General features: G+C 38.6%; 1 protein-coding gene across 2 annotated transcripts; it reads right to left on the bottom strand.

The window, feature by feature from the left end:
* Positions 1–27,791: 27,791 nt before the first annotated feature.
* SGMS2 (sphingomyelin synthase 2) lies at positions 27,792–117,729 on the bottom strand. Of its 2 annotated transcripts, none has more exons than XM_036920936.2 (6): positions 117,241–117,729; positions 46,515–47,205; positions 43,076–43,193; positions 38,178–38,331; positions 33,787–33,953; positions 27,792–32,440 (listed from the first exon to the last, which is right to left on the bottom strand). In XM_036920936.2, the coding sequence occupies exons 2-6, from the start codon at positions 46,967–46,969 to the stop codon at positions 32,237–32,239; spliced, it is 1,098 nt and encodes a 365-aa protein (XP_036776831.1). In that variant the 5' UTR covers positions 46,970–47,205; positions 117,241–117,729; the 3' UTR covers positions 27,792–32,236. The 2 variants fall into 2 exon arrangements, with proteins under 2 accessions (XP_036776831.1, XP_036776830.1); XM_036920935.2 differs by lacking the exon at positions 117,241–117,729 and adding an exon at positions 116,830–117,158.
* Positions 117,730–129,369: the final 11,640 nt, after the last annotated feature.

The raw sequence follows: 129,369 nt of genomic DNA, 5'->3' as shown, positions 1-129,369 counted from the left end.
CATGGGGCCCTGATAATGCTTTAAACTCTGTAACTTGGCACTTTAGCTGTCCTTGCAGCTTTACCCACCCTTTCCAAAATTAGATGGTGGCGATGGCAAGGATTTAACTTGTTTTCAACATGCAGCCTTTATGCCTATGAACAAATAAACTTGCCAGTCCTCAGTATGACCCACTTCCTTCCCCTCCAGTTGCAAGTGTGTACTATGATTTTCCTGGAGAGGAGACGAAGGAAAGGTGGCCCTTGAAAAATCTATCAGTGGAAGGAAGAATCTCAAAACTAATGAAATCCAATTCCCAAAACTTTTTATTTGGACAAAGTAGTGTCAGAACTGGAACACATTTTTTTCTTTAATGCCCAAACTGGAAACAGTCCTGGTGTCCTTCAACAAAAGAGAGGTGAAGGGAACTCTGTGGTGTATGTTTAAATAGACTACTATTCAGCAATACAAAAAGAGTAAGTTATGATGCATGCCACCATAAGATGATTCTTAAGAAACATGCTCAGTGAAAAAAATCAGACACAAAAGAGTACATATGAAGTGATTGTATTTAATATGAAGGTCTAGAACAGGCATAACTAACCTGTGGTGAAGAAATGAGAACACAGGGTAGGATTGACTGGAAAAGGACATGAGAAATTTTTGTGGAGTAGTGGAAATGTTTTATAGCTTGATTGCAGTGTTGGTTATCTGGGTATAGGCATTTATCAAAACTGAACTGTGCATTTCACTCTAGGTAAATTATATATCAGTAAAATAAATTTAAAAAAAATAAAATCCAGTATCTTGGGAGAAAAAGACATGGTGAAGTAAGAAAACTTAGCCAACTATCCTGAATGCCAGCAGTAATGTTTACATGATACATTGTTACTATAACAGTGACTATTAATTTAGTATGTAAATAAGAGGAATAGAAGAGAAAGTGGTTAAACAGTAACATTCTTCTTAAAAAATAAATATACTCTTATCTTAGTTAACCTGGCCATGATTTTTATTGATTACTGATTACTGACTTTTGATTTTTACGTAAGCCTAAGCATTGCCCAAATCCCTGTTCTTTCTTCTTCCTCCTGTACTTCCATTTCTTATGCAGAAGTCCTTGTGGGAAACACCAAGGGCTCAGCCCAAATCTAAGTGGGTTGCCTTGGACAAACTGTTAGCCTTGCAGACTCTGGTTTTCTTCTTACAGTAGAAGGAGGGAGCTGTGACGACACAAGCGCTCTAAGATTCCTCAGTCTTTAACCTTTGCCCTCTCAAGTAGACTGTCAGGACTTCGAAATTGGCCCTTGATTAATAACAGGCTTAGACAATAAAATCTGAAAAAATTAAATGTGTTTACAAGGTAAAGTATGAGCCAGTTGCCTCAATAAGACTGACAAAGGGCTGTTACTTCCTGATGCCAGTATGCTTGGCTCTCTGCTGAAAAATGAAACCTCACTTCGTCTCATGAAGAATCACATTTTAGGAAGGATATTGAAAGGTTACCTATTCCTTCCTTTAGGCAAGAACACGTTTGAAGCAAACCAGATATTTTAAAGTTAGCCTTTTATTCTGATTTTAAAAAGAGTAATACATACTTTTTGCAGAAAATTTGAAAATTCAGGGAACTGTAAAAGAAGAAATACTAAGCACCTTTTAATTGTTTCCACTAAGGTAATTCATAACACTTTTGTGTGCATCCTTCTGGTCTTCCCCCACCCATATCTATATTTTAAGTCTTTATAAATATTTCTATTTACAGTATTCACCTACTCATTAGTATGTCAACAAATTATATATCATTAATCATTAATATTTTCCATTTTTTCCAACAAACTGTATTCCAAGAGTTCACAACATGTTCCTGTAAAGGGCCAAATAGTAAATATTTTAGGCTTTGCAGGCCATGTAGTCTCTGTCACACTACACAACTTTGCAATGGGAGCAGGAAAGCAGTCATAGGCAACATGTAGAGGAATGGCCATGGCTCTATATTTTTTTAAAAACTTTACTCATTAAAAAAGATAGTAGCTGGACTTTACCGGCAGGCTATTATTTGCTGACCTCTGGATTTAAAGAGAATCTACTCCATTGTTCACAAACATTAAAAAATTTTTCTGACCGATACCCTGTTTGTCCATTTTTTGTTGTTGCTATTATGAACAATACTGTGATATATACATCTTTGATTGTTTAAGTAGGTTAACTACCAACAAATAGAATTGATACTAAGGCTATTGCCACATAAAACCAAGTATCCTCCCCTTCACATACATACATCATACACAAATACACACTTTGCCTTTCTACCTTCCAGATACAACATCTGTTAAAAGTGTGATATGTATCCTTTCAGATTTCTTATATGCTTACATAGATCCCTCCCATCCCCAACAAAATTGCCTCACAGTATGCTTTTGGTTCACTGACCTGCTCTTTTCATGTGTATTTTGAGAGTTTTGCTGTGTCAGTATTGAGCTGCCTCATCCTTTCTTAACAGCTGTTTGTTATTTCATTGAATGCATTTGTTCATTCGATAAATATTTAATGAACACCGCGTGTCCTGAATTGTTCCCAGAAGCTGGGAATACTACGTGAACAAAGCAAAGTGCTTGGCCCTCAAGGGCTTACTTTCTAGTGGAAGAAGGAAGATAAAAGATGAGCAAATGTATTACATGTCAGTTTATGGTAAATGCTATGGAGGAAATAAGGCACATAAACAGGATGGCAGGATTGCTATCTGTGTGTGTGAGAGAGGGAGAGAGGGAAGGGGGAAGGGGTGCTATTTTATATAAGGCGTTCAGGGAATGCCTTTTTTGAATAGACAGCTCATCACCTGATGGTGGGTTTGCAGGTATCTTGGGGGAAGAGCATCCCAGCAGGGGACACAGCAAATACAAAGGCTCTGACTCTGAAGTGTGCTGGGGGTTTTCCAGCAACTAGGAGGCTGTGTGGCTGTAGTGAAGAGGACAAGGGGAAGTGTGGAAAGAGATGAAATTAAAGAGGTACACTTGGAGGACACGGTGGGGACTTTGGCTTTTCTCTGAGCAAGATGGTCATCATGGAAGCATTTTTGAAAAGAATAACATTGTCTGGCTTTATTTCACTGAAATCATTTTAGCTGCTCTGTAAAGGAGCAGAGGTGAAACCAAGGTCATTAAGAGACAAGTACAGTTGTTATGTAACAACTTACTACCCAAATATTTTGTTAATAAACATGTAGGTTATTTCCAGTTTATATTAAAAATAGTGCTGGAATAAGCATTGGAGGGGGCTGTTTTTTACTTATTTTAAAATTTATATGACATAAAATTTACCATTGTAACCATTTTTTTTGGTATTATTAACCTACAATTACATGAGGAACATTATGTTTACTAGACTCCCCCGTTCACCAAGTCCTCCCCAGAAACCCCATACAGTCACTGTTCATCAGCGTAGTAAGATGCTGTAGAATCACTACTTGTCTTCTCTGTTGCACAGCCCTCCCCGTGCCTCCCCCCACATTATACATGCTAATCTTAATGCCCCCTTTCTTCCCCCTCCTTATCCCGCCCTTCCCACCCATCCTCCCCAGTCCCTTTCCCTTTGGTAACTGTTAGTCTATTCTTGGTTCTGTGATTCTGCTGCTGCTTTGTTCCTTCAGTTTTTTCTTTGTTCTTATACTCCACAGATGAGTGAAATCATTTGGTACTTGTCTTTCTCCACCTGGCTTATTTCACTGAGCATAATACCCTCTAGCTCCATCCATGTTGTTGCAAATGGTAGGATTTGTTTTCTTATTATGGCTGAATAATATTCCATTGTGTATGTGTACCACCTCTTCTTTATCCATTCATCTACTGATGGACACTTAGGTTGCTTCCATTTCTTGGCTATTGTAAATAGTGCTGTGATAAAAATAGGGGTGCATCTGTCTTTTTCAAACTGGGCTGCAGCATTCTTTTTTTTTTTTTTTTGAGAGGGCATATCTTCTATTTATTGATCAAATGGTTGTTAACAACAATAAAATTCTGTATAGGGGACTCAATGCACAATCATTAATCAACCCCAAGCCTAATTCTCAACAGTCTCCAATCTTCTAAAGTATAACGAACAAGTTTTTACATGGTGAACAAATTTGTACATAGTGAATAAATTCTTACTTGGTGAACAGTGCAAAGGCAGTCATCACAGAAACTTTCAGTTTTGATCACGCATTATGAACTATAAACAATCAGGTCAAATATGAATATTCATTTAATTTTTATACTTGATTTATATGTGGATCCCACATTTCTCCCTTTATTATTATTATTTTTTTAATAAAATGCTGAAGTGGTAGGTAGATGTAAGATAAAGGTAGAAAACTTAGTTTAGTGTTGTAAGAGAGCAAATGTAGATGATCAGGTGTGTGCCTGTAGACTATGTGTTAATCCAAGCTATACAAGGGCAATAAAACATCCACGGATGCAGAAGATTTCTCTCAAAACAGGGGGGGAGAGGTTCTAAGCCTCAACTCTGTTGATCCCCAATTTCTCACCTGATGGCCCCCCTGCGACTGTGCCTGTCTTAGGTTGTTCCTCCCTTGAGGAATCTTACCCGTCTCTGGCTTACCAGTCATCTTCTGGGGCATACAGAGAGATGTAAAGTTGGTAAGTGAGAGAGAAGCCATATTGTTTGAAAAGGCTAGCTTTTTACTTCTTTGCAGATTTATGCCCTGTGGCTTCTATGCCCAGCATTTGTCTTGAGGTATCTTTACCACTTGGAGGAATTATGATACTCGGTAAATTCGATAAGAGGCACGATTTCTATTTAAGGGTTGTAATTAGGAAGGAAGAAGAAAAGCTATAGAGGTAGCAGACGGAAGAAAACATGGGAAGATTGATTATTTCTTTGACATATCTTCTTGTAGAGTAATTTAAGCATGTATAGGTTTTAAACTACTAATTAAATTGCACACACACATTAACATAATAGGAATACAGTTACATAACCAAAGCAGATCTATAATTACCAGCCATCTCCAGTGAGGTCAAGAAAACCAGTTAGGCACCCTAGGCATTTGTGAAAATTTGTCTATGATATGATGGATATTGTCCAACTGTCCTGAGAAATCAGACAAATTAAAACAGCCCATTCCTGGGAACTATTCACATCCCATATGTTCTTTTAACAGTAGATAGTCTGTAGTTGTAAGATTTTGGAGTGCTAGAACTTGCACTTCTCCTAATTCTTGGTTGGGTTCCAATAGTGTAGATCCAGTCAAATTTGTTGTTTTACTGTATGCACAAGCCAGCTTAGATATTTCCTTCTTCATTCCAATGGCAAGTACAGGAACCGGTGGGATGAATGCAGCTACAACTGCAGCATCGCCTGGATCTTTGTTAAGGTTTTTTATGATCATCTTCTGGTATGACTCTTCCAGAGAGGGCTGATGTTGGAAGTTCTTCATATCGTATCTTAGTTCATTTTCTGGGTAGCCAAATTAGGCTTTGATCCTCTGTATAAACACAAACAGACCCTTTGCCCACACTGTGATCTGCCCTTTATACCATTGTTTAGAACTCATTGGAGGTCACCACACAGTAACTGCTTTTTTTTTTTTCAAGAGAAAGGAATATTATCAGGAAAGTGTACCTCCATAGCTAATCATCTGATGCCTTTTAAGTGATCAAAGTTAAGGATATTTAAAGCATGCATTAATCATTGATTTACAGTTAGTTTTATCCGATCAGGGAGTAATCCCCCTTTTCTTTCATTCTTTCTTTTTTTTTTTTTGTTATCTTTAATATACACTTACATGAAGAATATTATGTTTACTAGGCTCTCCCCTATACCAGGTCCCCGCTATAAACCCCTTTACAGTCACTGTCCATCAGCATAGCAAAATGTTGTAGAATAACTACTTGTCTTCTCTGTGTTGTACAGCCCTCCCCTTTCTCCCACCCCCCCATGCATGCTAATCTTAATAACCCCCTTATTCCCCCCCTTATCCCTCCCTGCCCACCCATCCGCCCCAGTCCCTTTCCCTTTGGTACCTGTTAGTCCATTCTTGGGTTCTGTGATTCCACTGTTTTGTTCCTTCAGTTTTTCCTTTGTTCTTATACTCCACAGATGAGTGAAATCATTTGTTATTTCTCTTTTTCCGCTTGGCTTATTTCACTGAGCATAATACCCTCCAGCTCCATCCATGTTGCTGCAAATGGTAGGATTTGCCCTTTTCTTATGGCTGAGTAGTATTCCATTGTGTATATGTACCACATCTTCTTTATCCATTCATCTACCGATGGACATTTAGGTTGTTTCCAATTCTTGGCTATTGTAAATAGTGCTGCGATAAACATAGGGGTGCATCGGTCTTTCTCAAACTTGATTGCTGCATTCTTAGGGTAAATTCCTAGGAGTGGAATTCCTGGGTCAAATGGTAAGTCTGTTTTGAGCATTTTGATGAACTTCCATACTGCTTTCCACAATGGTTGAACTAACTTACATTCCCACCAGCAGTGTAGGAGGGTTCCCCTTTCTACACAGCCTCACCAACATTTGTTGTTTTCTGTCTTCTGGATGGCAGCCATCCTTACTGGTGTGAGGTGATACCTCATTGTAGTTTTAATTTGCATTTCTCTGATAATTAGTGATGTGGAGCATCTTTTCATGTGTCTGTTGGCCATCTGTATTTCTTTTTTGGAGAACTGTCTGTTCAGTTCCTCTGCCCATTTTTTAATTGGGTTATTTGTTTTGTTTGTTGAGGCGTGTGAGCTCTTTATATATTCTGGATGTCAAGCCTTTATCAGATGTGTCATTTTCAAATATATTCTCCCGTACTGTAGGGTTCCTTTTTGTTCTATTGATGGTGTCTTTTGCTGTACAGAAGCTTTTCAGCTTAATATAGTCCCACTTGTTCATTTTTGCTGTTGTTTTCCTTGCCCAGGGAGATATGTTCAAGAAGAGGTCACTCATGTTTATGTCTAAGAGGTTTTTGCCTATGTTTTCTTCCAAGAGTTTAATGGTTTCATGACTTACATTCATGTCTCTGATCCATTTTGTGTTTACTTTTGTATATGGGGTTAGACAATGGTCCAGTTTCATTCTCCTACATGTAGCTGTCCAGTTTTGCCAGCACCACCTGTTGAAGAGACTGTCATTTTGCCATTGTATGTCCATGGCTCCTTTATCAAATATTAATTGACCGTATATGTCTGGGTTAATGTCTGGATTCTCTAGTCTGTTCCATTGGTCTGTGGCTCTGCTCTTGTGCCAGTACCAAATTGTCTTGATTACTATGGCTTTATAGTAGAGCTTGAAGTTGGGGAGTGAGATCCCCCCTACTTTATTCTTCTTTCTCAGGATTGCTTTGGCTATTCGGGGTCTTTGGTGTTTCCATATGAATTTTTGAATTATTTGTTCCAGTTCATTGAAGAATGTTGCTGGTAGTTTCATAGGGATTGCATCAAATCTGTATATTGCTTTGGGCAGGATGGCCATTTTAACGATATTAATTCTTCCTAGCCACGAGCATGGGATGAGTTTCCATCTGTTAGTGTCCCCTTTAATTTCTCTTAAGAGTGACTTGTAGTTTTCAGAGTATAAGTCTTTCACTTCTTTGGTTAGGTTTATTCCTAGGTATTTTTTTCTTTTTGATGCAACTGTGAATGGAATTGTTTTCCTGATTTCTCTTTCTATTGGTTCATTGTTAGTGTATAGGAAAGCTACAGATTTGTGTGTGCTAATTTTGTATCCTGCAACCTTGCTGTATTGCGATATCAGTTCTAGTAGTTTTGGGGTGGAGTCTTTAGGGTTTTTTATGTACAGTATCATGTCATCTGCAAATAGTGACAGTTTAACTTCTTCTTTACCAATCTGGATTCCTTGTATTTCTTTGTTTTGTCTGATTGCCGTGGCTAGGACCTCCAGTACTACGTTAAATAGCAGTGGGGAGAGTGGGCATCCCTGTCTAGTTCCCGATCTCAGAGGAAAAGCTTTCAGCTTCTCGCTGTTCAGTATAATGTTGGCTGTGGGTTTATGATATATGGCCTTTATTATGTTGAGGTACTTGCCCTCTATTCCCATTTTGCTGGGAGTTTTTATCATGGATGGATGTTGAATTTTGTCAAATGCTTTTTCAGCATCTATGGAGATGATCATGTGGTTTTTGTCTTTCTTTTTGTTGATGTGGTGGATGATGTTGATGGATTTTCGAATGTTGTACCATCCTTGCATCCCTGGGATGAAACCCACTTGGTCATAGTGTATGATCCTTTTGATATACTTTTGTATTTGGTTTGCTAATATTTTATTAAGTATTTTTGCATCTATGTTCATCAGGGATATTGGTCTGTAATTTTCTTTTTTGGCGGGGTCTTTGCCTGGTTTTGGTATTAGGGTGATGTTGGCTTCATAGAATGAGTTTGGGAGTATTCCCTCCTCTTCTATTTTTTTGAAAACTTTAAGGAGAATGGGTATTATGTCTTCTCTGTGTGTCTGATTAAATTCCGAGGTAAATCCGTCTTTCCCGGTTGTTTTGTTCTTGGGTAGTTTTTTGATTACCGTTTCAATTTCTTTGCTCATAATTGGTTTGATTAACTTTTGTGCTTCTTCCTTGGTCAGTCTCGGAAGGTTGTATTTTTCTAGGAAGTTGTCCATTTCTTCTAGGTTTTCCAGCTTGTTGGCATATAGGTTTTCATAGTAGTCTTTAATAATTCTTTGTATTTCTGTGGAGTCTGTCATGATTTTTCCATTCTCATTTGTGATTCTGTTGATTTGTTTTGATTATCTTTTTCTCTTAATAAATTTGGCTAGAGGCTTATCTATTTTGTTTATTTTCTCAAAGAACCAGCTCTTGGTTTCATTGATTTTTGCTATTGTTTTGTTCTTTTCAATTTTGTTTATTTCTTCTCTGATCTTTATTATGTCCCTCCATCTGCTGACTTCAGGCCTCATTTGTTCTTCTTTTTCCAATTTCGATAATTTTGATGTTAGACTATTCATTTGGGATTGTTCTTGCTTCTTCAAGTGTGCCTGGATTGCTATATACTTTCCTCTTAAGATTGCTTTCACTGCATCCCACAGAAGTTGGGGCTTTGTGTTGTTTTTGTCATTTGTTTCTATATATTGCTGGATCTCCATTTTAATTTTGTCATTGATCCATTGATTATTTAGGATCATGTTGTTAAGCCTCCATGTTTTTGTGAGCCTTTTTGCTTTCTTTGCACAATTTATTTCTAGTTTTACCCCTTTGTGGTCCAAGAAGGTGGTTGGTAGAATTTCAATCTTTTTGAATTTACTGAGGCTCTTTTTGTGGCCTAGTATGTGGTCTATTCTGGAGAATGTTCCATGTGCACTTGAGAAGAATGTGTATCCTGTTGTTTTTGGGTGTAGAGTTCTGTATATGTCTAGTTGGTCCATCTGTCAGTAACCATTTTTAAGTGTACAATTCAGCAGCATTAAGTACATTCAGAATATTGTTTAACTATCAGTATTATCTATTTCCAGAACTTTTTTATCATCCCATACAGAAACCCTGTGCCCATTAAACATTAATTCATCTCATCCAGCCCCTGGTAATGTCTATTCTATTTTCTGTCTCTCTGTACTGCCTATTCTAAACAGGTTATGTAAGTGTAATCATACAGTATTTGTAATTTTGTGTCTGGCTTATTTCACTTTACATAATATTTTCAAGTTTCATTAATGTTGTAGCATGTCAAAATTTCATTCCTTTTTATGGCTAAATAATATTCCATTGTGTGTCTGTACCACATTTTGCTTATCCATTCCTCCATTGATGGACATTTGGGTTGCTTACACTTTTGGCTACTGAGAATAATGCTGCTATGAACATGTGTGTACAAATGTCTGTTTAGCCCTAGCTTTTCTCTTGGATATATATGTATGGGTCGAATTGCTGAATCATAGTAACCTGGGCTCATTTTTTTTTTTTAGGAATCACCAACTTTTTCCACAATGTACATCCTTTCCATATCAGCAATGTTGAGGATTCCAATTTCTCTATATTCTCACCAACAACTGTAGTTTCTGTGTTTTTTTCCATAATTGATATCTTTCTTTTTTCCATAATAGCCACCCTAATAGATATGAAGTGGCATTTACATTTCCTAATGCCTAATGATACTGAGCCTCTTTTCATGTGCTTATTTGTCATTTTTATATATTCTTTACAGAAATGTCTACTCAAATCCTTTGCCCATTTTTAAATTGGGTTGTCTGTTGTTCAGATATAGTTCTTTATACACTCTGGATATAATCCCTTATCAGATATATGATTTGCTAATAGTTTCTCCCATTTTGTGATTGTCTTTTCACTTCCGTGTTATTGTCCTTTCATGCACAAAGGTTTTTAAATCCAATTTATTTATTTGTTCTTGTATTGCCTGGGCTTTGGTATCCTGCTGAAGAAATCATTGCCTGATCCAGGATCATGAAGACTTTCACCTCTATTTTCCTCTAAGAGTTTTATAGTTTAAGCTCCTGAATTTAGGTCTTTGATCCATTTTTTAAAGTTAATTTTCATATGTGGTACACAGTAAAGGTCCAGCTTCATCTCTTGCTTGTAGATATCCAGTTTTCTCAGCACAATTTGTAGAAAATAGTTTCCTTTCCCCTTTAAATGGTCTTGGCTTTTGTTGAAAACCAGCTGACATAAGTATATGTGGGGCTTTATTTCTGTGTTTTCTATTCTATTCTATCAGTCTATATGTCTATGTTTATGCCAGTACCAAACTGTTTTGATACTGTATATTTATATAAGTTTTGAAACTAGGAAGTGTGAATCTCCAACTATTTTTTCTTTTTCAAGATTGCTTTGGCTACTCTGGCAAATTTGATTACATTGGCAAATAATTTTGCTATTTTTTTGGTCCCTGGGGTTCCATATGAATTTCTGGATGGGATTTTCTATTTTTTTAGAAACCACCACTGAGAATTTTAACTGAATCTGTAAAACACTTTGGGTAGTATTGTCATCTTAACAATGTTGTCTCACAATCCATGAACATGGGCTATCTTCCCATTTATTTAGGTCTTCTTCATTTCTTTTAGTAGTGTTTTGTAATTTTTAGTACACAAGTCTTTTTACCTCCTTGGTTACATTACATATTCCTATTTTATTCCTTTTGATGTTGTTGTAAATGGAATTTTCTTAATCTCCCTTTCAGATTGTTCATTGTTAGTATATAAAAATACAACTGATTTTTGTGTTGATTTTGTATCTTGCAACTTTGCTGAATTCATTTATTAGATCTAACAGTTTTGTTTGTGGAATCTTTATGGTTTCTATGTATAAGGCCAGATCTGTGAACAGAGTTAATCTTACTACTTCCTTCCCAATATGGATACCTTTTCTTTCTATTTCTTGCCTAGTTATGCTAGCTAGACTAGAACTTCCAACAGTGATTTAGAAGAAATGCACTGAGTGTAATATTAGCTGTTAATTTTTCATATACATTGATTATTTTGAAGTAGTTTTTTCTTAGTTTGTTGAGTGTTTTTATTATGAAAGGGTGTTAAATTTTGTCATTGTTTTTTCTACATCAGTTGAAGTGATTGTGTTGGTTTTCCTCTTCATTCTGTTAATGTAGTGTATTATGTTAATTGATTCTCATGTTAAACCACCCTTGCATTTCAGGATGAAATCGTGTTGGTTGTGGTGGGATTCATAATCCTTTTAGTATGTTGCTCAGTTTGGTTTTGCTAGTATTTTGTGGGAGGGTTTTATGTCAGTATTCATAGAGATACTGGTCTTGTCTTTTTTTAGTTTGGTAGTGTTTTTGTCTGGCTTTGGTGTCAGGGTAATCCTGGCCTCATAGAATAAATTAGGAAGTTTTTCCACCTCTTCAACTTTGTGAAGAGTTTGAAAAAGATTTGTGTTGACTCTTCTTTAAATATTTGGTAGAATTTACCAGTGAAGTCATCTGGCAAAGGAATTTTCTTTGTTGGGTAGGAACTTTCTTTGAAGGAAGAAAATAGCAGTGGACTCACAGATGCCAAGAAGGGATTAGCAGTTACCAAAGGGAAGGGATTGGAAGGGTGGATGTGGAGGGAGGGGGAAGGGGATTAAAGGGCAGTATAAGTAGCACTCACAACTTGGCTACCTTTTCTTTCTATTTCTTGTAATATTGTTAAATATTACAAACCCTCTCACAATATAGGTAGGTCATGGGGAAGGCAGTACAGCATGGAGAAGACAAGTAATGACTCTATAGCATCTTACTATGCTATGATGACTGCAGTTGGAGGTGGGGACTTGATAACATGGGTGAATATTGAAACCACAATGTTTTCATGTGAAACCTTCATAAGATTGTATATCAATGATACTTTAATTAAAAAATATGTCCCTCTTAGCATGGCTTTCACTGTATCCCATAAGTTCTGGTATACTGTGTTTTCATTGTCATTTGTCTCAAGCTGTTTTCAAATTTCCCTTGTGATTTCTTCTTTGCTCCACTGGTTAAGAATGTGTTGTCTTGTTTCCATATTTTTGTGGAATTTTATGTTTGGTAATTCTATTTTAAATAACTCCAGCAGCAGATTTCTAATCACTTCTCTTGGGAAGACTATTGTATAGCAAAATATTGTCTAATGACTTTTTCTGCTTTCAAGCTTAACACCCTTTGATATAATTTAAGACCTTTGGGGATTATCCAAACTTTGGTGATCTCCCCAATTTATAGGCCAAGTTATTTAACTTAGCTTACTAGATTAGTTACTGGTGAAATCTAGGAACTTTGTTAGTAGTACAACATTGTACCAGACATATGACCTAACAGTGATGAACTAGCTGTGGCTACTTATGACTAGGGTAAAGTGATCACTTTTAATTCCATGGTCAAGGGCAACAGAGCCAAGATGAGTCATAGATTACATTATTGAATGGTTATTATTTAATTAGATAAAAATAATTCTGTGTTAGCAATTCATCACTCACTTTTCTGGATATTTTGAGATAGAGCAAAACAATTCATGTATCTGATTAGTGTACAAAATGTGGGGAAGGCAGTCAGAGTGGGGCCTTTGGAAACATAAACTTAATGACCTAATAATGTTCTCAACTAATATTCAAAAGTTGTACAACAAATATTTTTATGTTGCATTGAGTAGAAAATGTTTCATTTTTAAATTCTTACAATTTAAATAGTCTCAAATTTCTTTCAATAAAATTAATAACATCTAAAAATCTCATGAATTTATTTTCTGATTAGATTTAATACAAGTTAATATGAGACAGGTAGTATCAAGCACTTTACCACAGATTATTTCTAATCCTTACCATGATATTGGGAGGTAGGTTTCTTTCCCCTTATTTTAGAGAGAGGACATGATGATTCATTACAATAAAGTAACTTGTCAAATGTACCATGGTTGGGAAGCAACTGACTTAGGAATCAAACCCAGGTGCTAAGTTCAAAGTCTTTGGATTTTCCACTTCAGCCTTTATATTTCAATCCATATTGTTAGCCAAAATATTACAACATATGTGTGATATAATGGCTACTGAATCATTTTCAGGTTATAAACAGCTGATGGTTTGGTAAATGCCTCCATTATTTTAAGAGTAGATTATCTAGTGGCATGATGGGCAATTGCTTTTTTCATCAGATCTTCATGAATTCTGTTAATAATCCAAATACACAAGAAGATATTTAAAAAATTCATTCCACAAATATTTGCTGAACATCTTGTATGTGATAAGAACTTTATTAGACACTGAAATGAATATTAAAACAATTCCTTTTCTCAAGGAACTTTAAAAAGCAGTGATTGTATCTCGCACTTTGACAATTAGTTTGTCTGTATATTTTCGGGAGGAATACAGAAGAAGTAAGGTAAAGCTTTCCGGAGTTGATATTTCAGCTGAACTCTCAGGACAGGCAAGATCTGGATATACATGAATAGTATCAGTGCTAGAACCATGGTACCTAATTATTTATGAATTGAACAGAGGTAACATTTATTGGACATGTGTTATAACAAGGTTATCATTCATTTAGTCCTCCCACCAACTCTATGAGACTTGGATTATTATTTTTCCATTCTACAGATAAAGAAACTAAGGCACACAGAGGTCAGGAGCTTGTTTAAGGTCATGCTGATACAGCCAGAAGTACAAGAGCTGAGTTTCAAACCCAGACAGCACAGGGCCCCAGTGTTATTCTCCTTCTGGGTGGGAGCATGCACACATGGGACTGAGCACTGTAGCATGCAGGATGGAGATGTGAGCAGCCTGACCAGGACAGAGGGCCCCAGTGATGGAAAGCAGTGGCCAAGTGCTACCAGGAGATAGGGCTCGCAGATTAGAAGAGCTACAGGACCCAAAAAATTTAAGACTTTGTACTCTAAGAAGTACATTTTGCTTAGTAAAGATGTATTTATATAAAATTAAGAAACCTAGGTGTTGCAGACTACATGTTCACAGTCCCCATGCCTCCACACCAAATCCATGAGTGGAAGCCTGGGCCCCAGTAGGATGTTATTAGAAGCTGAGGTCTTTGGGAGGTAATTACATTTAGATGAGTTCTCCCATGATGGGATTAGTGTCCTTAAAAGGTGAAAGAACAGAGAGCTCGCTCTCTCCCCAACCCCCACTGACCACCCTTGACATGGGAGGAACCCTGGAAGAGTGGCCTCCCAGAACCTGACCACATGGGCATCCAGACCGCTGACTTCCTGACCAACCTCCAGAACTGTGAGAAATATAATGTCTGTTGTTTACACTGTCCAGTTAATGGTATTTTGTTACAGTTGCCCAACTGAGTAAGACCCCCGGGAACTGTCTTTCTCCCAGTATCTAATGTAAAACACTCCCATCAAGCTGTGACCTGGGGAACTGACAAGATATAATACAGCATTCAAAAGTATGTTGAAAGGGCGGAGCCGACATGGCGGCATGAGTAGGACAGTGGGAATCTCCTCCCAAAAACATATATATTTTTGAAAATACAACAAATACAACTAATCCTAAAAGAGAGACCAGTAGACACAGGACAACAGCCAGACTACATCCACATGTGCGAGAGCCCAGCGCCTGGTGAAAGGGGTAAGATACAAGCCCCGGCCCAGCGGGAACCAAGCACACCTCCCCCCAGCTTCCGGCAGGAGGGAGAGGGAGCCCAGGACTGCTAAACACCCAGCCCTAGCCATCTGCACCAGAGCGCAGACACAGTGCATGCATGGAGGGCTGGAAACTAGGGAAATAGGGCAGCAAGACCTCTGAGCGGGATCCAAAGCTGATGCCCCTGTGACAAAGAAAATCGAGTGCTTTTTGAAAGTCTTAAAGGGACAGGGACTTAACAGCTAGACGGAAACAACACAGGTCACAGCCCAGTGGCTGGAAATTACAGGGAAAACCAGGAGCACTAACAACCTGGGCAACAGCTCTGAGACCCCTCACGGAGGTAAACAGCCAAACAGCACCCCCTCCGCCCACCGACCATTACCCCTCCAGGCGCTGAGAAAGCAGAGAAACAGCCTAAGGCAAACCACGCCCACAGAAAGGGAGGTCCGGCCCGACAAGGCACAAAGACCCAGCCTGCACGCATTTACCCAACACAAGCCACTAGGGTTGCAGTTGTCCCAGTAAAGAAAGGCCAGTAGCAAGTGAAAAGTTTGGCCCTCCCAGCTGACAGTCAATAGCCCCTGTCAACATGAAAAGGCAAAAAAATATGATCCAGACAAGAATAACCCAGACAGCTTCGGCATCTGCTACATCTTCCCCTGAGAAGGAACCTGGGGAGACAGATTTAACCAGTCTTCCTGAAAAAGAATTCAAAACAAAAGTCATAACCATGTTGATGGACTTGCAGAGAAATATACAAGAACTAAGGAAGGAGAATACAGAAATAAAACAAGCTCTGGAAGGACTTCAAAACAGAATGGACGAGATGCAAGAGACCATTAATGGACAAGAAAACAGAGAACAGGAATGCAGAGAAGCTGATGCAGAGAGAGATAAAAGGATCTCCAGGAATGAAAGAATTTTAAGAGAGCTGAGTGACCAATCGAAACAGAACAATATCCGCATTATAGGGGTACCAGAAGAAGAGTGAGAAAAAGGGATAGAAAGTGTCTTTGAAGAAATAATTGCTGAAAACTTCTCCAAACTAGGGGAAGAAATGGCCTCTCAGACCACAGAGGTACACAAAGCTCCCATGACAAGGGATCCAAGGAGGGCAACACCAAGACACATAATAATTAAAATGGCAAAGATCAAAGACAAGGACAAAGTATTAAAGGCAGCCAGAGAGAAAAAAAGGGTTACCTACAAAGGAAAATCCATCAGGCTATCATCAGACTTCTCAACAGAAACCCTACAGGCCAGAAGAGAATGGCATGATATACTTAATGGAATGAAACAGAAGGGCCTTGAACCAAGACTACTGTATCCAGCACGAATATCATTTAAATATGAAGGAGGGATTAAACAATTCCCAGACAAGCAAAAGTTGAGGGAATTTGCCTCCCACAAACCACCTCTACAGGGCATCCTACAGGTACTGCTCAAGATGGGAGAACTCCTAAAAAGATCACAGAACAAAATACCCAACATATGAAGAAGGGAGGAGAAGGAATAAGAAGGGAGAGAAATAAAGAATCATCAGACTGTGTTTATAATAGCTCAACAAGCGAGTTAAGTTAGACAGTAAGATAGTAAAGAAGCTAACCCTGAACCTTTGGTAACCACAAACTTAAAGCCTGCAACGGCAATAAGTTCATACCTTTCAATAATCACCCTAAATGTAAATGGACTGAATGCACCAATCAAAAGACACAGAGTAATAGAATGGATAAAAAAGCAAGATCCATCCATATGCTGCTTACAAGAGACTCACCTCATACCCAAAGACATGCACAGACTTAAAGTCAAGGGATGGAAAAAGATATTTCATGCAAACAACAGAGAGAAGAGAGCAGGTGTTGCAATTCTGGTATCAGACAAAACAGACTTCAAAATAAAGAAAGTAAGAAAAAGACAAAGAAGGACATTACATAATGATAAAGGGCTCAGTCCAACAAGAGGATATAACCATTATAAATATATATGCACCCAATACAGGAGCACCAACATACCTGAAACAAATACTAACAGAACTGAAGGAGGAAATAGAATGCAATGCATTCATTCTAGGAGACTTCAACACACCACTCACTCCAAAGGACAGATCCACCAGACAGAAAATAAGTAAGGACACAGAGGCACTGAACAACACACTAGAACAGATGGACCTAATAGACATCTACAGAACTCTACATCCAAAAGGAACAGGATACACATTCTTCTCAAGTGCACATGGAACATTCTCCAGAACAGACCACATACTAGGCCACAAAAAGAGCCTCAGTAAATTCCAAAAGATTGAAATCCTACCAACCAACTTTTCAGACCACAAACGCATAAAACTAGAAATAAACTGTACAAAGAAAGCAAAAAGGCTCACAAAAACATGGAGGCTTAACAACACGCTCCTAAATAATCAATGGATCAATGACCAAATCAAAATGGAGATCCAGCAATATATGGAAACAAATGACAACAACAACACAAAGCCCCAACATCTGTGGGATATAGCAAAAGCAGTCTTAAGAGGAAAGTATATAGCAATCCAGGCATATTTAAAGAAGGAAGAACAATCCCAAATGAATGGTCTAATGTCACAATTATCAAAACTGGAAAAAGAAGAACAAATGAGGCCTAAGGTCAGCAGAAGGAGGGGCATAATAAAGATCAGAGAAGAAATAAATAAAATTGAGAAGAATAAAACAATAGCAAAAATCAATGAAACCAAGAGCTGGTTCTTCGAGAAAATAAACAAAATAGATAAGCCTCTAGCCAGACTTATTAAGAGGAAAAGAGAGTCAACACACATCAACAGAATCAGAAACGAGATAGGAAAAATCACGACGGACCCCACAGAAATACAAAGAATTATTAGAGAATACTATGAAAACCTATATGCTAACAAGCTGGGAAACCTAGGAGAAATGGACAAGTTCCTATAAAAATACAACCTTCCAAGACTGACCCAGAAAGAAACAAAATCTAAACAGACCAATTACCAGCAACGAAATTGAATTGGTAATCAAAAAACTACCAAAGAACAAAACTCCCGGGCCAGATGGATTTACCTCTGAATTTTTATCAGACATACAGGGAAGACATATTACTCATTCTCCTTAAAGTTTTCCAAAAAATAGAGGAGGCGGGGATACTCCCAAACTCAATCTATGAAGCCAGCATCACCCTAACACCAAAACCAGGCAAAGACCCCACCAAAAAAGAAAACTACAGACCAATATCCCTGATGAACGTAGATGCAAAAATACTCAACAAAATATTAGCAAACCGAATTGAAAAATACATCAAAAGGATAGTACACCATGACCAAGTGGGATTCATCCCAGGGATGCAAGGATGGTACAACATTCGAAAATCCATCAACATCATCCACCACATCAACAAAAAGAAAGACAAAAACCACACGATCATCTCCATAGATGCTGAAAAAGCATTTGACAAAATTCAACATCCATTCATGATAAAAACTCTCACCAAAATGGGAATAGAGGGCAAGTACCTCAACATAATAAAGGCCATATATGACAAACCCACAGCCAACATTATACTGAACAGCGAGAAGCTGAAAGCTTTTCCTCTGAGATCGGGAACTAGACAGGGATGCCCACTCTCCCCACTGCTATTTAACATAGTACTGGAGGTCCTAGCCACGGCAATCAGACAAAACAAAGAAATACAAGGAATCCAGATTGGTAAAGAAGAAGTTAAACTGTCACTATTTGCAGATGACATGATACTGTACATAAAAAACCCTAAAGACTCCACCCCAAAACTACTAGAACTGATATCGGAATACAGTAAAGTTGCAGGATACAAAATTAACACACAGAAATCTGTGACTTTCCTATACACTAACAATGAACCAATAGAAAGAGAAATCAGGAAAACAATTCCATTCACAGTTGCATCAAAAAGAAAAAAATACCTAGGAATAAACCTAACCAAAGAAGTGAAAGACTTATACTCTAAAAACTACAAGTCACTCTTAAGAGAAATTAAAGGGGACACTAACAGATGGAAACTCATCCCATGCTCGCGGCTAGGAAGAACTAATATCGTCAAAATGGCCATCCTGCCCAAAGCAATATACAGATTTGATGCAATCCCTATGAAACTACCAGCAACATTCTTCAATGAACTGGGACAAATAATTCAAAAATTCATATGGAAACACCAAAGACCCCGAATAGCCAAAGCAATTCTGAGAAAGAAGAATAAAGTAGGGGGGATCTCACTCCCCAACTTCAAGCTCTACTATAAAGTCATAGTAATCAAGACAATTTGGTACTGGCACAAGAGCAGAGCCACAGACCAATGGAACAGACTAGAGAATCCAGACATTAACCCAGACATATACGGTCAATTAATATTTGATAAAGGAGCCATGGACATACAATGGCAAAATGACAGTCTCTTCAACAGATGGTGCTGGCAAAACTGGACAGCTACATGCAGGAGAATGAAACTGGACCATTGTCTAACCCCATATACAAAAGTAAACACAAAATGGATCAAAGACATGAATGTAAGTCATGAAACCATTAAACTCTTGGAAGAAAACATAGGCAAAAACCTCTTAGACATAAACATGAGTGACCTCTTCTTGAACATATCTCCCTGGGCAAGGAAAACAACAGCAAAAATGAACAAGTGGGACTATATTAAGCTGAAAAGCTTCTGTACAGCAAAAGACACCATCAATAGAAGAAAAAGGAGCTCTACAGTATGGGAGAATATATTTGAAAATGACAGATCTGATAAAGACCTGACGTCCAAAATATATAAAGAGCTCACACGCCTCAACAAACAAAAAATAAATAACCCAATTAAAAAATGGGCAGAGGAACTGAACAGACAGTTCTCCAAAAAAGAAATACAGATGGCCAACAGACACATGAAAAGATGCTCCACATCGCTAATTATCAGAGAAATGCAAATTAAAACTACAATGAGGTATCACCTCACACCAGTAAGGATGGATGCCATCCAAAAGACAAACAACAACAAATGTTGGCGAGGCTGTGGAGAAAGGGGAACCCTCCTACACTGCTGGTGGGAATGTAAGTTAGTTCAACCTTTGTGGAAAGCAGTATGGAGGTACATCAAAATGCTCAAAACAGAACTACCATTTGACCCAGGAATTGCACTCCTAGGAATTTACCCTAAGAATGCAGCAATCAAGTATGAGAAAGATCAGTGCACCCCTATGTTTATCGCAGCACTATTTACAATAGCCAAGAATTGGAAGCAACCTAAATGTCCATCGATAGATGAATGGATAAAGAAGATGTGGTACATATACACAATGGAATACTACTCAGCCATAAGAAAAGGGAAAATCCTACCATTTGCAGCAACATGGATGGAGCTGGAGGGTATTATGCTCAGTGAAACAAGCCAAGTGGAGAAAGAGAAGTACCAAATGATTTCACTCATCTGTGGAGTATAAGAACAATGGAAAATCTGGAGGAACAAAACAGCAGCAGAATCACAGAACTCAAGAATAGACTAACAGTTACCAAAGGGAAAGGGACTGGGGAGGATGGGTGGGTAGGGAGGGATAAGTGGGGGGGGAGAATAAGGGGGCTATTAAGATTAGCATGCATGGGAGGGTGGGAGAAAGGGGAGGGCTGTACAACACAGAGAAAGCAAGTAGTGATTCTACAACATTTTGCTATGCTGATGGACAGTGACTGTAAAGGGATTTATAGGGGGGACCTGGTATAGGGGAGAGCCTAGTAAACATAATATTCGTCATGTAAGTGTAGATTAATGATACCAAAACAAAACAAAACAAAAAAAAGGCAGTTCCTGTGTGGTGACCTCCAATGAGTTCTACACAATGGTATAAAGTGCATATAAAATGTAGGCAAAGGGTCTGTTTGTGTTTATACAGAGGATCAAAGCCTAATTTGGCTACCCCGAAAATGAACTAAGATACGATATGAAAAAGAACTTCCAACATCATGTCAGACTCATGCCAGAAGATGATCATCAAAAAACCCCAACAAAGATCCACACACTGCTACAGGTGTAGATGCACTCATCCCACCAGCTCCTGGACTTGCCATGGGAATGAAGGAGATATCTAAGCTGGCCTGTGCATACAGTAAAACAACAAATTTGACTGGATCTATACTGTTGGAACTCAACCAAGAATTTGGAGAAGTGCAAATTGTAGCGCTCCAAACTCTTACAACTACAGACTATTTACTGTTAAAAGAACATATGGCATGTGAACAGTCCCCAGGAATGGGTTGTTTTAATTTGTCTGATTTCTCTCAGACTGTTCAAGTTCAGTTGGACAATATCCACCATATCATAGATAAGTTTTCACAAATGCCTAAGGTGCCTTAATGGTTTTCTTGGTTTCACTGGAGATGGCTGGTAATTACAGATATGCTTTGGTTATGTAACTATACTCCTATTATGTTAATGTGTGTGCACAATTTAATTAGTAGTTTAAATCCTATACATGCTTAAGTTACTCTACAAGAAGATATGTCAAAGAAATAATCAATCTTCCCATGTTTTCTTCCACCTGGTACTTCTATAGCTTTTCTTCTTCCTTCCTAACTACAACCCTTAAATAGAATTCATGCCTCATATCAAATTTACCGAGTATCATAATTCTTCCAAGTGGTAAAGATACCTCAAGACAAATGCTGGGCATAGAAGCCACAGGGCATAAATCTGCAAAGAAGTAAAAAGCTAACCTTTTCAAACAATAAGGCTTCTCTCTCACTTACCAACTTTACATTTCCCTGTATGGCCCAGGAAGATGACTGGTTAGCCAGAGACGGGTAAGATTCCTCAAGAGAGCAAAAACCTAAGACAGGCACAGTCGCAGGGGGGCCATCAGGTCAGAAATTGGGGATCAACAGAGGTGAGGCTTAGAACCTCACCCCCCCTGTTCTGAGAGAAATCTTCTGCATACGTGGATGTTTTATTGCCCTTGTCCAGCTTGGATTAACACATAGTCTACAGGCACACACCTGATCATCTACATTTGCTCTCTTACAACACTAAACTATGTTTTCTACCATTATCTTGTATCTACCTACCACTTCAGCATTTTATTAAAAATAATAATAATGAGAGAAATGTGGTATCCACATATAAATCAAGTATAAAAATCAAATGAGAATTCATATTTAAACTGTTTATAGTTCATAATGCATGAGCAAAACTGAAAGTTTCTGTGATGACTGCCCTAGTACTGTTCACTATGTAACTTATTCACTATGTAAGAATTTGTTCTCCATGTAAGAACTTGTTCGTTATGCTTCAGAAGATTGGAGACTGATGAAAATTAGGCTTGGGGTGGATTAATGATTGTGCATTGAGCATTGACTCCCCTATACAGAATTTTATTGTCGTTAACAACCATTTGATCAATAAATATGAGAGATGCCCTCAGAAAAAAAAAAAAAGTACACACTTCCAATTGTAAAATAAATATGTATCCGGGATGTAATGTATAGCATAAGGAATATAGTCAAAATATTGTAACAACTTGGTATGGTGATAGCTGGTACCTAGAATTATCATGTATATAAATGTTGAATCGCTGTGTTGTACACCTGAAACTAATGTAATACTGTGTATCAACTACCCTTCAATAAAAAATAATTATCTACAAAAAAAAAAAGTATGTTGAAAAGTGCCATCTTCTGAATTTAATCAGACATTTAGAGAAGACATAATACACATCCTCCTTAAAGTTTTCCAAAAAATAGAAGAGGAGCGAATACTCCCAAACTCCTTCTATGAAGCCAGCATCACCCTAATACCAAAACCAGGAAAAGACTCTACCAAAAAGAAAACTACACACCAATATCCCTGATGAACATACATGCAAAAATACTCAACAAAATTTTAGCAAACCGAATTCAAAAATACATCAAGAGGATCATACACCATGACCAAGTGGGATTCATCTCAGGGATGCAAGGATGGTACAACATTCGAAAATCCATCAACATCATCCACCACATCAACAAAGAGAAGGACAAAAAGCACATGATCATCTCCATAGATGCCGAAAAAGCAGTCAACAAAATTCAACATCCATTCATGATAAAAACTCTCAACAAAATGGGTATAGAGGGCAAGTACCTCAACATAATAAAGGCCATATATGACAAACCCACAGCCAACATCATACTTAACAGCGAGAAGCTGAAAGCTTTTCCCCTCAGATGGGGAACAAGACAAGGATGCCCACTCTCCCCACTTTTATTCAACATAGTACTGGAGGTCCGAGCCACAGCAATCAGACAACACAAAGAAATAAAAGGCATCCAGATTGGTAAGGAAGAAGCCAAACTGTCACTGTTTGCAGATGACATGATATTGTACATAAAAAATCCCAAGGTATCCACTCCAAAACTGCTAGAACTAATATTTGAATTCAGCAAAGTTGCAGGATACAAAATTAATACACAGAAATCTGTTGCATTCTTATATACTAACAATGAACTAGCAGAGAGAGAAATCAAGAAAACAATTCCATTCACAATTGTATCAGAAAGAATAAAATACCTAGGAATAAACCTAACCAAGGACGTGAAAGGCCTATACCCTGAAAACTACAGGACACTCTTAAGATAAATTAAAGAGGACACTAATAAATGGTAACTCATCCCATGCTCTTGGGTAGGAAGAATTAATTTTGTCAAAATGGCCATCCTACCAAAAGCAATATACAGATTCAATGCAGTCCCTATCAAAATACCAACAACATTCTTCAGTGAACTGCAACAAATAGTTCTAAAATTCATATGGAACCACCAAAGGCCCTGAATAGCCAAAGTAATCCTGAGAAAGAAGAATAAAGCAGGGAGGATCTCGCTTCCCAACTTCAAGCTCTACTACAAAGGCACAGTAATCAAGGCAATTTGGTACTGGCACAAGAACAGAGCCACAGACCAGTGGAACAGAATAGAGAGTCGAGATATAAATGCAAGCATATGTCAATTAATATATGAAAAAGGAGCCATGCATATACAATGGGGAAATGACAGCTTCTTCAACAGCTGGTGTTAGCAAAACTGGACAGCTACATATAGGAGAATTAAACTGGATTATTATCTAAATCCATACACAAAAGTAAACTCGAAATGGATCAAAGACCTGAAATGTAAGTCATGAAACCATAAAACTCTTGGAAGAAAACATAGGCAAAACTCTCTTGAATATAAACATGAACAACTTCTTCATGAATGTATCTCCCCAGGCAACAAAAGCAAAAATGAACAGGTGGGACTATATCAAACTAAAAAGCTTCTGTACAGGAAAGGACACCCATCAGTAGAACAAAACGGCATTCCACAGTATGGGAGAATATATTCATAAATGACATATCCGATAAAGGCTTAACATCCAAAATATACAAAGAGCTCATGCACCTCCACAAACAAAAAGTAAATAATCCAATTAAAAAATGGGCAGAGGATCTCCAAAGAAGAAATTCAGATGGACAACAGGCACATGAAAAGAGGCTCCGTATTGCTAATCATCAGAGAAATGCACATTAAAACCACAATGAGGTATCACATCACACCAGTTAGGATGGCCACCGTCCAAAAGACAAACAACAACAAATGCTGCAGAGGATGTGCAGAAAGGGGAACCCCCCTACACTGCTGTTGGGAATGTAAATTAGTTCAACCATTGTGGAAAGCAGTATGGAGGTTCCTCAAAAAACTAAAAATAGTAATACTATTTGACCCAGGAATTTCACTCTTTGGAGTTTACCCTAAGAATGCAAGAACCCAGTTAGAAAAAGACATATGCACCCCTATGTTTATCACAGCACTATTTAAAATAGCCAAGAAATAGAAGCATCCTAAGTGTCCATCAGTAGATGAATGGATAAAGAAGATGTAATACATATACACAATGGAATATTATTCAGCCATAAGAAGAAAACAAGTCCTACCATTTGCAACACCATGGATGGAGCTAGAGAGTAGTATGTTCAGTGGAATAAGCCAGGCGGAGAAAGACAAGTACCAAATGATTTCACTCATCTGTGGAGTATAAGAACAAAGCAAAAACTGAAGGAACAAAACAGTAGCAGAGTCACAGAACCCAAGAATGGACCAACGGTGACAAAGGGAGGGGGACTGGTGAGGGTGGGTGGGAAGGGAGGGATAAGGGGAGTAAGGGGCATTACGATTAGAACACATAATGTAGAGGTGGGGGCATGGGGAAGGTAGTATAGTACAGAGAAGACAAGTAGTGACTCTGTAGCATCTTACTACGCTGATGGACAGTGACTGTAATGGGGTATGTGGTGGGGGCTTGATAATGGGGGAATTCTAGTGACCACAGTGTTGCTCATGTAATTGTATATTAATGATACCAAATAAAAATAATAATAATAAAAAAAAGAAAGAAGGAAAAGTGCCATCTCCTCCTAGCAAAGGCTGGTGTGTGCTCTGGGGGCACGGTCTCCTCACAGGTCCCAAGCCCCTCTGCCATTGGCCTCAGGCAGGTATGCAAGGAAAGCAGAGGGATGGTGGGAGCGGCGGGGCTTGCTGCATTCCCCACATCAGTTACTGAAATGTGGGTCACAGACTTGTACCAGGATCAGTCTCAGGTACTCCTCAACTTTGTTCACAACAACACAAAACTTGGTTGTCAAGAAATTTCTGCAAGAAGTTTTCTTCTTTCCTTGAATTCTTCATACATGGGGTGACTCTTCTATTACATTGGTGCAGAAGGCAAATAAATTATGGGCTTTGTTTGGCATTCCAGGATTGGGACCTGTGTGCCGAGCTTTGCTCCTTGCCTGTGTTTACGTTTCCAGTCTGAGCTGCTGCCACTGTCAAAGCAGCAGGATCAGACTTCCATGCATGAGTGCTGCGAGCCTTAAGAGCAAACCACTGAGCAGTGCCTGATACATGAACGCTTCTCAAAATGAGTGGTTTCTTTTTTTCTTTACTCAAACAGAAACATCCTTTAACATAGAAGAGATAAATGCTTGGATATAAGCACTAAAGTGTTCCCAAAACTTGGCCAGAAGCAAGCGTACACGCTGGTTTGGACAGATTTTTAGCACAGGGAACTCACCAGCTCATGGCAGGACCAAACGTTCCTGTGGTGCCCCTTTGGTCCTTTGCAGAGCCCAGACTCAACCTAGACTGCAGTGATTCCCAAGACGGCGTTCATTTCCTCAGAGCTTTGCTGTCCTTTGAAAGCAAGTCATCACATCTTCCCTCCTTTTGACAGGCCCTCGGGAATATTTCCCGAGGGAGACATGTTTAGAGACAAAGCTCTATGCACTTTGGTGTGTCCCCCGCACCCCGTGTTAACCTGTGCAAAACTTCAGAGCACAGTAATGTGCTCTTTTGTAAGTGACACTTGCAGTGAGTTCACGTAATCTAACTGAAGTCTGTGAGGCCAAACGCTTGGGAATTCTGTTGCTTTCAAGGCCATTTTGCACTGGAGATATTGTAACTCTTCTCCTCTCTGAGATGCAGTAAACTGCAACTCAGAAAAATCAGTAGCTTTTGACAAAGAACCTGTTCCCAGCACCAGTTTCCCTCTTAACAAACGAATTGGCTGATGAGGGAATAAACTCCCCACAAAAACAAACAACAGAACCTCTACCAAATCGTGATGGTGACCATGGGTGACGGGAGGTGGCAACACGGAAGAAGAAACTCCAGTTCCAGCTCTAACACTTACAAACTCTTTCATCTCACAGAATGGGGTCACCATCTCTTTCCTTGCCTACTTTTTACAGGGTTTTGTAAAGATTAAAGAATGTAAGTCAAGCACAAAAACTGTAAAATGCTATGCCTCATTGTATGTGCTACATATAAATTATGTATACATTATAGACACACAGCAGTGCATAATCCATTACGATTCCAAGTGATAGACAAATACTCTGGTATTATGCTTCTGATGTTCTTATATGTTTTATTAGAAGAAAATGAAATGTTAGATGCTAAGATTTGGGAAGGGTCACATTAACTGTTCTAGATAACATACATTCTAGATAAGGGTCTTCGAGCCTGTGAACAGCAAAACTAGCCTGCCAGTGTTTCAAATCAGAAGGTGTAACCTTCACTGTGACAAGATTTTTATCCAAGGCCAGAGTGGAAGTGGCAGAAAGATTATTCTAATCTATATCATTTCCAGATAATCCAAAGAAAACACCTGGACTCTACCCAACCACTTAGTCTTTGAACCATATTATCATATCCTACTCCCTCACGTCATTAAATTGCTTTTACTAAATTTGTCTTTGGGGGTCAGGCCTTCGTCCTTCATTGGGGTCCAAAAACAACTCACTGCCATATATTGTAGCAATGACTACTGAAGTCCAGTGGAGGACATTACCCGAGTGCCCCAGTTGTGAAGGCAAGAGGATGACATTTTTTTCAGAACTGAGTAACACAAAGGACTCTACTTTCCTTGAAGTAGTAATGATTTTGTCTTTGTGAATAATGTGAATCAGAATCATGGAGTGCGTAACTGATTTTTTTCGTCTCCAAGAATGACCTTATATTACTGTGAGTTATTTCTCACCTTAACCCAAGGGCAGGAAAAAATAACACACTCCAGTTTTTTGACAGTTCTGCTAATTGAAGATTATCACCTTATTTTAAATATAGTGCTTGAAGAAAATAATCCTCTTGTGTTTTTAATAAGTACTTTAAATAAAAATGTAAAATCTTTACAGAAAATAACACACTTAAAAAACTGAAACAAATGGTAATGCTAATTTTGAAAGACTGCTGATGTCACTGTGGTTTATTGGGTAAATACAAAGTATAGGCTCGTGCTTTTTTTTTCTTAAGCAAAGCCAAAGAGATTAGAAACCAAGTACACATACCTCTTTAGAATAGAAACATAAATTAGTGTTAACTAACAATTAGGCACTTAAAATGTAAGTGTAAAATGGCATTTTAGAAGTATAAACTATAGTTACACTCCTAAATTCCTTCTCAAATGTTTTTACAAACACAACCACAAAAGCAGAGGCATGGAAACCATATTTCTAAACAAAGATAACTTCCTCTCTTAAAAAAAGTAGAACCTGAACTCAAATCCCATATGACAGATCAATGATTAAGGTACTGGTGGGTAGGAGAAGAGAGCTTTCAAAATTTACATATATGATTAAAAGGTAAGCATTTAATAAAACGATTACAATAGCATACAGTATAGATCATAATGAAAAATATATGTCAGGAAAATAATGGATTTTAGACTTAAAATTTTACTTTACAACAAGGCACTTAACACATTGAAACAGTATAGTAAATTTCTGAAAGAATGCAATTGGCTACTTCTCAAACCTTGTAATAATATTTCCTTTGTTGAATATACTGTAACAAAAGCATACATTTTGCAGCATTAATCATTGCATAGGAGGTAAATTAAATAATGAATTCCAACTTGGCAACTAGATTAGCTTATGTTTATAGTTCCTTCTTTCTCCTTTAAAGGACAGTTTTAAATAATTCCATAATAAAGAACTATTCTCATTCATATTTATTTAGAACACAACATAATTAGATTAATGATTAACAACATAAATCAGATTTTGATATGGTGTGTATCTGTATAAAAACTTTGGGTACCTTTGACATGATTTTCAGTGTTTAGGTATTGAAGTCAAGAGCCCTTCTTAACAGAAAAAATATTTTTAGCAAGTAAATCAAAGGAGTTAAATTATATTGCAACACAATGACATTTAAAAAAATACCAGAAATCTTTATACATACAAATAGAAAAGCCTTCAATACATGGCATACTACTTATAATATGCTTGATTTAAACATGTAAACTCATTTATTAAGAAATTCCTTCTCACACTTACTCACACTACAGAAATGAGTGTGTTAAGACCGGCTTAATTTTTAAATCAGTTTTACAGTGCAAAACAAAAACAACAAAAAATAATTAAAAAAAGAAATTTCCAAAATATTTAAGAAGTAAGACATGAACTCTCAATTAACAAAGAAACATGACTTCTAGAATGTAAAAATAAAAAATATTAGAAAGACAGCCAACTTAGTGTTTCAAAGTAAACAAAGTGAAGGTGTTAGGAAGGGAGACATTAATAATTGTGATAGTGAGAGGTGAAATGGTCTGCAAATTTTCTTTGATGAAAAGATAAAAGATTAGAATTCCAACTCTCTGGGATCTAAGCACGGTTTCCCTTTGGGAAAAGTTTAAAATATATGGAATAATTATTTCAGATTACTGGCACAAATAATAAAGAACAAACGCCTTTTAAAAACTTGAAAACACACTTTAAAAGTGGCTTTTGCTTCAAGTCATATCACATATTTCCACAAGGGGGCACTGGTATACAACAAAGAACCTTCAGCAAGATCGTCGGGAAACCTGACTAGACTTGGGCTCACTCAAAACAGCCTGCCTTGCACAGCAAAACTTGTTTTCCAAGATGCCAGTAAATTAAATAAAAAATTTAAAATTACTTCGAGTGGAACTGGGGAAGAATACTTTATTTTCAGAGCTAGTGGGAGAGCTAAAAATAACTGAATCTGACAAGAATTAATTTCCATTGAAAGAATTTAGAAAAAAATGTGGCATAATTAATAAGAATTATGTTACAGATATTGCACAGAAGGACTAAATTACAAGATAAGCTTCTAACAGGAGCACTGAGTTTTGTAACAGGTTTACAAAAACAAGGGTAATGGAGAAGTACTTGTGTCTTAATTAGCCAGGAAAAGGAGCTCCAAAAATACAGTTTCAAAGGCAAGATCACAATTGTTTATGTTTTATGTCCCAAAGTGGCACATTGGGTTAAACTTTGTTTGCTTTCCTAAATGTAAACGAGTTTCACTCTGTCTTTTATGTTAGCATCTTGAAACTTCCGTATTTTCCCTCCTTATTTTCAAACCACATGCTTCCTCAGCATCTATTAGACAGCTATGACATATACAGGTAAAGAACACAGGAGCAGTAGTGTCCACACACGAAGGGTCATAGATGTCTTTAAAGTTCTTTAAAAGGTGATGGTATATATTGTTAAAAACTGCATTACTTGACTAAAACGCAAGGGTTATTGTTTCAAGAGTCTCCAACAATCCACACACCATGATTTCTAAAGCTTAAACACTTTTCCTTATTTAATTTAAGGAAAAGAGGTTATCCAAGATACAGAGTAATAAGGCTCTAAGGAATGTTAGGCTCTTTTATCTGAATTAGAGGCTCAAGGGGTGTCCCAAGGTTAGGAGAGCAAAACGCAGGCTTCAGTGTCAGGTGCTCTTCCTCACAGTCATGCAACAGGAATTCAAAATCTGTGTTTCAAACAGAACACCTTGTTCTGTCATAAATGTTAATATCTAGTAAGAGAAAATGAGTGGAAGTTATGTAGAAATATGGCTACGTGTATCAGGTGAACTATAGATTTGCTTCTTATTAGCTTATGTAATAGTAAATACTGGAAAAACTCCTTGCATTTCAAAGCCTGCCAAGGATGTTTTAGGGTTTCAATTCTTGTTTTAAATAACCAGATTAGAGAGTCTTTCTTCCTGCCTTTGGATTCAAACACCTTTCCTTTCTTGATTCTTTTATTACAGAGGAAGAGCCGTAAAGAAAACATACACAAAATTTTAGCACCAAAGGATAATGTCCTTCTGAACAGATGTGTTTTCTGCTTCTCTCAAGCAATTTAAAGGTCAATTTTGTGTACAGAATCAAGGCTGACTATAATGACAAATTTAGGACTGTTTTTCATCCTAAGCCGAGGGAAATTTTCACCAATATAAAGGTAACTACCTCCACTCATGCCATTGACCTCTCCACCTCCTGGCCTAGTGTTGATTTTGTAACACTCCTTTTCAAAGGTTACTGTAAGTCTTAAGAAATTAAGCCAAGAATTATCCAAAAGATTCAACAGCATTAATTAATGCACAAAATCTGACAGCATTAAAACTCATCAGATGTTTTAAAATCCAGCTTTTTTTTTTCATCACCTCAAAGAACTTTAGAAACAATTATTCCCCTTACTGAGTAGCTATGATCCATTTAACACACTGATTCCAAAAGATTATAGTGCAGCACCACGGTATAACTTCAGCGTTAAATTTAAATTACTTAATGTGGCGTATGTCCTTAGGGCCATTTATAAGAAGCTGAGTCTCCTGCTAAAAGGCAAGGATACACTATACTTATGGACTCCCTCTTAGTTTTTCCATAAAGTACAATGTAATTAGAAAGTAATTGTTTTCACTGAAATGTGACCAATTATATTTCTGAGCTCCAATTAGCAGCTCCAAAAAAGATCTCCCACAAGGCAGGACCTGAGGGAGACACGAAGGCTTGTTCCTCAAGTGGCAAGAGGTCCGTCCACCTTTGTGTGCTCTCCGTACACCGCCCTGGGGGTACCAGACGCATGTTCACCAGGCACAAAGCCTGGAAGGGTGTACCCAAGGGCCACTCCTTCACAACAAGAGCCCCATGTTTCCTGGGTGTCTGTCATTGAGATTTTAAAGTGAAATATTTACACATGTGTAAAACCCAGGGGGTTATTGTCAAATACTTCCATATTTTAGATTATTGTATTTTTTTAAATATATAAAATTATCAATTAAGTAAAGAAAAGTAAAAGCGAAACATAGTGCATTGGGTGGTAGCAGCAGTGCCCATTGCCAGCCCCGACCCCGACCTTCCCTGTGACGGGGGAGAAACAAAGTTCACCCGGAAGTTTACTCATGACCCACGGGCTCCCCTCACTAACAAGCCTAATGCTAAAACCACTCTCAGCATTAGGTTATCATATTTACATAGTAGCTGTATATATCCACATATTTTATTTAAAACATTAACAAATTCTTCTGACCCCAGAGGAAAAATAAATCCTGAAAAAATTCTGTGGAGGGCTTTAGTGAAGAATAAGGAAAGGAGTAATTTTTCTTTGGCACCTCTTTAACAAGTTCATTAGTAAAATCCCAGGCAGGGGCTTGTCACCAATGAATGAAGAGCTGCAGGAGAATATACCTTTCTCAGGATGAATAAAAAAACAGTCCAAGGGTAATACTTCGTTCATCTTTCTAATCATTTACACAAAATTTGGTCCACTTCTTCATTTACCACTCAGTTCTCCTAAAATAAAAACACAAAACTATACCTTTGGTTACAGCGTTAACTGTTTTGGTATAAGAGCTTGTGCCTTTGATTTGCCCCTCAGGTGGATTTCTCATTATCTTCACCAATCTTCTGAACCCGTGAATATTTTTTGCATGACGATTTAAAGCAGCCAGGAGGCCAGGAGAGTGGCCAAGAGAAGCAGCAAGGAATTGACCCTTGTACATTTTTTTCAAAAAAATAAAAGATGGGGAACCACCATGCTCGAGACAAGAAATTAGTCTGTGAAGAGACCTTTAAGTTCTGTAAAAAGTAGGAAAAAAGGAAAATGAGACATTTTTCATGATTTGCATCCTGTTTTACTTCTTAATTAAACTATCATTCGTTGCAGCGTAACAGAGAAAGCAGCAGAATCCAGATCACAAGGCAGCAGTTGTCCTTGTGTCTCCCCCAACTCCGACTTGACTCTGACCCCAGACACCCTCCCCTCACTTTCCCTCTTTGTGGCTCATGCAGTGTCTTCTGCCTGCAATTCCAGTAAGAGTGGGGACTCGGGAACAGATGTGAGAGCTACCCAGGAGCGACAGTTTTTAGGATGTGTGAGTGGTCAGATGAATGGGCAGAGAAGATGAAGAGTGAAGAGTGAGCATACAAGGTCAAGCATATTTGAGAGGAAAGATGAAAGTCTGGGTTCAGTGGTGTCAGCAGACATCTCGATGGAAGGGCAAGAAGGAAGATGGAAAGAGGAGACTACAAAATAGGAAACAGAGCTACAAAGACAAAGTAATCCATAGGAGGGGCATCTATTAGTGGGCACTGCCAAATGGGAATTGGGTTTAGATCCTTTGGGAATGACATATTCAATTGCTCACAAATTCTCCAAACATTATATGCATCAGAGAATATGGAAAACCTATCCAAAGATAAGGAGGTCATGGTGGGCAGACTACCTCTGTCATACCAAGGACACACACCAGTCTAGGAAACACAGAGAAGGGGAGGAATCATTCCATCTGGGGACTAGAGAGAGAGAGCAGGAGTCAGGGAAGGCTTCCCAGAAAAGGTGGCATTTGAGTTAGCTCCTTCAAAATGAATGAGAGAAGGAAAAAAAGGTCATCTGGGAACAGGAGGCAGCAGAAACAAACAAGCAGGGATAAAAAGAGAAGCTGGAGAGCACCGGAGCACAGAGGATGTTCCAAGGCCAGGAATTCATAAGCTACATATTCTGCCTGGCTTTTAAAATAGTTGCTACGTTTTTCTCAAAATTAAGTTCTTTGGGGGCAAGGGAATATGTCTTACCTAACTGCATGACAATAGTTCTACAGAGAAGGTTCCTAAATTTTAATTTAGCATTTATAGTTCTTCAATTCTGGTATAAATTAGTTGGATTAATAAAACACCAGGCTCTATGATTATACAGCATTTTTATCCTTAAATGTCATTTGTATTTGTGACATTCTTTATTTTAAGAAGCAATAAAGGACACAAGTTTAAGTGAATTTACTTTAAGAAGCAGTAAGGGACATAAGTTTAAGTCACCTAAACCACAGGAATTTTTCCCATTAGGCTACCTTAAACCCACTGTATGAAAAGGGGTCCTCTGCATTTAAAGAAAAGAAATTATCCAAGGATAATTTCACTGCTCTCACCTTTTCATTGGCCATTGAATGGTACCACCAAAACAGCCGTGTTGTGATATAATAAGCAATGATCACATCGACAGTATAGTGTTCGTGTGCTACAAGAATGCAGATGATCCCGGCAGCACTCAGCAGCCAGCAGATTAAATGATACCACCAGAAGTGACGAGGCGAATCTGGACAGTAGAAAAATTACAGCATTAATTAGACTCCCTGAGATGTACTCAAAGTAGGATAACCTAAGGTCAGGAAGTCACCGGAAGGAGAAAACAGATAACTCAAAATGAGTCACTGTGAACAGTCCAGGACAGGAGAGGGGGACACCCTGGTAGCAGGTCTAATAGTCACTTCTCTAGGTCTTGCCCACTGCTAGGCTGTCTAATACAGAAGAGGACAGAATTGTTTATTAGGTTGGTGGGAATGGGCTCACACTGGTTCACCTAAGAGACCCCACTAGAGAGAAAAACAGTCGGGGTCAAAAGAAAAGGTAGTTGCCAATGTGAATGGGGGGAAAATGAGAAAGCAGTAGTAATAATCAGAGTTTATATAACCTGATTTATCCAGAGAGAGATAAGTGGCATTGTGGCTAGCAATATTTTCATTCTCAGCAATTTTATACTGTTACTGCCAATAGCAACTATCAAGCACTCCCTATATAAAGCTTAGGATGCTTGCCCAGTCATTTATGGATTTTAGCCTTCCTAGTCAGGCCAGTAAGAAGGTCATGACGTTAGTTAGCTACGAAAAAAAATAGAGACCTTGCCAGGTCACACGTGATCATGCACCCCACAACCTTCGCACACAAGTGTTAACAATATAGGTATAAAGCGAACAAGAGTTAATTGCTGTAACTCTTCTGTTTCTTTAATAACTATTTATTTTTCCTAAGTTAAAGCTTTATTTAGCTCACAATAAAAGCTAACCTAACAAATTTTCATATTTAGCTCCTCAAATACATTCATACTGATATTTGCTTTCAAGTGTGGAAGAATGGTTGAAGAGTAGAAGGATCCATTTTCAGAACTTTAGATGAAGTACCAAATCAGGTATCATTCAAATAAAAAATTTTTTTGGAAGAAAAGCTGTTGCTCTTTAGGTTCCAAGTGGAACAGTAGAGTAATAAGTTGGTATTTGCATTTTAAAGTCTGATTTTCTAATTTTGATTGTGTTCCTTATTACATTTCAATTGGTTCACCCTGCCACTAAGTTCCTCAGAATGTTAAAAGTTGAACATTAGAAATCTGGAGATTTTACTAAATGTGCATTCTTCAGTACTACAGACCTCACCCTTCCCTAAAGTCTCACACCAACCCAACTTCCATTGCTTATACTTCATCCGGTGTTTACCTTAGAATTTCAAAATGCTTGGACAAACCAGAACTATTTTGTATTTGTTTATCAACAAGCAAAACTGAAGTAGATAAGGTAAAGAGATGGCCTGCATGGTCATTATACTACCTGTAGAATTCAAAGTGAGTTTTTAGGAAAAGCTGGAAACACTAGCACTGCTCATCCATAAAAACAGTGTATTCCTTATTATGCTACCACATGAGACCACTGCTCTTTAATAGAGAACACTGGCTGCCCCCCGACAAAAGATTCAATATAAACTATTTTGAAATAGAAATGGCAAAATGGTAATCTTTTCTGCTCTCTCAATCTTCCTATAAGGGTAACATCAGGTTGAAAGATGACATCACAAATACTCATTAACTCTACTATCTGTGTGTGATCCTAGCCCAAGCTGTCACTGAATGACAGACAGTGGGATTTGTGTGGCAACCAGGTTAAAAAAAAATTTTTTTTTCCCTCCTCAATTAGTAAGACATTTGGTACCAATAGCTGGGCTGATTTCTCCAGGCTGATTTTATAAGGAACCTGGGCCCCAGTGATAATATTTGCATGACTGGGTAAAGCCCTCTTGCTAACCCAAAAAACGTCCTGGTCCCAAGTTTTCATCTGCCCTAATGACTAAATTCAAATCCATGCATAACAACAGAGCAAACAAGGGAAGAGTCCTAACAGATCAAAGGCAGGAAAGCAAAAAATATATAAATGATATATCTAGTTCTAGATGCAGACTGTTCAAAGAAGTCTCTGGTACCACTTCTTAGTCAGACCAGTAACACACGGTATAATTTAGAATGTGACTGTTTTTCCTAATTGCATAGGAAATGGCATAAACATGGACTGCCTTGTTTATGTACTAGACTGGCTCTAAAGTTGAGTTTGCATTAAGCATTACAGATTTGCCATTTTACTTCTCACCAAAAATTGGGAAATGCAGAATGTAATTCTTTCCCTGGAATATGTCAACTTTCAAATTTTAAAAATCTTAAGCCCAAATCATGTCTTGGGAAGAAAATATCTCCATGTACTGCATAGCCTTTTTGAAGGTAAAAGTAATCACAAGTTGTCCTGCTGTTGCTGAGGTAGAAGAAGAACAATAATGAGAAATATACCCAGAATTATTCCTTAGCGATTCTGTAAGATCAGACAATGTGCATTTCCAAAACTAAACAGAGCCAAGAAATGAAGTAGAATCTCTGGAGTCTGCTGGCTGGGAGTCTGAATACCCTGCCCTTCAATTACTAACGGGGACTGGTTCTATGTTACTCACTTTCTCTATGCTGAAGTGTCCTCTCTGAGAAATGGGGAAAAACAGCTTCTCTCATGGAGCGGTTGCAGGAATAAATGAGTTAATTTGTATCAAGGGCTTAGAATAGTGTCTGGCACCGAGTTTATATCCATTTATTATTTTAAATCTTCAGTTATTTTATAAAACTAACTCTGTTTCCTGGGGTGTTTTCTCTTCATTACTTTGTGGTTTTCAAACCACAGTGGCTGTGATTTGACATGGAGCTGCTCCTTCTCACCCACATCTTCTATGAGCTTCTCATGATCCTCAGGTGAGGAAGATCCTACCACTCAAATGCACCTGTGGACTAGAAAATGATGTTTCACAGATGGAACTTTCTTCAGTGAAAGTTAGACTCAGAATCATAACAAATCACTCCACCTGCTTCCTAGAACCTAGAAGTAGGTGTTAGAAATGTAGTGGTTGAAATGTAACTGAGTATCCTCTGCTATTGGTGCAGCAGACGGCCTTGGTTCCTCCTCACCAGGCCTCTCAGACATGTGACAGCGGAGATAAGGACAAAGGGTCTGAGAGTCCGTTCCCTCAGTCAAGTATGATGACGGCTGCCAGCTTGACGCATCTCTCCCTACTCTGAGTTCATATGTGGCACTTACAAAGGAAACAACTCAGAAGCCATACAATTCTTACCATCCCCCCAAAAGATTTTGCTTCATCTATTGCAGAGAATCTCAACTCTTTGTCATATTGTCCTCAAAGCAGAAGCTAAACCTAAAATCCCAGGCAAGTTATGGGGCAAGAATTCACTTCTGCACCACTGAAAGATAAACCCTGATGTCCGTACTGCCATTACATGAGGCTAAACCTGTTTGGATTAATGACAGGCCAAAAGAAGATGGAAGAGGCACGAGGAGGGAGGGGGAAGCCTCCTTCTGGTGGTTTCTGCCAGAAGACCTCTTGACAATATGCTAAGTACATGAAGAAAATGGACCTAAGTGTCTAAAAACACTGGCATGGGGTATCCTGGAACTTAAGATGAAGGTTAATACTGACAAGGTCTGCAAAAATGGAGGGGGAAGAATCACTATTTAGGAAGGATTTTGAGATAATGGGCCTAATTATATAAAACCACAGAAATCTCCAAGAATGGGGTCTGTGAGGCAGCTAAAAGCAAATACAGCCCCACAATGAAGAAATTATTCCAGCCATGAAAGCTGCTGGAATACAAGGATTTTGTGTAATATGAATTAAGTGTATAAACATGGAAAGATACTTCCCATTCCTGCCTCCATGTTGCTTCTTACAAAGAAAATGATCAGTATTGGCAAAACATGAGGATGTCTATTAAAGCACAGAGGCAGCTGGCTGGAAAATCATGAAATTGGAATAAAGTGGGACAAGGAAACTTTTTAAAAGGGGGAAAACATCAAATGATTTGGAATGATGGAATGGAAGTTTCACACAAGAGTGATTTACACTTGGCTTTCAAGCACACTGATTCTTTTTGCAATAGCAATAATTTTTCTTAGTTGCCGCACTACAACGGCCTTTACCTTGATAAGCTCTAGCCAAGGAGGCAGACATTTTGGAGGTATGCTAACAGCTAGAAGCAGGACTGTTTTAAGCTTTCAGTGTTCAAATCACACATGACTGGTTGAAATGATTTCACACACACTTATGCGTGCATGCCTCTGTCTCTTTCACAGCTAGCAATTCTAGTAGAATAAAGGCTCCCAGCAGTGTCAGGGCCTAGGGATCCCTCCGGTTACAGTAGTCAGTAAAGAAGGAATGAGTTACCACTTACATTCTTTGATGAACAAATAAGTAAGTGTCAGCACAACTGTGTGACCACTGAAGAGGAAGTCTCCACACAGGATATGTGATCCAGTAATGGACAATCCACCACCAGAAATCAACCGTAGAATCCGTTGTACTTTTGCCTGGGAGTCTCCGTTGAGCTAAATTACATAGAAGATCAGGAAGAAAATTAATAAGCTAATAAAACCATGTTTCGGCCTAACTTGTGTGATACTTAGAAAGGTCAGCAGGTTGTGTTTTTTTTTTTTCCTTTTTAATAAAAAAAAAATCAACAAGAATCCAAGGAGGAAGCTCCTCAAACTATGTTTTATTCATTGTATTGGTGAGTTTTAGTGACATTTTAAATTATTCAGCATGTTACTAACAATATGTTTTGGTGGTGGTGTGTCCTTGGACAAAGCTTTTAAAAATATTAATAACCAATGACTTCATCACAGCTATGCACTAAAAAGATCAAAGCTACTTTCCTCTCTGTAGGGGGAAGTCAGGGTTTTGGATGGTTAATATTTGATTCAGCTAATACCACATTACTAATATTCTAAAGTGTATTTGTATCTTGTGCTAAGTGGGAAGACTAAAATGTGCGTATAACTGTATTAAAATCCAGTCAAAACATTCACAGTTAAAGGGGGAGCTGCAACACATTAAATAATTTGTTTAGATAGGCATTAGGGATGTACTGGCAGCTTTAAAAATGAGTAGCTTTGATCAGGAAAAGCAGAGGGTCAGAAAAGAACTCTTTCAGACAAGGATATAGAAGCCCCCAGAAGCTACTGTGACAACATGGGAAACAATGGTGGGCTAGGACAGGAGTTTGCAGCAATAGTCAAAAGTTCACATCCCATTAAGACTTAAGCATACAGGAAGAAGTAGTGAACTGAATTGGTAAAAACGGTAGGCATGGAAAATAGAAATACTGAAATGTTGAAGGGCTGGATGGAGGGTTCACCTCAGTCTAGCATCAAGTAAATAAGCTTAGAAAATTAAACAGTGATTCTCAAAAATAAGGTAAAGTAACAGTACTCATGAGAAGAGAAATATAGACAGACTATGAATGACAATTCATCTGGGACCTGGGGAAACAGTTGTACGACATGCTGCGTTTCATACACAGTGATGATCCTTTTGGGGAACCAGCCCCAAAGCACAGCCAGTCCAGCCATGATGGTGGTTAACTGGTGGTGAAGATGGGTCGTGTCTTGTCCAAGTGGATGCATGGGGGTGAAGGGCAGTTAAAACGTGTGCAGATGGATGGGAGTAGAGTCTAGGAGTGAAGATATTGAGTCAGCCTCCAAGGCAAATGGAAAACCATTCTACCCAGTATGACAGGAATTGGGGGCAGGATTCCATGCCTTAAACATCACTACTGGGGAGTCTAAAACTTTCCCAATTACAAAAAAATAATCTTATGGATCTGGAAAGCTGTCCAGTATTCAGTGATGTTTGTAAAAAGGCAAATGCACCATGACTGGTTGATAGCTGAGAATAAGGCTCTGCAAGAGAAAATTAAGTGAAGCAGGGTTAGAGGGTAGGCTGAGAAACTTAACCTTCCTCAAAAGTCTGCCACGGGCAAGCCCAGGTGCCAAACCAGGAGAACATATGTGTTTTATTAAAGGTGGACTGTCCTTAAACTAAACACGCCAAGTAATAGGTAATCTTGCCTTGAAAAGAAGACCTGAAAGGCAGTAAAGGATCCAAACCTGAGGAAGGTAAGTACGGGTGACAGTGGCAGCACTCGCGTCAGGTGCACCTTGGTAGAGGTGGACTGCACACTGTGTAAGATAATGTGACCTGCCGTTGGTGAGGAGGATAGAATCTAGCCATGTGCTTTATCATTTACTGATGCCATGTGCTTTATCAGATCAACCGCAGTCCTTCAGGAATTTCTTGTCATGCAGTCAGTGTGAACTGTCAACACTGAGATCAAGTAAAAAGGTACATATGCTCTGCCCAACCATTGTGTTCCCAGCTTAAAAGAACACACTATTTTTCATTCCAAAACTGTGATAACTTTTTTAATCCAGTCACCCAACCCAACTCAATGCTCTGATTTTCTAGGGACACAAACACTTAAAGCCATCAGCCCCTTTACTTCAGGATTAAATGGATCCAGAAGTATAAACAAACGAGGAGCTAAAATATCGCCACACATTCTCTTCCCTCCGTCTTTCAGCAGTGCTGGTGAGTGGAGAATCCCAATGCATTTGATTCAATATGCCTTTGCACAACAGAGGAAGGACTGTCCCTTCTTGTCCTTTTCTCAGGTCTTATTGTTCAGTTCTGTCACTGTTATCCTAAGATATCAGATCACGCGGAGTATGCTAAACAGAACATTGAGAAAGGAAGAAAAAAAAAAAAGAATAGAAAGAAACCTGGGGAAGGCGGGATCATACAGTGGGATTAATGGCTGTTTTTCTATTTCTGTTCTAGTTCATTAGGACCCCCATCACGCACCACTAAGGCCTCTAGTTCCTTACTGGACACAGAACTGAAGATCGAGAACTGAGGGGAAGCATCAACCCTAAGAGCCAAAGCAGACAGGGTCTCTATGTTCTTGAGGGCTCCTCAGAAAGTGACCCCCATATACCAGTTCCCCAAAAAGAAATAAAGCAAAAGAGAGCCTAACTCGGCTCCTGCCAAACCAGAAATGTTACCCGCCACACAGTCCCTTCAATTCAGAAGAGAAGTCCTTTGGACATGCATGGCTGTGGGGAGAAGGAGCTTTTCTAGGAAAGGGAAAGGAGCTATCCCTGCCTAATACCCCATTCCTGTATGTGGCAAAATAGGTTTTAAAAGCTAAATCATTTCACGTGAGTCCTAATAAATAGGCCAAAATTTTATTTAAACACTTTTCAGGACACACATTTTGTGACTGCAAACCAAAGCTTGCGTTGGTGGGTTGAAGCAAATTATAAGCAAAGGACTTAAAGTAAACCATAGATAGACAAGGGAGAGGGCCACTGGGAAACTGCGAGGGCAAAGCATTTCGCTGGGGGCCCATCACTTGTGGCTCTGGTCATCCAGGGAGCAGTGAACAGTACTAGGCATCATAACTAGATTGACACGGTCCCAAAGCTAGTTGCTTCAGGACACACAGTTCTGTCATTGCTTGTAGGTCTGAAGGGCATCCTACAGAGTCAGCAGCAAAGGTGACAGGTAGATCATCTAATAGCCTCAAACCACAGAGAATTTAAGGAGCACTCAAAGCTGGTGGCGGAACCACATTTAGAACACAATTCTGACTCCTGCTCTCTAGCACCACATCACCTCTAGTCAAACAAAGTGATTTGCGCTTGTTTTCCTGAACAGTAATTCAGGCACCTACTGCCTGCTTATGCTTCAGGAAGAGGTCTTGACAACTGAACATGGGAGCTGATTAGTAAGGATGTGACCAGAGCTTCCATTGTATCTGTAGCTCGGTTTTCCAGTGGCACATTTACTGATGCAGCTTGAGAAAACTGCAACTCTTCCACAGACGATAATCTTTAATTTACTTTCTTTCTGTAATCATAGCAATTCATCCCACAAACCTCATCTATTACTAGGATGGGCTTGGCCTCTTTTCTGTGCCCATTTCTTCATTTAACACATAACAATAACCCCTTCAAGTATTTATTATGCTTCTGCATGTCTCCCATGTCTTAAATTAGTTTCTCTCAAAATCAGCTAATGTTTAAACTCAATATGTACACTGTTTTAATTACAGATATTTTCTGCTTTGATGGCTTTGGAAAATTATAGCTTTTCCAAACCACACCTATATTTGGTGAAGAAGAATGTTGACTTCTTCAGAACACAACTCTTTTTCCTCCTACTGTGGACCTCTGATTAGTGTTTAGTAAAATATGATGTTAGACTTCATTCCCTTCTTCAGAAAGCACATGATTTGTAAGTTTCCTTTTTTACAAACCAGGGCACACTGGGGTCTAAGATGACTAATAGCTCTCTTGAGAAGTGACTCCACCTGGAGAAAATGTAAATCCTGCCTAAAATAGTTTCAGCATCCATTCTCATGTTATATTCCAGCAAAAGGCCACTCTTTCCAATTCTTATAAACTTTGGGGTCATCCTTGATTTCTTTCTCTTAAAACCATATCCAACTTATCAGCACATCCCATTGGCCCTATGTTCAAAATACAACCTGAATCAAATGGCTTCTCCTCACTTCCACTGCCACCAGAAAGGTTCAAGCTCCTCCAGTGGGCCCCCCAAGCACCACCTCAGCTCTTCACAACTCTGTTCAGCCACACTGGACTCCCTGCTCTTTTTTGCACCTACCATTTCTAAGCTGTTCCTTGGCTGACAGCCCTCACCCCATCCACATGCATCACTCCCTCCTCTTGGGTCCTGCCCAAATACTTTCTTATTACAGAAGCCTCACTGATCCCTCTATAAAATAGTACCAGCCCTCAGAGTCCCCTGCACCCTTACTCAGCTTTACTATTCTTCACTTGAGAGACATCTGGCTTATCACCATATGACATGTTAGGAATTTATTTATCAGTTGTTATCCCTTGATAGAACACAAGCTCTAGAAGAAGGAGGACTTTGTTTCAGTCATTGCTGTTACTACACTGCCTGGTACAAAACAGGAGCTTAATACTTGTAGAATGAATGCAGGAATGGGTAAGCATAGGAGAAGGCAAAAAAAAGCAAGGAGTTCAATACCCCATTATAATGCATAATTAGCAAATAATAAATTTTTGATGCATAAAAATACTGTACGAACACATTTTAATTCTTCCCCCCAAATCTAAAGAAAAATAGAAAATATGCTAGATTTCAGTTAACACATAAGAACGTGTCTAGAAGAATGCATAACAGAGAGGGTGTTCAGTAACCGTTTTCTTGGTTTCCTCCCGATGGTAATTCAGAGTTGCTTACCTTCGGAGCGCACTGGAAATGCATTCCTGGCACAGGGAGAGTGGTCACATACATTGTAATACAGCGATACAGGTATAAAGTCCCAATGATAAAAAAGAATCTGCGCCCCACTATTGACCTAAAGGAAAAAATAGGGGTGGGAAGAGACAAGTTTATTGGTTGTTTCTGTTCTTAATACAACAGAAAACAAATGTTTAACAGAAGAATAATTAATATAGAATGGCATTAACAGATGACAGTTTCACAGTTTAAAGCTTTTTTGTAAGCTGTTCACCCCCACAATTCCATGGAGAGATTGGCGTGCAGTTTTCAGAAACAAAGATTGATATACTGCCAAAATTCTAGGTGGGATGTGGCCCAGAAGGACTGAATTTGTGGGGAGTGGGGAAGTTAAAGTAGATGAAGGGTTCTACATAACTACTTCTAAAAGGGTCACTCTTTGCCCGAGAATTCAATGAACCTTTCTACATTTTCAGCCAACTCACCGCATTAACAAAACCCTCTCTTGAGAACATATCTAGGTATAAGCGAGCCATGGTCACAGAGGAATTAACTAATGAGCTTAGGTGATATTATATAATTGGACACATAGGGAAATGGTGCAACTCATTTAACCCGAGTTTATGAGAAGGGTTTATTTGGGAACCATCCAAAAGTATTTTGACAACTTGGGCATGAACTATTTTGTCTACAACTATACAGATTTTTAGAGAATTGCATTTTGAAGATGTCCAAGTGTAAACTAATTGGTTTACCCTTATTTTATTCAATCTTGATTTAAAAATGCAAAAAAAAAATATCCCACAAGTCCTTTTTCACTTGATATTTTTTGGTGGAGATTTTGTCTTGAAAACATTAGTCCCTGTCCTGCACCACCTGAACCCTCAGTTAAGGCAGTGGTTCCCAGCAGTTGACTTGCACACACTGTCCTCCAAAGGGAGAGGCCCTGTCTGTTTGTCTCTTAGATGCCTGAATGGCACCAAGGGTTTTGAATGTCCTTGCTTCCAGTTGAAGATGACAACTTATTTTGTTGTGTAGTTAAGGGGTGGGTCTCTAAACTCAGGGCTCTGGGGATTGAGAGATGGTGGGGTCCATAAAGCTCCTCAAATTACTGGTGATAACTTCCTTAGTGCATAAACTATATTACTCCAGGTCTCCCATTTTCAGAGCTCTCAAAACTTTTAAAACTTATATTAATCAGAGAGTCCTAGAAAAACAGCAGTTTCAGGCATGTGGCATAGTTTAAGTCTTCTCCAAGACTATGGTCTGACATGGATCAAGGTCTAATTCAGGTAACTGTTGGGATTTCTAGTTTAAAGAACTATGAACAAATAAAATTTTAGCTGCTTGTCTCCTGGAATATTTTACAAATATTCCAGTGCTTCTGGGGTCAAAATATAGAATGGAACATCACCTAGACTAGTAGATGAAAGTATTTATCTATTGCAAAGCATTTCTTTCAGAGGCTTGCTACACTAGCTCTACCTTTTCTTGTTATGGAAAAAAAAAAAGATGATAAACAGGGCTGAGTCTCTCCTTTTGATGAAGTGAGCAAGGATTCACTCTTTGATTGAATCCCAGGCCCCAAAAGAGAGCTAACTGTGTTTCATGGCCATCAGACAAGTTGAAGTAATAGGCAGGAATTATTCTGAATCAATTATATTCATTTAAGCATTCTGAGTTTAGTTGTACTCAGAACAGAAAAATTAACTTAGAAGGTGAAATATGTACTCTGCAGCCTTATTTAGGAAAGTAACTGCTGCTAATGACTTTTTTTCATAGTTTTGAAGTTGCTTTTAAAAGAGAGAGAACAAGCAAGCAGGATTTCTCATTCAGCTAGGATGTTTAAAATAGGCTATAAAAATTATTCCATTAGATACTGAGATATAAGATACAGTGCTACTTCAAAAGGAAAAAGGAAAATCAGTGTGATTTCTCCAAGTGTTTGATGATGAGTTGTGACCAAAACAAGAGATATTAAAATGTGTGGCCAGCTGTGTGACCACAAGTTTTGACATGATAAAATCCAAGGTAATGGATAGGCAGGTAACAATTCTCTAGACAATTATTCAAAGAAATCAGAACTGTACTTCAGGGTGGAAGCCAACTACTTAACCAGACCCTGGAAAATTTCTCTTTCACACATATGTGAATAAAACTTTGCTCTAAATTAAAGGAGAAAGCAAACATCTTTGGCCCAAGCAGCCTCTCTTATATTCAGTGTCAATTCCAGATGCTAAAAAGAAAGCATTAAGGTTCAACAAATACATTGCTTCCTTTTAGCATAAAGCACGTCATTACTAACTACATCAGCAGCAAAAAGCTCTTCCAAATAAAAGAATTGATAGCTATGTCTTTTACTTACATGTATTAAGGAAAATGCTTAGGAATGACTTTGGTTTATGGAATAAGTTTTCAAAATTGCAAACATACATTTGGGGAACTCTTTAGTGAAGATAAGATTGATTTAAATGCTGAAATCCTGTTTGAAGTTTTGCATTGTATCGACTAAGCGTACATTTTCAAAAGCTGCAGCCTGTGGGCAATGTTTTGACCAAACTTATATTTTAGTGATTAATTACTAGAATCTTAGTAGAAAACAGGCATCTTAATGATGAAGGGAGTGAAAAGAAAAGTTGAAGAGGCTAATTTGCTATGAACTAGGGGGTCAGACTTCACAAGGAAGCCAAAATAACTACTTCAGAGCTATGTCCTATTTTTAAGTGTCAAAGCTAAAGTACCTGGCTTGCTATTTACTGAGTCCTCCAATTCCAAATGGAGAGAATGAAACCAGGAACTAAGGGCTCCTTTGTGGTGCCACAGGGATACCAGAGGACACAGTTACTTTAGAAATCTAAAACCTAAACCGCACAGACCCATTTCTAAATTCAGGTTCTTAAACTCTTGGGACTGCATTGCTCAAAGGCAAAAGGAAAAGAAATGTAAAACTTGAGAACTCCTTATAAGCAACCCTCAAAGCATGCTATTGACCACAGACCTATAATACAGTCATCCCATCATGAGGAACGGCGAGAGAAGCTTCCTGGCCTCCTCCATTCCCCACTTGTCAGAAGCCTAAAATAACACAAGCATGATGAAGTGAATGTTATTCCTTTCCAACCTCTTGATTTATCATGCAAATACCACAGCACCAAATTGCTTGAAATCAGGAACTGCACCTTAAATTCATAAACTCTGAATCACCCACCGTGGTACTTCTGCACTTTCCTACATAGATGCTACTTTCACGCGGTTGCTCCAAAATTGCTTACTGACTAGTCACTGGATTTATTTAATGTAGTGGACTTTTCTATTACTTCTTTTGCTAAATGCCTGGATAAGACTGAATTTATCAGATAAAACTGAGAAAGGTAATTTCATTTACACATCTACTCACTTAAATACAAGCTAATGGCAAACCCCCCAAAATTAGACTTACTTGTATCTCAGAAACAGCCACTGGGTGATCCATAATCCAACTAATATAATCCCATTTATTTCTGATACAGAAAATGCCCATTTCACCCGATCAATGTAATCAAAAAACTTGTCTGGGAGCGGAGGGCTGAGCTCCTTGGGAGGGACCCTCTCGTGTACAACTGTGATCATGACAGTGGTCAGAACGAGGTTGAAGAGAGCGTACACGAAGGCAATGCCTGTTTTCCACCACTCGAGGGGAAATTTGTTCCTTGAGTCAGTGGGCATAGCAATTTGGATGTAGTCTGGGTACTTTTTGGTGCCCTTTCGCAACCCATTGGATAAGCTCTTTGGTTTCCCGTTGCCATTTTTGTTTTCTTCTTCAACAGTTTCAGCAGGTCTTGTGTAAGTGTTTGTAGGATCACTGGTTTGATTTTCCATATGTTCTTCAAGTTTTGCTGTCTCTATGACATCCATTGTCTCTCCAGTCTTGAGATCAAAAAGGAGATGGTAAAGTTCTTGTTCTTTGTGGGAACTTAACTTTTTTTAATGCTTCCAAGATCAACATGGACTCTTACAACTGATTGTTTGCTAGCACAGAAGTAGAAGGTGGTCATCTGATTGCTGTTCCTCCCACGCAGTTATCCGCTGTACATTCACCACTTCCAGTAAAGAAAGCTGTTTTCTTTTCCCCAAAGATGTTACTCTCCCACCTGTAAAAACAAAACAAAACTATATTCAGATCTGTGCTTGTTTAACTGTCAACCATCTAACACAAAAACATTATCAAAATAAGGAAACAAATACCAAAGTTATTTCTTTTATAAATACATTGTCAGAACATAGTTAAAGCTGCTGAGACAGAGTTTATTTGTAAAATATTGAATTGTTTTATCTTAGAATGCTTGTCCCTTTCTTTGAGCTGATGTCAGTGAAAATAGGAACATTTTAATGATCAATTCCTTTAAAATTTTTTTGAAATAAAATTCAGGACACAACCTTGCAAACAGTTTATCAGACATGATTACTCATTGCTAACCATGAAGTCATCATAAGCCAGAACCTCCCCAGAGAGCACATCATTCCTTTCTAAGGCTGCATCATTTCTATGAAGCTTAAAGAAACAATAAAAAACAGTGACAAGTTGCTTACATGCACTGAATAATTGTTACTCTCTGCATTTGTCAAAACAGTCAATTTTATAATTTCTCATTAAAAAACTGGAGTCTCTTTTAGCGACCATTTTTCAGAAGATTCAAGAACCACACATTCAAGGTATTTAAAGTAGCCCCGCCTTTTGTATTCAGAGATGCACACTATATACATGCACACTGACAGCCTTCAAAATAACACAGTGAGAAGATACACAAAGCCTTAGCTACATCTCCTTTAGGCAACAGATTCTCCCTGTTACTTGAAAGATAATTTACAACTGACATAGTAAATTAGTAACTGACGCCATTTTGATGCAGCCGGTACAATTTCTGTACCAAACAATAGAAACTGGCCCCCAGAGGGGCAGCTCAGGGCACTTACCCACCACAACACCAATGAGGAAGGGGTGCCTTTGGCTTAAAGATCCACCAGCTCCAGAGAGCAAAGACTTCTTCATGACACAGGGCACTGTCACTAACTCTTTTATACTTGCTGGCAACATGGCCGCAGCTGTTCTCAATTTAGGAAAGCAATATTTTAGTCATGGTACAGAACCTACCCACCTAAAAAGGTTTTTAAACCTTGTAATTAGTCCCCACCCTGAGTACACTGCACAACTTAAGCATAATTCTTCACATTTTGAAGTTCTTCCTTTCAGGGTAACTTCAGGAAAAAAAGAGGAGGAAAAACTCGATGTGGTTTTTCCTTAGCTATTAAAAAAAGCTAAGCCTTTATTTAATAAAAGAAAAAGGAAAAGAAGTTAAAATGGTGCAGTCAGTATCTACAGGCACTACTTGACAGTTATGAGGAAAACAGATTAACCACAAGTGTTTATTGTGCATCTAAACACCCCAGCACTGGGGGGTATGCAGGAGCAATTAAAGGGGGTTAAAAAGAACCCAAACACCTGGCCAGAATATTCACCCCAAGAGCTTATAGTCCAACTGAAGACAGAACTGAATGGATGACACTGTTGGAGAAGACTGGGTGGCACGCTGTAAAGGGAAGAAGGATGAGGAATCGCTAGACCAGATGTAGCTTCAGTCAGATCCCTGCTCCCTGGACAAGATGGGTCCACAGAGACCCTGCCCATTTCTAGGGAAGCAACAGCCTGAGGGAAGCTGGCTGGAGAGCAACAGGGTCACTGGAGGGTCGAGGCTGGCTAAGAGGTATTAAGTGAGAATCTCAGACATCTCACCTTTCTCTTGTCCCTGTGAAAAGCTCCCAGCCACTAACTAATACATGAGAGAAGGATGAGAAGGGCCCAGTGCCCCCTCTCTGGAAGACAGGATGGGCAGATACTCTCTGTAGTACTCTAGCACAAGGTTGGAGGAAGAGTACGTACAGGGAAGAGGTGCCTCAGTGAGATATTTTCAAAAAGAAACACTTAGCACCATGGATTATTAGCACTTCAACAGAGGCACCAGAGCCCTGGCTCAGGCTTTGCCTCTGTGCTACTCTAGGCCAACCTGCTCAGGGCATCTTGATGAGCTACCATCCAAACTCCCTCCAACGTTTCTACTCCATATGTGCTCCTAGCCTGCTGTTCATATGTGACAGCAGCTCATGACTTTGAAACCCAGGTCCACCAGCAGACATACAGATGGTCTTTATAAGGTAGCCTCCCAGTTCTAGAACATAGAATATAGAACAGGAGAAAATCCAATTAGTTATTTTTTTTTTAAGCATAAGCACTCTGCCACTCACCTCATGGGACGACGGTGAGGATGACTGAAATAATTAATCGTGAAGAGCTTTGTGCTCCTGGGAGTAAGGGCACTTTATTGTCATTAGTGGCAGGATTGATATTTTCCCTGGGATTTCATTAAGAAGATTAAATATACAAAGCACATTCATCATGTGTCAACCAATCTTGGGACTCAGTGTTTGTCATCAAGATGATGATTACAACATACTCATGCATGTGGTGATCTTTTCTTACCAGTAAGTATCTGAGAGAGTGAGAACAGCCACAATCATGCCTTTCAGTGGATGGCAATCCATTACATCACTTGTTTAGGGTACCATACCAGAGCACAAAGCAGATGGAAGGCTTTCCAAATCCTCTTACACTGCAAGTACTAGAAGTTAACTCAGATAATATTTTAAAAGTTAAAGATTTCTATAGACTAATCTTCCTTTGAAGATGAGTGCAAAACTCTGAAACTTTTAGTGCACTGATACTATTCTGTTAGTATTTTTTTGAACCAAGTGTGACTTATCCAGAAATGCAAGGAAGATTTCAAATTAGGAAATGATTTCCCATTAACCATATGTAGAAAAAAGAGGTACGATCATCTTGAGTGAAGTAAAAAAGGCATTTGGTAAAATTCTGTCCTCTTGACTTGTGGGGGAGAAAGTATTCAATAGTCAGAATAGGAAGTTATACAGCTACCTTCTTTCTGTGCCATTATCACTGTTAGCTGTGTGATGTGTTCTAACATCGAGTGGAAAAAGTCTTCCACTCTTGCTCCTCTTTTCATCCCTTAAGGAACATTAGAATCTCTTTGTCAATTACAAGAAAATACATCATTTTGCCTCTTTGTTTTATTTCTATCACCTCTATTATACTATATAGAGTTTGATGCCACCATTTTAATATATAACCTTAGTCATTTTCTCTTAGTAATCCCAATAGAATTTTTCTTGTAATCTGGTAAAATCATTCTAAAGTTCAGCAGGCAATAAAAATGGGAGCAGCAGCAGGTCTGCAACAGTAGGTAGATTACATTACGTAACTAATATTGGGGTAATGGCACCTAGTTATTCTGTTTTACAAATTTATCCAAAGGAAATAGGACATAAACAAAATACTTTTACAAGCACGCTTTCGATACAGCTATTTATGAGACTGGACATACGCTAATAGCCAACAACAGGGGATTAGGTAAATAAATTTCAATTACCTTACTATGTTTTGATATATTAACTGCAAAACTACAAGACAAGCATGCAAATACTACATAAGAAGGATGCAGTATTCAGTTATGTACAAACTTAGATCTGAATAGGAGATATAGGAGCTCAATAATTTATATCAGAGGTCATGATTTAAAAAAGGGAAGGGGCCATGGCAGATATTCAACCCTATACGAAAAGGGACAAGTGTGAAACTCATGACACATCTTCTACAGCAGTCCTGACCCGAGGCTCACTGTCCATATCCTGCAGTGGAGATGGAGCATAGACACGAGCCCTGTCGAAGGGCTTCGAAATGCTTTGCTAGCCAGATTGTATGTTGGCCTGCTTGTGCTTCTGCAGTGATTAAGGAGGTTAGATGTCTTACATATATAAATATAGTTTAAAAATTAAGTAGACTTATCTAAGTTTGTATATGGATTTTAATGTTTAAAAAGATGTAATCTTTTGTAGAAGTTAAACACTGATCAAAGAAAATGTGTTCCTAACATTTGCAAGTTGGAATTACGAATAAAAGAAATTTATACATTGAGCTTAAGGGTTTAAGAAAAACTAGGTCTTGAAACAATCTTATTGTTGAAAAATCACTGGAAACAAACCCTTGGTAAGTTCCTTAACAGACACAAAAGCTTTCTCAGACCTTAAAAAGAAAAGGCAGTTGTTGCCCCAAAGCCCTTACAAAGTCAAACTGAGAAAAAAACAGCCACAAAATCATAGTTCTCAGCAAATGTTATTTATGGGACAAGTACTGTGTTTTGTGAGTTATCTAATTAACCCTCATAACAACCCTAGGAAATGGTTTAAACTGAGATGAAGTGAGATGCTCAAGTTCAGACAGACAAGTAGCAGAGTCCAGAGCTGAGCCAAGAATTGGACCTCTGGAGTCCCTGCTCTTGACGGCACACTACACTTAGATCAACAGTAGTCAGTGAAAAAGATTAAGAGACAAATGTAACTTTAAAAAAGAGAGAGAGAGAAAGAGACATAGGAAAGTCCTCTAGATAACATTACACTTTTTAATCTTTGTAATTTTGCAAAAATTCATATAAACTTAGAAGAAAACTAATATACAATCACCCTGCTTGTCGGGGTGGGGAGAAGAAGCCTGTTCAAGTATTTCCTGTTACCTGTATCTGCCATTAATTGTAGGTACTGTTACTAAGAAACCACCATATTACATTTATAACATATGTATATCACTTCATGTTAACAGGATCAGTTCAGCTAAGAAATTTCATACCCATACAGTTTTTTCAGACCAACACACCTTATCTTTTCCTTATTAAAAGTCGTAGAACTTACCTTGCTAATAAAAATCTAAAATGCTTACAGATACAAGGTCACCTTACGTGTCAGGGGATTCTATTTAGAAGTACCCATGAAATTTGCTAAATATGTGTACTAACAAGTTCTTGAAAACTGAAAAGATCCACTGCTTACTAAACATTACCATGTATATTTCATGAGATATTTTTCCCACAAAAGTCACATGGGAAAGAGTCCTCACCGGACCATTATGCTTTTATACTCTGACTAGGTCCCACATCTGTATAGGTGTGACAGATTTAACTTAGGGAAATGGGCAGGCTTCTGAGATAGTTTGGTGATAACTATTATAAGAATGGATTGGGGAAAAGTTTTTTTTCCCTAAATATGAAAGATTTAGAATTGAAAAAGCAGCTACCAGTGACTGTACTTCTGAACTTTGGGAGAGATGTACTTGGGTAAAGGGCAGACATTTGGGTTTCTGGTACTTATTTACTATTGCATGTTAAGGTAGATTGGAAAACATTAATTCTGTACCCTGTAGCCTGGGGCTGCAGGTGGGAATGGAGAGTGACTGCAAATAGGCTGGAAGTTTTTTTGGGGGGGTGATGGAAATGTTCTAAAATTCATAATGATGGTTGCACAGTTCTTTGTTTACTAAAAATCATTTCATTGTACCCTTAAAACAAGTGAATTTTATAGTATGTAAGTTATAATACCATCAAGCTATTAAAAAAAGATGCAGCCCATTGGGATAAGTTGTTTCTGAAAAACTAGAAAACCAAGGACTATCCCAAGCTTTGTGACCATGTCCCAGGCTCACTCATCTCTTTACAGTGTAGTACTTGACAGCTGAATGCTTCTCACCTCTTTAGAAGTGATTCTGAAATAACTTACATTTCTAAATTTTCTACAGACAAGATCAGAGAACCAGCCAATGAAAAGCAAACTGTTTAACAAAATCTGTGTAAACTATGCTCCAAAAAAAACCTTGTAACTACATAAATATGAAGTGACCAAAGATAGATGGATTTTCTCTAGTAGAAGTCATCAAAATTTACTAAGAGCTGGATTATAAGAAAAAAAGATCATCTGTTTTCTTTCTCACTAAAAATATTCAGTCACTGTGGTGAGGTAGATATTTTAATACCTGTTGAAATGAATACTTATTTACACAGAGCAAATATTAGCCTGAGCAAATTTGAAAAACAAAAATTGTGGGACTGGTAGGATTTCACAGTGCAGCATAATGAGAGGGTGGAATAGTACTTGGCCTGTATCAACTTTGTCTGACTTGACTAAGTTTGATAGAGTAAAGTTCCTTAACTAAAATTAGACTTGCAAAATGTTCCATTGGATGTTTTAAAACCTGGCTTCTATTTCTTAACTGCTAAACTTCTTATTGCTGGCTGGAGAATTCCAGTGATCAGATCTGATTCCAGTATATTTTGGAAAGACAAAAGTGCTGCCCAGGGGGTAAAGGGACAGCAGCTCTCCATGGGAGCTGAAGAATTGTAGATGGGTGAACCACAGGAAACACAAGTCAGTGCTCTGTGGGACAGTGTGGAACATGTGGTGAGGTGCAGGAATGCATAAATGAATGGTGTGAGTGAGTGAGTGAGTGATAGAGAAGCAGATCAGACAGACAGATTAGGTAGGTTAAACAGGTAGACAGAATGACAGACCTGCCAGCTGACTGGGAATCTGAAGGTGGAAGAGGGCTGGAAACAAGGTCAAAGACTATGGAATATCTAAAATAATCCTTTAAATTTCCTTTGGGATATACATCAGAGGTTCTCAGAATTAAGGGGTGGAGCAGGGGACACATCATGCATTATTCCCAAAGGCTGGTTTATACTTAACCCATACCCTGTCCCCCTTCCAATCCCGATACTTCCAGGAAAGCTTATTTTGAGAAAATTCTGGAGGATGGAGGCAGGGAGGAGGACTCCCCTGGTGATTTCTTCCTCCTTTATCTTGGTGTTTTCTGTGTTTAGCAGAAGAATTAGACCTGAATTTTCTACTTTCCACTCCTCCTTTCTGCACTTACAGCCAATTATGTAAAATACAACCGTGACCTCCTAGAAGAAGTTGGGTTGAAGGCTTGTCTTTGTGTGAAAATGCTTATCTGTTTTAGCAGGTGAGCAAAATAAATCCCTTGTAATTTAAACACAGAGAAGACAAGAAGTGATTCTACATCTTACTATGCTGATGGACAGTGACTGTAATGGGGTATGTGGGGGGGACTTGGTGAAGGGGGGAGCCTAGTAAACATAATGTTCTTCATGTAATTGTAGATTAATGATAACAAAATAAATAAATACATAAATAAATTTAAAAAAAAAAAAAAAAAAAAAAAAAACTCCAAGACATTTGTACTCTTACCTGAGAAACCTTACAGGACAGATGCTTGGTCACTAGAATCTTCCCAGGAAACTAGCATGACCTGCTACATGTTTAATGGTCAAACAAAAGCAGCCAGCACTTGTTTGGTATAAACACCCTGGGAGCTTTATCAGAAAGTTAAATCTAACAGCCTAACTGAACAACACTGATAATTATCTGCTTCTACATTCCTAGCTTTCCTTGTATACCCCAAAGATTTATATACCTAGAAACTGATTCCCTTAGGTTTTTATACTTATTACTCTGAACCAGGAGCCTGTATAGATTACCTTTTCAAGTGAGCGGTTTCTGGAAACCATAGAAAACACTCCATTTAACATTTTTAAACGATATTTAAGCCTGATATTGGAGCTTATGTTTTCTCCTAAGAGCAGTTGCCAGTCTAAGAAAGAGAAAAACAGAAGCTGGGTCTAACAGCTTAACATTAAACTCTGCAAACCACATACCATTTTAAAAATGATATTAGAGATCTTATTCTAAGTAAGTAATTGAAGTCAACAGTATGTTTCCTCATCAACAAAAAAATTCTTTTAGATCTGAAAGCATAATATTTTATTCTAGGAAAACCAGGAGATGAAATGAGAAGGGAAAAAGAACAGTTCATTAAAAAACAATTAATTATCTACTTTCATAAAGCTCCTTTATTCCCTGACCTTTAGATTGTTTAGAAACATACCCATTGATTTCTCTGGACTATGTGGTGACCAAACTATGTGTATAATTTTTTCAATTTCAAAAAATGTTTGCATGGAAAAATGTTTACAAGTTACTGAAATGGGTATTTAAAGGTGATATCTTGAAACTTTGCTTGCTATTTACTAGAGCATTAAAAGAGAGTATTACCACTTTGAGATTTGAGTGAAATCTCCTTTAAGCAAGAATCGACAGAAAGGAGCTCAATAATCCTGCTCCAGTGTGGAGGCAAAGGCAAGATGACAGGAGGGAGAAACCCTGTGAGCCAGGTGCACGGTTAGTATGGCTGTGCTTACAGCAGAGGGCAGAGGCCTCAGCCCGGGAAGCTTCCTCAGCCCCAGTGCTGCCGCCTGAGTGACACCCAGACACACGCTACCGCAGTTCCTCGTAGAGGTCTAAAGTTTGAATTAGACATTTTATACGCATTTAAAATACAGTGGGTTACTGGTTCTCCTATTTCTCTTTGGTGCTCTGTTCCAACTAAACAAGTTAAAGAACTAGCTTAATACACCGAGACACTCAGGGAAGCACTTCCTTATAGCAAATATTAAACAATAAAAATTTATGAAGAAGGCACCATCAGTAGGTTAATCTCATCTGCTTGTTGCATTTAGGTGTGGTGTTACACAGGCCTTGGTAGAGGACAAAGGTTCGTAGAGTGCATGAAGACTGCACAGCTCTGTGATTTAAAGTCCTGTGCTGTGGCCCATCTGGGTTCCCCAAGAGAGAGCGTGGTTTTCACTTTAAAGAAAGAAAAAAAACAAGAAGAGTTCCTGGAAGACCAGGAGGTCTCCACAGACATTTCTCATCTTTTTATGCCAACTACAAAAAATGTTCTTTTGCACTACTGGCTGAATGAGTAAGCCATTGCTTTCAAATGGTATGAGGCTATAAAAAGTAATACCTTCTCCAAAGCCATTAAGGTCACTATATTCGGCTGTAATTTCTCTCAGAATTTATACTAAATTGTATTTAAAAAAATTATTTGTTTCTCAAAAGCACTTTTTTGCCCAATGCTCCTAATCTAGACTTTGGTTTCCACAAATAATCTAATAATGATAATTTATGTTTCCTAAAGTTGGGTCTATGAAGAAGGATCCAGATACCCCAACACAAGAGATGGCCCACATGGGGGAAAGGCAATAAGAGTAATCTAAAATTAAAATCCTGATTCTAACAGTGTTATTTTAACAATTTTAATGAATGCAAGTGACTGTTATATTAGGATCTGAAATATAAATATATTTGTCTATTGAATTTTCACTTATCCTAACAGATTGAGGAAAAGAAAAACTGTCACAAAGTGTCCATTTCTATAATTTTTACAAGTTTGCATATTTAAAAAATTACATTTGAAGGAACTAAAGAAATTTTGTTTTACATCATAGTATTTAAATATTGTTTTAGGAAATATTAGTGGCTGAGTAAATATTCAGAATGATTGCCATCAGACATACACTCTGCTAGGGGAGATGAGTTTTAGAACTAAATCCCAATGTCTTTAGCAAGAACAAATGATCCAGGAACCTTCAGCTGTGTGTGTATCAAAATGTTTTGATTCATTTCTCTCAAAACAGGGAGAACAGCTCAGTCAAGACTCTTATTTCCTTTTGTGACCAACTGCATTTCTTCACAGAGTTGCAAAGAAAAGTTTCTAATAAACAAATGTGTTTTTTTTTGCTACTCTACTACAATGTCCTCTGTATGGAGCCCGAACACTCCACCACAAAGCACAGGTGGCTGTTGGTATAATAGTGATCATAAAATGGATGTTTGCTCATCAAAAATTACATAGTGATCCTTAGCCAATTGCCTGTTTTCCTTAAGCAAAAAGCTAGAACAGGATACACAACTTATTTTAATTTCTTTTAGGAATACCGTAACATGAGAAACTTAATTCCAACATAACCCAAGCTGTCCCTCAAGGAGACTAGAAAAAGTGGGAAAAGAGTTTGGGGGAAAAAAAAAGGGGGGATAGCAGAATAAGAATAAAAGTTTTACAAGGAAGCTTTAAAAGAGAATAAACATGGACAAGTAGAGACATGAGAGCTGCACTTAAATGGTTCTTAGATGCCCAAAGTAAAACACGTGCTCTGACAGGGGGGCCTATAGCTTGGGGAGGGCAGAGAGGCACTAGAGGCAAGCATTAGTCCTTGTCATCAAAACCAGGAAAGCCCCCAGTATCTGGATGGAAAACTGAACTGTGGTAGGGATGAGGGCTAGGTGCTGTTCCACAATGACCGGGCGCTTGAAGTCTGGGGACACTGAATCATTGCTACCATAGCAATAGTAAGCAACAACAATTAAAATTCATTTAGCATGAGAAATATAAAAAAAAGTCAGAAACTGCTATTATATGTAAACAATATGTAATGATATTAAATATAAATAAATTATATATAAATAATACAGCAAGTACATTATAAGTATGGTTATTTATTCACTCATGGTGTCCACGCGAGGCCTCGGCTCTCTTGCACATTAAGTCATTTTTCCCTTGTCACATTCTTTGTGTTAAGGGCAGGTGATTTTAGGAGCCTAACCCATGAGGTCCACCCTCAAGTGTCACTGAGAAAACACAGGAAGAGATAAGGGGTACAGAGAATAATATTTTGGGGGAGATCCATGGGGTGAGTTGAGCCTGGGCAGGAAAGGAAATAGAGGCAGTGGAAAAAGTTGGTTTCATAGCCAGAACTCATTTTCTTACTTTCTATTTGAGGTGATGTTCCTTACACCTCCTCTGACAAATCTTAGGCAAAAGAATTCCTGTGACTAAATGTCCCCCATTCCTAGTAGTAAAAAGATCCTACAGAATGTCTCATTGACAGGTGAACATACAAGCTTCTTACCCTATTGTCACCATGGATAAGAACACTAGAAAGTTACCTTGAAACAAAGTCCATTAAAATATAAATTAAGCTGTAATTGGAAAGAATCATAGAAACTACAATGAATTACTGCTAGGATCATAAGTTGGTATATTTGTTTTGAAAATCTGTCTCTTTTAAAGCATGTGATGAGCTTTAAAAATGCTTATACCTCTTGACATAGTAACCCAACTACTGAGAATTTGTTTTGGAACATGTCTTACATACAGAAAAACACTATACAAAATTATATTTGGTGAAACATTCAAACAATCTAAATGTCCATGGGAGACATTTAGATGCATTTATAAAATACATTAAAATTCACGGAATACATGTATATGTCTACAGCAGACATTTTGAAGCATCCATGAAATACATTAAACTTACTGTTTAAAAGCAACACCATATTCTTACCTTTAAAAAAGTGTAAATGTATGCATTTTATAAAACCAAGTTCATAAATACACCAAAAGGAGTATCAGGTATTAATGCTGGTGGAAGGATTTACCTATCATTTTTATTTTCTTTTGTACTTTCCTATTTTCTCCAGCTATTTTTTGTGGTGAAAGTATTCAACCATGTATCTAGATACAAAAGTATTTTCAAATAGTTTTACAAAATTATGTTTCAGATTTTAATGATGAAGAAAGTATGATTTCAACAGTGTAAAGATCTTAAATATATAGAGAGAAAAGTCTGAATATACCAAATATTCATATTGCTTGATGAATTTATGGGTGGTTTTAACTTTTTCTTTATTCTAGATTGTATTTGCTAATTTTCCACATTAATCATTCTTATGATCAGGAAACAGCTAAGGGATATTTTACCTATAACAGTACTGGGAGAATGTGTTTCTGTTTTTAAAAAGGTATTTTATTTCATATAATTTCAAGTATGTAAAAAATGCATGTACAGAAAAGTCGGAGCACAAGTACACTGAAAGAATGACTGTTCAAGTGCTAGAACATGAGATTTTTTTTCCTTCCTACACTGGTGTATAGTCTGCACTGGAAAATATGTTCATTATAAGCATATTATTTTACAGCTAAAACTATCAGAAACCATGTATAGCTATGTATAGCTGTTGCCTTTCAGAGATGCATGTATCAACTGAAATCTCTTTATTTCATGTCTTCACTCAGTATCAATTAACTCCAAGAAAAAATACATGTCTAAAATGTATTTTGGACAAGTCTACATTATTGAGAAAGCCTGATACACTAATAACTATTTGGATGTTACAGCCCTAACTTGAAATATACGTACAATTAAATTAGTCTCCCTGTAATGTCAACTTTCAAAAAGAGACTTAATTGTACTAAATTATAATATTTTCTGTCAGGTTTACCTGCAAGAAAAGGCTGAGGACTGATTTATTACTCAATTACAGATTTTTGCCTTTGAATTCTTTTCCATTTCTAATAGAACAAAATAATGCATACGTGTATAATTCTAATTGTGCTAGTTGTGATGGACTTTTATTTAATTGATCAACCCAGTGCTGTCTTCTATGAAATATTTGACTCACAGGACACTTTTAAGTAAAGGTTTAACAATGCAATATTATAAACACAAGAAAAATAAAAACAGACATTATGTGGGGACAGAAAAATTAAAACTATCAAATATCTAATAAGGATCTGGAATTTAATTTCACTTTTGACACAGAAATTTTATCTTAAGTAGGATAGAAACTACAGATAAAGACAATTTTAAAAACTGTGCTCTGAGTTTAATGAATCAGAGTGACCAAGCTCAAGATAAGCAATACTGGAGGTTTAAATACGAAGTAACTGTTACACTCATTGGTCAAAGCCTAGAAAGTAAGGCAAATGAATGAACAGCCAACATAGAAGACAGAATTATTTCTGGCCTTCCGATCTGTGCAAAATTTGGCTTTAATCGCTAAGGAAGGTAGAAGAAAAATCTGGCTCCTCTCCTCAAAGGATTTTTGATTAAGTAACTTCCCTGCCCTTTCCAACCAGAAGTGAATTAAAGGCCAAGGAGCAATGAAAACATTTAAAAATTAGAGAAAACCCTGAAATAATATTTGAAGTTTAGTAAAACCATATACCATATAGAAGTAAAAATGAAATGGAATTCAAATAATAACCATAAAATGTGGGGGAAAGAAAGACTGGTTTTATATAAAGCTTGGACAGGAATTTTATAAGTCTAGGTATATAGATGAAAACCAAAAATAAAAGTTTCAAAAAGTAGAGTAGTCCTTTTTTAAAAAAAATAGCCTTTAAAAACACCAAGCTCTATAATCAATAGTGAATAGAAATCTTTGAAGTAGTTATCCTATTCAATTTAGCACTGATCTATCCTTGGGAGCAAACTAAGAAGAGCACTGCTTTCTGCAGAGTGAAGCAAGTTTAGAAAAACAGGATGATTAAAAGCACTGTCTCTAAACCTGAACGTCGGGCCAAGAGGTAGTCAGGAAATACAGTAACAATGTTCAATTAGCATCAGGAAGCTAAAAAGATATAATTCCATATTTATTCTTATTTCCATTAAATCCAATTTCCATCGATGACCTTATATAAATAAAAGTATTTGACTATAAATAATCACTTGAAATTTTTTTAAACATACATGTGCTATAAAAAAACCCTATATTAAAAAAAAATTGAAATAACAGCCTAGCAGTTTTCATGTTCTGATTTTGGGTTTTTTAGTTTAGTTTTGTTTTGCTTTTATCATATCTCCTATAGCATGATGTGTAGCAATAAACATAAGAGGAGATTGGCAGCCCACTTCTGAAGTTTGCACTGAAACCACAAAATGACATTCTAGTTCTATGTTAGAGGCACATCTTAAAAATGTCAAAAGCATTAGGGTTGGTGGGGGGCATCTTTAAAGGAAAAGATTAAATTCCATCTGGGGAGTTTATTTATAAGGTAAATAAAATCTTACTATCATCTCAGTTTTAAAAGCCCTCTGTTCCTGGACAATCACCCCAGGTCCTGTCCATTTTAATCCCTCATCTACCTACTTAACTCTGCTCAGTTCAGGTCACAAACACCATTACTTGCAAACGGCAGGAGTTAGTCCAAACATATCAATAGCCACAACAAATTTTAAATGGGCGTTAGAACTCTCAAAAGATCAGAGTGGGATTGAATGCTGGAGCGATTCCGCCTTACCTACGATCCTCCCATTATGTTCCCTCAGCACGAGTTTTGCACTGTTTGGCCTCCACAGGGCTTTTGCAAGGTGGGCGAGGAGGTGCAACGGCAGCCCTGGTCTCACTCGGGTTGGTGTGCTGGCCACCAGCCCAGGGCCTAGCACCCAGAGGCACTAGAATGGCTGCGACTGAGTATGTCAGCTCACACACTTAAAGACTGAATGTATCTCATTCTTCTCCAAGGAACCTCAGGTACCTTCCTTTTTCTAAATGAGTTATAATGTGTCTGCATTATGTGACACAAGGCCCCCAAATTTCAGCCAACTTAACAGTGGTTTACATTGTGTGATTGCATTTTTTGTTACAATGTATCTTATATTAAAAGGGGAATATAAGGTATAAAAACCAATAAAGCAAAAACCCACTTATAGCTTCAGAACATTACAGATAACCCTGGAAGTCCCCAAGCAGTCTCTGCACCCCCACCCCTGCATAATCTAGATGTAGTTTTTCAATATATCAAAAACTTTCAAACTACATAATCTGAAAACTTTAGAGAGGTTTAAGATGCCATAATTCTAATTTCTATCACGTAGTCCTTTTTTTATTAATCATTGATATACACTCTTATGAAGGTTTCACAAAAAAACAATGTGGTTACTACATTCACCCATATAGTAGAGTCCCCCCACAACCCATACCCCACTGCAGTCACTGTCCATCAGCATAGTAAGATGCGACAGTCAGTACTTGTCTTCTCTGTGCTATACTGCCTTCCCTGTATCACTGCAGTTCTTAAAATGATCAAAGAATAGATGAATCCTTGAAAAGCTCCCTCCTATCTTTGGCTTTTCCTTCCTTTTTCCACAATTCTGTTTCCACATCTTAGGGAATTGTGTGGAGGGAAGGTAGAGAGCATGATGGCACTTCCCCAGGCTTATGATAATGGACTCGGTGCTTCTCAAATACTAACATGTTAATAAGCATGACCACTTTATGGGGTAGGTACCATTATTACCTCCATGTGACCCATGAAGAAGTGAAACACAGAAATCTAGCGAGTGGGCAGACGTGGGATTTGAATCCAGGTAATCTGGTTCCAGAGTTCATGCTCCTAGCCCCCATGCTATGTTGTGATTTTTCTGAAGTCTTGGTCTAATTTTTTACATTTAGGAATGCTTTTTTCCCACTGAAAGCAAAGGATTTCCTTTCCATGAGTCCTTCCAGGGAGAGATTTCACCTTTCCCTCCCCTCCTCCCCATAGTTACCAGCAGGTAACAATCAGTGTTTGCTCTGTGAAGTGACTTCCTTTCCAGTATTAGCTGGCCCCACCTTCCCCACATGGCTGCTAGCTCTGGGTCAGTGTGAATGTTTACACCACTCCCCAGTGACTAAAGAGGGCCATTTCCTAGAAATATTGCAGAAGGACATTTCACTGTGGTGAGGTGTTCAGATTGTCTGAATCACTCCCGTTGCCTAGTAACCTGTCTGTGTTAGGCAGGAGGAAGGTGATTCAGGCACAGGTATGAGCAGACACAGGGCAGATATTTATTCAGCACAACCTCCTCCTAGCACTAGACTACTAATTTCATGCTTAACTTTCACACTGTTCTTTCCCATGTCACTACTGTACAGGTTCCTTCAATTCTTAAGTCAGGGAGTTCAAGAGGTAGTATGTTGTGCATAGAATCAACAGATCCTGGTAGCTCAAATATAGGCTACATATTTATTCCTACTGAGTCCTGAAGAAAAACTTTAAAATTATAGGATTCTTACATATAAAGTGAATTGGAATTATATGCTATTATGGAAGTTATTTGCCATCCCTACACAAACTAGCTGTCTCATGAATTCAGTTAATATAACATTCCTTAACAGCACTGAGTCACTCATTCTGACCTCACAGTCAAGAAAGAATTTTTTCCAGGCAACCAGAGGGTTGACTCACTTGGTGGGCCACATTACAGGCCAGGAAAAATGTACACTTAAATACTTAACTTTTTACCTGAAAGAACTGATGACCACAATATAAGTAGCTTCAGACTTGAAGGAGGTTCACCCTCTGATGCCATCATGAATATAAACAGATGGCACAGTTGGCCTAAGGTCACCTCGCTCATCTTTGTCTTCAAACTCAAGTTAGTGCATGTGCTCAGCTTGCATTTCATGTCAGTTCTCCACTAATATTATTAGTCCCCTAATATTCTATGGATCTACCATTTTTCTTAGCTATTTTTATGCACTAAGTATTTAAAGGGAGAAGACTGGTTTAAGAAAAGCCACACAAACACATACCAGATAGGGTTTATGTCCTTTTCAGCCATGCCTGATATAGACACAGAAAGCAAGACCTAAGGATGTGCCCAAATGTTACCTCTACTCTTAGGGGGAAAGTCTTAAATCCTAAATTTATTTAATGCTTACGGACTGAAGGATACAAATACAATTTGGAAAGTTTTCTTTTTTCTTCCCTTCATCAAATAATATTCATCCTAACATAGGGGTTCCAGTATGTCTGATATCTACAGGTACTATTAAAAGTCTCATGATATCAACTTTACGTTGCTCTTGACAGCTATAAAAGGGGTATACAAATTTACTTTGCAAAGATTTTCATCTTAAACATATGTTACAACTTTCTTCTTCTCAAAAATACTTTCATTTTGAAAGGCATGTTTTAGGGGGAAAAAAAAATCTTCCCAGGTCTAAAAAATTCTTGAAGTCCACCAGACAAATTCCATAGCAGATTTAAGAAAAGGATACTCTCATTACCTAGAACTGGCTAACTGCAGGTTACAATTACTACTGGCAAGCAGTATGGGGGTGAATTGCTCTCCAAAGTATTTCTAAGTTCTTAACCATGTCCAAAGCAGGTTCTCCCAATGTCAGGCTCATAGTTGATAAGTGAACCCACTTCAGCCCTAAAAAATGTTTGAGTTTGTGCATATAACTGGGGATACAAAGCTCCATTCTTCAGATTCCCCAAAATGGAGTTTAGTCTTGGGAAGTGAAATGGGCAGCAGAAAGTTTAGGATTTAAGCTTATGAATTTGTTGCTGACTACCCACTTAAGACAAGTTTCAGTAATAAAAGAATATGTGTTTCCATAATTATGGAAATTTCTAGTAATTACATAGGAGTAGAGCCTCACCTCTGACAACAAACAGTTCCTTGCATTTGTGCTATGTTACCACTTCTTTTGCCTCATATTTAGAAACCTTATTTAACTTTCACCTAGATATGTGAGTGTTATGGGCAGGTGAACTGGACAGACCTTATCCCTGCTGTCACAGAATTTGTCATCTAGCTGGGGAAACAAATAACTATAATATGGGGGTGTGGGGCAGATAACTGGATAGTTAAAATCCAGACTCTATAGGAACATATTGCCAAGGCATCCCTCACTCCCACCCCCTAGGTCAGGAAGTTCAGGGAAGGCTTCCTGAAGAAAGGGCCTCTCAACTCAGACTGAAGGATGATGAGGAATCAAGCAAGGTGGGGTGGGGTTACTGAAGGCAGAGTAACAGTATGTGCAAAGGCCTTATGGAGCAAAGGAAAACGTAGTTTGTATGTGTGGGAACAAAAGGAAAGTCAGCTTGGCTGAAATGGGTAAAGGCTGGTCCTTGAAGTGCCTGGTAAGCTTGTTATATATTTGGATTTTGCCCTCAAGATAATGAGATCAGAGAGTGATGTGCTCAGTTTAGTGTTTTATAATGATTACGATTCCTAACACTTAGAAACCAAGGAGATAAGTATTTCTTATACTCAGCAGAGAAAACAATCAAGTCATCCCTCTACCCAAGGGTAATGTACAAGGTTCTTTTTTTTTTTTTTGGTTTTCAATATATTTTTTAACTTTTTTTATTGCAATAAATTTGATATGCAGTATTATGTTGACTCAATAATTACATACATTACTAGATGTTTGCCACAAAAAGTTACCCAATTATAATACTAAGATATTACAATATTATTGGTTGTATTCTTTATGTTGTATTTCCACTCGAATGTCTAACTTATTTTACAACTTGCAGTTTGTACCTCTTTATGCCCTTCACCTACTTCACCCATCCTCTACCCCCTTTCCTATGGTAACCAACAGTCTGTGGTCCATATTTGTGGGTCTATTTTTTTTGTTTGTTTGCTTTTTAGATTCCACATATAAGTGAGATCATATGGTATTTGTCTTTTTCTGTCTGACTTATATCACTTAGAATAATACCCTCTAGGCCCAACCATGTTGTCTCACACCACATCCTCTTTATCCATTCATCTATCAATGGGCATTTGGGTTGCTTCCATATCTTTGCTATTGTATATAATGCCGCAGTGAACATATATGTACATATGTCTTTTTGAATTAGTGATTTTGTTTTCTTTGGGTAAATTCTCAGAAGTGGAATTGCTAGGTCATACAGTGCTTAGTTTTTTGAGGAATGTCCATATTGTTTCCACAGTGGCTGGACCAATTTATTACCACCAGTGTAAGAAGGTTCCCATTTCTCCACATCCTTACCAACACTTGTTATTTCTTGTGTTTTGGATGGTGGTCATTATGACTGGTATAAGACGATACCTCATTATGGTTTTGATTTACATTTCCCTGATGATTAGTGATATTGAGCATTTATTCTCATGTCTGTTAGCTCTTTGTAAGTCTTCTTTAGAAAAATGTCTGTTCAGTTCCTCTGCCCATTTTTTAATTGGATTATTAATTTTTTTGGTGTTGAATTGTATGAGTTCTTTACCTATTTTGAATGTTAGCCCCTTATTGGATATATCATTTGCAAATATCTCCTTCCATATGGTAGTTGTCTTTCTGAGGGTTTCCTTTGCTGTGCAGAAGCTTTTCAGTTTGATGTAGTCCCATTGTTTATTTTTGGTTTTGCTTCCCTTGCCTGGGGAGATGTATCCAGAAATTTCTCATGATGATGTTCATGAGATTCTTGCCTATGTTTTCTTCTAAGAGTTTTATGGTTTCCTGTCTTACATTTAAGTCTTTAATCCATTTTGAGTTCCCTTTTGTATATAGTATAAGACAGTGATCTAATTTCATTCTCTTACATATAGCTGTCCAGTTTTCCCAGCACCATTTATTGAAAAGACTGTCTTTTTTCCATTTTATATTCATGGCTCCTTTGACGTATATTAATTGACCACATATGTGTGGGTTTATATCTGGGCTTTCTATTCTGTTCCATTGATCTATGGGTCTGTTCTTGTGTCAGTACCATACTGTTTTAATTACTGTAGCTTTGTAGTATAGCTTGAAATTAGGGAGTGTGACACCAGCCCAGCTTTATTATTTCTCAAGATTGCTTTGGCTATTTGGGGTCTTTTATGGTTCCATATAAATTTTAGGATTATTTGCTCTAGTTCATTGAAAAATGCCATGAATGCAGTGAATATGTAAATTGCTTTGGGCAGGATGGCCATGCAGCCAATTTTCTGTGGCACCAGTGAGATGTTACCATGTAACCCAGGAAAGCAGAGTGGCTAAGAGCTCAGCCTATGAGAAGAGATTACCTGAATTCAAATTCTAGTTCTACCATATTCTAGCCAATTGCTAAACTTTCTATGTCTCAAAATGTAGTTATTAGTAGCTATCTCATAAGGTTGCAATGAAAATTAAATGAAGTACTATGTATAAAACACTAAGAACAATGGCTGCCACAATATCATTCAATCTTAGTTATTATAAAAAATAGACTGGTTAGAGAGGGGCAGAAGATGGCGGCGTGAGTAGAGCAGCGGAAATCTCCTCCCAAAACAACATATATCTAGGAAAATATAACAAAGACAACCCTTCCCAGAATAAAGACCAGAGGACACAGGACAATATCCAGACCACATCCGCACCTGAGAGAACCCAGCGCCTCGCGAAGGGGGTAAGATACAAGCCCCGGCCCCGCGGGAGCCGAGCGCCCCTACCCCCAGCTCCCGGCGGGAGAAGAACAGGCAGAGCGGGAGGGAGACGGAGCACAGGACTGCCGAACACCCAGCCCCAGCCATTCGGGCCAGAGTGCAGGGCGCTCGATACTAGGAAAACAGGGCAGCAAGAACAGTGAGCAGGCACTGGAGGCTGGACGACTGAGGGCATGAGAAAAGCGCGCGACCATTTTTTTTTTTTGCTTTTTTGCTGTTCTGTTTTGGCGAGCGCTTTTTGGGAGTTTTAAAGGGATAAGGACCCCAATACTAGGGAAACAGGGCAGAAAGACCGGTGAGCAGAGGCCTGAGGCTGGCACCGGAGAATAAAGAAAAACGAACGACCACCTTTTTTTTTTTTTTTAATTAAAAAAATTTTTTTTCTTTTTTTTGGTGGGCGTTGTTTTGTTTTGGCGGGTGCTTTTTGGAAGTCTTAAAGGGGCAGGGCGGGTCACTTAATCCAGAGGTAGGGAATCCGGGATCTCTGGGCACCCTAAGCCCTGGGCTGCAGGGAGCAGGGAGGCCCCTTACGGAGATAAATAGCCTCCCAGCAGCTCCTGCTCCAACGCGACTCCACCATTTTGGAGTAGCTGCCCGAGCCAGGCCACGCCCACAGCAACAGCGGAGATTAACTCCATAGCAGCTGGGCAGGAAGCAGAAACCCTGACTGCGCGCAGCTGCCCAGCACAAGCCACTAGAGGCCGCTGTTCTCCCAGGAGAGGAGAGCCACAAACCAACAAGAAAGGAAGTCCTTCCAGCCGTCACTCGTCCCAGTTCTGCAGACTATTCCTATCACCATGAAAAGGCAAAGCTACAGGCAGACAAAGATCACAGAGACAACACCAGAGAAGGAGACAGACCTAACCAGTCTCCCTGAAAAAGAATTCAAAATAAGAATCAGAGATGCAGAGAGATACGCAAGAGAAATGGGATGAAGTCCGGAAGGAGATCACAGATGCCAGAAAGGAGATTGCAGAAATGAAACAAACTCTGGAAGGGTTTATAAGCAGAATGGATAGGATGCAAGAGGCCATTGATGGAATTGAAATCAGAGAACAGGAACGCATAGAAGCTGACAGAGAGAGAGACAAAAGGATCTCCAGGAATGAAACAATATTAAGAGAACTGTGTGACCAATCCAAAAGGAACAATATCCGTATTATAGGGGTCCCAGAAGAAGAAGAGAGAGGAAAAGAGATGGAAAGTATCTTAGAAGAAATAATTGCTGAAAACTTCCCCACACTGGGGGAGGAAGTAATCGAACAGACCACGGAAATACACAGAACCCCCAACAGAAAGGATCCAAAAAGGGCAAGACCAAGACACATAATAATTAAAATGGCAAAGATCAAGGACAAGGAAAGAGTGTTAAAGGCAGCTAGAGAGAAAAAGGTCACCTATAAAGGGAAACCCATCAGGCTAACGTCAGATTTCTCAACAGAAACCCTACAGGCCAGAAGAGAATGGCATGATATATTTAATACAATGAAACAGAAGGGCCTTGAACCAAGGATACTGTATCCAGCACGACTATCATTCAAATATGACGATGGGATTAAACAATTCCCAGACAAACAAAAGCTGAGGGAATTTGCTTTCCACAAACCACCTCTACAGAACATCTTACAGGGACTGCTCTAGATGGGAGCACTCCTAGAAAGAGCACAGCACAAAACACCCAACATATGAAGAATCGAGGAGGAGGAACAAGAAGGGAGAGAAGAAAAGAATCTCCAGATAGTGTATATAACAGCTCAATAAGCAAGCTGAGTTAGGCAGTAAGATACTAAAGAGGCTAACCTTGAACCTTTGGTAACCACGAATTTAAAGCCTGCAATGGCAATAAGTACATATCTTTCAATAGTCACCCTAAATGTTAATGGGTTGAATGCACCAATCAAAAGACACAGAGTAACAGAATGGATAAAAAAGCAAGACCCATCTATATGCTGCTTACAAGAAACTCACCTCAAACCCAAAGACATGTACAGACTAAAAGTCAACGGATGGAAAAACATATTTCAAGCAAACAACAGTGAGAAGAAAGCAGGGGTTGCGGTACTAATATCAGACAAAATAGACTTCAAAACAAAGAAAGTAACAAGAGATAAAGAAGGACACTACATAATGATAAAGGGCTCAGTCAAACAAGAGGATATAACCATTCTAAATATATATGCACCCAACACAGGAGCACCAGCATATGTGAAACAAATACTAACAGAACTAAAGGGGGATATAGACTGCAATGCATTCATTCTAGGAGACTTCAACACACCACTCACCCCAAAGGATAGATCCACTGGGCAGAAAATAAGTAAGGACACGGAAGCACTGAACAACACAGTAGAGCAGATGGACCTAATAGACATCTATAGAACTCTACATCCAAAAGCACTGGGATATACATTCTTCTCAAGTGCACATGGAACATTCTCCAGAATAGACCACATACTAGGCCACAAAAAGAGCCTCAGTAAATTCCAAAAGATTGAAATCCTACCAACCAACTTTTCAGACCACAAAGGCATAAAACTAGAAATAAACTGTACAAAGAAAGCAAAGAGGCTCACAAACACATGGAGGCTTAACAACACGCTCCTAAATAATCAATGGATCAATGACCAAATCAAAATGGAGATCCAGCAATATATGGAAACAAATGACAACAACAACACTAAGCCCCAACTTCTGTGGGACACAGCAAAAGCAGTCTTAAGAGGAAAGTATATAGCAATCCAAGCGTATTTAAAAAAGGAAGAACAATCCCAAATGAATGGTCTAATGTCACAATTATCGAAATTGGAAGAAGAAGAACAGATGAGGCCTAAGGTCAGCAGAAGGAGGGACATAATAAAGATCAGAGAAGAAATAAATAAAATTGAGAAGAATAAAACAATAGCAAAAATCAATGAAACCAAGCTGGTTCTTCGAGAAAATAAACAAAATCGATAAGCCTCTAGCCAGACTTATTAAGAAGAAAAGAGAGTCAACACAAATCAACAGTATCAGAAACGAGAAAGGAAAAATCACGACGGACCCCACGGAAATGCAAAGAATTATTGGAGAATACTATGAAAACCTATATGCTAACAAGCTGGGAAACCTAGGAGAAATGGACAACTTCCTAGAAAAATATAACCTTCCAAGATTGACCCAGGAAGAAACAGAAAATCTAAACAGAATAATTACCAGCAACAAAATTGAAGCGGTAATCAAAAAACTACCAAAGAACAAAACCCCCGGGCCAGATGGATTTACCTCGGAATTTTATCAGACATACAGGGAAGACATAATACCCATTCTCCTTAAAGTTTTCCAAAAAATAGAGGAGGAGAGGATACTCCCAAACTCATTCTATGAAGCTAACATCACCCTAATACAAAAACCAGGCAAAGACCCCACCAAAAAAGAAAACTATAGACCAATATCCCTGATGAACGTAGATGCAAAAATACTCAACAAAATATTAGCAAACCGAATTCAAAAATACATCAAAAGGATCATACACCATGACCAAGTGGGATTCATCCCAGGGATGCAAGGATGGTACAACATTCGAAAGTCCATCAACATCATCCACCACATCAACAAAAAGAAAGACAAAAACCACATGATCATCTCCATAGATGCTGAAAAAGCATTTGACAAAGTTCAACATCCATTCATGTTAAAAACTCTCAGCAAAATGGGAATAGAGGGCAAGTACCTCAACATAATAAAGGCCATCTATGATAAACCCACAGCCAACATTATATTGAACAGCGAGAAGCTGAAAGCATTTCCACTGAGATCGGGAACTAGACAGGGATGCCCACTCTCTCCACTGTTATTTAACATAGTACTGGAGGTTCTAGCCACGGCAATCAGACAAAATAAAGAAATACAAGGAATCCAGATTGGTAAAGAAGAAGTTAAACTGTCACTATTTGCAGATGACATGATACTGTACATAAAAAACCCTAAAGACTCCACCCCAAACTACTAGAACTGATATCGGAATACAGCAAAGTTGCAGGATACAAAATCAACACACAGAAATCTGTGGCTTTCCTATATACTAACAAGGAACCAACAGAAAGAGAAATCAGGAAAACAACTCCATTCACAATTGCATCAAAAAAAATAAAATACCTAGGAATAAACCTAACCAAAGAAGTGAAAGACTTATACTCTGAAAACTACAAGTCACTCTTAAGAGAAATTAAAGGGGACACTAACAGATGGAAACTCATCCCATGCTCGTGGGTAGGAAGAATTAATATCGTTAAAATGGCCATCCTGCCCAAAGCAATATACAGATTTGATGCAATCCCTATGAAACTACCAGCAACATTCTTCAATGAACTGGAACAAATAATTCAAAAATTCATATGGAAACACCAAAGACCCCGAATAGCCAAAGCAATCCTGAGAAAGAAGAATAAAGTAGGGGGGATCTCACTCCCCAACTTCAAGCTCTACTATAAAGCCATAGTAATCAAGACAATTTGGTACTGGCACAAGAGCAGAGCCACAGACCAATGGAACAGACTAGAGAATCCAGACATTAACCCAGACATATACGGTCAATTAATATTTGATAAAGGAGCCATGGACATACAATGGCGAAATGACAGTCTCTTCAACAGGTGGTGCTGGCAAAACTGGACAGCGACATGTAGGAGAATGAAACTGGACCATTGTCTAACCCCATATACAAAAGTAAACTCAAAATGGATCAAAGACCTGAATATAAGCCATGAAACCATTAAACTCTTGGAAGAAAACATAGGCAAAAACCTCTTAGACATAAACATGAGTGACCTCTTCTTGAACATATCTCCCCAGGCAAGGAAAACAACAGCAAAAATGAGTAAGTGGGACTATATTAAGCTGAAAAGCTTCTGTACAGCAAAAGACACCATCAATAGAACAAGAAGGATCCCTACAGTATGGGAGAATATATTTGAAAATGACGCATCCGATAAAGGTTTGACGTCCAGAATATATAAGGAGTTCACACGCCTCAACAAACAAAAAACAAATAACCCAATTAAAAAATGGGCAGAGGAACTGAACAGACAGTTCTCCAAAAAAGAAATACAGATGGCCAACAGACACATGAAAAGATGCTCCACATCGCTAATTATCAGAGAAATGCAAATTAAAACTACAATGAGGTATCACCTCACACCAGTAAGGATGGCTGCCATCCAAAAGACAAACAACAACAAATGTTGGCGAGGCTGTGGAGAAAGGGGAACCCTCCTGCACTGCTGGTGGGAATGTAAGTTAGTTCAGCCATTGTGGAAAGCAGTATGGAGGTATATCAAAATGCTCAAAACAGACTTACCATTTTACCCAGGAATTCCACTCCTAGGAATTTACCCTAAGAATGCAGCAATCAAGTTTGAGAAAGACAGATGCACCCCTATGTTTATCGCAGCACTATTTACAATAGCCAAGAATTGGAAGCAACCTAAATGTCCATCAATAGATGAATGGATAAAGAAGATGTGGTACATATACACAATGGAATACTACTCAGCCATAAGAAAAGGGCAAATCCAATCATTTGCAGCAACATGGATGGAGCTGGAGGGTATTATGCTCAGTGAAACAAGCCAAGCGGAGAAAGAGAAATACCAAATGATTTCACTTATCTGTGGAATATAAGAACAAAGGAAAAACTGAAGGAACAAAACAGCAGCAGAATCACAGAACTCAACAATGGACTAACAGGTACCAAAGGGAAAGGGACTGGGGAGGATGGGTGGGTAGGGAGGGATAAGGGGGGGAGAAGTAGGGGGGTATTAAGATTAACATACATGGGGGGGTAGGAGAAAAGGGAGGGCTGTACAACACAGAGAAGGCAAGTAGTGATTCTACAACATTTTGCTATGCTGATGGACAGTGACTGTAAAGGGGTTTATAGGGGAGACCTGGTATAGGGGAGAGCCTAGTAAACATAATATTCGTCATGTAAGTGTAGATTAGTGATACCAAAAACAAAGCAAAAAAAAAAAAAAAAGGGCAGTTCCTGTGTGGTAACCTCCAACGAGTTCTACACAAGGGTATAAAGGGCATATAAAAGTGTAGGCAAAGGGTCTGTTTGTGTTTATACAGAGGATCAAAGCCTAATTGGGCTACCCCGAAAATGAACTAAGATACGATATGAAAAAGAACTTCCAACATCTGCACTCTCTGGAAGACTCATGCCAGAAGATGATCATCAAAAAACCCCAACAAAGATCCACACACTGCTACAGGTGTAGATGCACTCATCCCACCAGTTCCTGGACTTGCCATGGGAATGAGGAAGGAGATATCTAAGCTGGCCTGTGCATACAGTAAAACAACAAATTTGACTGGATCTATACTGTTGGAACTCAACCAAGAATTTGGAGAAGTGCAAATTGTAGCGCTCCAAACTCTTACAACTACAGACTATTTACTGTTAAAAGAACATATGGCATGTGAACAGTCCCCAGGAATGGGTTGTTTTAATTTGTCTGATTTCTCTCAGACTGTTCAAGTTCAGTTGGACAATATCCACCATATCATACATAAGTTTTCACAAATGCCTAAGGTGCCTTAATGGTTTTCTTGGTTTCACTGGAGATGGCTGGTAATTACAGATATGCTTTGGTTATGTAACTATACTCCTATTATGTTAATGTGTGTGCGCAATTTAAGTAGTAGCTTAAAACCTATATACGCTGAAGTTACTCTACAAGAAGATATGTCAAAGAAATAATCAATCTTCCCATGTTTTCTTCTGCCTGCTACTTCTATAGCTTTTCTTCTTCCTTCCTAATTACAACCCTTAAATAGAATTCGTGCCTCATATCAAATTTACCGAGTATCATAACTCCTCCAAGTGGTAAAGATACCTCAAGACAAATGCTGGGCATAGAAGCCACAGGGCATAAATATGCAAAGAAGTAAAAAGCTAACCTTTTCAAATAATAAGGCTTCCCTCTCACTTACCAACTTTACATCTCCCTGTATGGCCCCGGAAGATGACTGGTTAGCCAGAGACGGGTAAGATTCCTCAAGGGAGGAACAACCTAAGACAGGCACAGTCGCAGGGGGGCCATCAGGTGAGAAATTGGGGATCAATAGAGGTGAGGCTTAGAACCTCACCCCCCCCTGTTCTTCTGCATACGTGGATGTTTTATTGCCCTGGTCTAGCTTGGATTAACACATAGTCTACAGGCACACACCTGATCATCTATATTTGCTCTCTTACAACACTAAACTATGTTTTCTACCTTTATCTTGTATCTACCTACCACTTCAGCATTTTATTAAAAATAATAATAAAGAGAGAAATGTGGTATCCACATATAAATCAAGTATAAAAACCAAATGAGTATTCATATTTGAACTGACTGTTTATAGTTCATAATGCATGAGCAAAACCAAAAGTTTCTGTGATGACTGCCCTTGTACTGTTCACCATGTAACTTATTCATTATGTAAGAATTTGTTCTACATGTAAGAACTTGTTTGTTATGCCTCAGAAGATTGGAGACTGACGAAAATTAGGCTTGGGGTGGATTAATGATTGTGCATTGAGCATTGACTCCCCTATATAGAATTTTATTGTTGTTAACAACCATTTGATCAATAAATATGAGAGATGCCCTCACAAAAAAAAAAAAAAAAAAAACAGACTTCCAATGGTAAAATAAATAAGTAACCGGGATGTAATGTATAGCATAAGGAATATAGTCAAGATATTGTAACAGCTTGGTAGGGTGATAGCTGGAACCTAGAATTATGTATATAAATGTTCTACCACTGTGTTGTACACTTGAAACTAATGTAATGTAATACTGTGCATCAACTACCCTTCAATAAAAAATAATTATTAAAAAAAAAAAAAAAATAGACTGGTTAACTGAAAGTATTAAAAACCACTGCTCTGGACTATATTTAATACCCAGGTCACCTAGGTACATCATGAGGCAGAGAAGCAGTTTTATTCTGTATTTTTTCAGTATTTAAAATGCAGCATTTTAAACATGAACAACCATTGTCTTAAATTATATAATTAAGATCTAAGATGCCCTTTAGTAGTCCTTTTGTATAATGAAAAGAGCTGAACTGTATTTCTGTTTACTCTTCTGAGCCTTCTCTTTTACAAAATACCACTGAAAGCTCTGAACAAATAGTGCCCCTAAACTGAAATTGCTCTCAAAACCATTTAACCTACCAGATGGGCAAGAAGTCCAGATGCAGGTATCAGCCACTCTCACAGTTTCTAACAGTGGTGAGAATAAGACAAAACCCCTCTGGGTAAATTACCCCTCTAGTAACTTGACAAGATATCTATCAAAATTATATATACACCTCATGACCTGCAATTCTACTTTACAAATTTATACACAAGTAATTTTGTACAGGCAGAACAACCTATGTACAAAGTTATTTACTGTGGCATTATTTAAGAGCAAAGGATTGGCCATAGCCCAAATGTCCATCAATAGGTCACTATTTAAATTGTGGTACATCCATACAATGGCCTACTCTGTACTGTTGAAGAAAAAAAAAAAAGAACGAGGATGCTCTCTTAGTACTGATTTGTTAGGAGAAAGACATACATTGCACAGAAGAACAGTTTATTATCTGTTACTTTATGAAGGGGGCAAATATGAGTTCATATTTTGTGTAAAATTTCAATATATTTCCATATGTATTCAAAATATTCATATTTTGTATACAGAGAAACTCTGGAAGCATGCATTAGACACTGACAACAGAGGCTGGGAGGGCATGGTGGGGGCAAAATTGGGCAGAATCTGTGAACTTGAAAGTAAAATAGTATTAAAATGGTATACTTGAAAAATAATCCTTTTTAAGCCAAAGTTTTATCAACCTGCTATTTTTTTATTGTTCTAACAAGCTTCTATATTTTTGCAGTGTTTAAACTACACCACAGTATTGCTTTATCATATTCTCCAAATCAGGTTCCAACTGTCTCATTTCAACTTGTGTCTGTCTGTCCTCTTGAAGGGGGTTTCAAAAGGACACCTGAGAGTGAGTCAGGTTCTCTGCTGTGCCCTTCTCCCATTTGTTTGTTGAGGATATTTGGGAGCTTCTTAAAGCTCCATGGAATCACCCAAAGATGGTGGCGTGAGTAGGGTGGCTGAAATATCCTCCCCAAACCATATATATTTTGAAAATACAGCAAATACAACTATTCCTAAAAGAGTGACCAGAAGATACAGTAAACAAGCCAGGCTACATCTACGAGAACCCATCATCTCAGGGTAACGGATAAGGTGCAGAGCTGTGACCCGGCGGGATCCAAGCACTCCCTCAACCCCAGCTCACTGGCAGAAGGAAAAGAATCAGAGTGGGGAGGGAGTGGAAGCACAGGACTGCTAAATAACCAGCCCTAGTAATCTTTCCCAGGAGCACAGACACACATTGCATGGTGCTCTGGATATTAGAGTAGTAGAAAAGTAAAATCTGAGACTAAGACTGTGAACAGGTTCTCACAGCCAGCTGCCCTGGGACAAAAGAAAAAAAGGCACTTTAAAGTTCTTAAAGAGACAGGGTTTAAGATGCGGACAAAACCATACTGGTACGCTCAGCCCAGCAGGCTGAGAACTTTAAGGAACTTCTGTCACCCTATCGCCTTGAGTGACAATGTAGCTGCGAGGACCCTCACAGTGATAAGCAGCCTGCCGTTCCTTCATCCCTGCCAGCACCTGAGAGTGAGCCGGCTGTCCCTGCCATTGCTGCAGACGAGGTGGAGAGCAGCGCTGCCTACAGCAACACACAACTTAACACAGAGGCTTCTCCCTGCATGGGGCTAACTGGCCCAGAACCAAAGGCTGTTCCCTGCATGTGGTAGACTGGCACAGACAGTGGAAATGGGTGCAGAGTCTGGAAGGCATGAAGGGGCTTTGTTCTCACAGCAGAACACGCATCACTCACCAATGACCCCAGTAAGCACCCTAGGCCATCCTGATGGCTGACCAGCCCATGGCAGCCTGGGGGTTAACCCAGAGGCTGTTTCCTGTGTGTGGTTAAATGGCACAAATAGCGGGGACAGGCAAGGCAAGTGACAAGCAGGAAGGGACTTTATTCTCCCAGCTGACACATGTGCCCCTTGCTAGCAACCACTGCCATTGCCCAGAAAAGGCAGAAGAACCTTGTTCAATCTAAAATCCTTCAAACACCAGAAAGAGGGCTTGGTGAAACTGAAATTACCAATATTCTTGAAAAAGAATTCAAAATAAAAGTCATAATCATGCTGATGGAGCTACAGAGAAATATACAAGAGCTAAGGGATGAATTCAGGAGGGAAATAACAGAAATGAAAAAAACTGGAAGGATTTAAGAGCAGACAGGATGAGGTGGAAGAGACTGTTAATGGAATAGAAATCAAACAACAGGAATACAGAGAAGCTGAGGCAGACAGAGAAAAAAGGATCTCTAGAACATTAAGAGAACTGTGTGACCAATCCAAACAGAACAATATTTGCATTATAGGGGTTCCAGAAGAAGAAGAGAAAGAAAAAGGGATAGAAAGTGTCTTTGAAGAAATAATTGCTGAAAACTCCCTTAATCTGAGGAAGGGAATAGTATCTCAGGCCATGGAAGTCCACAGATCTCCCCAACACAAGGGTACCAAGGACAACACCAAGACATTCAATAATTAAAATGGCAAAGATCAAAGACAAGGACAGAGTATTAAAGGCAGCCAGAGAGAGAAAAAAGATCCACCTACAAAGGAAAATCCATCAGGCTATCATCAGATTTCTCAGCAGAAACCTTAAAGGCCAGAAGGGAATGGCATGATATATTCAACGTAATGAAACAGAAGGGTCTCGAACCAATAATACTCTGTCCAGAAAGACTATGATTTAAATTTGAAGGAAGGATTAAACAATTCCCAGATAAGCCAAAGTTGAGGGAATTTACCTCCCACAAACCATCTCTACAGTGTATTTTAAAGGGACTACTCTAGATGAAAGTATGCCTAAGGCTAAATAGCTGTCACCAGAGAAAATAAAACCACAGAAAAGAAAGTAGATGACCCAAATACTAACTAAATGCAAAATAAAATCATATATTCATAAAATCAGTCAAAGGAAACACAAAAGAGTACAGAATAAAACACCTAACATATAAAGAGTGGAGGAGGAAGAAAAAGAAGGAAGAGAAATAAAGAATGATCAGACTGTGTTTATAATAGTGTAGTAAGGGAGTTAAGTTAGATGATTAGATAGTAAAGAGCTGCCCTTAACCTTTGGTAAACAAGAATCCAAAGCCTGAAATGACAATAAGTACATATCTATCAATAATCACCCTAAATGTAAATGGTCTGAATGCACCAATCAAAAGACACAGAGGTATAGAATCAATAAAAAAGCAAGACCTATCTGTATGCTGCTTATATGACACTCACTTCAAACCCAAAGACATACACAGACTAAAAGTGAAGGGATGGAAAAAAGATATTTCATGCAACTAATAGGGAGAAAAAAACAGGAGTTGCAGTACTTGTATCAGACAAAATAGACTTCAAAACAAAGAAAGTCACAAGAGACAAAGAAGGACATTACATGATGATAAAGGGGTCAGTTCAACAAGAGGATATAACCATTATAAATATCTATGCACTCAACACAGGAGCACTGACATATGTGAAACTAATAATAACAGAATTAAAGGAGGAAATAGAATGCAATGCATACATTTTAGGAGACTTCAACACACCACTCACGCCAAAGGACAGATCCACCAGACAGAAAATAAGTAAGGACACAGAGGCACTGAACAACACACTAGAACAGATGCACTTAACAGATATCTACAGAACACTCCATCCAAAACCAACAGGATATACATTCTTCTCAAGTGAACAAGGAACATTTTACATAATAGACCACATACTAGGCCACAAAAAGAGCCTCAGTAAATTCAAAAACATTGCAATTGTACAAACCCACTTCTCAGATGACAAAGGTATAAAACTAGAAGTAAATTGTACAAAGAAAACAAAAAGACCCACAAACACATGGAGGCTTAACAACATGCTCCTAAATAATCAATGAATCAATGACAAAATTAAAACAGAGATCAAGCAGTATATGGAGACAAATGAAAACAACAGCACAATGACCCAAAATTCTGTTGGATGCAGCAAAGGCAGTCATAAGAGGAAAGTATATAGCAATCCATGCCTATTTAAAGAAGTAAGAACAATACCAAATTAAAAGTCTAAATTCACAATTATTGAAACTGGAAAAAGAAGAAAAAATAAGGCCCAAAGCCAGTAGAAGGAGGGACTTAATAAAGATCAGAGAAGAAATAAATAAAATTAAGAATAAAACAATAGAAGAAATTAATGAAACCAATAGCTGGTTCTTTGAGAAAATAAACAAAATAGATAAAACCCTAGCTGTACTTATTAAGAGAAAAATAGAATCTACACACATAAACAGAATCAGAAATGAGAAAGGAAAAATCATGATGGACACCACAGAAATACAAATAATTATTAGAGAATAGTATGAAAAATTATATGCTAACAAACAGGATAATCCATAAGAAATGGATAACTTTCTAGAAAAATACAACCTTCCAAGACTGACCCAGAAAGAAATAGAAAATCTGATCAGACCAGTTACCAGCAATGAAACTGAATAGTAATTTAAAAACTACTCAAGAAAAAAACCCTGGACTAGATGGATTCACCGCCGAATTTTATCAGACATTCAGAGAAGACATAATACCCATTCTTCTTAAAGTTTTCCAAAAAGATAGAAGAGGAGGGAATACTTCCAAACTCATTCTTTGAAGTCAGCATCACTCTAATACCAAAACCAGGCAAGACACCACAAAAAAAGAGAACTACAGACCAATATCCCTGATGAACACAGATGCAAAAATATTCAACAAAATACTAGCAAACCAAATTCAAAAATACATCAAGAGGATCATACACCATGATCAAGTGGGATTCAACCCAGGGATGCAAGGATGGTACAACATTTGAAAATCCATCAATATCATCCACCACATCAACAAAAAGAAGGACAAAAACCACATGATCATCTCCACAGATGCTGAAAAAGCATTCGATAAAAATTCAACATCCATTCATGATAAAAACTCTCAACAAAATGGGTATAGAGGGTAAGTACCTCAACATAATAAAGGCCATATATGACAAACCCACAGCCAATATCATACTTAAAAGCAAGAAGCTGAAAGCTTTTCATCTAAGATTAGGAACAAGACAATGATGCCCACTCTCCCCACTTCTACTTAACATAGTACTGGAGGTCCTAGCAATGGAAATCAGACAACACAAAGAAATAAAAGGCACCCAAACTGGTAAGGAAGAAGTCAAACTGTCACTGTTTGGAGATGACATGATATTGTACATAAAAAACCCTAGAGAATTCTCCCCAAAACTACTATAACTAATATCTGAATTCAGCAAAGTTGCAGGATACATAATAAATACACAGAAATCTGTTGCATACCTATACACTAATGATGAACTAGCAAAAAGAGAAATCAGAAAAATAATTCCATTCACAACTGCATCAAAAAGAATAAAATATGTAGGAATAAACCTAACCAAGGGAGTGAAATGTCTATACCCTGAAAACTACAAGACACTCTAAAGAGAAATTAAAGAGGACACTAATAAGTGGAAATTCATCCCATGCTGTTGGGTAGAAAGAAATAATATTGTCAAAATGGACATCCTGCCTAAAGAAATTGACAGATTCAGTGCAATCTCTATCAAAATACCAATAGCATTCTTCAATGAACTGGAACAAATAGTTTTAAAATGCATATGGAACCACAAAAGACCCCGAAAAGCCAAAGCAATCCTGAGAAGGAAGAATAAACCTGGGGGGATCTCGCTTCCTAGCTTCAAGCTCTACTACAAAGCCACAGTAATCAAAATAATTTGGTACTGGTACAAGAACAGACCCATAGACCAATGGAACAGAATAGAGAGTCCAGATATTAACCCAAGCATATATGGTCAATTAATATATGATAAAGGAGCCATGGATATACAATGGGGAAATGACAGCCTCTTCAACAGCTGGTGTTGGAAAAACTGGAAAGCTACATGTAAGAGAATTAAACTGGATTACTGTCTAATTCCATACACAAAAGTAAACTCAAAATGGATCAAAGACATGAATGTAAGTCATAAAACCATAAAACTCTTGGAAGAAAACATAGGCAAACCTCTCGAATATAAACATGAGCAACTTCTTCATGAACAAATCTCCCTGGGCAAGGGAAACAAAAGAAAAAATGAACAAGTGGGACTATATCAAACTAAAACTTCTGTTTAGTGAAGGGCATGATCAATAGAACAAAAAGGCATCCTACAGTATGGGAGAATATATTCATAAATGACAGATCCGATAAGGGGTTGACATTCAAAATATACAAAGAGCTCACACACCTCCACAAACAAAAAGTAAATAATCCAATTAAAAAATGGGCAGAGAATATGAACAGTTCTCCAAAGAAGAAATTCAGATGGCCAATAGGCACATCAGAGATGCCCCACATTGCTAATCATCACAGAAATGCAAATTAAAACCACAGTGAGATATCACCTCACACCAGTTAGGATGGCCACCATCCAAAAGACAAACAACAACAAATGTTGGCAAGGATGTGGAGAAAGGGGAACCCTCCTACACTGCTGGTGGGAATGTAAATTAGTTCAACCATTTTGGAAAGCAGTATGGAGGTTCCTCAAAAAATTTAAAATAGAAATAATATTTGAACCAGGAATTCCACTTCTAGGAATTTACCCTAAGATTGCAGGAGCCCAGTTTCAAAAAGGCATATGCACCCCTATGTTTATCACAGCACTATTTACAATAGCAAAGAAATGGAAGCAACCTAAGTGTCCATCAGTAGATGAATGGATAAAGAAGAGGTGGTACATATAAACAATGGAATATTATTCAGCCATGAGAAGAAAATGAATCCTACCATTTGCAAAACATGGATGGAGCTAGAGGGTATTATGCTCAGTGAAATGAGCCTGGTGGAGAAAGACAAGTACCAAATGATTTAACTCATCTGTGGAGTATAAGAACAAAGAAAAAACTGAAGGAACAAAACAGCAGCAGACTCACAGAACCCAAGAACCGACTAACAGTTACCAAAGGGAAAGGAACTGGGGAGGATGGGTGGGAAGGGAGGGATAAGGGGAAAAGGGGGCATTACGACTAGCACACATAATGTGGTGGGGCGGGGGGCACAGGGAAGGCAGTATAGCACAGGGAAGACAAGTAGTGACCCTATAGCATCTTACTATGCTGATGAACAGTGACTATAATGGTATATGTGGCGGGGACTTGATAATGGGGGGAGTCTAGTAACCACAGTGTTGCTCATGTAATTAATTGTATATTAATGACACCAAAAAAGAAAAAAAAAAAAGCTCCACATAAGTGGGAGGTTTCTGTTGCTCTCTGCCTTCGCAACACTGAAAAGAGCACCTGGCACACAGAAATTGTTCAGTAAGTATTTGCTGAATAAATGAATTCTTCATTCAGTTTCAGTGAAATAGACACTACCAGGCAAAGGGAGAGAAATCACTGTGGCCAACTATTTAGAAGTAGTTGTCACTCCTAGTGTCAACCCAATATACACGGTCTAATCCTAACAACATTCCTAGAATTATTCTGAATTTAACAGAAGACAAACAAATAAGCCTATAGAATGCTGTGCTGAACAATGACTTAAATATTCATAAAAATTTGTTTTCAGTTAACTTGGGATTAAATGGCCCTAGAGTTCATTTTAGGGCTGAAGTCTGTTAAGGCAGACATCACACTAATCAGTGATGACGAAAAAGAATGACTATCATAGGAGTGCAACGAGCCCCCATTTTAAGGTACCCATAACTGTAGAAAAGAGAAGATATTTTGCATTAAAAATGTAACCGTTATTTTTATTTTCAAGAATAAAATTATCCTTGAAATGAGATTAAATTAGTCTAGACACTGCACTGAATTGTACAATGTCAATCATCAAAGAGAAAACTTACTTCCTTGGTGGGCATCTCTAACCTCCAGTAATAATTTCAGTAATGCAGCTGAGTAGGGGCACAGCTGACTTTTCTTTGAAGGTTTTGAGTGCCACAAATCGTTCTTAATGTACCCATGAAACAGTTGCGGAGTGCTTGCTGTCTATTGGCAGGAATGCAAAGAGGATAGGAAGTTTTGGTGTTACTTCTATTTTTCTTGCTGTCATGTAAGACAACAATCCAATGAGTGAGGAAGAATCCACTCACCTGAAACAGCTTGAAATCTAAAACTCTCCTGAACATGAAATACAAATTTTTTACTCTCAGAGTTAAGGCATCCCTGAAGTGTCTTCACTGGAAAGGAGAAGACAGCAGAGAAGTTGCAGGACAACTGGTCGGTGATGAACCTTTCACTGATGCAAATTATACCTATGACACAGCACCTGGGAGTGGCCAACCTACCGTCTGCAGATGACAGTGGGAGTCCCGGCCTGGCTCCCAGCAGGGAGCATGCCAGTCTCAGACCCTGCGAGGAGTGGTGTGTGCAGGGGAGGATAGCTCTAAAAGGCAGAAAGAGAGCTTAAATGAGAATGATGTTTTTTAATGTTTTCTTGGGGTGAGGGTGAAATGAAGCACTCTCACATTGCCCCACTGGAAGAGTTACCAGGAAAACAGAAGCTCTAACAGGTGTGGGCATTTTGCGGGAGAAGAGCAACATGGTCATTCATTCCACTAGCATTTATTTAATATCTGTCAGACCCCGTTCAGAGGTGGGGCAATGAAGGTGGGCCAATTCCCTTCCCTCATGATGCTCACATTTTAACATGGGAACAAACAGGTAGATAAATCAGAAGACTGTGAGAAATGCGACTGAGAGAAGCCAGAATCAGAGCAAGGTTGGTGTGGCTGATTTAGAACAAGCTGTCAGAGAACCTCTCTGAGGGGATGCTATTTAAGTTAAGACTTAATAATGAGGGGCAGGGGTAGCCATTGAAAAAGAGCACTCCAGGCCAAAGGAGCAGCTGGTTCGAAGGATCTGAGGCAGAAATAAGCCAAGGTGGATTAAAGAATGGGAAAGCAAGCATTGCTGGAGCACTGTGATGCAGGAGTAGAAAAGTGCAGTGAAGGACAGAGTCTAGATCACCAAGGGTATTGCAGGTCAGGAGGAGGGACTGCCCACACACAGGGCAAATTTGTGTTATGAAAACCCAGACTGCTGTACCTTGCACAGTCTGTTACCTTCAAGCAAAATGGTGGAAGATTCCCTTTGAAATACATACAGCTGTGGCAACCTTTAAATGCATTTTTAAAATAGACTTAATTTTTTTAGATTCATAGCAGAATTAAGCAGAAAGTAAGGATTTTCAACATCTTCCCTGCCCCAGCATATGCCTAGCCTCACCCACTATCAACCCGCACAGGGTAGTACATTTGTTACAATCAATGAACCTACATCTGATCACCCAGAGATCATAGTTTACATTAGGGTTCACTCTTGGTGTTGTGCATCTATGAGTTTGAATGAATGTGTATTGACATATATCTACCATTAAAGTACCCTAACAAGTAGTTTCATTGTCCTAAGAATCCTCTGTACTCCACCTATTCAACTCTCCCCTCTTTTCTTTTATTTTGGTATCATTAATATACAATCACATGAGCAACATTGTGGTTACTAGATTCCCCCCATTATCAAGTCCCCACCACATACCCCATTACCGTCACTGTCCATCAGCATAGGAAGATGCTATAGAGTCACTACTTATCTTCTCTGTGCTATTCTGCCTTCCCCATGCCCCCACCTATGTTATGTGTGCTAATCATAATGCCCCTTTCCCCCCTTATGCCTCCCTTCCTACCCACCCTCCCCAGTCCTTTTCCCTTTGGTAACTGTTAGTCCATTCTTGGGTTCTGTGAGTCTGCTGCTGTTTTGTTCCTTCAGTTTTTTCTTTGTTCTTTTATACTCTACAGATGAGTGAAATCATTTAGTACTTGTCTTTCTCCACCTGGCTCATTTCACTGAGCATAATACCCTCTGGCTCCATCCATGTTGTTGCAAATGGTAGATTTCTTTCTTTCTTATGGATGAACAGTATTCCATTGTGTATATGTATCACCTCTTCTTTATCCATTCATCTACTGATGGACACTTAGGTTGCTTCCATTTCTTGGCTATTGTAAACCGTGTAAACTTGGCTGTGACAAACACAGGGGTGCAAATGTCTTTTTGAAATTGGGCTCCTGCAATCTTAGGGTAAATTCCTTGGAGTGGAATTCCTGGGTTGAATGGTATTTCTATTTTGAGTTTTTTGAGGAACCTCCATACTGCTTTCCACAATGGTTGAACTAATTTACATTTGCACTAGCAATGTAGAAGGTTTCCCCTTTCTCCACATCCTCGCCAGCATTTGTTGTTGTTTGTCTTTTGGATATTGGCCATCCTAACTTGTGTTAGGTGATATCTCACTGTGGTTTTAATTTGCATTTCTCTGATGATTAGCAATGTGGAGCATCTTTTCATGTGTATTTCTCCCTCTTATAATGAATTTTCAGTAGCTGAAATTTGGCTTGTGGGTGGAAATAAAATACACACCACTTTCCAGAGATCTACAGTTCATAGAACTACCATATAAATATCCTGAGAGTAAAGACTGAGATCAACACAAACACATACACACACACACACACACACACACACACACACACGATTTGGTAGTTGATACATGCATCTTTTAATCACCCAACAAATTACATTAAATTCTATGCTTAATAGCTACATGTTGTATGCCCATCTGCAACCAGAAACTGATTGTCAGTTGAGATACAACTTTCACCAAAATACTCACCTGTTGGGAGAGACTCAAGAATGCATGTGCCACTCCTAGGTATATCGCCAAGAAAAATGAAAACACTAGCCCTCACATATTAACTACTAAAACCATATGAGAGTGCACACAAAAACTTGTACACAAATGTTCACTGCAACATTATCCATAAAAGCCAAAAAGTGCAAACAGTCTAACTGTCTATCAACTGATGGACAGATAAATAAAAGATGGTATATCATACAATAAAACATTACTTGGCAATGAAAAGGAATGAAGTAGTGATCCATGCTGCAATATGGAAGAACCTTGACAATATTATTTAAATGAAAGAAGCCAGTTGCAAAAGACCACATATTGCGAGGTGTGAGATGTACAGAATGGGCAAATCCATAGAGACAGAGCAGATTAATGGAACTGGGGAATGGAGAGTGAATGCTCATGGAGATAAGGTTTCTTTTTGGGGTGATGTAAATGTTCTAAAATTAGTGGTGATGGTTGCACAACTCCATGAATATACTAAAACCACTCGATTGTACTCTTTATAAGAATGAATTTAATAGTACTTGAATTATACCTCAATAAAGCTGTTATAAGAACACAAGGATATGTGAAGCGCTATGTAAAGAGAAAATAAACTACAGTTGGTCAAAAATACTATGTTCCAGTAATGCCCATAATAACAGGTAAGCAGTGTAGTTTTACACTGCAGATACCATACAATACTCTCAGTGGGGCATGTTGACCCTTTTGGAAAGAGCACCCCATCCTCGGAGGATGTCTGCCTCATTTCACTTAGGACCTAACTCCAGCTCTTTACCTCTCTCGACATCCCCCACATCCCCATCAATCTGACCCATGATACTTCCACTAAATTACAGTAATCTCTCCCTGCCCCCAATATTCCACATTGGTCTTTCTAAAAATTTACTCTCCTACTTTAAATTCTTCAGAGGCTTCCCATATTTAAGACATTTATAGAACACTGAGGTACTATTAGAAGAAATTATTATATATTCATATTCAATAGGGTAGTACATGGATCAAAGCAGTCATAATATCAAATGCTTACAAATACAGACTCAAAGTATGCCTGTCCCAGGCTTTAGTAACTGGCTGCCGTGTTGACACTCATCACTGATCTCATGGGCTAACCTTTGTACCTGCCAATTGATCTATCATAAAGATTAATTTACTTACCTATTTATAAAGTCAAGAGTCAAACTAACTTAGATAAATATCTGATAAAGTAAGAACCAAGCTAACAAAGATTTCCCTAGGACACACAACCCAAAAGCTCAATGCTTTTCATGTATCTACACACAGCGATATATAGAAACAAGCCAAGCGTGTCAAACTGGGAGAGGCTGAAAATTTAAGTAGTTCATAAAACGGGAAAATATTTTATTTCTTCAGTGGCAAGCAAAACTCAAATTAAAGAAGAACAGATAGTTGCTCTTGGAGGCCATAACTTAAGTCTGTGGACAATGATAACTGTTCATAACATACTATTAATGATACTAAAGTATCATCAGCTTATAGTTTGCTTAATCACATAGCTAAACAAGATAACTTCATCCAGTTAAACTCAATATGCATGCCCTTGTCAAGAAGGAGAATGGGTACAAAGGGGTAGATGACAGAATGCAAATTCATGCTTACTGATCCAAAAACTTTTTGTACAGATCTTAATGTAGTGTCATGTTAAGACCAATTTTATAAGGTGTCACAGAAGTCCATGATTTATTTTAATTTGAAATATATGTACCATGTGTAACTTCATAAAGGAATAAGGTAAATGATGTGATTTACAAAATAAAAGACTACTATTAGAGGAGTAATGTTGAATCAGAGAGTCAGGTAAATATAGGGGTTCTTGATCACTGAATATTTAAGGAAAGGGTACTTCCTGTGGCCAAATATCATCCCACCCACTTCCAATAAGGAAATTACTGCCGAGGCAGCAAGGCTGGGGGATGGGGGTGCTGTATGAACAAGGATTCTGAAACCCAGCTCCATACTCAGCACATGTGTGACTCCAGGCACAATACTTAACCTCTCTGTGCCTCAGTTTCCTCATCTGTAAATGGGAGTAACAGTAGCAACTTCATAGAATCTTTAAGATTACTGAAGGAGTTTACAAAGAGCTTAGAAATAGCACCTGGCATATTATGAATTTTCATTTTTTGTCAAATGACTAAAATAGAGACAAAAAGACCAGGGGTTATAGAGTGTACTCATTAGGTCTAACAATGTGACAAAAACGGGGCTGCATTTTTTGCTCTCAATTCCTTTGTAGATACAGCAAAAGAGAGAAGAAACAAAACTTCCCAAACGTGGAATGTGCATGTGTGTCTCTGTATCTGTATGTGCATGGGTTGGGAGACAGGGGAGTAGGAAACTGTTTGGGTCCCCATGGGAGAAAGTTTTCTTGATGCTTCCATCTAGTATGCTCACAAGAGCTGTAGAGGAGACAGTTCCAGATTTGTGGAACATACTGTTTAATATAAGGAGATGGCCAAAATACAGCCATATAAAAAGCTTTAAGGAACCTGATGCACTGAAAATGACTTTCCCCAGAAGTATGTGTTTTTAAGTCTAATGGACTTGAGAATCATTGTCTCGCAAAAGAACAGCCACGAACATCTCAGGGGATTAAACAAGTCAGAATATTCCTTTTGTCACAGTCATCTCGGACTCTACATAACAGTTAAAACATGGAACTCTTCCAAATTACGAAAGCCACTGTGGTTAAGGCATACTTCATTATAAGCTGGAAAGTAGATTTTTATTTTAAAGACCAGTTATTAGAGTGCAAATCTTAGCTAGAAAAGGACTTTTGTTCCTTCAGAAGAGCCCATACTGTGCACGGAAGACATGATGCCACTTTCATAGCTATTCCACAAGTCCTATGAATAAGCTGACGTCCCAGTGATTTGTCAACTTCTTTTCATTCCATCAGGCAAAGTATGTAGTTCTTAAGGCTAATTATTTAAGATTTTTTTCTTCAGATGAAATAGCATTATTCTTAAAGTTGTTACTCAACTATAGCAATGTATTTTTATTTTAATACTTAAGAACTATTGCTAAAGTCACCAAAAAGCAAGCAGGAATAGATTAATCTCTTGCAGTTCACAGGCACTAAGTGTAGCATTCTGCAGGAAGAAGAGTAAGAGATGGCCTGTAAAATTAGTCCCTATGCATCCTTGGACAAGGATCACTTCTTAGACAAGACTTTCTGGACTCTTCCAGACTGGATTAGGACCCCCTTCACCTGCTCCCCATTACTCTATACTCTTTCTCCATCATAACAGTTTGCTTATTTTAATTATTCAGTCAATTATTGATACAAATTTATTTGTCACTTTTCTGTCAGACTGCAAACTCTGTGAGGAAAGGGACCCCATCTGTCAGGTTTTCTACTGTCTTCCTGGCACACAGTTAATGGGTATTTGTCCACTGACTAAGTCTCTCTTTGTAAGATAGCCAGCTGTGTTCCTGAGGAGCCCCACGTAAGCTCCTTGTAAGTAAGATAAATTAGTCACTGAAGTATCCTATATGGGTGGGAGGGAGTAAGGAAATCATTTTAATGTTATAAAATCCACAGGTTTGATGCCTTGAAGATTTTCAGAAGCAAAGTCCTTGGAAGCACATATGGCAGATATAAATGAGACAGGGAGGTCAAAGGAGAGGGAGAAATGACCCACTAATGCAGATGCTGCCTTAGGAGTAAAACTGTAGTATGAGAACTCAAATAGTGTTTTCTAATCATAGACTCTTAAATTTAAAATTATCTTGAAAGGTCACTGTGTACTTCCCTCTGCCTAATACAGAGTGCATTCAAAACATCCCAGAAATAGGAGTCGTTCTTTTTTTTTTTTAAGCCTAGAAAGGAAGATTGAACAACAGATTAAAAAACCCTGTGTCTTGCAACCTCTGCTTCCTACAGTTTTTCTGTTAGGTTTTCTATGAAGAAATAATTGCCAATCTAGTTCTTTCCTTCAAGACACAACGTTATTATTGTTACATCTGAACTCCTCAACTGCTTACAGTAAAAGTCATAAGCAATGACAAGAAAGTCATATAGTATCTTAACAGAGAAACTTAATTATTTAGTTTTTATAAATGCTTTCAGACCTTCTGCAGCAAAAGAAAATAACCCCTTTATACCTTAACACTGAAAGTGAGAAAGTTTTTAACCTTATTGGTGAGCAAAGAAATTTAAATTAAAAAAAGTGAGATACCAGGTTTTCACATATTAAATTGACTAAAAATCAAAAGCCAAAAAAAGAAAACCAAAACAAAATCACCTATCTGCTCCCCAGGACTATTGTGAAATACATTTCTTACATTTTACAAACACCCTTAAGAATGTGAACAAAGATTTACTTCTGAGCTTCTGAGATTGTTAATAGCAATGAAAAATTGGAAATAACTAAATGTCTAACAATAAGGGACTGCTTAAATAAACTGTGGTGGATACATTGATACAATGGAATACAGAAATACTTCTTTACCACACGTTTAGTGGGGAGTGACAAAAGGTTCATGAATGTATCATGAGTACAAAATAATATGTCTATGACCCTATTACCCTGTTTTTAAAAAGTTGCATGTGTAAACATAATGCTGGAAAGATAATGCAAAAGAGTGACAGGTGATGAATTTATAGATGACTTTCATTTTCTTTTTGCCCATCCAGATTTAAATTTTTCTAAAATAAACATGAGTTGTTACATAATTAAAAAGTTAAAAATGAGGGTAATACTCCCAACACAAATTTCCAAATATTGGCTACCATATTAACAGTCTTAAAAAAAATTACTGTGACTATTTAATAACATTATGTACAAAGGATAAAAATAATAAACCTGATTTTTCATTTTGGTCACTGTGTGTGGGGTAAGTAAATAAAAATTCTGTCCTGGAAACTTAAAATTATCTTTTTAGCAAGATGACATTTGTGGTAAAGTTCCACCAAGTAGCAAAGAGGTTAGCCTCTCCAGTTAAATACAACAAAATTATAGAGTTCATAGAAGTAAAGTAAATTGTACATATTTACTGTGATTATTACTCTTGCTCAAATAAAATAACTGCCTTTCAAATTAAAATTAAACTAGAAATAAAAATGAAAGTAGACATGGATAAATATAAGTTAAGATAGAAGCAAATTTGGCAAGGGAGTATTATTAGAAAGTGGTTACCAGAGAGTTCACCTCTGGCCAGGTAGAGAGCAATTCCCCAAGATATGCATAAGTATTATAATCAAAATAGCAAGGATCCTGCAGCATATATATACCTGAGTAGGTTAACAGAAGAGCAGTCTAGCTACACCTGAATAATGTAGCTAAAGCTAAGTTTGTAACTCTCCAGCTCTTGGTTAGGAAGTCTCCTTTGGATGCCCAGCCATTCAGTGGTCTGTAGTCAATGGTTCAGCCATTCTCTTGGTTCTGTAACCATTCCCTCTAGTTTTTCTTTTTCTCCTTACTAATCTTTTGCTATCCTTGCTCTTAAGATTTCTATGAGGTTGTTTAGCCTCCTCACTAGTTATCAGCAGTTTGCTTCTCTTGTGAGAAACTTGTTTTTGTAAAAAATGAATAATTTATACTTGCTTTAACTCTTTCATAAAGAGTTTGCCTGGTTTGCCTTGAGCACCATAACCCATCTCAGCCATGCTCACCCAATGGGTCTCCAACATTCCCAAGAAATTTCAAAGCAGACTACATATTGACATATTGACATAATCCTCTATTTCCCCAAAGCAACATCTTTCAAGGTCTTCTTTTAGGTCTTGGAGGAAGCATGATGTTCAGAGAACAAAATGAGAGTCAAGAAAGTAAACTCTCAAGACTCCAAAGAGTTATTTGGTGTGCAAATAAATAAAAGAACAGTTGAAGTATCAGGAATAACTGGAAAAGAGCAATAAGAAAGAAGGAAGTGAAATGAAGGGCATGCTACTAGAACTTTTTGCAACTGAACCTTGAGCAAGATAAAGGAAGATGAAGCAAAGCACCCAGAGGCCTGGGATAATGAACACATTTTTGGGGGGAGGAGCCAGAAGTGAGCATCAACATGTAAACCAGAGGTCCTGCTGGTGGAACTGGAGTTACCACACAGGCTCTAGTGAGCTGTCACAAAATGGGAGTGATGTTGACCAAGGAAATAAGTCAACCACATGCTTTTACCTTGAGCTTCTAAGTCATACATGGTCAGAGGCTACACCTCACATGCAGGAAGGAAAAGTTTAAGGAGTAAACATTATGAATGTCATTATTAATGACCATTCTACTCTCTTTCTTTCATTCAGAGTACTATCCACAGGTTTTGGACATCTTGGATGCCACCCTGATATTAGAACATGGCACCTTCAAGAGAAAGATGAACTTTAGCACATGGAAAAAGAACACTTGAGATTCCCCCCCCTCCCCTCCCTAACATGTCTAGAGCTTGCTATAGGGAAAAGTAAAGAATTAATTCTCATTCATCCTTACAGAAAATAAGGAATCCCAGTTTCCATTATATTTCTAAACAAGCAAAAACGTGTAAAGGAAATGCAAGCATGTATATTCTCTCTAGTGGGGATATACATATCCATTTTTCATTTTGTATTTTATGGTACTTTGGTTAAACTGTAATAATGTTATTAGTTGGTGAACCACACTCTAATGAAAGCAGTGGGGAAATATGATGAAACAAGAAGCAAAGGGGTTTCCTGGTAGAAAGAGATGGGAAAGATTACTTTATTACAACCAGGAGACCTGTTTTTTAATTTTTATTTTATAGTTACCATCTGCCAGGAGCCCTGGTTTTAGTTTGGATTCTGATATTACTAGTTGTGGTCTTTAAAAGTCACTTTAACAGATCCAGCAGGCAGAAAATCAATAAGAACATAGTTGAGCCCCAAAACACAATCAATTAACTGGACCTAATTGACATCTGTAGATGACTACATCTAGTAACAGTAGAATACAAATTTTGTCAAGTTCATATGAACATTCACCAAGAAAGACCAAATCTTAGGTCATAAAACACACCCTAATAAGTTTAAAAGAATAGAAATCATAAATGTTACCTCTCTCTCTGACCACAGTAGAATTAAACTAGAAATCAATAACAAATATAGCTGGAAAATCTCAAAGTAGTTGGAGGTTAAACAATACACTGTTAATTAACACTGACTTGGGTAAATGAAAAACATTAAGAGAAATGCTAAAATATTTTCAACTAAATCAAAATGAAAACAATTTATCAAAATTTGTGCAAAAGCAGTACTTAGAGGAAAAGCTATAGCAGTGAATGCATATATTAGAAAAGATCTAAAATAATCTAAGCTTATCCTTTAGAAAACTAGAAAAAGAGGAGTAAATTAAATTTAAAGAAAGTAGAAGAAAAGTAATAAAAGTGCATAAACAAATGTAATTGAAAACAAGAACTCAACCCACAGCTAACATACTCAATGGCAAAATGCTGAAAGCTTTTCCTCTAGTATGAGGAATAAGATAAGGATGTCTACTCTCACCATTTTTATTCAACATAGTACTGGAAGTCCTAGCCATGGCAATCAGACAAGATAAAAGAAATAAAAAAACATCCAAATTGGTAAGGAAGAAGTTAAAATGTCACTATTTGAGGAAGACATGATACTATATATAGAAAACCCTGAAGACTTCACCAAAAAGCTATTAGTAGAACTAATAACTGTATTCATCAAAGTTGCAGTATAAAAAATTAATACACAGAATTCTGTTGCATTCTTATATACTAACAACAAGCTAGCATAAGGAGAAATCAGGAAAACAATTCTATTTAAAACTGCATCAAAAAGAGTAAAATACCTAGGGATAAACCTAACCAAAGAGTTAAGAGACCTATACTCTGAAAACTATGACACTCATGACACAAATTAAAGAGGACACAAATAAATGGAAGTTTATCCCATACTCATGGATAGGAAGAATTAATATTGTCAAAATGGCCATTCTTATCAAAGTAATTTACCGACTCAGTGGAATCCCTATCAAAATCCCAATGGCATTTTTCAGTGAACTAGAGCAAATAATCCTAAAATTCATATGGAACCACAAAAGACCCCAAATAGCCTAAGCAATCCTGAGAGAGAATAAAGCTGGGGGTATTATGCTCCCTGACTTCAAGCTGTACTACAAAGTTCCAGTAATCAAAGCAATATGGTACTGGCACAAGAATGGACCCATAGATCAATGAAACAGAATAGAGAGCCCAGATATAAACCCATACATATATGGTCAATTAATATACAATACAGGAGCCATAAATATACAATGGGGAAAAGACAGTCTCTTCAATAACTGGTGTTGGGAAACTGGAAAGTTATATGCAAGAGAATGAAACTGGATTACTGTTTAACTCCATACACAAAAATAAACTTGAAATGGATTAAAGACATAAATGTAGGACCATACATAAAGCTCTTAGAAAAAAACACAAGTAAAAATCTTTTAACATAACCATGAACTTTTTTTTTCTGGACACATATCCCCAGGCAAGGGAAACAAAATAAAAAATGAACAAGTAAGTGTGACTACATCAAATTAAAAAGCTTCTGTACAGCAAGGGACACCACCAACAGAACAAAAAAGCAACCTACAGAATAGGAGAATATATTCATAAGTGATTTATCCAATAACGGGTTAACTTCCAAAACATACATAAAGAGCTCATATGCTTCAACACCAAAACAAAACAAAACAAAACAAATAACCAGATAAAGAAATGGGTGGAGGAATGAAAAGACATTTTTTCCAAAGAAGAAATACAGATGGCCAACGGGCACATGAAAATATGCTCCACATCGCTAATCATCAGGGACATGCAAATCAAAACCACAGAGAGATATCACCTCCCATCAGTCAGACTGGCCACTACCCAAAAGGCAAGAAATAACAAGTGTTGGCAAGGATGTGGAGAAAAGGGAACTCTCTTACACTGTTGGTGGGAATGTAAATTGGTGCAGCCACTGTGGAAAGCAGTATGGAGGTTCTTCAAAAAACTAAAATAGAAATACCATATGACACAGTAGTTCCATTTCTAGGAATTTAATCAAAGAAAACAAAATCCCTGATTCAAAAAGATATATGTACCCATATGTTTACTGCTGCATTATTTACAAGATATGAAAGCAACCAAAGTTTTCATCAATTGATGAATGGATAAAGAAGAGGTGGTACATGTACACACAATGGAATATTATTGAGCCATAAAAAAGAAAGAAATCCTGCCATTTGCAACAACATGGATGGACCTAGGGGATATTATACTAAGTGAAATAAGCCAGGTGGAGAAAGACAAATGCCACATGACTTCACTTATGTGTGGAATCTAAAAACAAAACAAAACAATGAACAAAATAGCAGTAGACTTACCCATGTGAGGGGGATAAAGGGGCACAAAAATTCTCAATCATAATAAAAGTCGGTCACAGGGATGGTAGTTGGTACAGCATAGAGAATATAGCCAATGATTCTGTAACATCTTCCTATGTTGACAGATAGTAACTGCACTAGTTGGGGTAAGGACTTAATAATGTGGGTAACTGTTGAATCACTGTGTTGTATACTTGAAACCAATATGATTGTATATAACCATGCTTCAAAAAAAAATCAATGAAACCAAAAGTTAATCCTTCAAAAGATCAATAAAATCAAGAAGCTTCTAGGCAGATTAAGAAAAAAAAGGGGGGGAGAATACAAATTACTAATATCAGAAATAAAAGAGAGGATGTCCCTATAGATCCCATGAACACTGTAAAAGGATAATAAAGGAATACTATGAACAACTGTATGCCCACAAACTTGATTAACCTTGAACCTCAGTGAAATGGACCAACTCCTTGAAAAACACAATATGCCAAAATTCACACATCTGAATAAGCCTTTATCTATTAAATTTAATCAATTAATAACTTTCCAAAAGAGAAAGCACTTGGCTCAGTTGGCTTCACTGGTAAATTCTATCAAACATTTAAGGAAAAAATTATACCCACTCTCTTCAGCCTCTCTCAGAAGACAAAAGCAAAGGAAATACTTCCTGACTCATTTAACCCTAACACCAAAACCAGACAAAAACACTACAAGAAATAAAAAAACTTCAGACCAATATCTCACGAACACAGATGTAAAAATCTTCAACAAAATAATAGCAAATTGAATATAACAATGTATAAAAAGAATTATATACCATGACTAAGTGAGATTTACACCAGGTATGAAAGCTGATTGCACATTCAAAAATCAATTAACGTAATCCATCACATCAACAGGCTAAACAAAAATCACATAAATATAACAATAGATGCAGAAAAAGCATCTGACAAAATCCAGCACCCATTCATGATAAAAACTCTCACTAAACTAAGAATAGAGGGGAAGGAACTTCCTCAACTGAACATATACAAAAAATTTAAGCTAACGTCATGCTTAATGCTGAGAAGCTCCAAGCTTTACCATTAATACCAGGAACAAGGCAAGGATGTTTGCTCTCACAACTGCTTTTTAACATCATACTGGAAATCCTAGCTAATGAAATAAAGTAAGAAAGGACATAAAAAGTATATGAACTGGGAAGGAAGAAATAAAATTGTCTTTGTTTACAGACAACATGATCTTCTATGTAGAAGATCCAAAAGAACTGACAAAAAGACTCCTGGAGCTAATAAGCAATTATACCAAGGTTGCAGGACACAAGGTTACTATACAAAAGTCAATCACTCCCATATATGCTATCAATGAACAAGTGAATTTTTAATTTAAAACACAATACTATTTACATTATCAACCCCCAAAATGAAACACTTAGATATAAATCTAACAAAATATGTACAAGATCTACATGAGGAAAACTACAAAACTCTTATGAAAGATATCAAAGTACTAAATAAACAGATATTCCATGTTCATGCATATGAAGACTCAATATGGACAGATGTCACTTCTGCTCAACTTGAACTATAGAATCAATGCAATCCCAATCAACCCCAGGAAGTTATCTTGTGGATATTGACAAACTGATGCTAAAGCTGATACACAGAGGCAAAAGACTCAGAATAGCCAACTCTATTTTGAGGGAGAAGAACAAAGTCAGAAGACTGAGGCTACTGGACTTCAAGTCTTACTATAAAGCTACAATAATCAAGATAGTGCAGTATTGGTGAAAGAATAGACAACAAGTCAGTGGAATAGAATTGAGTCCAGAAATAGACCCACATAAATAAAGTCAACTGATCTTTGACAAAGTAGCAAAGACAGTATCTTGGAGCAAAGATAGCCTTTCAACAAATGGTACTGGAGCAACTGGTCATCTACATGCAAAAAATGAGTCTAGACACAGATATTACACCCTTCACAAAAATTAACCAAAAATAAATCATAGGACTAAATGTAAAATGCAAAACTATAAAGACTGGGAGAAAATACTTGCAAAAGACACATCTGTTAAAGGACTGTTACCTAAAATACACAAAGAACTCTTAATATTCAGCTATAAGAAAACAAACAACTCAATTAATAAATAATTCAAAGACCTGAACAGATCTCATAAGGAAAATACAAATATGGTAACTAAGCATATGAAAAGATGGTTCACATCACTTGTCCCAGAGAAATGCAAATTAAAACAAGAAGATACCACTACATGCCTAATAGAATGGCCAAAATGTAGAACACTGACACAACAAATCCTGGTAAAGACATAGAGCAACAGGAACTCTCATTTGTTGCTGGTAGAAACACAAAATGGTACAGCCACTTTGAAAGACAGTATGTGGTTTTTCACAAAACTAAACATTTTTACCATATGACCCAGCAATCAGGCTCCTTGGTATTAACCCAAAGGAGTTAAAAACTTATGTCTATACCAAAACCTGCACACAAATATTTATAGCAAGTCCATTCATAATTATTAAAAACTGGAGGCAACCAAGATGTCCTTCAATAGGTGAATGGATAAAGAAATTATGAGGCATCAATGGAATACTACTCAGTGACTAAAAGAATTGAGCTATTTCAAGCCACAAAATCATGGAGGAACTTTAGTAAATTGCTAAGAAAAGAAACCAATCTGAAAGGCTACGCACAGTATGATTCCAACTATATGGGATTCTGGAAAAGAAAAAATGGAGAGACAGTAAAAAAATCAGTGGTTGCCAGTTGTTGAGGGGAGAGATGAAAAGGTGAAGCACTGAAGATTTTTAGAGCAGTGTAACCATTCTAGATGATACTGTAATGTTGGGTACATCACACACTTGTCAAAACCCATACAATATACAGCAGGAGGAACTCTAATGTAAACTATGGGCTTTAGTTAATAATAATCTATCAATATTGGCTCATCAATTGTAACGAACATACTACACTAAAGCAAGATGCTAATGATAGGGGAGAGCAGGGATGGTGTACAGCACAGAGAACTGTACCTTCTTCTCAACTTTTCTGTAAACCCTCAACTGCTCCAAAAAATAAAGCCTATTAATAAAAAAAGTTCTCCAAATTACCTATAAACTCATTCTATTTAAGATAGCGATAATTTGTCTTCAAAAATAAAAATGAGATATACACCAAATATTGTGATTTAAGCTGTAAAGCAATACTCGAACATTAATGGCAAAACAGCACCCCCCTCAAGTGATGTCCTTTAAGAACAATGACAATTTGGGTAGACACAACCACTGATCTAAATTTGCCTTACAATTCAAAAGCACTTAAGTCTTTGAAACATAGAGCACATTCTAAACAAGGCTTAATGTTGACGCAACTTCAGTGGTCAGGGCAGCCCTCCATCTTGTGGTATAACTGGTTTAGATTCGTAATTCTACCATTGCCCAACATGTTCTCATATTCTACGTATGTATTCATTCCATCTGACACGAAGGCAATGCTTTCCACACCACACAGCGGAACACACCTCTCGGCTGAAATTAAAGGCTTCATTCAGTGCACAGCCTAAGCACAAATCTGTGACATGCCATTTGCAGAATTGTACCCTGACGGAACCACACTTAAGAGAAGACTGTCTCTGCTTCCAAAAGCACATCTTTAGGATGTCCCTTAAGAACAATTCTCAGAGCCAAAGACTACTTTTAATGGAGCCCCCTAAGTGAAGACTTCCCAAGCTGCCTGCCTCAAGGAACCTAACCAAGAACCTTGCTCTCAGTTAAGAAGATTCAGCTAACCTGAAGTATAATCTGCCAATAAAACAGAAATTGGAATCCAGGACAATGGTGGTTCCCAAAAGGTATTTTTGTATCATTTACAAAAATCCCATGTAAATTTTATACTGCAATTTTAAATTACGCCATCTTAATTTCAAATGGTCTCCTTAAGGCTTCTGTGAACTTACATCTACAGTTGAGAATTGCTCACGGAGCCTGGCTGATAACCTGAATGCCTTTGGTAAAGCAGCACTCCTCTGCATGGTGATTGACAGGTCAGTCCAAACCCGAAGAGTGTGGGATCTTTGAGCCTCTTCCAAGGAGGGCATCCTTAGGATGGAGGCCCACCCTAAGACTCTGAGCCCCAGGGCTTTGTCTCCAATGTCCTGGTGTTGGTACGTACTCAGCTTATTCTGCTTCTCATTGACAACTGTGTCCATGGCAACTCACAGCTGACACCACTCTACTTCCACTATTTCCATCTCCAGACACAATATTTAGAAACTATTAATAACACTTGTGGTTTATAAACAATCATTTAATAATAAGGCTGGCTCATCAGAGAGCAATATGTATTAAATTCTAAGGGTGTTAAAGCTGTATGTGTTAAAGAAAGAGTCAATCCAAATTCTCTTTAAAATATAATCAAATCTCATTTAAATGACTAAAAATGTTTTTGGGAACAAATGACACCAAAAAAGCATTTTGTCAATATTTCTTTCTTTTAGGTTTTATGTTTAAAGGAATTAAAGGATTCTTAGAATTTAAAAATACCTGATTAATTACTTGTATAAAAATCTGAGTATGTATACAACCCTAATAGTGTTTTAAAAATGCATTTACATCATTTAGAACAAAAAAATTAAGACTTATTTTCTTAATGATGACAGCAAAGTTGGGCAGGGGCTCAACAGCCTGTGTAAATAGGCAAAAATGAACTGTAGGGACTAACATCATATATTATCACCTTTGTCTTTTCCACTAAACCATTTAGAAAGGAGTTTTATAAATTACATCCATCTGGCTGTAGTTTCATAATTTTCCTGCTTCTTGCTCACCTACTACTGACTTTTCAAGAAGAAAAACAAAACAACAAAAAAAGGAAGATAAAGGTGGGGAGGGGAAGATGACTTATACACCACTGAATAAAGAATCTTGAAAAAAAATTCAGATATATGTGTGACTAGTGGTCGATGAAGAAACAATAAAAGGAGGCAATCACTGCAAACTTCTAAGTCTATCTGATAGATTAGCCTGTCTCCAAAACTTATTCTGGCTCAGTAGGAAACTGCAAGACCATTCACTTAAACAGGTACACTTCACTACAGTTTCCATGAGTGTTATGCAGGTAAGTAGAAGCTAGCTTGGTCTAAACTTCTCTCTTTCAGAATGAACACACAGAGACAGATACAGAGAAAAAGAGCCAGATTATAGCTTCCTTCAGTGAATTCCAAATAGAGTCTCTGCATTTTCCCCAACCTAATATATTACATGACCTATCCTGATAAATCCATGTCCTTAGGTATGTATAAAAAAGTACTGGAAGAGTCTGCCAAATTAATCTCCCTAAAATTGCAACCTTGTGCACATCCAAATCTTTAGACTAAACAAGAAAATCTGAGCTCCTCCTACTGACAATTACCGTATTTCTGGATCTGGTCCTTAACAAGTGTCCTGGAAATAGCATCACATTGGATTAAAGAAATTGATTACTCCCAATCTTCCTAGTAATCTTAGTTTCTTCATCTCAATATAAAATGAGACTAAGCCATTTAAGGATTTTTCATGCTCTACTTCCAGCATTTTTATTTCACCCTTCCCAACCTCAAGAAAAAAAAGAAAGTGTCAAGGTAAATGGCAACTATTATTACTATGATGCCTGTTAGAGATGGTCTCGGCCTCAAGAAACTTAAAATCCAGTTGGAGATCCAAGCACACCACGTTAAACCCAATAAAAGCTTATTTTGGACTGCCCCCAAATGAGCGGCCCACCCTGCCTCCCCTGCCCCGACAATAACTGATAGAGCGTGCACACTCAAAGGAAAACACTGGGGCTCTAATCGGCGGAAGAAATGTTTGTTGTTCTCCAAAGGCATTAAAATTTCAGAGGGGGGAGGGAGTGGCTAGAAAAAACCTGTGTAAAAAGGCAATAATGAAAAAAGGTTGAGAAACACTAAAAGAGGAACCCAGAGAGAGCCTCTTATTTGCTAATTGGCTAAATCACCCAGAACAGACAGTTAACTTGCATCTCACCTTGATACACCATCACGGGTGTTTTGCTTAGATTAACAACTACAAATGGCCAGCATCTTCTCATCCTTCACTTTCTGACCTTAATTTTCCTTCCTCTAAGGAGTCCTTTCCTCACTACTGAAGTAAGTCTGCTCTCTTATTCTCTCTCTGCACTACTGACGCACTTTTGTGGCGTGTAACTGCATTATTTGCTGCCTTGCTTTAAATGCATGTCTGCATGCAAGTTGGTGGGCTCCATGCAGGCAGTGACCATTGTCTGTCTATAGCAGTGCACCTAGCACAAGACAGGGGCCGGCTGGGTCTTGCCAAGCCCTTCTGTTCACCAACTTATATTCTCCCGACATACTGAAGGGTATGCCAGGACCCTTTTCTAGAGATTAACCCCAAACAATTGTCTCCAATGCCAGTAATTCACTGACTCTTACTTTCTTTTAAAACCACTTCAAAGTCCCCTTGCACCCAGAAGATAATCTGCCAGAAATCTTCCCAAGGATCTTTGATGAATTGCAAAAATATTAGTAAGATTTTTGGAGTTTTTACAATAATAAATTTGATATTAGGGGAAGGGGGTGGGTTAGGAATGTCCATATTTTTTTTAATGTAACACTGAATATTAAATTGGCACTTTTCACTCTTCAAGCTGTCCAAGATTTTAGAAGACCTTTCCTTCCTTATTCCAGTGGCTGTTGTTCTACCTTTGGGTATATCAGTAGCTAAGCTGCTAACAGAGACAAGGCATTGGAACAATCTGCGACATATCCTCATTCCACATGCAAGAGGAAAGACCTGATGTGAACAAGAGGTGAGCATGTGTACTGGGCAGAGGGAAATCAAATATGAGGCATGGGAAGTTACTTCAAACCAGAACAACTAATGTTTGGACAGTATTGCCCCTAGGAAATAGCTCCTGCCCATCAGAAGGAGCCAGATAGGGCATTATTTCAGTGAAATGAATCTTAATAAAAATTTGACATGAAGATATCAGGAATATGAGAATTTCTTTTGACTTGCAACAACTTACATATATATACATATAAAATCAAGACATTTAGTACGTTCTATAAGTTTAGTTGCTAGAAGTAAAAGAAAAAATAATATATATACACATATGTGTGTATATATGTGCATGTGTGTAGATAATCCATAGATATATCCATCTATATCTCTATCTACCTATCAATATATGAGAGTTATGTGGATTAAAACAAAAAATATATAGAATAGTGTATTCCCTGAGTTTCCTATTAAACATGGTCTTTAGTTAGGGTGACCATACAAACTAAGCATCCTAAGAGGCCAGTTTTGAGAGTGAAAGAATCTTAATAATTACACAGGACAATAGCTATACACTGGGACTGTCCTGGGCAAACTAGGACACATGATCATCTTAATTTTGATAAAGTTCATGGAAAACTGCAAGATTTCACAAAGCAAAAGTCAGATGAACAATATAAAATGTGTCTCCTTTAGTAAAGTTTAAAAAAGAAAATATTTTAAGAAATGGATTGTAAAAGTCCACAAAAGATTTGGTCCATATGTGGCAACATTGTATTAAACAAAGGACATAAATTAAAGAATGAATAGTGAAGTATTAAATAGGGAATGAGTCTATTTTAAGTCTATTTTATAAGAGGACTAGAAGCTTAAATCAGTATTTTCTTTCAGAAAGCCAATCTTAGGATGTGGAGAAAGGGGAACCCTCCTATACTGCTGGTGGGAATGTAAATTAGTTCAACCATTGTGAAAGCAATATGGAGGTTCGTCAAAAAACTAAAACTAAAAATACCATTTGACCCAAGAATTCCACTCTTAGGAATTTACCCAAAGAAAACAAGTTCTCAGATTCAAAAAGACATATGCACCCCTATGTTTATAGAACAGTATTTACAAAAGCCAAGATATGGAAACAACCTAAGTGTCCATCAGTAGATGAATGGATAAAGAAGAGGTGGTACATATACACAATGGAATACTATTCAGCCATAAGAAAAAAACAAATCCTACCATTTGCAACAACATGGATGGTGCTAGAGGGTATTATGCTCAGTGAAATAAGTCAGGCAGAGAAGGACAAGCACCAAATGATTTCCCTCATTTGTGGAGTGTAACAATGGAGAAAAACTAAAGGAACAAAACAGCAGCAGACTCACAGACTCCAAGAAGGGACCAATGGTTACCAAAGGGGAGGGGTGTGGGAGGGTGGGTCAGGAGGGAGGGAGATGGGGATTGAAGGGTATTATGTTTAGTATACATGGTGTGAGGGGTCATGGGGAAGACAGTGTAGCACAGAGAAGACAAGTAGTGACTCTGTGGCATCTTACTACACTGGCGGAGGATGACTTCAATGGAGTATGGGGGGACACGATAATATGGGTGAATATGGTAACCACACTGTTTTTCATGTGAAACCTTCATAAGAGTGTATATCAATGACACCTTAATAAAAAAAAGCCAATCTTACTAAAAATGTATGCTGACCCCATGCAGACATTTCTGCACCACAGTCTCTAGTACCACTTATTTTTGTTACTAGGAAACATCTGTACAAAAACAAAATCTATATCCTCCTGCTTCTACTGTTCCACCTAAAGGAATGATCCTCCATTATTAGCAATACACATAATACTATCTCCACAGCGACTAGCATAATTGCAGTGTCGCAAACGTAGGATAATGAAGTGAAAAACAAGCTGATGGAAGTAATGTAGAGGGGAAAACATTTGCACACAGACTTGGTGGGAAATAACCATGCAAACACACAAAAGGGAAAACTTGCTAAAAAGAACCCTTTTGAGGTTGCTATAATCCGTTGCTACTGTGCCTTTAAGACACTTGAGTATGCAAGGGGATAAAAGTTTCAAAATGGCAAATTGTATGGAGTAGCTGCAGATGACATCACCCAAAGAACTCAGGTGGGAGAGAGATGATGATTCTGAAATAGATGGGAGATGGTTTCCACAGGCTTCCTCATGTGGCTCTCTAGAAAGGTCCAGGGTTCAAGTGAAATGTCCAAGAAGGGAGTGCTAGAGTTGAGACCAGAGCTAAGCAAAGCTTCTAAATCAACCTCTGGCAACTGGTGGGGAGTGGGAGAGGGGAGGAGAGGGAGGAGCAGGTAGGGAAGGACCAAGAGGGTGAGGAGGGGTGGGGGAGAGGGAGAAAAAGGGGGCAATGCTGGGCAAAAAACAGCCTCAGCCCAGGCAAGGCAGTGGCTGCAGAAGGCAGAGGGCAGCAGATGGAGAATCAGGAAACCTGGGCTCTTCATCGGCCTCTGTCGGATACAACACAGGGGTAAAGAGTACATGCAAAACAAGCAGTATTTGAAAGCACTCAACTCTTAACTTAGAAAACATGTGAGTGCCTGCACCACGCTATGACATTTTTTAAAAAGTATAAATTTTGCTGTCAAGGAGCTCACTAGAAGGAACATAACTTCAACAGAAAACCATTAAGACAATATGGTAGTCCAGTGACAGACCAAGGTCTAGGTGATCTGCAGCATAGAGGAGACACGGAAGGGGGTGAAGCGGAGAATGGGAAGAGTGAGGAAAGCTCTCTGCAGGGCACACTGGAGGTCACTTCACTTCTGCCTTAAATCACTCCTCTACAAGGATTCCACGAGATCACCACTTAAAGGAATCCTCCACACTGGAACCCAACCAGCCCTGTGTTCTCTTACCCAACTCTTCAAGAACCGAGGGCAGAGCTGATGACTCTGTCCTGCTGTAAACACTCCGTTCAGTAGGCATCTGGAATACCGCCCTCCAGTCCTCCGCCTACCTTGCTGGGTACTTCATGGTCTCCTCTACTAACTCTGCTATTGCTCAGGACCTGATCTCTGTCTCTCTTCTCTTCCTACAAAACACCCAAGTGATTCTAGATTCCCCATAATTTATATACTATTGGTGTGGACAACTTTGCCCTGATCTCATCTGTGAATGCAGGTCTTCCAATCACCACTATTTGACTTCAACCTCCATTCGCATGACTAACAGGCAACCTACACTAACCAATGGCCAAAACAAAACTCCACTCCCTACAACCCTCTCACCCACCAAAACCCTAGGAGTCCTGCTTGATTTCTCCTGTTCTCTCATGTCACCCATTCAAACCTAACCATAAGTCTTCTGGAGTCTGTCTCCAACCTCTTGAATCCATCCACTGCTCTCCATCTCCAGTAACGCCACCCCATTCCAGGGCACCTCAGTTCTCATGCAGCAGACTGCCAATAGTGTCATAACTGATCTCCTTGTTTCCACTCTTCCTCCCTTCTCCCCCATTCCCCGCCCAGCAGGCAGAGTCTGCTGCACATGTAATCACATCATGTCCCTCTCCTTAGATCACTTCACAATGCCTTACTGCATTAGGAATAAGACTCCTTCTCCTTTCAAAGTGTTCAAGCCCTATACAACCTGGTCTGTCCTGTCTGCCCGGCCACCTTTTTCACCTCTCTCTCTCCTGCTCAGTCACTGCAGCCACACCAGCCTCCCCGCCATTCCCTGTGGAACCCAGCGCTTTCCTTCCCCAGGCTGATGCATGTACTCTTTCCTTTGCTGGCTCCTTCTCACCCTTCACATCTCAGTGAAAGTCTGACCTCTTCCCACAAACTTTCCTGACTGTGCTAGAGCAGGATTGGCCAGTCACTCTCTATATCACCATATTTCAAAGAAACGCTCCAAATCTGAAATTTTCTTAATTTATCGGTTTAAATTGCATATTATCCACTTGGACTCACTTTATAGCCCCTTTTCTCTCTCAACACATAAACTCAGGCAATCTCCATTAGGGAGGGTAGAAACCTTAACTATTGTTCACTGAATTGAATAAAGTCTAGCACACAGCAAGTACCCAAAAATTGTGTTGAATGCATTAAGCAACTTCAGAAGGCATTGAGGAGGTCTTGGGACTGTCTCAGCCATCTGTGTAGTGTGGGGATTTGAATAAGGCAATACATTTATGAAATCCAAAGCAATCTTCTTGAGAACATGGTGAGAACACTGGTTTACCTAGTGGCTGGGGGTAGTTTTTGCTAGGAAATCCTTCCTAAACCCTTCAGTTATCCATGCTCCCCCACCCCCTACAGAACTGCACTGTCCCCTTCCTTCCCTCCACTTGTCCCGTCTGCTCTTCCCCTCCCCTGCTCCCTCCCTCCCTCCTCTCTCATAGTGTGTCTGTGTCTTCCTACATTCTAATCTTATCTGTTCCTGGCATGCTGACATCTGATATCTAGTAATGATTTCTCTGATGTAGGTTTTACAGTGGCCTTTTCCCCAAATGGTCACAATAAGCAATTGAACAAGAGCCCAAATTAGTAAACAACATTAGACATATAAGCAGGACAAGGACAGGATGAAGATGGTGGTGGACAAATGGGTAGATGGTGAGGTGACAGATGAGAGTAGTTAAATGTGGTGAGGCCCCAGGGCTGAATCAGGCCAGGTGCTGTACACTGTGTCATAGCTCACAAAGACATATGAACAGTCATCTTCTATATAAGCATGAATCTAATAATTTAAATGTTTCATTTATAGGCTGAGACACATCTCCTGGCATCACAATTCACAAACTCACATTACAGATAACCTTAGAGAGATGTTTCACTGTACCATCCACTCAGTTCACTCATTCTAGCAAAAGGGACCAGGACCAGTTTTCTCTGGTGCTTACAAAAGTGACTCCATGAAATAAGTCAGTTTTTAAATACAGTACACCAGTCTTGGATGGCAGCTATGAAGGGATTATTCTCAGATTCATGCAGGGTATTGTTCTTTAAGGATAAGGCTGGTAAGAGCTATTAAGCACTTGAAATGTGTCTAATCCAAGCTGATATATGCTCTAAGTGCAGAATACACACCAGATTTTGAAGATTCAGAAAAAAATGTAAAGATTTCAAGAACTTTTATATCGATTATAACTGATAACATTAAATGATATTGTGATATATTGGGTTACATAAAATATGTTCTTAAGGTAAATTTCACCTGTTCATTTTTATTTTTTGTAATGTGGCTATTGGAAAAATAGAATTACATATGTGACTGTCATGTGTAGCTCATGTAATATCTCTACTGCACAACACTAGGTTCTTAAGGGATGGTTACCTCCTGGGGGACAGGTCAGCACATTGGTCCAAGGGCTGGTCTTGGTAAACTCAGAAACTATTTCATCAGCTCCCCAGGAGAGATAAGCTCCAGAGCTCTGATTTATACTTAGAAAATATGCAATAGAAAATACCAATCTATAATTTATCAGTGATGGTTAGGAGACAGGACAGATACCTTCTGGTACTAGTTAAGATTGTTTGCTTGGCCATTTACATGGAGATATTGGCAGGGAAAAACAAACTGTTAATCAAGAACTGCTTGATGAGTATGAAATGCAAGCAAGTCAGAGTCCTGTGCAGGTACTGCACCCACAAGGCCAGGGCTCAAGAAGTTTCTAGACTAGAGAAGTACAGGCCTCAAAAAATCTCTTCTGAAAGAATTTTAGAACGCAGACCAAAACTTTCTTTCCTCCACATCTGAATTTTTTTCCAAACCTTCACATTTATAAGAGGAAATCAATCCCACTTATATATACATATATACCTCTCCTCCCCTATAAACTGCTATATGTTTATACCATCCAGATAATTTTCCACCCATTACAATTATATATAATTAAATTATATTTAAATAAAATTTTGTTATATAATTTAAGTGTTTTAAATATGTAATTAAATTATAACCTGTATTTTAAATTCATATTTAAATTATATATTCACATATAATTTATATATATAAACATACAATTAAATTTTTAAAACCTACATTAGCCCTCACTTCATTTCTTAAAACAGGAAAATTCCCAAGACTTTATTTCTTACACTGCTGCTATTTCTACATTGTACAAAGGGGAGACCCTTAACTGACAGAAGCTTGTCTCCAAATCACAATGTAAGATTGTTATTGGAGGAGTCCATTAAAAAACAGAGACAAAAACGAACCCCATTCATTATGATAATTCTTGTTATTTTTAATTTCACTAAATGATATTTTGATTTCAAGGTATTATCTACTCTGGAGGCCTAGAGCCCTCTAGGTACTTACTACAGCTGAGCCAACGAATATCACCTTTTATTTGTTTTGTTCATTACAGTTTGGAATAAATGTGCCCTTGCTGTCAGAGAATTCATAATAACATTGCTAGGCAAGTAGAGCAAATAACAAATTAAAAATTTTAAAGGGAATATGGAGTTAAAACTCAAGAGATGATCCCCACCAGCATCATTACCACCACTTTGGGACTATCATCTTACCCCAAACAAATGCAGGGTTACGATGACCACCGTGTGGGCTGCCAGAGCCCCATTTCTGTTAGACAGCACTGATGAAAAAGGCCCGAGGTGGCTCTACTTGCTCCAGAATCAATAAGACTTTCTGCTGAAACTTTGGTATAGTCATTTAAAATACTTGTTAGGTATCAGAATGTGTAGAATCATCAAGTTAACTCCCTCTGCCCCCAAAGTGGTTAATTTGACATGTGAAATAAAACAGCCCCCCCCACCAAATGTAAACACATGCAACACCTAATGTGCCCATAACAATATCATGAGGTTAAGTAGTTTGTTCCCTGGACTGGCATAAGTAACAAATCAAAACACAGTTTGTTCTGGTAACTTCTATATTAGTCTCCTGTTGCTGCAGGAACAAGTTACTACCAATTTAGTGGCTTAAAACACACAAATTAATTTTCTTACAAGCTCTGGAGGTTGGAAACATGAAATGGGTCTCAACTGGGCTAAAATCAAAGTGTCAGCAGGACTGACATTCCTTTCTGAGAAATTCGCTCTAGGGAAGAATCTATATCCTTGCCTTTTCCAGCTCTGGCAACTGAGTGCATTCCTTGGCTCACAGCCCCCTTCCAACTCCAAAGTCAGCAGGGGCCATCTGAGTTCTTTAAACAATGCCAGCTTTCTGGTTCTGACTCTTCTGCTTCCCTTTTCTCCTTATAAGGACTGTGTGATTACGTAAGGACCACCAGCTAACCAGAATAGTCTCTGTACCTTAACATCAGCTGATTAACAACCTGAATCCCCCTTGCTGTGTGTGCAACATAACAGATTCACAGGTTCTGGGGGTTAGGGTGTGAACATCTTTGGAGTTCATTATTCTGCCTATCATTATTATCTCCAACAGTAATTAGAAAACAGTCCAAGAAATCTCACATGTACAAGCTACTCTTCTCCAATAAGGATTCTTAACTATTTTAATTTAGAATAAGTGAAACTCTAAAACTTAAAAAATGAGTATCAATAAGAGTAGAAGGCCTAAGACTGCAGTTTTTCTTGCTGAACTGAGTGGGCTAATCCAGGGAAGGGAAATGCACTGCTCCTTTTCCAGACTCAACCCCACACCTGACTGAGCACTCAGAAATTTTTGAGAGAAATGCTTGATAATACCATATCGAACACGAAGCATCAGAGAAGGGACATAGTGGATCTCTGGCAACTTGCTGCACTGATGGACAGTGACTGCATTGGGGTATGGGTGGAGACTTGATAATATGGGTAAATGTAGTAACCACATTGTTTTTTTTTCTTGTGAAACCTTCATAAGAGTGTATATCAATCATACCATAATAAAAAAAATTTTAAGTAAAAAAAAAAAAGAAAATGAAGCATCAACATCTTTCAAGAGCAATACTGAAATACATGACCTAATGACCTAGCTTAATCCTTCACATGGTAAATCATAAGGAGTTGATGGCATGTTTGGACAGGTATGATGCTTCACTTGCTAAAACTGCATGTGCAGGGACACAAATGAGGCAAACACTGTGAGATGCGTATTAGATTCTACAACCAACAGCGCAGTGGTTAGACTCTACAGCCAAACTGTGTGCTTTCAAAACTTAATTCTGCCTCATGCTAGCTGCGTGAACTCAAGGAATTGACTTATCCTATCCATGTCTTAAATGGGGATCCTTAAGATGGGGGTAATAATACCAGAGTGTTTTCAGAGAAGTAAACGAGCAAGTTCTAAGTGCTCACAAGGAACCCTGGCACAGAGTGAAAGCTTTAAGTATTTGGTAAATAAAATTTTAAGTGTTCCTGCTTGCTGCTTATAACTTGCCAAACTATATTTCAAGGGAGTGTACTTCTTGTACTAATTAATCCACCATAGAGTATATGATATCATATACACATACATATATAATCTAACAAAAACAATGCCCTGTGTTGCTATTAAAGTTTGGTAGCCACTACCAGGGTAGTAATAACTGTATGGTTAAACAACTTGCTGAACAAATGCACATGTCAGAAAACAATAGCAGCTGTGTTAACAAACTATCTCAGGGCCTCCTAAGGAAATATGCACAGCATTGGGGAGGACAGTAGGGTCTGTGATTCTTAATGGGCCCAGCATTTTCTGGGACAGTGGTGCTCATGGTACAATACTCCTCAGAAGGCCGAGCTTTGGAAGGGACAGTAGCAGTTGTGCTACATTATCGCTACCAGCTTCTGCTCAGAGGGCTGGCATATTGTGAATGCAGCCTGGAAAACTTTTCAGCATTCACAACTGATATATATATATATATATATATATATATACTTCTTATGACAGTTCTCAAATTCAGTGGCAGTATAGAAACAACTCCATAATTTTATTTTAACCCTAAAGAAAAGGAGGAGGGAAGGTGAGGAATAGGACCCAGAGCCTACCATCACAGGCAAGATGTGACAAAAAGACAAAACAAGCTATCTTCATGAGAAACTTCATTTTTGAGATAATAGGATTGAACCCTTAGTTTTCAAAATTAGAGGTGCAGCTTATATGCAAAAGATATGGATAGCTGAGCCACTGAGTATTAACTATGAACCAATATTACCCTCAATGTTTTACACACATACAGTTATATACTTTATGAAGTGACTATATGAATTAAGTACTCTTTGTTTCCATTTTACAGCCAGGGAATGGAGGCTCACCTGAGGTAGTTGTTCAGAGTCACCTAGTAGTGGTCAGTGGTGGTGGGGATTCAGGTCCAAGCTGGCTGAACTGATCCTTTAGGGATTCATCTCTCTGGCATGACTTCATGCCCGAGTCAGTACAGACCAGAGGAGCATTCCAGGAGATGGGGCGGTAAGCATACAAATCCCCTATTGAAATACATCCTCTAAAACTGGCCATACTTCTGAAGCTAGAGGAGAGATGACAGAATGCCTTGAGAGATATTGAGCAGTGCATAGGCACTAGAATCAGCTGTCCCTGGCTTAAATTCCTGTTCCACCTCCTACCAGCTCTGCAGCCATAAGTATTAACCTTTCTAAATTGTTTCCCTACCTCCAGTGGAAGAGAACACAATCTCTATTTTGCAAGGCTGTCTGAAGATTTAGAGAGCATGTACTTCATTTAATCTTCACTAGAACCTACCACAGAGTATCTACCATTATTATTTACAATGCGATTTTACAAAACTACCTAGCTCCAGGGTGTGGTGAAGCTTGGAGAATGAACTTGAGCAGTTGATGTCTCTGTTTCAGAGACTTAAATTTACTTTCAACTGCTGCTGTAAGTCTTTTTCTGAAAGGTATCTACTTCTCTTTGAAGATGGGCTGCTATCTTAGAGAATCCCTCCATGGTACCCCAATGAGTTAGGTGGCACATGATCCAGAACGACTTACTCTTTCTTCAACCCTCTTCCCTACCCCTAAATGAAGTCATTCCTTCACATTTTCTCTAGGTGTTAGATCAACTACCTAATTAAAGTAATTCCCAGGTGAGGAAAAGAATCCTAACCCATTGAGGTGGTGGGGGTGTGAAGAGGTGCCCTCCCAGGATGCTTCTCACCAGCAAAGCAGGCCAGAGAGGCCTCTGACATGTGTTTCACCCTACCAGCCTGGCCCCTCCAGGCTCACACTTGACCTGAGGTCCAACGGGAGGAGCCAATTCCAGCAGGCCTTGGGAGTAGATACACACCTCCAAGGTCACAGAATTTGCCTTTGGCACATTCCCACCTTTCTTTTTACAGTTGTTGGCCCACCTTCAGTCCCTTCCAATTTGCAGGAAAGCTCTTCAAAAGTTCTTATCATGTATTTTGCATTTCTAATCATCTTAATTAAAAGTGATTAAATTCCAGGGGTAGATATACATCCTCCAACTTTCATAAATGTGAGTCCTGTAGTTCCACTTTTTCAGTTGGATAGCAATTTGCCTCTGTTCAGATATTCACTGAGCATTTTCTTGGCTAAAGCAAGCGCTGCCAGGTAAACTTAGAGTTAAGGATGCCCTAAGGGGGGTATTTCATCTGCTTTCTAATTTTGCCTGAGGCTGGCCCTGACATCTGATCTTGAAATGTGTCACTACAGACGAACCTCAGCAAGGCACTACCAGGCAGAGAAGTGACACCTACCTGAAGGGCCCATCTAGTCTTATTCTTGATTTGACTTTTAGTAGTGGGCTGTCTTTCCTGACATGTTGGCTTTGAACCTGTTGCCTTTCATCTCCTTTCACCCCTTCTCCTCTTTAACAATTTTAGTATGTGGTTTTGCTTTTTCTTTTGAATAGTATAAAGAGGTATATTGAAAGAAAAGATGTACCTATGAGAAACACTCCATCTAGTTGATGCTTAAAAAAAAAAATCTAAGACTGTATACAAGTTTGGTTTGAAAATTTTTAGTGACACTACCAAACTAAGATGCAAAGTTGTAAGTCTGAATTTAAAATTTTAAGCAAATCATCAAATTAGGGTTTGGCAGTAGGGAATACCAATCAGCAAATGGCTGTCCTATTTATCCTTTAATTCTATCCACTGCTTCTTCACATTCCATGTTGAATTACAAGTCATTGTTAGAAATTAATAAATTGAACTCATCTGGGCTTCTGTATGAAGAGGTTGAATTGACCACCACTCATATTACAATATCCTTTATCAAAACAGTAAGAATAAAGTAACTAGCATTGGAAATGGAAATATAAACCCAAAGCAAAATTAACATTTTGACTCAAAGTAATAAAGAGTGTATGATATTATAGCAAAACCTGAGAATGTTTAAATGAAGAAATGGTTTATAACAATAATGAAGGTTAGTTAATGGAAATTTCTTGCTCCTTCATTAAACTAATCCAGAAATTTCTTACCAATTACATGTTTTTTAAGAGATCAAACAACAAATGTGTAGGTTTTAAAAAAGGTAACCTATTCATAAGTGATGGACCTTATTCTAAACCTAGCAATAAATCTGTTAAATGCAGTATCTTCAAAATTTAACTGTGTTCCTTACTAGGTACTAAGGGTGCAGACTGTAGAAGTATAATTTCTTTTAGAGACCTAAATTAGCACTGCTCCATTTTGCTATATTTCCCCACAAAAGCAGTTTACTTTAATTGCTAGTAACAATAATACAAATCCAGATAGCTCTTCAAGAAAGCTTGTGCTCCGTTTTCATCAAATAATCCCTTGAATAATGAGCTACTGCCTATTGTGTAGCTCCACAGAGAATGTTGATCCTATTGCTGAAATCTTACGAGAAACACTAAAGAAACACAGAAATTAAAACTCTTAAATTTTAAAACAGAGAAAGTTTTCTGATTCTGAATATGGTAAAAAAAAAAGACAGCAGCTAAAGTAAACATTATATTTCAATTTTTAAAATGCAGAATGACTAAAATAAGCATGGATATGCAGACAGATATAGCTAGGATACTTAACGCAGAGTTGCTCAAAATAAACAATGTAACTGTCCAACAATAGAGGATTAGTCAAGTCAGAATCCAGCCATATAATAGAAAACTATAAAAGACACTCTATGAGAATATTCTAGTGATATAGAGATGTCCATAATTGAGTGAGAAAAAAAGTAAGTTAGAAAATAGTATTTAGAGAATGAACACAGTTTTGTTGAGAATAACTTTCCAGCTGTGCAACTATAGGGAAGTTATTTAATTTCCCTAGATCACTTTTCTCCTCAATAAAAAGGGGATAATAATAGTACCTGCCTCATTGGGTTGGAGTGGGGAATCACAGGAGATTGTGTGTATAAAGCAATGAGCACATTGCCTGGCCCACAGTAAGCTCAAAACATGTTTGTCAGTACTTTGTGTTATATGTCCACATGTGTTACATGTGAAAAAAATTTGAGGCTATAACATCAACTTTCTAGGTGATGCCTGGTTTAACCTGTACTTCTAAATTTCCATAAGTAACATACTACTTGTAACATGAGGAAAAAAAACAATAAATTGGAATAATCACAGATGGTGATTATTCTCTTTAAAACCTACCATACTGCTTTGCTCACAGTAAATAAATTTTGGCCCAGCTGAATTTATCTTTCAGGCTTCATTGAAACAAGTTTTCTCTGGTTCACTTAAAACTCTTCAATTTAGTGGCTAAACCTTGTCCATCATATTTTCATTGGGTAAATAAAGCAAGGCATACCTACATTATTCAGCATCATAAGAATTTATGAGTCCCAATTCAAGAGTTTAAGACCCATTAGAAAGTCACTAGATCCTGCATCATCAGGGGGAGGCAGCCTATGTAGCCTAATGACTTTCCTCCCAGCTCCCCACCCCTCTCCTCCTTTTAACTCTTATTCCTTCCCCATAATCAAAGGCTAGGGGCTTTTGTTACTGGACAGTAAGCCTCAAGAGCAGGTACAGTGTCTCCTTCATGACAGCATCAGAGTAGCTAGCATAGTGGCTGCATATAGTAGCTGCTCACTAAATGTTCATCAACTGAATGAACTAAATAAATGTCTGACTGCAGTAGTTCAGGACAGAGGTTTCAATTCCCATAAAAGAAAATAAGATAAAGGTGGATAGGCTACTCTAGTCTGAAACTGTCTAGAATTCTCAGTAACTGTTCCAAAACAAACAAAAACAAACAAAATTAAAAATATCTCACTTCAAAGTAGCATTCTGCTAAAAAGAAAAGTTCTCAAAAAATGTATTCCATTGTTTAACAGATGTAAGATTACTTCTATTTTTTTCCTCCTATATTTTGTTTAAAAGTCCTGTAAGAATTCCAGAGGATTCAAGTAATTTATTCAGAGTAGGACAACTAGTAAGTTACTACCCAGCAAGCCTCAGATTTCCTGGATTCCAGCACCCAATGTCCTCCTACATCACCCTAGAAAATATCCCCAGCGACCTTTGACCCTAAAAGTTGTTATAAGAACAAATGTTTAGAATAATGTCAGAACAAATACTTGCTGTCCTCCCAAGTATTTCCTAGGGCTCTTCTAAGAATCCCAGAGAGCAACGAGAAACTGAGAGCAGGAGGCAGCAACCCAGAGGTACCCAGGGTTTCCGCTCCAGGTTCCTAAGTTAAAACCATCTTCACTTAAAAATGAAACTAAAGAAATGAAATTAAATATTAACTCGTATAGAGAACTTCAACCAGAGACCGTTGTGAAGGAAGACTAACAGCAAACCAACGAAAGGGCTATAAAAAGGAAATTTTTGCATTGCTTATTTTTAAGAAAAGAAACAAAGTTAAGGGTAAAACTGAAGAGTTTTCCACACATCCAGTCTACCTATAGACCCCAGGTTTTTCACGTTCAGCCACTGCTCTGTTAAAACAGTGAATGGCAATCCCCCTGATATAGGATGGGAGCAAAAATCCTTCCAGGTACCCACACTGAAACCTCCTGAGGACATCACTTCACACTCCAAGGAACTTGCCAAAGAATTTCACATGCTAAACCTCGGCCCACCAAGTTTATAAGTAGGAAATTTTGTGGAAATTAATTGGTTATTATGTAAGTCAGCTGGGACACATTATTATTTATATTTAAATAGTTTCAATTTATTGGGGTCTGCTTTGTGCTGAGGCACGGAGATAGGTCTTTTGCGTCTTGGTCCTCATTAATACTCTCTTAAGTAGCTCCAACCCATTCTACTGTTTAGCGTGTTTAATGTGACTGAGAACCTACCGTTAAATATAGATGAGACTAAGACAGAAACTAAGGATTTGAAGTAAAGTTTAAATTCAGAATCCATTCCCCCAAAATGAGACGCTAAACAGTTGAATCTCTTAAAAAATTTAACATACATGTCAAATGATTTTAAGGTTATTTTAGAGCAGGCAGGATGAAATAGAAGAAGGCAAAGAATGATAAAAATAAAAGATTACAGGCATAACATTTGAGTTGTTTCAAGAGGTAGCCGCGGGTTATTAATGATTATCCGTATTTCAGAGTGGCAGACAGGTCACTCCCGGCTTTTTGCGCTGAGAAACCAAGCCTTCCCTTCCTTAAGGGGAGTAGCTCCAGAATGCCCAATGTTGAAAGGTTTCAGTGTTGGCAGCCCAGAGCCCAGAGCTGGGCTACTACTGTTCACCCATCCTCAGAAGGTGCCTCTCAAAAAATAAAAAGGCAGTCCATCCTCCCCCTCCTGAACTTCAGCCCTGACCTACGGAGTGGCTCTGGACAACCTACAGATTAATCTAGGTTTTTGAACGTCAGGACCTAGTTATCCGATCTGGTTGCAAATGAATGAGATGACCGCTCAGCAAGGAGACTAAGCCGCACATCCGTCCTCTATTAGGAAAATCAAGCAAGGATGCCCTGGGGCGGGGCGCTCGGGCCGAATTAGAGCCACGTCCCCGTTTGCCACCCGCCTTCCCGTCCACGCGCTTCGCCCAGCGCGCCGCTTGCCGGCCGGGCTGCCTCCCCAGCTCCTCCGGGCGCTCCTTACCGCTTCGGGCCGGGGCTCCGGCCGCTCCGGCCGAAGGCACCGGCTCCCGCGGGGATCCGCTAGGGGCCGGCGCCGGCGCCGCAGCCACCGAGAGGCCGAAGGCGCTAGAAAGTTTGCTCAGGGTCTCGCCCGCCCGTGATGCGGGCCCGCCGGGGAAGCAGCTCTCCGGGTCCTTCCCGCGGCCGCGCCCCCGAGGCCGCTCCCGGCGGCGCTGCAGCACGGCCGGGGCTCGCGCGGCGGAGGACGGCCCTGCGCGCCGAGGGCGGGTCTCCCGCCCGCTCGGCCCGGGCGCGGCGCTCCGTGTTTACCCGGCCCGCGGCCGCTCTCCCCGCCCGCCGCCCTGCGCGCCCCTGACATCATTCGTTCTCTCACACCCTCGCCCGCCCCCTCCATTTCCCAACAGTGACTCACCCGCGGGCCCGGTGGCAGCAGCGCCCGCTCCCGCTGCCGTGGCTCTCGGAGCGCGGATCGGAGCTCGAAAAACCGGTGCGACTTCTTAAGAAGAACGCAGCCGACCCTCCCCTCTCCCAGCCTTTAAAGGTGCAGGGAAGGAGGGATTTGGCCGGCAGCCCCGATTGGATTAGGGCGGAAGGCTGAGGGCCCCGAGCAGACCTCCCTGAGCGGTGACAGAGATCAATCTGGGAAAGTTCTCGGGGTGCCACTCCCAGCAACTTTCAAGGGTGGGACTGGGAAAGGCGTCCCCTCACCCCCGCAACTCGCCTCATTCAGGAGCTGCTTTCTGGGTCTCTGTGAGAGGGCTTGGGCTCTCCCGCACTTACTCACTGGGTGGTGCCCGGACCTAAATCAGAGAGGTAGTTTTCCTAATCTCAAGGGGTTGCCTGGCAGGGTTACTCACTGGCACCGTGGCAACTCTAGGTGTGCGCTGGACGGCTGCTCCAAGATAATGAGACTAATAATACTTTCCCTTCAGTGTCTAACCACCATGTCATTTGACCTGCTAATTGATTTGCTTCTCTTTAAGGGTAAGAAACCGTAACCAAATTAAACAGTGAAAGACCAGTTCTTTGCTCTACTGAACACTGGGTTTCTCCATACTTTTTGGAGCACAAGGCGGCGGTGTGTGGTTTCTTTGATGAGCTCAGAAACTGTTTTTAGAAGGGGTGTTGCCGTCTTAAAAATGATCAAAGCTCTACATTTCTTGGAATTGTTATTCATACACCTGCTGGGCAGTTTTCAAAGTAAACAGTGGCAGCCTCAGATTCTAACTGGGATGAATCCGAGGGAATTTGGCCAAATCTTTAGTGACTTTGGCCAAACTGACAGAAATTTTATGTTAACTTGTTCCTCCAAACAAGATAATTATGTTTAGGATTTGCACTGGCTTTTATGTGACTTCATATAATAAAAATAATTGAGATGCATCTCTAGATGTCTAGTGCATAAATCACATAGGTACACAATCATTGTCTGTGGTAATCAAACATTACAGTAACAGAAACAAACAAACAAACAAACAAACAAAAACACTATATTCCCGAAAGGGACAACTGTAGTGTATAACTATGTAAGTTTCCCCCAAAAGAAAAGGCTCCTGAAATTAGCTGAAGTTTTAAAATCCTTGCTGTGGAAAATGCACTCATTTAAAGCTACAGAAAGTTAAGAACCTAGAAGAGAACACCAACAATTGACGTTTATTTTCCTTAGATTTATTATTCCTTTTCAAGAGATGATTTCCAATTTTACAAAGCCCAGGCATTTTCCTCAAAAGGCAATACCAAATGGATTGGCTTGGTAGGATGCAGGCAAAGTAAATGGAAATTCAAACCAACAGATTTTAATAGACAATCACAGATGTAATCAGAAGCTTGGGTGTCCTGTCTATGGGTAACACAGAGGGATTAGATCCAAATGTGTAGTCACAGGCAAGTTAGGGTGAATATCCCACCTACAACCTACTCTATGTCACAAATATTTGAACATTATGGATATAAATATAGATATATGAATTAGATTTTCTACAGATCTCAAAATATGATGGCATGGACTTTTAGGACTACGTAGAAGAATGAAGTAAAAAGACCCCAAAAAGCTTGCCATCCTGTCTGCCTTCTTGCATGATGTACATCCTGCAGCTGCATCATAGGAAGACCACTGTCTGTATGGGAGGCTATTAATTGGGTAGTTTTGAATTTGTGGCTACTATTGTGCCTCAGTTTAAATATTGTGAAATACAGAACTAGGTGATTTTATTATATATACCACTTAAATATCCTCCAGTAAATGTAAAGTATAATGTGATCGAGTTGCCTGCAGTTGTTCCATGCTACTCATTGTCAATATATGAGAAAGCAAATAATTCATCTTAATTTCTGTTTTGAAAAAGTGACTTGTCACTCTTATAGAAAGAGGTGATTTTTTAACACAATTTTTTTATTAAGGTATTATTGATATACACTCTTATGAAAGTTTCACATGAAAAACAATGTGGTAACTACATTCACCCATATTATCATGTCCTCCCCATACCCCATTGCAGTCACTGTCCATCAGGGTAGTAAGATGCCACAGAGTCTTCTTGCCTTCTCTGTGCTACACTGTCTTCCCCATGATCCCCCCACACCATGTGTACTAATCATAGTACCCCTCAATCTCCTTCTCCCTCCCTCCCCACCCACCCTCCTCCACCCCTCCCCTTTGGTAACTGCTAGTCTCTTTTTGGAGTTGGTGAGTCTGCTGCCATTTGGTCCTTCAGTTATGCTTCGTTGTTATATTCCACAAATGAGGGAAACCATTTGGTAGAGGTGATTTCTTTTTTTAAGCATTTTTATCTGGACCCTTTTGTTCTTACAATTTATCAAAGTTTACTAATTTCCTGATTAGTCAAAAATATTAGGGCAGAATGCTCTAAAGGAGAGGAAGGGCTGACAAGGGTGTTCTTGTCAGTTTTTGTCATCCTAAACCAGTGTGTACTGTAAATCAAATTTTACAGATATTTCTTTGGAATGATAAAACATACTGATGAGGTTGGAAAACATACATCAGTAGTATTTCTCTCTGAATAACTCCTGCTCTGAATATAGGCAAGTTACTGACTCAAGCAACAATGCGTCCTGGGTTCCTACTTTGTGACCATATTGTTAACCTGAGAATCACCATGTGCATTTTCTAAATATATGTCTGAGCAATGGGAAAGTTTGCTTTTAAAAAAAATTGCATATGGATGTTTATTGCAACATTCTTTATAATTTTCCCAGGATCCAACATAGTGCCTGGCAAATAATTATTGAATGAGTTGAAATATAGAAATAAACGAAGGAACAAGCTTTAAAAACAAACCAATTATCAAGTAACTCCATGAGATGGGATACTATGTAGATAATGAAAAAAAAGAGTAAAATAGTTCCATAGTCTCTGACTTAGAAATCTGTCCTTATTAACTGAAAAACATAGGCACAAGGAAAACACACAAATACACACACACCATTTTTATCAAGCAAACATTACCAGGCCTGAAAAATCCAGAATCAAACTATATATTACCCTTTGACAATGAGATATAGAAGGGCAGAGTGTGGGGAGAAACTTGTATTTGTGGACTATTTTTCAATGACCCTGCATCACTTTTGAAATTAAAAAGAACAACACAAGCAATATTAGAATTTAGAAGGCATGAATATGAGTTCATACCATAAAAAAATTTACTGTCTATTAGAAAGACATTAACACCCAGAACAACTAGAGATTAAGGCTGTTCACCACCTGGATTTGGGGTGTCAGATATTCACCCTGTGCCAGGTCCATCCAGAGAGCACACACCTACCATTTATTGAGTACTTACTATATGCCAGGGACAGTGCAAATTGCTTTACCTAGATTATTTTATTTAATCCTTTCAGCAACCATCTGAGCTAGGTACTCGTAGTATCCTCCTTTACATCTGAGGTAGCCAAAGTTAAGAGAGATTGTCATTTTCCTTACATCACACTAAGGTAACTGGCGTCATCAGGGCATAAAAACAGGATCTTCTGGTTCCAAAATTCATAATTTTGACCACCATTCCTTAAAGCACATCTACATGGATATAACCCTTCCGATGTAACAATACTCTTCTATTTTTAGTTTTTAAAACATGTTTATTTACTTAAACTTTATCTAAAAATAAGGTAATATTGCTATATTATAGAGCAAATGGAAAAGGAAAAAATATAACCACCATTAACATTTTGGTATCTAATCTTCTTTCCTTAGATTTCTATTGTTTCAGATAATTTCAACAGCCTCATACATAGGATTCTTATTTGGATTTTTAAAAAGATAGCCCTGTATCATGTACTCTTTCCTCACAACTACCATATTAGTGGCTCCTTGGTGTGCCAAAAAAAAAGTATGTGCTTGTGCATGTATGTAATTGTATACTTAGTCTCTCTGAAATCTGGTAGTGGAATTCTTAAACTCCATGTGATTTAGTATAGTATTTTTACATATTTCTATTAATGAAAACTCTTAGACTATCTTTTTTTATAGTTAGTACTACTTTACTATGTATTAAATAAAAGTATTTGGAGTATTCAAAAAGGTAAATGAGAGGTACTGTGTACCACATTTTATTCAGATTATTGCCCATGCTACTTCTGGACCAGAGGAAGGCAGGGAGGGTGTATTACCAGATTTATAGCATCTAGGTGCAAAATGGCAGTGGTCTGTATTAGAAGAGTGGTGATGGGCAGGTAAGAAGTAGAGTGAATTTGAAGTATAATATAATTTGTAGATTAGAAATGGAGATAGAGTCAAAGGTCACTCCTACTTTTTAAATTTGTTTGTTGACTTGAGCACTTGGATGGATGGTAGTGCCCCTACTAAGACAAGGAGTGCCAAGATACAATTGTGAAGGAAATTGATGAATTTAAAAAATAAGTTTGTGAAGTGGTTTGCTCAAATGAAGATGTCAAGTAGACAGCTAATAATACTTATCTGGAACTTAGAGAAGAGGCTCCACTGGAGATGTAAATTTTGGAAGAGTCAGCTTGTAGATAATAAGGAAGCCACAGGAAAACATGAGATGGCCAAGAGAGGGAGTATAGAGTGAGAAGAGGTACAGGGGACAGCCCAATTTGTAAAGGAGAACACTACAGGTGAGACCAAAAATACATAACTATAGCAACAGGGAGCAAACCAGGAGGGTGCTGTGTCAAGGATACTGAGTAAAAGGCTTTTTAAGAAAGGTGGCATGGCCATCCGTACCAAATGCTCTGGAGAGAGCAAGTTAAATAAGACTGAAGAAGTTCTCTTTTTTAAGGACTCATGTGATTAAATTGGGACCCCTGGATAATTCAGGATACTCTTTCTGTTGTAAAGCCCATAATCTTAATTATATCTGCAAAGTCCATTTTGCCATGCAATATAATATATTCACTGGTTCCAGGGATTAGGGTGTGGACATCTTTGGGGGCCCACTCTGCCAGCTGCAAGGTGACATCAACTATGAATAAGGAAGCAGAACAGGTGGGAGGTTTTAGAAAGAATGGAAATAGTCTGAAGTGGAGAGGAAGTAGAGAGCCTTTGTAAATTTGACAGGGGGTACTAAAGACTGAATTGAAGCCAGGGCTCTCATGGTACCAACAGTCTTTTTCTGGCAACACTCAGCCACCTGGGCATGAGCAGGGAAAAGGGGGTGGTAGATGGAACAGATGGGCAAAGTGGGAAGGGAGTATAGGATGGTGTCAATGAAACAATGCACTAGGGAATGAAAGGGGGTCAGGGAGAGAAGCAAAGAGAGGACAGAAATGACGGATAAGGGAAGAGTGGAAGGGTCAGCGGCCTGGATGTCTGGAGACATTGTGGAACGTGTGAACCAGGGGTATTAGATGGACGAGTTTAAAACATAAGGGACCATGTAGTAGCTAACCACATTGTTTTTTCATGTGAAACCTTCATAAGAGTTTATATCAATCATGCCTTAATAAAAAATTTTAAAAAATAGAAATAAATAAAATAAAACATAAGGGATCAGGTGGTGAGGTTTATGGACTACTTATCTGAGCAGTTAGGGCAATGGCAGGGCCTGAAATGCGGCTGAGAGTAAATGAGTGTGGTGGAGGGAATGGGGAGAAGAGTTCAGGGCATTAGAAGAGTAATTCTCACAGATGCTGAAGTCACCCAGAATGATGGCAAGACCACAGGGAGAGGAGAGACTGTAGATCAGGTGCCAAGCAGTTAATAACGAGTTGGAATGAGGAAAGGAATAGGATGGTAGAGAAGGCATGAATGCCTCAAAGGAGCAAGGCATTTCACAAAAGCCTGGCATGATCTCAGTCTAGAAGTATCTCCATAAATCAAAGAGATACACACTTTACCTTACAGCTCTGGTACACAGAGTGTGAGAAGATAATTAGACAGCCTTGGCAGGCTGCAGAGAAAGGATGTCCCTAGATGTATAAGCCCCAAAAGTATAGGGAATATTTAGAAATGTGATTGAGCAAATAGGAGAGTTTGTGGTCATAAAGTAGGGATTTCAGAGGATATAAGAGAAGGATTAGGGAGCGATGGGTAGATCAAGGAGATTGGTTGGTGGTGGTGGGGAACCATAGAGTATTATGGAAATAAGTACCCAGAGATGAAATAGGGATGTGAGTAGGGTGGGGAGGTTTTCTCCCTAAACCCATCCATCCCTTACCTTTTCGGGAGCAGACAGCCTTACCCTTTCTCAAAGCCGGGGTAATAGAAAGTGGTCTTGTGTAATGTAACTCAAGACTGGAATGGACACATACTTATTTAGCATAATAAAGTTCAGGAGATAAGTCAAGAGGAGGTTAATCTTGTGCAAATGGTCTCGTTTAATATTAGCTGTTCCATTCAGAGGCCAAATTATTATGAGGATCTCTGCTCCTCCCTTTTTCCTTCCTCAGGATCAAAAACCACTAACTTAGTCATAATCACCTGCACTTAGATATACTTGATAATGAATGACAAATCTTGACAATATTTTGAGAATAGGCAGGATAAATTTAGTTTATAAGTACCGAACAGCTTTTCTTGGGGAAGATAGAGAGTTCTGGTAGGAGTGGAGGTTTGTGGTTCACACGCTACTTACTGTGGTAAGAAGCCAGGGGGTCAAGCAGGATAGTGTAACACTATAGATGGAGCAGGGATGGAAAGGAAATTAATTGATGATCTAGAGAGAACAATCTCAAACATCCACCACTTGGGGAAATGTTGTTGGCTGAAATATAGTACTTGAATCAGAAGTGAGGGCTGGGTCTGTGTATACACTTGACTGGCTAACACTGAGATTGCTTTGTCTTTATTGTATGACTTCCCTTCCACCATAAGGGAATAAGTGTTGGGACCACATGAGAAATGGCAGATGTAGTTCTGAGGGTCTCCTGACTGGTAGTGGAACAGGTGCCTTAGAAAATTCAGCAACAGCAAAAAGGAGGCCTGATTTGCTTCCATGATGGATTTGCCTGGAAGCAAGAGACTAAACTTGCCTGTTTCTTATGAATCGTCATCATGTGGAGCTCATACATAGCCTGAAGAATCTTCAGGGGAGGGACGCTAGACACCATTTCAAGTAAGTGCCCAAGATGTTTCTTATGTTGAGCAAAATCTGGGAAATTTTAGCCTAAGGCAATAATTCTCTACCCTTTTTTTTCTATGTAGTTGAGCAAATTACATGCCTCCTAAAGAAAGATTAGCCATCATCTTCAATCAGAGACCATGCCATCTTGGAAGGGGTTACCAGGACTATAAGGCTGTCTGGAGTTGGGTAAGAGGGAGGAAGGAAGGGAGGATAGAGGGGATTTAAGTAGCTTTAAACAGCCTTGCCAGAAAGACGGAGTCTCCTTGGCAATAGGGAGGGTCATTCCCCACCATCCCACTTCCAGTCTTTCCTGTGTGACAGTCACCAGCCACAACTAGCCTATAGGAAGAGAATGCACTAACAAGCTTAATAGCTATGTTCTGATGTTTAGAGTGTTCTGTGACTCTAATTCTTGTGAGTCAGTCTCTGAAAGGTCAATCACCTTGATATTCTGGTGAAGTTGAATTTTAAACCTACCAAACTAAAGACCAGACTTTACAGATGAGTGCCCACACCAGGAAAGTGACTCCCTGTAGGGCACATCTGGACAGCCTGCTAGCCTCCCACGCAACACTCACTTCCTTCATCAGCTGCCTCTCTCTCTCATTGCTCTGCCTGGTTCTATTCCAACGAGAATGGGCACACACATCCTCCTCCACACATTAGGGCACTGCGTATGATTGTATCACCTTACTTCAACTTGCCCTTCTTAAAAGGAATGGGACTTGAATCGCCAGTTAAAAGATTTTTTTGCCAATTTAAAATGTAAAGGAACATGATATTACTGGAAGACATGCTAACTTTATGCAGATTTGACTTTTCAGCTGTTAGCTCAAACTAAAATGTCTAATTTTAGTTTGAGCTAAAATTAGACAGGTATAAAGTCCACCTGTTTATCCAAGTCTTTCCTATAATAAAGGGAGGTAATAATTGTATGATGGTGTGCCTTCTATATGAAAGTATCCCTTCCATGACCTCAAACATGTAATAAATACTATATCAATCCTGTTTACAACTTCCTAGTAGTTCAATATAATTAGGGATAAAGAGACATAGAATGAGTAAACATGGACGAAAACCTTTGACTTCTCAGTTTCTTCAACCCCTCTAATCTTAGGTGTATTTTTACATAGTGGCCTTTAAAGTATATATCATATACAACCTATAAATTCAACATGAAATAACATGTTGCTTTCATACTAATATTGTTAGTGAAAAGAATCCAGAGTAGTTTCATATGTCATTAACTCATTGGTGGGAATGTCATTTGGTGCAGCCACTGTGGAAAGCAGTATGGAAGTTCCTCAAAAAACTAAAAATAGAAATATCATACAACCCAATAATTCCACTTCTAGGAATTTACCCAAAGAAAACAAAATGCCTGATTTGAAAAGATACATGCACCCCTATGTTTATCACCATATTATTTATAATAGCAAGATGTGGAAGAAATCTAAATGTTTATCAGTTGATTAATGGATAAAGAATACATGGTACATATATACAGTGGAATATTATTCAGCCGTAAAAAAGAAACCTTACCATTTGCAATAACATGGATGGACCTAGAGGGTATTATGCTAAGTGAAATAAGCCAGGCAGAGAGAGACAAATACCATATGATTTCACTTATTTGTGAAATAGGAAAAAAAACCCAGGATGAACAAAACAGCAGTAGGCATATAGACACTGAGAAGTGACTGGTGATGTCCATGGGGGAGGGGTTGGGGCGGGTGAGGGAAACAAAAATTCTCCATCATAATACAAGTTGGTCACGGGGATGGCAGTACAGTATGGAGAATATAGCCAATGGTTCTGTAACATCTTCCTGTGTTGACAGATGCTAACTGCACTAGTGGGGGTGAGGATTTAATAATATGGGTACTAGTTGTTCATTGTGTGTATCCTTGAAACCAATATAAGACTGTATATCAATGATATTTCAATAAAAATGTCCTATTTTCTTTTGCGCTTTTAAAATCCATCATTTTCTGTTGAATTTCTGACATCGTATCATCCACCCCCTGACCCAGCGTGGCATTCTTCCTCTTCCCTTGCCCTTTCTCAGCTAGTCTTCATAAATTAATCATGTCTTTCTTTTATCCTGCTCTTCCTCTAGTCTGGTTTCAGTCATTATATTTACTTTTCTTCTGATTAGATTTGAGGAAAGAATTTATCTTATTTTCATTGTATGTATTCTAAGTTTCTCCACTTAGCAACCTGTTACTACTCAATACATATATTTGATCAATTGTAATTTTTACCCATTTTGAGTCCATCTAATCCATTAACATTTATGAAGTACCTGCTATGTGCTGAGTTTTTTTATAAGGGCAAAAAAGGTATAACATACATTTCTTATTTTAAAGTGTTCAGTTGGGAAAATAATATAAACACATTAGAATTATGTTTATTGTAACATAATCATATTTCACCTGGAAGTAACTTAAAACTTAATGTACTTATTTCACATTTGTTTTAAAAGATTTTCAACACAGCTAACTCATGGATGACAAGCCAGTCCACTCAGAACCCACTTTGTGTCTCTACCAGTGCCAACAACTTCTGGCTGCTGATGTCCCACGGCCCCTCCATCCCTACAATAACATCCTCTGAAACTTGTTAGGTAATTTAATTTATAGATAACTAAATTAAAAGAAAAAGTTAAGAGGAAAACAGAATAATAATAATAGTAATTATAATTAATAATATAATTTGTAGTCACTGAAATTCTGAACAACAGGCAAATGGCTATACATATGCTCATGCGGTCAGGGTCTTAGCAGGAAAAAGATGACCAACCCACAGAGCTTAATTAAAAAGTGTTTAATAAACAGGCTCTTTATAAAAGGTATAGTCAGACCAGTACAAGGATACAATGATGGAGCATGCAGGGACAATAGGAAGTCATTACCACCTCTAGGCCTATAGGGGAAGGGAGGGAAAGATGGTTCCAGCTGCAGATTAGAGCTAGCACTGTGAAAAGGGGCCTCCCGACAGGAGCTGTGGCCTTTCATGGAGGAGTGTAGCCACTCAGAACCACAGCAAGAGGGGAGGGAATGGGGACAATGAGCCTGATCTCTCTCCCCTGGCCCCTGATTTCTCACTGGTGACTGACCAGAACCCAAAGCTGAAGGGTGAGGAAGCCCAGATGATGCAGTTGGTAAAGGTTCAGTGTCCACAGCTAGAGAACAGGGCTGAGCAGAGTGAGAGTGCATCTGGAAGGGCAAAAACAGGGTCACCAGCACAACAACTTAGAGTACTGGGAGTCTGTAGTAAGTGGGTTTATGTAGAGTATTTCCAAGGCAGTGAACTCCAGCATTCTCAGCCCAGATGAGAGGAGGCATCATTGGGCAAATTACAGAGACCAATGACCTCAGAATTTAGCTTAACCAATCACTCTCCCAAACCCCCTCCCACCACACCAACTGCTATACAGCTTAACTGTAGCCAAGTTGTTAACATTCTGTCCCCTGTTGGTTTGGTGGGAAAATGTTCTTTTTGTCAAGTCAAACTTTACCTTTACAGGGAGCAACAACTGGCAGAAAATGAGGCCAAACACAAAGGTAAGCAGTATGCATGTGTGTCCTGGACAATCCTAATGTTAAACCACACGTGCAACAATAATGACCCCAAGGTTTGTAATGCAAAGTCTCCCTAAATGGTCTCAAATTAATTTGTGAAAACATTCTAGGGGTACAGCAAAACACAAAATAATTCTCAAGTGTCACAATTTACCAAATGCTTAGTCACTTAAGACGCTGGAGCCCCTTGCCTATTGCAAATGACCTTCTCCGGCCCCATAATCTATCACGGACTCCCAGACTGTGCCTGTTGTTGGCAGAGTTTTCCTAAACAACTGGCCTTGAATCAAGGAGATGTGAAAGGAAAGCAGCCTGCTTTTCTCATCGTCCACCTACTTACTTCCTCGCCTCCAGTTCCACATTACCTTGGCCAAACTGTGGTCATTTTAAACAAAGAATGTCCATGATCAGTAAACTCTGCAATGAACAGATGAGGACAGACAGCAGATAGTGCATTTGCCAGTGAGGTCCTGGTGTCCTGTGCAGAGCATCCCACCTGGCGTACCAAGGTAGGCTGGTGAGCTGTGAATGACTGCAGAGGAGCTAAAAACAAGCCCCTTAAGTACCTGACATGGTGTCTTGCCAATGGGTTTCAGTCCCGGGCAAGTTCACTGTGGATTCAATGACACTGAACAATGACCATGGAACGTTCTTGGGGTGAAAGGGTTTATACCCAACTCTGTTCTCACAGTGGCAGGTCAATCACTAGAATCCCATCCACTCAGAGCGAGTCAGCATGCAGCAAGCTGGTCTCTGCCTCTGGACTTCCCTACCCCTGCAGTTGTCTCAGTCTCTGTCCTCGGCGCTGCCACCACTCCAATCTCTGCTCTCCTGCAAGGATTCAGCAATATGGTCATGCCACCGTGTCCAGAACACTGGGCAGAGCTCTTTATAGAGAGTCATTTCCCACACATGTGTAGCGAGCAAGCCGCCAGGGCCAGGTGAGAATCGTGGCCACAGGAACCTTCATTTTATCCACACATAGTTAGGAGGGGCTAAAATGAGCTTAATTGTTGTCCTTAGGATATCAAATAAACATGATAATTTTCTCTGGTTGCTATGACATGGGAAAGTTTGGAAAGCACAGCAGTGAAATGGTAGCAGTAGAAGCCAAATTGCAATTCTTTTAACTGCCAGTACTAAGGAGTTAAAGTGGACTGAGGAGGTGTGGAGGAGGAAGACTAAGTGGAGAACTGGAGGTGGAGGCTGCAAGCATAGAGAAGGCTTTCATGAAATGTCAGTGAAAGAAAGGAGAGAGAGGGAATAGACTGATTGTAAGCAAGTTCAACAGGCACATGCCTGAGCACGTTTGTAGGGAGTAGAGAAGGATCTGGCCAGAGAGAGAAATTAGAGATACAAGGGAGAGAAGATATAGAATGCTAAGGCAGAAGGAGTGCTGATGGTTCACTATCCTGA

The sequence above is a fragment of the Manis pentadactyla genome, chromosome 5, assembly GCF_030020395.1.
Source record: "Manis pentadactyla isolate mManPen7 chromosome 5, mManPen7.hap1, whole genome shotgun sequence".
Lineage (NCBI taxonomy): Eukaryota > Metazoa > Chordata > Mammalia > Pholidota > Manidae > Manis > Manis pentadactyla.
Note: the sequence above shows the minus strand (reverse complement) of the source record. Positions and strands in the feature narration are given on the sequence as shown.

What these genes read in the sequence shown, in the direction of transcription:
- SGMS2 (XM_036920936.2), bottom strand. Translation starts at nt 46,969, where the DNA reads ATGGATGTCATAGAGACAGCAAAACTTGAAGAACATATGGAAAATCAA. An exon ending in TGGCTGTTTCTGAGATACAA is followed by an intron (nt 43,194 to 46,514) that starts GTAAGTCTAATT and finishes TTTTTCCTTTAG; the next exon opens with GTCAATAGTGGGGCGCAGAT. An exon ending in TTATTTGTTCATCAAAGAAT is followed by an intron (nt 33,954 to 38,177) that starts GTAAGTGGTAAC and finishes TCTACTGTCCAG; the next exon opens with ATTCGCCTCGTCACTTCTGG.